The sequence below is a fragment of the Alligator mississippiensis genome, chromosome 4 (genome assembly GCF_030867095.1).
Source record: "Alligator mississippiensis isolate rAllMis1 chromosome 4, rAllMis1, whole genome shotgun sequence".
NCBI lineage: Eukaryota > Metazoa > Chordata > Crocodylia > Alligatoridae > Alligator > Alligator mississippiensis.
The window spans coordinates 14,349,342-14,474,200 of NC_081827.1; the positions used below are offsets into that span (position 1 = coordinate 14,349,342).

Consider the following 124,859-nt stretch of genomic DNA (forward strand, 5'->3'; position numbering starts at 1 on the left):
ACATTTACTTTCTAGTGGCTAGGATAATGCTGAGCTGCCCTCCTGGCTTCTGGGTAGCAGCGGCAGCACCCTGCAACCTTGTTGATCAGTAAAAAACAGGGGCTCTGGGAGTGCTGTCATGTGGGAGGAGTTTGGAAAGGCAGAGTTTCTAATGCAAGTGATGTCTGTGGAGGGGCATGGCCTCATTTTAGATAAGGAGTTTTGGACAGAGGTGCATCTGGTAACTAGGGCTAGCGTGTGCTACCCTGACCAATGTTTGGGACTGCTCAACTTCTCCGAGACGCACCAAAGGACTCTGAATACTGATTAGGGCTACTTTCAGGATCCTGATACTGTCACGCTACAGGATACTCCACTGTGAAAAGACGACATTTTGGAAATAGGATAAATAGCTATCAGATCCAGAGGGAACTGCTAGAATCATCTGTAACAGGATTTCACCCACTAATTCTAGCATCAAAATTCAACAACTTCTGTCTTTAAAAAAAAGACACATTTCAAATGAAGAATCAACCATGTTATTAGGTGGCCTGTTCCAATAGTCACTGTTAAGTTAGCTGTGTATTTCCAGTTTGAATTTGTCTAGCTACCACTTCCAGCCTGGATCTTCTTGTTCCTTTATCTGCTCAGTAACAGCCCTACACAGATCTATTTCTGCCATATCACATTGTGTTAGCAGCTGTAAATTCAGGAAGAATGAATTCTAGGAGGGTAGAAGATAAAATTGAAATGGGAAATAAAGCCAAGAAAGGAAGAAATACAGCGTTGCGGTATCTGGTGACACTGGTGGCTATGTCAGAATGGAGACTAAGTCTGACCCGAGTGGAGGGAAATGGGCATTTTCCATAGAAAAGGATAAGCTCCCTCTTTCAGTGCCGAACAGCTGAGATCTAAAGACTGGATACATTCTGGACTGGACAGCCTGAGGTTCAAAAAACTTAGGTTGGCAACAGTCAAGCAACAGAATATACATGAGGGCTTGAAACTAAATAATGTTACCTCTGGGTCTGGGCCCTTGGCATCAGGGCCTGCGAGGTGGGTGAATGTGTGATTTGTATTTCAAATTCCCTGCAGCCCAATCAGGTTGGCACAAGCTGTGTGTAACACTTCTTATGTACAGTACGCGAGACAGAGACATTACCAGATGTGTCTGGTCCTGGGCTGCCTTCACGAAGGGCGATTTCCGTACCACCCGCTGAAAAAACATTGACAAATACCAGCTCTGATTAAAATGGTGTGCTTATTAATCATGCAAAGTCGTTATGTAGTGACATGCTGACAGAAACAGCATAGGACAGGATTTGTCCTGCTGAAATCAAACTGTGCCCCAGCATTCAGTAATGCCTCATACCTATGGCAGAGATCACACATACTCTCTCCTAAGGATCCAAAGCATAAGACTGGATCATGTTTATCACTTAACATATGGACAAATTATACTAATAATGAGGAAGTTAATAAGTTCTTTTCCCCTCTCAGCCTACCTGGGGTTGAGAGGTTCTCAACGTAATCCCATAGTGCTGGTGGAAATGCAGGTGATTTGCTCATGAAGGATGCTTGTGTCCAAAAGCTTGCAATAAAAATAAATTTTTATGCAAAAATCTTGTTGGTCTAATAAAAGCTATCACCTCTATCATGAGCCCAGATTGCCTAATAGCTGGCATGCTACCATTTGAGCGCTGGCCCAATATAGCAGGAGGAGGATCTGTCTTTGCCTTTTAGCTTACTAAGCTACAGCTTCGATCATTTGTGATATTGCAAGATTTTTTCTCCTATGCAAGAATAAGTGAGGTTAAATCTGCCTTGATTTGCTAATCCAGTTTCAGTACAGTAATCGGATAATGCTGTGATAAAGTACCCGTGTCACTTAGATTTTATTCATCACCTTTTTTCTTGTGTAAATTCCTTCTGCAAGCGCAGTAGTCTCCATCATCAGCTCTTAAACAGCTGTTGCATCTCACACAAGAGGCAGCTGCTCTCCAGTGATGAATCCATGGTTCAAGAAGTTGTCACTCTGTGATAACATGTCCTATGCTTCCTCTATTAATAAAGGTGTTTTTTTCTTGGAAACTTGACCTAAATTCTTTAAATTGGCTTTTGAGTTAAGAAAGAAGTTGGGGGGAGAGGAGGGAAAGCTTTCAAAATGTTTACACTTTTACAGAAGAAAGCTGGAACTTGACCAGGGTACAATGCAAATAACAAGACAGATACAAGGAAAATTAGCTTTAATTTAACAACACTATGCAGTGCTGAAAAACAATGAGCCAGACCCATAATGAAAATCACTTAAATCATGGAGATATAGAAAAAAAAAAATCAATGTTGGGTTCTTAGCCTTTAGGGCATGCTCAGATCACTTTTGCAAGCTGCAGACCAGAAGCTAGAAGCAGCCTAGAAGCTTAATGTTTTAATGAAAACTGAGATTCTCAGGTCATCACAGGACTCCCGGAGCTGAGGCTTTAAAGATAAAAATTTAATGCAACTCACAAGAGCTGGTACTAAAACCTAGGGCGGTGTGAAAACATAATGATAACCTAGCATGTTGTAGAAGTGTATTCTGTGAGTATATAGGTAAGGACAAATCCCCAGCTCAAGCTGCCCTGGGTGCCGAGTAGGCAGGAAAGTGGAAAGAATCCTGTGCTGTGACACGGCTGAATTAGTGTTGGCTGTCTGAGATACTACCTCCCATCACCCCACTGTGGGGCCCGTGTAGCAGCAGACCCAGGGCCATCACTTGCTGCCGGAGAACCTCTGCGAGGGGGAAGGATGGATTTTAGTACTGAATTTCCTTCTGCATTTTCATGGCAGACCCATGGCAAAGAAGTTCCTGTGCTAGGGAAACCGGGGTCTGATTTGCTTCTGAGACAACGATTCACTGTCAGGGATGAGTTACTAATATTTTAACATGAGCCTCCAGAAAGCCATGTAGCAGTAGAAGCATTTTTTCACAGGAGAAGAAATGTACCCAAGGAGAAGAGGAGACAGAGTGGGAAATGTATTTGTATGCTTTCTTATAAAAACAGAAACCCCTTCCCATAACCACAACCACATCTATGGGAGGAAACGATAAAACCACAGTGCGAGCAGAAACTTTCGGGCATGCCCACGCTGTCCGACCTGCAGAGTAGTTTGAAGGCGCGTGCTAGGAGGAGGCCTTAATGATCTCATCAAGGAAGTATGTTCAAGAAAATACCTGCCATTTGGTCCGATCCGGTCCTTTTTTTCATTGTGGAAAATTCAGCCCCTCCGTTAAAATAATAACTTCACCGTACTTGCAACCCAGAGTCAGAGCTAGAGGTGGGTGACATTTTTCAGACTAAGAATTATTTTTCTTTGCCCAAAATCATTTTGGAAAAGATGAAATGTTACATTTAGGTATGACTGTACTTGAAAACAAGGCGTTCCATTTAGTCTAAAAAGAAATAGTTGGGTTTTTATTTTGCTGTGAAAAGTTAAAGAAGATTCCATTTTGGGTCACACCTGGAAGAATTTTCCAGTTTTCAAGCTGCGTTTTCTGGTTCACCAAGTGCCCGTATTCTCATGGCACTAGTCTGAACCTGTCCGAACCTGGTGCAAGGGGCATACCCTGCTTCTTAAAACGTGCCTTAGATTTTCTCTCCCCCATATGGGCAGTCATTTTTAGGCTCTTCCTGCAAAAGAACTTGATGGAGGGAAGTTTCCAACTATATTTTAAATTTCTGCCTAAGGGTCAGCGCCACACCACGCTAGTGAAGTCCCGGCTGTATCCCAGGGGTTGCACTTGCCTTTTGGAAGACTCTTCCCTCAGTTCCAGCTCCTTGTACGGAGATAGCGGTTGGCCTGGCGGCTCCTTGAACAATGCTGGGACATACACTTCCCGATTCCGGTAAGCAACAGATGTACTGGGAGGAGAATCACTTTAATTCCAGTTTTAAAATACCAATCAATTGTAACTTGGAAAAGAAGGCCATATACACTCCCGCATCTAATCTCCGACTGGCAATTGAATACACAGATGACTTGTGCAGCTGTGCTCTCAGCATTTATAAAAACCAGGTTCTGGGCATGTTTAGACCAAATTTCTTTAAAGCGCCGATATTAATGTGCTAATTAAAAGAGAGATCATTTTCATTCTGTGTATCTGTGTTTTGCATGTCAAATAGCTTGGGAAAGAACATCTTCTGACTGCCTCACATTAGCAGCAGGTTGCAATGTTTGTGGAACAAACAGAGCAGAGAATATATAAATCCAAGTCATAAACTGTTTGTGAAAACATTTATCAGATTAAGCAAGGATGAATGAAAGGGATACTATTTTGCTAGAAATTCTGCAAATTCTGAACTGCATTTGCTACAGTTTGTACAGCTTCTGTATGGATTTTTCTGTTCCAATTTCCATGAATGTTTTTGCAAGCAAGTCTCATGCCTATTTGATGAAGATAGGCACTCTTTAGAAATAGTCCGTGTTGCAGTTCAACTGCCAAATGCAGGCTTGATGAATCTTTATGCGGCCAGTTATTTAAGAGGTCAAACTGGATGATCATGAAGAAGTGTATGGATCTTAGAATGCATTAGTCTTGACCATTAAGCCAGGTCAAAACTGAATTACAAACAGTAAAACTCTCAGAGAGTGTTAATGAGATGAATGATTCCCTGACCAAAACCCAGCTGCTTGTATACCGTGTGTCACCACCCCATGCATCAGGATTTGCACTACTTCCTGCTCCAACCTGAAGTTTACCTGGGGTGCACTTAGACTGCCACAGAGCTGGTAAATCGCAGCAACAACTGCCAGAACGTAATGTTAAGCCTACAAAAGTGTTCCCTAAAGCAGGAATGGGCAAAATGCGCCTGCAGGCCACATGCAGCCCGCCAGGCCATACTATCCAGTCTGCAGGGCCCCTAAAAAATTTAGAAAATTAATATTTATTGGCCCCTGGCTGCCTGGCATGTGGCCCTCGATGGCTTGCCAAAACTCAGTAAGCGGCCCTCCGCCCAAAATAATTGCTCGCCCCTGCCCTAAAGCCACACTCTTATCCATTGCGGGAGGATTTCCACCTCCTTTAGTGAAGCCTGAGCTGCGAGAAGACTGGAGTCAGTTAGGGGGTAATGTCATGATGTGTCTTCAGTCTCCTTGGCCAAAAACTTAAAGACTAGAATTAAAAATAGGCTTGGGTGCCACATCAGTAAGCATGGCAATGACAAACTGGTAGCCAGCCATCTGTTCGCAGGCTGGAGTCCAGAGCCCAGAATTAAGCATCTACCTAGTAGGGTTTTTTTAATAAAATAGATATATATAAAGAGAGAGTTATATATAGACATCCTCTATCATAAACTTTCCATCGCACATCTTAAACTGCATTAAGAAACCTGCGTTCCCATTACAATAAATGCACCCACTCCCCCGCGCCATCTACCTAGCAGGTTCCTTCTCGTGGAGAGACGTGAGCAGCTCAGAAAGGGCGCCCAGCCAGCCAGAGCGGTATCTGAGAACAGCACAGAGCGCACACAGCGAGCCAGGGGGGAAATGCTGAAAACAGAGGTGTCTTGCATCTCATCCCGACTCAGGGCATTACCCGGGGCTGCAAAGAGCCACATCTCTCCAGCCAGGATTTGCAGCACAGAACCCGTTCCAGAAGGCAGGAACCGATGTCCTTTCTTTTAGAAGCAAAGCAGACCCCTCCCTTTACTTTCCATTTGCTAGACAAAGCATGTTGGCTATACAGAGTCATATAAAAGTTAGCTAATGTCCCCGCACAAAGTTCAGCAGCTGCACAAGAGGCTATTCCTCCTGCTGCAGACACAGGAAGCTCCCCGCAGAGTAGAGCCGTTACACTGCAGTCACATTTTCAAGTGTTTCCTCACTCCTGGGAGGGTTACAAACATTTCAAAAGGAAGAGCAAAATGGCTGCTTTCCCAGGATAATGGGTACTGTGGTCAGTCACATTAGTTTAGTCAACCTAGCCATGCCTAAGGGTGTATATCAGCTCCCCTGAAAGAAAGCCAAGCCTGAAGGAGTCCTGCTCAGTGAAAGTGCTCTTATTCTGCAAAGCCACATGGCCTGTGGGGAACTGTGGTTATTTTGACATCTCAAGTTAGCTTGGCTTGCGGGCAGAGTGTGGACATGTACCACCTCTTTCGTCCCATAGTCTGACTCCTGGCAAGGGCCAATCTGAAATTATAAAATCAAGCATGTGGCTAACCAGACACTTCCTGTGCATAGGAGGTGCTACATAGATCTTCCCTACCTGTAACTGCAATCGGGCTCGCACACAGCACTGGAAGGCACGTGACCGAGTCAAACCTGGCCACTCCTCAGGGACACACTTGGCACTGTGGTAAGAGCCCGCACAGAGGCTTTCATTTCACACTGCGCTCAAGTCTAAAGGAGCAGCTCTTAACAGACAAAAAAAAAAAGGACAGTCACTTCAAAGTGAACTCATGGTTTTTTGTCATAGCCTCTTCCCTTGCTCCACCTTTGGGACCTCTGAATTCGAGAGCTGCCAGCCAACCAGCTCTGTTTTAAAAGAAAACCCCTAAAGAATTCCCCTGATTCATACTGGCTTGGGCTGGGGAAAATGGTGCATTTTATTATTTGAAAAATAGCTGAGTTTTCTGATTTGACACCACCCGCTAAGGAACAGCATTAAGGTTGCACGCTCTTTTGAATGCTTGTGCTCACTGGTCCTTTTGACAAACTGTACAGAGAGTTTGTCCCAAACCGAAGGGAAGGCAGCGAAGCTTGGAGAGAGACAAAAGTCTTTTGTAATGTAAAGTATTCAACCTCCTGAGTACAATTCATTTGATGAAGGATCCTTTAGAGCAGGCAGCATAGAAGACTTGTTCGTTTCTTGGGTGCTATTAATAATATCTTATACCGCGGACTCTGATTCTGATAAAAGGCTTCCTCTGGTTGAGCTCAGTGTGGAGGAGGGAGACGCACTACTCTCGTATCCCTTGTAGTTTCGTGGTTCTGGGATGAATAAGCCTCAACCTGACTGCTACTAGAAATCTCTTGCATCTCACAACTATTTGATGGTCTTTCTAAACTGTATGGATGACTTTGGGTTTCCAGTTCTTGTACACGCCTAGTCTTTTGCTACTTCAGTGTTACTGTGACAAGACCCTGGGGTGTCCCGGTGCTCCCAGAGATACCCCTGGGGTTCATGTAAGGCGACTGGTCCCCCGCTGTGCTGAATGTGCGTGCCCAGGTATTCATTTGCCCAGAAGAACAAGAATGTGTATGCCCAGGTTATTAATTTGCCCAGGTTATTCATTACCACAAGAACGTTGATAAAGTAATGGAAAAACAAAGTGCTTTTTTTACAAAGAAGAACAAAAGAGAAAAAAGGTATAAAAAAGAAGAGTGATCCAATGCTTTGACAACAGAATACGGTAAACCAAAACTGACAAAATCCATAGCCTATCGCCAGCCCTCATAACAATTCCTGTGAAAATTTCCCGGGGCCAACCTCCCCCAGCTATAGCCAGCATCCTCAACTGGGGACCTCCATTCCCCCTTTCCTCCCAGGAAGCCCCCTCGACAGCCACTCCTAATGGTCACTGCCTCCCCCCCTTACCTTCAGGGAAGCCAGAAAATCCCCCAGAGTATTTCTGCCTGCGGACCTATGACAGTTACCATTGTCTAGAAGAGCGGGTCTCAACCTTTTTGGACTCAAGACAGCCCTCGATGGACGAGGCACCCCTCCGTAACTTTTGTGACTTGACTGGCACCCATTTAAAAAATTAGTGTATATGTTACTGTACTTACCTCCTTGCAGAGGGGCCTGGCAGTGGGGATGGGGGCTCTTTCAGGCGGGGACAAGGCTGAGCCTGTGCCTATCTGCTAACACTTCACTTATTTCCACACAGCTGGTAGCACCCTGCAAAACATCTGGTGGCACCTTAGAGTGCCCTGGCACTCGGGCTGGGAATCACTGATCTAGGATCTGGAATTGTGGCAAATGTATTTTATTCAGTAGTCGGTACCTCATGCGCTGAACAAGTATACTCACTGGACTATTGAGATTGACAGACAGTAAGCAGGGAATGGAAAATACAGAGATTACGTATTTCCCAGCTGTGAAAGCTCATTTTAGAGAAACTATGGAGAGACAAAATGAAGAATATTCAAGCTTTGCTACATAAATAGCTTCTCATTGAAGTGACTCTGTAGATTAGTGTTTTCGCCACAGATCAGTGGTTGTAAATGCATGTAATGTCTGGTCTTGGATCAAGCCGTTCTCTTCTGCGGCCAACAGCTTGTCATTAGACAAGTGCAGATTGCCTCTACGAGGAACTGAAGGATACAACCTGGAAGAGTTTCTAGAAGCTGCGTGTTATCAGCCACACCACTCACCTGGGAGGTAGGTCCAAATATGCAGATGAATATACGAACTTCTATTTACAGATTTCCCTTGCTTTATGCTGTGCGTGCATTCCTGGAAAACAGCAAGTCACTCCAATTAGCATAAAGGGAACCCATTGTACAATGCAACGAATAGGGATACTTTACAAGACTTCGACTGTACTGACCCCCAGACCCATTTCTCCCACTTTTACAAGACAATTTTGGTATTCGCCAACAGCAGACAGTTCATACAAGCACAGGGCACCATCATACTGGGGATGGCAACTACAGAAACACGTGTCGCAGACGACAAGCAAGGAGCACAGATCCACACAGGAGACTATATCTTGGTGTGCATCACTCCCACAATGCACTGCACAAAGCAGCTGACTGTGGGCTTCCACCACACCGATCACTAAGGGTGAATTACACATATAACACATTTTTGGTATAACAGGGTCACTGCATAAGAGCGAATTCGCACATACAGAACCCGCATAAAGCGAAGGAAGCCTCTACTGGGTCAGACCATAAGTCGATCTTGCCCAGGATCCTGTGTCACACAGCAGCAGAGAGGATGCTGAAAGGGAGGGAACTGGGTATGGCCAGGGTTTTTTCCCCTGGTCCTCTCCCACTTGCAGCCTCCAGCATTCAAGATCAAGGACATTTTGATTCGGATACCCCTAACTCCCATGCTCAAAAGCTACCGATGTCCTTTTCCTCCAAGTTGTCGTCCAATCCCTCTTTTTGAAGACCCTGGGTAACCTCTCAGCGTCCACAACACGCGGTGGCAAGGAGTTCCACATGGCGTGAAAAAAGTTCTTGCTGCAAGTTTTAAACTTACTACCTGGTAATTTCATTTTATGACCCCTAATTCTTGTATTGGGAGAGATAATAAATAATAAACCCCTACGGACTCTCTCATCACCAAACCATCCTTATGTTATTAGGATGTTATTTTTTGACCCCCTTAGCACTGCTTAAAGGAAATACAGCCTGGCCACCCCATTCCTTTAAGTATTCTCTGGAAGAGACATCATCACCTGGTGACAAGTACCTTTTGACCTAGCCGTTTGATGTACTTTCTGATAGCCGAGAGAGCGGATTTGCTTGGGGAAGGAAAAGCAGGATCTTTCCTTCGGGGGTGAGTCTTAGAGTCAGTTTTTAAAGCAAGCAGCCACTTCCAGGGAGGTGGCTACTGGGCAGACACGCATCCTGCTAGGAGTAACGGAGAGGTGTGTTACCAACTGCAAAGGATCCTGAGCCACCAGGTGAGCAGCTTGAGCAGTGGCCACTAGGGCTTGCCCCTGTGGAAACTCCTAGGCCCAGGCCATTGGCATCAGTTTCCAAGTAGAGATCAAAATACAGTCCGTCAGTCTTGCACACCCAGGACGACACAGGTGGCGAAGGCCATTGACTGCACTAACATCTTAAAGGAGAATTCATTCTATTGTTGTCTCAATACTTCAGACATGATGAACTGAACCAGCCCCTCCACCAGATCAGTCACCTAATCCTGCTGCAGCTTACACCTACTCAACCCTCCCCCAGCACCTGACACAGCCAGATCCCGACAGGTGCTGCAGCCATGGGAAACGAGGGCAGAGAGGGGCAGCCCATAGCCATGCCTCTTTGCATGCCCCCAGTCTGGCCCCGAACAGCCTTTGTGCTGAAGTTCCTATGGGGAGAGGAGACAGCTAGATCTGCACTTGGTGTCAAGTCCACTTTTGCTGGCAATACTCCTCCACAAGCTGACGTGAGGTCACTGATGGATGGGATGCATACTCCTGTAGAGACGAACAGGCCTAGCAGCAATCTTTTGCCTGTGGGCCAAGACAGCCAGGCCACAAACAGAAAGAGGGAAGACAGAACGCAACTGGTATTTTAACAGGTGTATAAAGTGCCTAGTTTACATCTACCCCAAATCCTTTTAGATCCATTCCCCATTAATTCTCCTATCGCTCCAGCAAGACCAAAGCTGCCTAAGGTGACAGGGTTTAGGCTGCCTTTATCTGTCCCAAACTCAGTATTTTCTATGAGCAGAGAGAGGTGGGTAGCTGTGTTACTCTGAACTCAAGCAGGAGGCAGGGCAGGGTGGCACCTTATAGACCAAGTATATCAGAGATCCAGGAGCTTTTGTGAGCCCAAGCCCATCCTCCCCTTAAGATAGGCTGGGGCTCACTTTTATAAACTTCAGACATCGACCACTTCCAACAGCCAAGATCAGTTAATCAGATCATCTAACCAGAGGTAGCTGCTTTGGTTTCACCCACCTTCTCCCTGTTTGATAGCTTGCTCTCTCAGGCAGCCATTTCTTTATTCTCATTTGCTGTAGGTAAAATGGCTATGGCCTTAAGAACATCAGGTTAAAGCTGTAATTAGAAATAACTGCAATTTCAGGTAATTAAAAAAAATTAAGCAATGCCCCACTTTAATGAACTCTTCCTCTCCGTTCATTTTCAGGAGGTTAGGATGGTACTAGAAGCTCAGCTTGTAAGAGGAGAAAGGTCAAGTGAAGAATGCCATTTGCCACAGTACTTGTTCCTAGTCAGGGTCCCTCACTTCAGTGTTCGACTTTAGCTTACTGCTCAGTTCTCACCGATGTGTTGCTAGAACATGAATGCGTGTCAAGGGGGCTCTATCAGGCACGAGCTGGGTCCCAAATGTCTATTTAAAGAAAAACAGAACGCTGTAAATTTGAATGCATTTGATTCGCCTACTGGGACTAACCTAAACTTCCCTTCCTCTCCGCAGTCATCTTTATTTTCCACAGGCGGCTGAGCTGAGCCGTCAGCCACAAAGCCCCCTCAGAGAGCCCCAGTTTCAGTGGTGTTATCATCAGTATAGTTGTGAATGATGTTAGATTAGCTTTTAGGCACAAAATGCCCTTCCACAGACCCACGGCAGCAGCAGTTACAGCTACAGCTAAACACCAAGTAGATCAATTATTTTTGTTTAACTGTATTACAGAAATGAAAATGGTCCACTTAAAAAAAGATGAGGGCAGGAAACCTGCGGAGCAAAGAGAACTATCAGAAATAGCTACAGACCAAATAAAGAGCAGCAGAAATAGATACACCTAATTATGCAAAATAACAAGATCATTCAAAAGGGAAAAGGGTCGTTATTAGCAGTGGGGCAAGGAAAGGTTAGTGGAGGCACAGGTGAACACTAATGAGCTGTAAAGCTATTGTCTGTGCAAAATTTCTCATTTCCGGTGTCCAGTACAGTTATGAATTATTGCTCTCAGCCTGTCGTCTGAAGGTTTTGTCCAAGTTTCCCTTGAGGATGAGGACAGTAAGGTCAGAGCTGGAGCAGCTGCTCTGTGAAAAGACTCAGGTATTTCTGTCCTTTGGCAGTATGCAAGCGAGCTCATTGAGCGTAGTGGAGGTTTAGTTTCATCCACGTCCTACCAAACAATCCTGCTTCTCACATATTGCCTGGATGATCACAGCTATAACACCACTACAACAGCAGTGCATTCGTGTTAAGATCAGGACTCGGTAGCTAGCACAGGGGCCAGTAGGGAATGGCCAGGACCGCTCTCCAGGATCAGGGCAACGGAGGCAGCAGGAGCCATGCGGTTGTACCCCCTGCCACTGACCATGTCACGAACAGACAGGGGACCGATGACCAGACCTGGGTGACGGGTTTTTTCAATTAATAGCTTATTGGCCAATGAGCAGTGACAATGTCCCACTGCCTCACTCACTGTTACAGCATTTGTTTCACCTAATCTCAAAAGCTAGCACAGGTAATTCACCACGGGGGAAATTCAACAGATGTGTTTTCTTCATATCATGCCTCTGGATGACAAAAAGTGCCTGGTTCGGTCCCAGTCTTCAACAAAGCACAAACAACCAAATCCTAGCTGTGCCATGGGATAAAGTTATCTCTGATGTTTGCATGGATTTCAAAGAGTATCCAAGAAGAGTGAATCTGAACTCACTGACTGACGAACGGTCGTACCCAACTGCTGCAGCCAGAACTGTCTGCATCAGCAGCTCTCGTTCCACTGCCATCTGCGGCACAGTTGGTTTAAGTGGCGGTGCCTGGTCACGATGACAACACTGCCATGCAACTATATGTCCAAAAAAGAAGTTCCACTAATTGCCATTGCACAGACCAAAGAAACGTTTTGTTTTTAAGAATAGTTGCTACTCATCAGTCTCAGGGCATCAATCAACCACAATAAGGAACATTGTCTCAATCAATACTTCGAGAGACATCTGCATGCATGCAAAATGATTGATGTTATTGCATTTTGCACAGTATCGACCTTTCACAGGGCATGTTCCAGCATTAGAAAGCGTCGTCTTCCAACCCAGTTGCACACAATTTGTGCCCTTGCCTCCAGAACGCATTTCTGTCCCAAATTTTCTATCAGTGAGGAACTGTTGCAATGCACAATGTGAAGAGAATCATTTCCTCCTCCTATCGCTTATGTGGCTGGCATGCCGGTGCCTGGCTTGCTGGCTTGAAAGGGCTTCGAACCATTGGTAAGACATTCCCACCAATCAGGTGGTGGTGGAGGAGAGGCTGCCCCACCCCTGCTGGGGGCGAGGCAAAGAGCCTGGACCTGGGTGAGGGCTATACTTCCCCTCACTCTGATTGGTCCTCTTGCAATGCAGGGGCGGAGCCTCTGCAGGGTATAAAAGAACAGCATGTGCCAGGCATGCCGAGTCGAGGGGCGAAGAAGAGAGTGGGACGAAGAGGAGCTGGGGAGAGCTGCCCAGCAGGGTGGAGCAGCAGCCCTGAAGAGCCTGAAGACCTCCTCGCCAGATGGGAGAGGCGAGCAGTGTGGCCCACAGCCATGCCGCGGTGCACAGTTCGGTTCACAGTCAGACCCTGGGAGCTGTTTGAGGCAGCTCAGGTCTGCACCCCCAGCATGAGACGTGATGCACAAGTGGTGCACGGAGTGGGGGTCTTGGGAGCCGCACAAGGCCGCTTGGGTCCACAACCCCAGGCATGAGGCCAGAGGCTCAGTGCAAGCAGGTCCAAGAGGGACCAGAGCCCTGGGAGCTGCGCAAGGTAGCTCGGGTCCCCAACCCCTGGTAAGCGGTCAGGATCTCAGTGTATGGATGGTGCACAGTGCGGTCCAAGTGGGACTGAGGCCCTGGCACCGTATGAGGAGCACACAAAACATTTACAATAACAAGGATTATAGAACTGTGGAAATATTGCCTATACCTCTCTCAGGATACAGCTAACTATTATAATAAAATTCTAACCTAAGTTTCAACAAGTGTTTTATAACCTTAAACTCTATCAAAATTTAAATCTACTTCGATATTAAATATAAATCTCTCTCTCTCATATATAGATACACACACACACACACACACACTCAAATACTTAGCCTCATAATATCAGATTAAAGATTTCAATATAACTCAATATAATTCAATTTATATATATTCTTTTAATCTTTTTCTTATTTATATTGTAATATTAATAAACTTGTCTATAATTAAGTTATAGAGTGTGTTGGCCTGGCTCTCTATAGGGGAAAGAGGAAACTGCATGCTGCCAGCAGTTTTCCCACACAGCACACCTGGCCTGCTAGCATCCTTCTTCATTGGAGAAGGGAGTACACAACCAGGTACACCCGGGTTACACTTATATGTCAATACCAAGTCTGAGAAGAATTCATTAGAAGCAAAAGCAATCTGTTGGACACTACTAAACGCTGATGAGACGGTCCCAGGATTGGAATTTTAAAATCATAGGTTTTAATTTGTTCAGGCGAGATAGGGTGGATTACAGAGGCATGGTAATGGCACACTTCATTACCTATTTTAGAGTTATGGATAACTCAAAAAAGCACAGGGTCCTGAATGTATATTTATGGACCAATGCACTAACAAAGTGCACAAGATAAAAGATACTGCACCCCAGCACCACAGGACTATTTTGGACCTCACACCGAAGAATAAAGACAATTTCATCACTGCATTGGAAACTGGTGGCTGCCTGGGCATCACAACTCATTTTTGCATTTGCTAAAGGCTAATAGAAGACAGTCCCAACCAGGAGCATCCGTGCTACAACAGGGCTCTTTTCCACAAGCTGAGGACAACTTTAAGTAAAACTGAACAGAAATTAAAGAAAAGTAGAAAAAATAAATGAAATCTGGTTTTTGTTTTTTTGTTTTTTTTTAAAGGAGGAGGATGGGCTCTCCCAGTCCCCATCTTGGGCTTTTTGTCTCAGTTTCAAGCGTTTTCCACCTGTGCTCACCAGCTTGCAGTCCCCATGTTGTTTTACTCGCTCTTATACTGCTTCCTGCTTCTTTGTTCCATGGGCCTCTTCTGCCATTTCATCGCCTGGTCTGACTCTTGAGCTCCATCCATTTGGGCAGGGGATAGTACAAAAAGACCACAGAAGAAACAGTCTCTGCTTTCTGTTGCTGTGCCTGGCACCTCCTTGTCTCCTGGGAGCAGCCCCAAGGAAAGCCCTGCTGGGTTCCTGCAGCCCCAAACTGCAGCATGCTCAGTGCAGGGAGAATATCTGGCAGTCAAGTTCCCAAAGTCCCCCTCTGTGCATACAGGTAAAGGCAACTGGATCCAATGGTGAGCTGCACAATTGTGCCTCTGGCCACGCCACATGTGCATGGCAGAAGGCACAATCGTGTGATCACAGTTTTGATCCAATTGCGCCTTATTGCCAGTGTAGGGAGAGCCTGATGCTGGGCTCCCCCTGTATTGGCAAGAAGCAGGTTCCCCCTTTGCCGAGGGGGCTCCCAGCTGCAGGGGCCATGTGTGGCCGGGGTGAGAATCTGGCACCTGGCAGGGCTCTCGGTCCCGACTGCGCCACGCACAGCTGGGGGCTCCTATGCCAAGCTTCCACTTCTTATTTCAAAGTGTAGCAGTGCTAGAGTTTTGCAAGGATGAACATGTAATGTTTCAAAGAAATTCAACCTGATGTAAGAGTGAAAACAGCTGAAGTTTGACAATCTAAGCAGCTAAAAATAACTTTTCACATTGGGATGGACCAGTACATGTTCCAACCATTGCACAGGTGGTCTGGTGGGGTGGGTAGAGGTGGCGGCCTTCACCGAGAATCCACCGCACGTCCACCGAGGTGCGACCAGTATTTTCCTAGAGCATGCTCCATAGACCTAGCATTGTAGCAGATCCATGCTAGCCTGCAGACCTCAGTGTATGAAGTTTGTTGCTCTACAGCTACAGAGGCAGCAAAGATGATATCTGGCTTCAGGGAGCATTCATTCTCCTGGGCACACATGAGACGGTGTTTGATGTAGTTGTCTCACAACAGTTTAGCACAGGGAACTGGGCCGTTCGGGCGTGTGCACAGCTGCTGTATCAGTGTCTTACTCAGCTCTTCAGTTACAAAAGGTGATCAGAGACATAGGAGAGTCCAGTGGTTAGAGGATTAACCAGGGACTTCCTAGGACCCCAGGGTCAGTGCCCCGTGCTGCCACAGGCCTCCTGTGTGACATTAGGGAAGTCAATTGGGTCATGTTTACATGGTAAACTTATCGTGCACCACAGCAGCGCCCTCAAATATGCCACACTCTGGGCAGGCTGCTTCCCAAACCAGAAGTAATGTAGCAGCATCCATGTGGCACAGGGGATGGGCTAATTGACACTGTCACTCAGCAATGCTAATTAGTCTTCTCAAAGCACTGCAGGGACGTGGCCGCTCTGTGAGAGAACCAGGGAGGAAGGGGCTCCCTCCAGCATGCAATGCTCGCCCTGCTGGCAGAGGCAGCAGGGGGCGAAGACCTGGGTGGGGGAGCCCAGGACGGTCCAGCTGGAATGCAAATCATATAAAGGGAGGCTCTCCCAGCTGGTGCTAATCAAGCAGACCTGCTGCCAAACAGGTGGTGCTGTGCACTCGCTGGCTGCGCTCCAGCACTTCATTTATAGGTCTGTGGCTGTCTGGCAAACATACCGGCACCATCGTGCGCTCGGAGAATAACGACATCTCAGTTGCTGTTTGGGTGACTTGTAATTCCCAAAGCAAAAGGCAGTAAGAAGCGGAACATCTGCCCAGGCTCCATTCAGAAGGCTAAATTTGAATAAGAGTTGCCCTCTTAGAGGTTTCCAATCACCAGAGGCCTTGCAAGGAATGCCTTAATCCGGGTGTAGGCAAAATACCGCTAGTAGACCAGATCTGGCCTGCTGAAGGACTGTGTCTGGCCCATGGCAGGTCCCTCGGTCCCAGCCAGCCCAGGCTTTGGGGGGCAGCCCAGGCCGTGGCACACGTGACTGCTCCCACCGTCTCTGGGGTGCATAGCAGGGCAGTGGTAGCACATCTGTCAGACCTGCTTCCCAGCAGTTGGGCCCCTTCTGTCTGCTGCCAGACCCAGGCCTGAGCACCCTGGTTTGTTTCCCCGCTCCCACTGCCAGCGGTGGGACCTGCAGGGCACGTGGCCAGGCAGATGGGATGGGACCACGGGCAGGTGGGGAGCAGTGCTTGAGAGCAGGATGGGCAGGTGGAGCAGGTAATCACAGGGTGGTGGCTGCACGAGGCTGGGGCCAGGGCCGGGGCCGGGGCCGGGGCCAGGTCAGAGCTGCAATCTGCTCCCCACCTGGCCCTGCAGTGGATTCCAGAGGCAGGGGGTGCAGGGAGCAGGTCACAGGGCTGCCTCAGGCCCCAGGCCCGGCCCTGCACTGTCACTGCCCCAAAACCCTGGCCCCAGATGCTGTGCTGCCCACAGCCCCAACCCACCTGCCCGACGGCACTCTACGCAGCACTGGTCAAGCAGCAGCTGGAGTACTGTGTCCAGTTCTGGACACCGCAGTTCAAGCGGGACGTGGACAACCTGGAGAGGGTCCAAAGAAGAGCCACTCACCTGATTAGAGGCCTGCAGGGAAGGCCCTACAAGGAAAGGCTAAGGGATCTTAACCTTTTCAGCCTCTCCAAGAGAAGGCCGAGAGGGGACCTTGTGGCAGCGTACAAATTCATAAGGGGAGAGCAACATGAAGTAGGCGATGATCTCTTCACCAGGGCACCCCCTGGAACGACAAGGATCAATGGCCATAAGCTACTAGGGAGAAGGTTTAGGCTGGACATTAGGAGAAAGTTCTTCACGGTCAGGGTTGCCAGGATCTGGAATGGGCTCCCAAGGGAGGTGGTGCTCGCCCCATCCTTGGGAGTCTTCAAGAGGAGACTGGACAGGCACTGGCTGGGATCACATGACCCCAGGGTAGGTGACTCTTTTCTTGCCTCCCAGGGGCAGAGGGTTGGACTAGATGGCCCACTGAGGTCCCTTCTGACTCTATGAATCTATGAATCAATTAGGGCCGAGCGGTCACCTAGTCTGTGCCCTACAAGTGCAGTTAGTGGAGAACCAACTCTGCCAAACTACAGGTTGGACCTTTGTATTTGGAGACACACACACCTCTAGGGAACATCGTGGAAACGTTCCTGCCTAGATTCTCTGTTGCTTCATGAAACGTCCAAAGCTGTATTTGCGCTGCCCTAGACATGGCCCCAAAGAAGCCAGATGCTGATATGTGCTGTATATGTCACAGGAGCGGCCTGGGTTACAAAAACAATGCACAATCCCTGACCGAGGCTTCCCTGACATGAGGGGGCAGGTGTTGCTGGAGCTGGGATGTGGCAACCATCTTGAATTTCCAACAACAGAAATTAAAATGTTGGCATTTTAGGCAACTGCAAGAGTCATTCTTCCTCTGATGTGATTGATTTAAGAGTGCTTTTGGCCGAAAATCTAGCTGTAGCTTTACCATGGTTTGAGCTCCCTCTAGAGTCAATCAGGTTCCATACACAGGGCAGAAAAGAGCCAAGACTACTAGCAAATCTTGACTTGAAGGCGTTGAGGTCAGAGCTCGCTACAAAGATTGGACCCAGAAGTTCACTAATCCAAACGAAGTTCACAGAAGGCAACAGGAAGACTCCTATACACCAAAATAAGCTCAGCTGGGTCAGTTCAGCGATGTACTGATTGGGCCCAGATCCAAGAAGGGGCTTGAGCAATGCGCTGCTTTTAGGAACCAACCCAGGCTCCTTGCATAGCGCATGGGGACTGTTGGGGACGTCAGACTAGGATCCATGAAAACTGGCATGTGAGAAGCTGCCCAGAGCTAGCCAAGGGACTTGCTGAGAACAGGGAGTTTGTCAGTCCAATGGGGGCCAAGCTTTGGCAGGTGTGCCACAAATTAAGCCTTATGTCCTCTCTGAGTGCCACTCTGATCCCCTTCCCCTGCCTGATCTGCTGCTCTGCCTGCTGCTCCCTGTCCAATCTGCATGTGCTTGGCTGCCTCGCACAGTGCTACCAGGAAGCATATTCCTGCTCTCGGGTTATCACGACCTACACTCTGTCTTAGAGACAGATTTTCTGTAGCACCAGTCCCCAGCAGTAGTGTCCATTTCATAGAAATAATGTAAGAATTCACCTGTGATGCTTGGGTTTTGCTCTAGTTTAAGCTACATTTCAAAACCATCTCTCTTCTTTAAAAAAAAAAAAAAAAAGAGCTGACTTAAAAACAAATGCATTTTAGTACAGTAGAGCAAGTATGCCATGCAAGATTTATGATCGATATCGATATGCTGCCAATGTTTTAATCCATTTTCCTGTCCTGGCATCAAGTACTAAGCTGTCCCCTGTATACAACAGTTTAAAAGAGGAGCAATTACCATTTTTGAAGAAAGGAGAGGAAAGCAAGCAAAGATAAAGACAAATAACTTGAGTCTACACCACCAGTTTCAAACACGTTAATTGTCTGTTTCTTCATCATTTTTCCACCCTGCCCATCAGCACACATTTCTTGTGCCAATGTTGCTACCATATTTTCTCATATACATGTTCCTGGATCAGATATATAGCTTGCATTTGAAAGGTAGGATGAAAAAAAGAAAAGATTTTTCCTTGCTTATGCAGCAGAAGCCTCTGCTGGGGAGAAGACAGAAAGTTTCCATAGCCAACAGCTAAGGAGTCCACACCTTCAGTTCTATACTGTTCATTTCTCTTTCCTCATTCCACAGAGGTAGAAACTGCGGTTACTATATTTCCTTGCTTACAATGCACACCACAATTTACAGAAGCTGAATTTTGGGGAAACAGTTGTGTGTTGTATGCAAGTAAATACGGTATATACCATTTTCATTAAGGCCAGGATCAACACCAATTTTGAGGAGCTCCTTACCTTTTTGCCAGTCTGGCAATCTCTCTTTACATGAATCTTGTTTCTTTTTTAGCCATTTCCTTACTCCTTTTGCAATTCTTATGCTAATCTCTCTCTTCTCCAAACAATGGTCATTTCTTGGGTTGCACCATTAATGCTTTCTCATAAAAAGTTATGTTACTATCATCTCAGGTTACATCAGGATAGACACATCTGAAGACAATACTTTGGCGGTTGACTCGCTCTCTCTTTGGTGGTCAGCAGCTGCTGTAAAGATTAGTCTTTTTGATTTTCACAAGACATTTCCATCATGAGGACATCCTAAAAATTAGCCTATAAAGAAAGAAGGAGATTATTAAACAGTCCAGGACACAATATTTATTTCTGAAGATACCAAAGTTAAAACTTCTCTCTCCTTAGCTACATATTGAAGATGATTAACAAACTTGCTGCTCTTCCCAAAGGCTTCATAAAATATATTATAGCATTATTCATTTACACAAATCGAAAAAGGCAATCAAGAAAGGCAGGAATAGAAGAGATACATGAACACTACAGTGAAATTATTGAACTAAACGCGAGAAGCTGTCACATTTAGAATAATAATCCCATGGGACATCACCCTTCCATTACAAGGGAAACAAACCATCCGGCAGAAAAAAAACATTCCTCCTCATTTTCTTGTGCACATTATATTATGCCTCCCTCATGCACTTCAAATGCTGCTCTTCCTCCGCAATATAAAAAGCAGACAGGTTGACCAGATTTAACACAATGCTCCTTTCCATGAAGAAAAATGTCTGCACTGGTCACAATTACTCTGCAAAGGCAGAAGCAAGTTGGCACAAGAGCTGAGACATGGATAGGGCGCGGGAGGGCGCTTGTACACGTGACTGGGGTTTAGTCCTTAGGGTTGCATTATTGTTGGCTACAAATGTCCGACTCGGGATCCTTAAAATTCTGGTTTATTAGGCAGATTGAAACACTGTAATGAAGTCAAATCATAAACCTAGGGGCTGGTTCCCCTCCCCCACACACAGTAGAGAGCTACAAGAGTTGGGTATACCTATCCCACAGGCGCTGGAGTCTGCTGTTGATGACCAGTCGAGGCTTCTTCCAGTGTGGTGTTATCCTCCAGAAGGGGGTCGCTGGCTGGTCCTTCTGGCTGGACAGGTCGGGTGCTGGTCAAGTTGGAGATCAAGAGGGAGCCCCTGAGGGTCAGTTTTCACTGCCTTTTATCTGTCGTTGGCAGACTTTGGTGACTCCCCAGTTTTCAGGTTTGCCCAATCCAGGGGTTGTTGACCCTCGTGGGACTTCCCCCTCGGTGGCTACTGGATGGCATCTTCAGCCCCAGGGGTCATCCACATGTACATGCAGGTTTGGGAGTCCATTGATGAATTTTGAATAGGGCTCTGGGAGCGGTCGATCTGGAGATATTCAGCCCCAAAAGCTGGTCTCCGGTGTTGATTAACTCAGACCGGGGCTTCTAGCCCTTGAACAGTGACGTTTAGAGAATTCCCGGTTGCTACACTGTCTCCTATTGATTTCTTCTGTTGGTTGATCTGCAGTTTCCCTAGGTGTTAATTGCTGCCTGCTACCGTGTTACACATTCAATCACTGATTCACTCGCTCTTTCAGGGGCCAGCCTGATACAGGGAAGTGGTGGTTTGATTCCTGCCCTTGTTAACATTGTTACAGTGTATAACTTACTTCTAAAACTAAAACACATGTAGTTAAAAGGTGAAGAGTATAAAATACAAGCTCCAAGAGTAATGCCATGGCACACAAATAGATAAAAATACCAAAATACAAGGGGAGATACAAAACACACACATACAAACTTTAAAACACAATTCCTTATCTTATAGTGAAAGAAAGAGGAAGGAAGAAAAGGTAGAAGAAGAGAAACATATCCAAAGAGGGGACAGCAAATGCAGGCAAGAGGAAAAGGGGGCTCTCTCTTACATTATATGCCTCCTAAATTAAAATGGTGTTTTTTTAATTGAAATGGTGGGGTTTTATTTTTTCAACACTGTTACAGAAAGGGGCCCGATCCTTTTTTTTTTTCCTCTGGCAGAGCCTGCCTGTGGCCAGGAGCGAGCTGCTGGTGGACTGAGTGGCCCATCAGCTGTGGGGGCCCCCAGTCCTTTTGGGATGGCTGCAGCCCCCCTCCACTCCCATAGCCCTCCTCCCAGCATCGCCGCCAGCTGCCCTGAGCCCAGCCCAGCCCAGCCCAGCCCAGGCCCTGCTGGGAAGAGCCCGATGCTGCCCCCAGCCCCAGCCCACAGCTTGGAGGTAGCACCTGGCCCAATCCAACTCTTTCCCAACCCTGAGCTAGGGCAGCACCCTGCCTGCTAGCAGCCCACCTGGATGACCCTGTGAAGCACTGTCACCGCAGAGGAAAGGTCCAGGCCCCCTGCAGCTCAGGGGCTGCTCAGCCTGCCAGCAGCTCACCCCCCAGCCACTGGAGAGGCAGGCAGGCGCTGCTAAAAAAAGAATTGGGTTCTTCACCGCTTCTGCCTTCAGCAGACACCTGCTGAAAGAAAGTGAGGGGCCCAATCCCTTTTTTCTGCGGAGCCTGCCCGCCATTCCCGTGGCCAGGGGCTGAGCTGACTGATAGCTGCAATACGTTGTTGCACACTAAACTACATATGGATGTAGTTTAGTTTGCAATGATGCCAACTCATTTACAACCCCCCCAAACTCGTATACATGTACAGTGTGACACCATTAAGCCACACAAAATGACATTTTCATCATGTGTACGTGGTAATGACGTCACGTGTGCAGCGTTCCTTTGAGGGGAGCAGCGCGTGTTAGTGACTGCTCTAAGATGAAAAATAAGTTGCAAGCATTCTCCTTTTACAGACAGCTTAAAATTCAATTACGCAGACTTGAAGTACATTGAAATGGATTGAACTAATTTAGACCTGAAGTGCTGTGAAGGTAAGGAGGCGAGCAGAAGATGCTTCTCATTAAAATGAGCTCTTACCTCAACCCGCACGATCAACCTTGAAGCAAACAGATGCAGCGGTCAAAGACAAAGCAGGCTGCACTTGACAGGTCAGTATAGAAGGCTGGTTTTTATAAAGGGATTCAGGTGCCCCATCAAGTGTTTTTCTAGGATGTCTGCACCTCCACAAGTTTGGGTTCAGCATCTTCTGCTGGGAACAACCGTGTAAACCAGGGGTAGGCAACCCCCAGCATGGGTGCCAGAGTGTGGCACTTAAAGACATTTTGCTTGGCACGTGTGCCTCTGGGTGGATGGCAGGGAAAGGGCTGGGGCTATATGGCCACAACAAGGGTATATGGCTCCCCTGCCATCCTCCGTTGGCATGCCAACATCTTACAAGTTGCAATTGTGGGTATTTTTGGCACTCTTCCCAAAAACGTTCCCGATCCCTGATGTAAACAGTCATTTGGGGGCCACTCAGAAAGTATCAACCCGCCACAGAGGACCTGGATCCACGAGAAGAGTGACGGGAGTCTGGAACTGACATGCACTGCTGCATCCTGCATCATCTCACCAGCGCTATCCCCAGAGTCTCTCAAGGTAGATCAGCTATTCCACACAATACATAAGGGTCACCAACATGCTGACTGTCAGAGACAGACAGAAGGTTTGTTAAGAGAAAGCCAGACCAGGCCTGCCACTGACCATACAAAACGTCGTTCTAAGGAAAAATCAAACATTTTATTCTCAGATATGTATCTGCTCATACCCACAATGGGACCTAGGTTAAAACATGATATATGAATCGATACATCAGTACCTCTGAAACTGTTACTTATGAATTTTTTAATAAATGCCCACAATCTGAAACATGTCAAAGATTTATATAAGAGTCAAATGCATCTTCGATTTGTTCATGTGATAAGGGTACAGATATAAAATCCTGCTGCTGTAGAGAACAATTCATATTACCTTCAGGTTGACAGCCTCCCTCCCACCACATTGTGCGTGCCATTTCTAAAATTTGTGTCTCAGAGTTTTCTTGACTAGTGCTCTTGATGTCCATATAGTAGCAATCCACACTCAGGTAATGCTAGGGCACATCACCTGCACAAAATAAATCAGGAGTCAGCACAGTAGTAGTTTCAAACACTAAGTCGAGAGCTGCGGGGCAGTAATATGTTAACACCCCACTGACGCTTTCATGCAATCCCTGTTGTAACCACATACCAGCATCTCTGCACTCTTTGAACATGTCCTTTACTTTTGGAAACGTTCACTTGGAAACATTGACTCTGATTTTGCTTTTAAACAAAGCCTTTCACACTGGTATAAACTTCATGAATCTGGCCCAGGGGATGGTACCCCTTCCTCTTCCAGCTTCCTTCCTGCTCTCAACCCTGGGGTGGGGCAGCCTCCAGAGCCAGGGTAGTCTACATAGCCCATGTGCCAGAAGACCCTGTACAGCACACGGCCCAGGGAGGCCACACAGCCCTTGCAGCAGAGGGGGGCCTGCAGCCCATGGCCCATATGGCCCCCAGACACTCAGAAGTTGGACAGCCCTGAGTCAGTAGATGCCTTGCAGATGAGAAAGTCATCTGCAAGGCATCTACTTTGGCACCAGTCAAAGGCAAAGCAGGCTGATACTTTGCAGATCAGTACCTGGGTTGTCTTTACTCGTGCTGGAACAGCAAACATTTTTGTGATACTACACAGGGTAAAAACTTGCTTCTGACATCACTGAAGCATTAAATAAAAAGGGAACCTGGACCAGCAAGGAGAGGGGAAAAGCCCCACATGTAGGAAGCAAGGCATGCTGGTAATATAAACTGTTTCTTACCACGTGACTACATGATCTTGGGTCTCAGTCTCAGTTAGGCTGAACCAATACTTGGAAAGAGACCTTAAAAAAACAAACAAACCCCAAACCCCACAAGCTGCTAAACTGCAGAAGGAATTGGAGCATATAGATATTATGCTCCTTTCTCATTTAGTCCTGTGGATGGGTAAAAAATAAAAGTGGGGCCTCAGTGTTATGAAGTCATATTAATACTTTTTCAAGGCACTGAAACAGTGTATGACTTATTGCTCCAACTAATAAAGGCAACACAGCCCGATTCTCACCTAGCACACATCAGCACGATTCCACCAAGTTCAGTCCAGCGCTGCCATTTTACAACAGCATGGTAGTTAACACAAAGGCGATAGACTATTGTCAGGGCCAGGCAGGCGTGTTATGAGATCAGGCCCTCGTAGCAGAAATTCTTTGCCTGTTTTTTGTTCTCAGTGAAAGTAGCCTGAGGCTACTGTTCCTTCACCTGTTTGGAAAAAAGTGCCATGCCATCCTAACAAGTAGTGCAGAATAAGTTATTAATAATTGGATTACAGTGGCCTCCAGTGCCCAGAAATAAGAATGACAACAAAAACAGAATCCATTCCCAGTTCTCTGGGACGGAAAAAAGGAACTGGTGGATAGATATCACAAACAAACATAATCCCCTATTATCTGGAAAAACGGAGTTTATGGCCTCAGCTGAGGACAGTATGTACTTACTTGCTTCCCCAAATCAGGGCCTCTATAGACACCTGCCAGGAAATATGTCACAGGGTTGCATACTGTAGGTTTTTTTTGGCATACAACACATGCTTTATCTCCAAAACAAGTTGCTAAAGATTTCAGTGCACATTATATGTGAGAAATACAGTAAGAGCAGGCTCTGCTGGTTACCAGGCAGAAGTGAAAGTACAATCTAACAGGGAGCAGAACAATGAATGAGCAGCCTCCACTCCCGAGCTGCTGCAACTCAGTTCCTTGCTACAAGAAAACATTTTTTCCCCCTCAGTCTACCTTTCAAAAAAGGTGTTTATTTTATTCTGGAGCCTGAGGTATGCAAGAAAATATGGTAGTTTATGCAAAACTAATTAGCCTATTTACAGTGACATAGCAGCTAAGTAATATTAAAAACCCCTATGAAAACAAAGCAAAAGATTTTTTTTTTAAATTCACTAAACATGCATATTCACATATTGAGCAGAGGGCTTTGTTTCAGATTTCCTTTCCAATATTCAGTGGCTGGGAGTTGAAATGGTTCCTACCTACTGGAAACCTTGGGTGCGTCCAGACAAACATGGATGTGCAGGATGCAACACCGCACACCCGTCTGCAGCGCCTCACACCACACATGCTGCACATGCAGGTGTTTCCTGCACTACTCATTTGCAGTGCAGGGGGAGGGTGCGTTTGAACCTGGGAGATCCTGGGGTCAAAAAATCCCACACCTAAAAAAAGCGAGGTGGCACATGTGGCAGGAGCACACGCCGCCCAAAACCAGAGCCTGGCCGGCTGAAGCCATATTCTAACTGATGGCCAGGCTCCCAGCTGCAGGAGTGCCATGGCTGCAGCTCCCAGAGGCCCCCAGGACCTTATCTAAGGCTGCTGGGGCCAGCACAGTTGCTGGCCCCAGCCTCCCCTACCTTACCCGGGGTAACATGCTGCGCACCCGAGAGTGCGTGCAACAGGCATTCCCCAGGGACAAGGTGGATTAACACACCAAACAGGGGCCCCCAGATGCCTGGAGGGTGGGCACAGGGGAGAAGGGGGAGCAGCTCAGCACAGACATAACTGGCAGCTGGGCTGGGTATGTGAGATGCGGTGGGCTGTGGCTGCCAGGTACTGGGCAGGGCATGAATGTGCTGGAGCCCTGGGAGCGGCTGGAGCCACTGGTGGCAGGGAATGGAGCTAGTAGTGGTGTGTGGCTGGGCCTGCTAGCTGTGGGGCAGCCCCTGTGCAGCCAGGTCCTGGCCTGGCCATGATCCAGCGCATTGGCCTGGCACTGCTACAGCTGGATTGAGTCATGGTGGGGTGAGGGGCGGCCCCCAGAGCTCAGTCTGTGTCACACACATGCAGCATGCAGCAGCTCCGCACCCCTAGTGCTGCGTGGCTGCAGGACAATGTTGTGCGGGATCTTGCACAACCAACCCCAGGCTCTGGCATGGACCTGTGGGCAGGGGCGGCCGTGTCTTCTGCTCCAGGCCGGGGGGACAGTGTGTCCCACTCCGGCTATTGCTCCTGCTGCACCGGCTGGGGATGTAGCCCATGGATGGGGCAGGGCAGGACCAGGACCCCAGCGAATCTTAATTTTCCTCTGCCCTGGGGAAATTCATGTTCCCACTTGTGGGGATGCATCCTTTGAGTCCAGTTTGCTCCAGATCCATCAGCTGATAAAATTACAACTACTACAGAATTGTAATCTTCATCTACTCTACAGCCTTCACACTGGAAGGAATAAAAAGCCAATACTGTCTTTCATGAAATGCAATGCCTAAGAGCTGCCTGTTGGCCTTCAAGTCCTCTTGTACCCGAGTGTACTTCACATACCAGGGCTCAGCATCTGCTTGCTACTTTCCAGCTCTCCAATCCCCTAATATAAATTTCCAAAAAAGAGAATTAATGTGATAAGCAGTTTCACAATAGACTCCATATTATACATTCTCAGCTAACTTTCTTTTGACCCTAAATAACTTCCTATTCCCTACAAAATTCTCTCTTCATTCAAATATGTTTGATGCCCCAGGGCTTGTTTCCTGAGTCCTGGTATTTGAATCTGTCCTCAAAAAAGTAATTCACAAAAACTTTTCCCCCCATAGGAAAGGGTGGTGGAGAGCTCTGGGAAGAGCCCTTACTTCAGAAAAAGACAGTCTGCTGATGCAATTTTGGGGGAGAGATTTTAGGAATTTATTCCCTAAAAATCAAAACACACAACCTAGCTAGATATGAACCTAATTAAGAGACGATGAACAAAAAGGCTAACTGCTTTAAGAGGACAGACCAAAATGGGCAATCAGGGTGAATAAAAAGGCATGTTGCTTATAGCAGAAAGCTTCCCATAGGTGCTGAAATGACAATGCAACTTGTAATCCAGAACTCCTGACCCATGGCCCTGATCTCCCAAGTACAGCACTGACCCAAAAAGGAAGGCCATCCAGTTCCACAGACAGCCAGAGCCGGGGGGCTGGACTCGATGATCTTTCGAGGTCCCTTCCAGCCCTTAATTTCTCTAATGATTTGCGTTACAGCAGCAACATTGCTGGCAAAGGAACGCCTGTCCAATTTCCAAAGCCATTACTTTGATCTCAAAGGCACAACAATTTCATCCAAAAGGGCCGGTTGAATGTGAGGGGAAAATCTGCTCAGGTTCAACCTGACCATTTTTGAGTTGTGTGATGCAAGAAGAAAACTAAATTTTTGCTTGCATTAAAATTTTCCCCTCAAAAAATTACTTGTGCAAAAAAAGCTCTTTGTCATAAACCTTCACATTTGGTCTCTGTGCCATCCGACTGGGAGGCACACACTTTGCTAAGAAAAAGAAATGATATCTGTTCTTAAACATATATGTCTGTAGTGTTCCTAACTGCCTGAGGAAAAGAAATGTGTAGTTATGGCCAGTCCTTAGGGTAGACAGCTCTCTCTTTTCTAAGCAGCCCAACCAGCTAATGATCTGCCCAAACCTCTTGACAACAGAAGGCTGACTGACTGGGAAGTGGGGGGAAATATCCCTAGCCTTACGAAGACAGCTGCAAAGTTGCTCTGTGGCCATCATTCCCTTCCACCCCTGGGGAAACTAGCAGAATCTCTGAAGGAGACATCCAGATGTTGCAAATGCAGTGACTTCTTTGCATGTGTACAGGGTTGGGCCCACTCTACCATACTGCTGTGGGGTAAGTCTGCCCAATGAACAGCTGGATTATACAGCTGCCAGAAGGGTCCTCCATTTTGCACATCATCACTTGCTAGACTGCAGGAACACCCAGTGTGCGCAGGCATTTTCCAGATAGAGAAATCAATCTTTATCCCAAGAGCTCATACTCCATAAAAAGGCAAGACGAGCCAAAAACCACATAGCCACAAAGATGTTTCCGTCAATAAGGAGTTACCATGAGCCTCCTTAAAAATGACTGAACTTTCCCCAGCAAAGAATCATTCCCAACCCAAACACATGAACCTCATATACAACTCTGCCTCCTAGTCAGGGTAATCGTGCTGCTTTAGTGAGGCTGTGCGTTCCAGGCAACACAACCACACAGCATCTCTCATTGCTGATAGGCTTTCATCTGATCGGCATCCAGCATCACATGGATGGGAATCTCTTTAACTTCAACCAGTTACGTTCCAAATCCAAGATAACCAACACCTCCATTCTTGATCTTCAGTACGCTGACAATTGAGTGGGCACACAACACAATTGAAGAGTTCCAGGTTACTCTCAGCTGCTTCTGTGAACCAGATGGGGCAACTGACAACTGACGTCCAGGAAAAAGCCAACCTATTAAATGGGTACTTTGCATCAGTCTTTCATCAGTCCCATGGGACACCCATGCCCACTACAGGACAGGGAGGTCCAGGTGAGGGAGATCCCCTGCTCTCCATCAATACTGACCTCAAGAAGGAACACCTTGAGAGGCTGGATACCTTCAAGTCAGCCTGACAATCTACACCCCAGGGTACTCAAGGAGCTGGCAAGCATCATAGCCCAGCCTCTAGCACGGATCTTTGAAAACTCCTGGCACTCTGGTGAAGTTCCCGAAGACTGGAAGAAGGCCAATGTGGTGCCTATCTTCAAGAAAGGGAGGAAAGTAGATCCAGCAAACTACAGGCCCATCAGCCTGACTTCTATCCTGGGGAAGATCTTAGAAAAGTTTATTAAAGGGGCCATCCTTAATGGAGTGGCCGACGCCAACATCCTGAGGGATAGCCAGCATGGGTTTGTTGCAGGTAGGTCTTGCTTGATCAACCTCATTTCCTTTTATGACCAGGTAACCGATCACCTAGACAAGGGAGAAGAGATTGATGTCATATATCTTGACTTCAAAAAAGCTTTCAATCTGGTATCCCATGATCACCTCTTGGCGAAACTGGCTGATTGTGGCCTTGGTCCACCATGATCCGCTGGCTGGAGAACTGGCTCCGTGGTTGGACCCAGAGGGTAGTAATTGATGGAAGTCAATCATCATGGTGCCCTGTCACCCTTGGGGGCCCCCAAGGCTCTGTCCTTGGACCCATATTGTTCAACATCTTCGTTAATGATGTGGACACTCGAGTCAAAAGCAGACTGGCCAAGTTCGCTGATGACACCAAACTTTGGGGCAAAGCATCCACACCAGAAGACAGGCAGATGATCCAGGCTGACCTGGACAGGCTCAGCAAATGGGCGGATGAGAACCTGATGTTTAACACTGAAAAATGCAAGGTTCTCCACCTTGGGAGGAAAAGCCTGCAGCATCCTTATAGGCTTGGCAGTGCTACGCTAGCTAGCACTACGGAAGAAAGAGACTTGGGGGTCATCATTGACCACAAGATGAACATGATCCTGCAATGTGATGCTGCGACTGGTAAAGAGAGCAAAACGCTGGCTTGCATCCATAGATGCTTCTCAAGCAAATCCAGGGACGTCATTCTCCTGTTGCACTCGGCCTTGGTGAGGCTGCAGCTGGAGTACTGAGTCCAGTTTTGGGCTCCACAATTCAAAAAGGATGTGGAGAAGCTTGAGAGAGTCCAGAGAAGAGCCACGCGCATGATCAGAGGTCAGAAAAACAGACCTTACGATGACAGGCTGAGAGACATGTGGCTCTTTAGCCTGGAGAAGCGCAGGCTCAGGGGTGATCTGATGGCCACCTATAAGTTTATCAGGGGTGACCACCAGTATCTGGGGGAACATTTGTTCACCAGAGCGCCCCAAGAGATGACGAGGTCAAACTGTTACAAACTACTGCAAGACCGATTCAGGCTGGACATAAGGAACATTTTCTTTACTGTCCAAGCCCCCAAGGTCTGGAATAGCCTGCCACCAGAGGTGGTTCAAACACCTACATTACCTTCAAGAGTAAATTGGATGCTTATCTTCCGGGATCCTATGACCCCAGCTGACTTCCTGCCCTTCGGGTGGGGGGCTGGACTTGACGATCTTCCGAGGTCCCTTCCAGCCCTAATGCCTGAGTCCATGAAAGCATATGAAATGCTTATCAACTTCACGAAAACCAAGATACTTTATCAACCTATACCAAACCAACCAGCTGCTCCCCCTACATTTCACGATTAGAGGGCAAGCCTTAGTGAATGTTGAGCATAGCTGAGTAGTCACCTTTCCCAAAAAATAAACACAGGTGATGATATTTAATACCAAATAAAATCTGTCTACATCCTCCTGTACTGTCTTCTACTTCTTGCCAAGCACCAACTTCATTGGACTGGATATTGTGTGCAGATGCCCGACTCTCGATTCCTAAAATGAGTGCTCTACTCCCAGCTTAGCAACGGCCTGAGATCTCATGGAAATGCTGCAATGAACACACTGAAGACATAACTCAAGAAAATGGATGTTGACATCAAGAACCAGGAGGAGCTGGCTGTCAACCAACTTCAATGGTGCTACAACCTCAACCAAGCAGCAGCCTGTTTCAAGATAAAGTGCCCTGCCCTCAAAGCAAAGGAAGGAAAAGGACAGAAAACCTAGCCTACAGCCTACTCTCCCCTGTGGAAAGACCTGAAACTTCTGCAGATGGGTCTGTGGCTCAAGGATTAGACTCTTAAGTCACCTCAAAACCCATCAATGACCCCTGGTAGAGGTCATGCTCGAACTGAGGAATTGCAGTATTAGTGACAGTCATTCAATTCTATGGCAAAATTGTCCTAATAAAGTCAGGGGTAACTATAACCTGGTGTGTCCACAACTACAAGTTTCTAAATCCATGAACTGGCCCTTAAACAGACATCTTGATTTTTACAAGAGATGATCACTCAACAAGGTCCACTGAGATCAATGGCTAAATATCCCCCTCAATTTGACAGGTCTAAACTCTCAGTCCACAGCGGAGGACTCTGTTTCTTCAGCTCTGTTAAGGTCAGTGGAAGGTCTTGAGTATTCAAGACTTCTGACAAGTCAGACTGCCAGGATCCATATCCTAAAAACTAGGGCTGTGCAAAGCTTCGGATGCTGATTTGATTTGGAGGAGATTCAGCTGTCGAATCTCCAAATCCGAATCAAATCAGGAGACCAATTAAAAGGTCTGAATCGATTCAAAGCTCTCCAAATTGATGCGGAAAAGATTGGGAGAGCTTCAGCGATTCGGGCAGTCCCTGCTCACTGCCGCATGGAGCTGGACCCAGACTCTGTGCTGGTAAGTAGGGGGAGGGGACCATGGGAGGACCCCTGCCAGGCCCCAACCCCGGTCTGCTCCTCCAGCCCCCCTGAGTGCCCCCTGACCCCCACCCACTGTCCCAATGTGCCCCCCCCTGCCCCTAATGGCTGCCCTGCCCAGCCCCAGCTCCTGGCTCTTTAAACAAAAGCCCCAATTACTGGCTGATCCCCACTGCCCCCCACTGTGAAGATTTTTGAAAATCTTTTTCCACACAATGTTATAAGGCAAAAGTTAAAACTATTTTAAAGACCTAAACTGAAGGGAGATATTAAAAAAAAAAAAAGCCCTGCACTCATCAGCTGCTGCCCCAGCTGTCAGGGCCTCTGGGGGCTCATGGCAGAGCCCCCCATGCAGTGTGGGGCAGTGGGAATTGCCCCCCTGCCTGGCAGCAACCAGTGAGTGGGGGATTTTTTTTTTTTTTTTTAAAGACCTGGGGCTGGGTGGGGCAGCCATTGATGGCGCTGGGAGAGTGGGCGGGGGATGGGGCCAATTCGGCAGCGGCCGAATCTCCAAATCAGATTTGGCCGAATCAGTTCGGGACAGTGATTTGAATCACCAAATTGAACTGCTGTACTCTGAATCGGCCAAATCTGAAGCGAATACTAGCCACTTCGCACAGGCCTACTAAAAACACATGCCAGATCTTAATGCAACTGGGTTACATGCAAGCATAGGGGTATGCTAGCAGATGCACACAAACGCAAAAACTGACATTATCATGTAGCTGAGAGCTATGGTACACACATTTACTGGCAAGACCATGGTGATCAGAAGTGTCATGAGGTCAATCTCTAGCGAGCAAAAGTACCTAGCGAGGCTGCAATTATTCTGGCAAAGCTATGATTTTCCTAGTGTATCGGCCGGGCTGAGCCGACTCGAGGTGATTCAGAAATTACCCGTTTGTCAGGGCGGGCTGGTGAATGGAGAGGCAGACGAGGTTTAATGGTTGTAAAAAACTTTACTTACATTGTGGGTGGCTGTGACGGAAACGGTTCGGTCGTCTGGACAACAATGTGAGTTGCTCCAGCTGGCGAGGCCAACGCCAGTAAATCCGTCCGTAACTCAAGCCGGCGGGAAAAGGGTACGTCTGGGACTGCGTTCGGCGACGGGAAGAAGGATCAATAGGTGATCAGTCTATCAATCAGCTAGCTGCAAGTCGGATCTCTTTCGAGGCACTCTGCAGCGTGCTCAAAGCTCTTCGACTTGGGCGGAAGTCGCGCTAGTTTTTAAATAGCCAGCAAGCCAATTACCGGCCTCCACGTGTGAATAATTTAGCACTAGCCAATAGCGGGACACAAATTTACGTCTGAATGGCGGGAACTCTTTGCACCGTGCACTTCTGTGCTGCAAAGGGAAAATGCATCCTGCAAAGACAGCTGCAAATTGGCGGGAACTCTCTCCTGCACGCGGGTTCTCTATGCAGCAAAAACCCTCGCTGTGCAAGAGGCTCTCGTGTGTCAAGAAAATTCCATAGTGCCGAGGCACCAAAATCACTGGGTCGTGACATGCCCCCTTGCCGACGGCACAACTGGAATTTTCGACACATGAGCACATCGTACGGCATCTTTGTTAGAGGATTCACTGACTTGGCAAACCCTTCACAACCAATACATATATATAAGTACATAAACAAATAACTTTAAACACATAACAACAACGGTTGATCATCGTCTGATTGGAGAACATCTGCTTCGGTCCGTCTTCTCCCATAACAGACAATGTCAGTAAACACTTAACAAATGAAAATAGTGTCATAACAAGTCCTGAGCAAATGGGCATTTGCCATCTCAGTGCCTCCCTTACAACCATCACTTTCTGGCTTCGAATGGACTGCAGTCTGGTCTCATAATCAGGTGGTTGTGGATTACCGCTTTTGCTGGGGTCAAACCTGTGAAGAAAACAGAATAACAAGACAAAACAAAACAAGAAAGAATCATAATTGGTTTCACTGTAAGGATACTGGGTGAACGTCGGAACGGCGAGTCATCCAGTTGTGATGAACGATAATAGGAGGACAATCAGGCTTCTCTTCCAATTGGACAGAATAGGTATTGGGATATTGTCCCGCCCGTTGAACTGTCCCTTTGTGAACTGGTGGATGAGACTGATGAGGGTGAGGTATTGAGATCCATACTAACTCTTCAGGTTGGAACTTGGGCTCCCAAGGTGGGGGCTTCTGGACATTAGCTTCGTCCCATAACGGTTTAGCAGTGTTTAGTGAAATAAGGACATCGTGATTAAATTTAGTCCAATTTTTAAACGTCCCTCCTCCTCTAAGGCGAAGCTGCTCCTTGTATAGACCTATGTGTCTCTCCACAACGCCGTTGGACCGCGGGTGGTATGGCAGATGAAGATGCCATGCTACATTGTGAAGACGAGCAAATTTATCCAAGGCATCAGAGTTAAACGGAGGTCCTCCATCAGACAATTTCATGAGGGGGTTGCCAAGTGGCAAACACAGCAGTCAAGGCAGCAATAACAGCAGTGGCATTGCTTTTTCGTAAGAGAATAACCTGCAACTACCTGGTCCCCAAATCAACCACAACTAATCCTTTATTTGGCGGTTTAGACCCTGGGAGGGGTCCCAGTAAATCTACCTGCCAAACTTTTCCTGCCTGAAACTGTGAAGAATCGAAAGCTCCGATCTGATGCTTGGTTTTATGACGCTTTTCTTTAGCACAAGTCTCACAGGCCTGAGCTACCTTTTCCCAATCCTGCCGTGCTCCATATGAGGCTGGATCTGTAATGGTTCGGCACCAACCTTGATGACAAGTCCGTGGTCCTGGGTGACCCCAATTTTCGTGAAGCCACGCGAGAAATGGATTTGCTTCAGAATCAGTGGTAGATGTGACAGGCAAAGCTATGTCGGTCCGGAGTGGATCCTCCAAGAGCTTATCAATTACCTCATGCACTGGATCAGTATCTGGACGATGGGACTTAGTGTGCCTAATCAACGGAAGGCGTACAAATCTAGTTAACGTCCTCCAGATGTCTCGCCAATCATCTAAGTTCTCGGTGGGAAAAGCTATGCCCGTAAGAATTTTATAGATATACTGCGAATCAATCGCTATGATCGGAACTGGGAGTGTATCGTTATGATACATCACACAATGTTCCAGTACCTTCAGGAATCCTAATAATTCACATTTTTGGGACGAATTATCATCTGGGTCGGCTTGGAATATTTCCTTATCGTGACAAGCTTTACAGTAGTATCCATAGCCTCCTTCATGCCGGGAGGTTCCATCTGAGGCCATCCACGCTGGGGCTGAAGTTGCATACAGTGTAGGAACCTTTCCCTCATCTTCTGGGCTTGGATCAGGTACCGTGTCTTCCAACTTCCAACAATGCCAATTATAATGGTGGGTAAGTACTAGCGTATTCCAGGTCTTAGACTCCCCTTGAAAATGTGGGTCGATTCTTCCCGCGTCCAGCAAGGGTAACAATGTGGCACCAGGAGTGCGTAACGTCCCATGCCCCCTTGCTAACAGCTCCACCAGTTGTTTGGCTAGGAGAATCTTTCCTATAGCTCCATATCGATGTTGCGCCGCTTGAAGCGTCTTATGGGCCGTGTATACTAGCTCATCGTGGGGGTTGTGCACGACAGCCCACACGTGGTTGGTGGTGAATCCAAGGGTTACGGTTAGTGACTCACCCATATCGATGGCATGGAGTTGTGTACCTTTAACCGTGGTTAGCAGGTGAAGCAGATTCTGCTGATCCTTTTCCGTCCAAGGTGTGGACTTTCGGGACTTGTCACGAATCTGTCGCTGTAATTTAGTGAGGAGTGCCAAATCGCTGGGTTCAACATAATGTCGATACCAATTTAAATGACCCAAAAGCTGTTGAAAATGCCTCTTAGTGACAGGGTGGAATGTTTTTAGCGGATCAATGCTAGGACCCTCACGCGAGACTCCGTGGCGGATGGAACCGGTGTATCGAGTGCCAAGGAACGTAATGTCGTCTACAGGATGTAGGCTTGACTTTTCCTCATTGATTGTCCATCCCTCACTTTGAAGGTGAGCAACTAGTTGGTTTACTACGCTGGCAACTACAGAGCTATCGCGACCCATGATGGCAATATCATCCACATAACTCCAAATTTTTAATTCTTTTTCTGGGGGAAGAGTGCAAGGCTCAAAAATTCTTCAGGGTGTTATTCATGGCACCAGTGGCTAATGATGGAGCGTTGCGATATCCTTGCGGCCAAACTGTCCACCTGTACATGATGCCATCAATACACATATTTAGTATTCCTTCCGGGTCAGTTATTGGAATGGAAAAGAACATATTTTTTATATCCAATGTGACTCCAACCCACTTACTTTGTTGGAACTGTGCCATCTCAAACATACACTGTGGCAGAGTAGACGGATTAGGTTGTTGAAGTACCTGACACCTTTTGTTGACTTCTCTATAGTCCACAACCAACCGGGATTCATTAGGCTTCCCAGGTTTCGCAACTCCCCATCCTGATGATAGGTAGGTGCTGGCTGTTACAGTCTTAATACAGCCTCGTCGCTCGAGTCACTGCAGAAGGTTAGTAAGGGACTGTTTTAGAGAGTCCTTAGTTGGGATTGGCCGATATCTCCAGGTGGAAGTGTCACGAAGCGTTGGTCGATGCCAGTCCTGCTCTGGGAAATTACAGGTAATGCCTGTAGCACTTGTTCCTTAAGGTCAAGCGCTTTTATCCCCGGGATTCCTAAAATGTTGATGCCCCCTAGAACAGCCTCTAGGGGATATCAGTGATCCTGAACCCAAAACTTGACCTTCGTTGTGACAGCGATAGCGTTAAGCCCTTGTACCTTGATTGTCTTGGTGGTCTTTTGATGAGGTATCGTTAAGGTAATCACATTGGTCTGAGCTCCAGTGTCAAGAAGGAAGGATACCTGTTGTTTGTCATCTGGATCGGTAGGGTTGTAAACAGTGAGTTCAGTGTATGGACGAGAATCAGTAGGATCGGGTTTGAGTTGGGGAAGGCCGCTGGCGGAGCCGACGGCCATTACTCGTTTTTTGACGAATCCTCAAAAATAAATCCCAATGCTTCAGCCATACTGGCCTGGGCCTTGTCTCCCAAAAGTCTCAATTGAGCCTTTGTTAGTCCGGAGTGAGCGAGAAGAAATCCGAACATAGTTCTTTCCTTCAGAGATCTTTCCTTTGAGGTTCTTTCTTTTGGGGTCCTTGGAGGTGACCCCCATGGCTCTCGCCAAGAGGTATAACCTTGACGCCTAGGCCTCAATGTTGCAGCCAGGTACGCTGAAGGTCGATCCCTTGTGTCATTAGAAGCTTCCTCACCTTGCTTCAGAAGTGCCTGCAATCGTGGGAGATGGCCTAAAAGATTTCCCACTGGTTGTCCTGCTATCGGGTTGAAGAAGAGTCGGAGTGTAACAGCATTCGCTCCTCCGTATACCTCCACGCAGGCATCTATAGCTTCCAAGGGCGTTGGAATTGCCCTGGGGTCCGATAGGTGACGATGAGCCCATCTCTCTTTACGCTGGACTGCTGTTAGTCCCATTGGATTTGTTCTTGGGCTCCATGAGAGATACGACACTCCAACTATAGCCAGGAGAAGTTGTTCTGCAGTAGCCTTCTTCGGGCAACCCTCGTGCCAGGTGTGAAATTTGTGGGTTACCTGTCCTACCACAAGCGCCGGGAGCGGGATGGGCCAGTGGGCACTGTCCGTGACCACATTCAAATCAGTAGCGCGCCCTCCGCTCCACGCCGCTTGTTGTGTCAGGGCACTCGCTTCTTCTTTATCCAGAGTGTCCGATCCAAATTCCACTATCAGTCTTCCTAACCATATGGCCAAGGTTTCTTCCGGCCTGATTTTAGAGTCTTTGCAAAGCTCTTGTAACTCTGGTCTGGTGCGTGTACGAGAGATGGTGGTACGCGTGGTACCTTCTTCATCCTCAACATGCTTTGTCACAGCTACCAGGTAAGCTGCGGCATAGAGAGGGTTAAACTCTGTATCTGGGAGCGTTGGGTATATCCCTCCTCCCATTGCCCCCTCCCCGTGGTAAAGAGGCGTGGTTGCAGGGAATGACGTCACCTCAGGAGGTGGAGTCACCAGGGGGATCCCCGCCGGGTCTTCCAAAACTCCGCCCCTCCTTTCCGGGTTCCCCGGGTAGCTCGAGCTTCTTTCGGCGCCATTTTCTGCTAGCAGCATCATGCGGCCGGCACTGTTAAGAAACGCTGCTCCGGAGCCCTTTGCTGTCCGCTCCAGCGACTCCTTACCCGCAGTATGCATCTGAGCCTCCAGATTTGCGTATTCCCTCAGTAGGACCGTTACTGCACGGAACAGCACATTTATCATTTTTCCCTTTTTCCATTTAATTAGACCCTACTTCGGCTTGTGACGGCCCTTAGTTTCCAAATCCTCCCGTAGCTGAACGAGGAGCTCATGGCCGCGCGACTCAGGCACCAAATCTGGACAGTTGAACCAGTCCGCAGGGGTGGGTTCCCCCCCTCCTTTAAATATCGGGTACATTGAGTGAACTCCTGAGCGGGGGTCAGCTTTTCTGCCTTCCGCGCTTTCACCCCAGCTAGGGATATGGTTGATGTTTCCTCCGGGGGCCGATAATAAACCCGGTCGCTCCCCATTATGCATCCGAACTCCCCAAGGGATAGCTTTCTTCTCCATTCTTTCACTAAGGCCTCTTCTCTTTTTACGGAGAAGTAACCATCAATACTTCTTTCCTCCCCTTTTACCGCCTGGTGGTAAGCGATATGTGCCCATAGATCGTTAGCATTCTCTACGTGGCGGTTCCCGGTGTGCCAGGGGCAGCACCCAATTAAGTTCTTCTCCATCACTGTGCCCTTTAATCCCATCCTTGTCGCCATGTCTCGGCCGGGCTGAGCCGACTCGAGGTGATTCAGAAATTACTTGTTCGTCAGGGCGGGCTGGTGAATGGAGAGGCAGACGAGGTTTAATGGTTGTAAAAAACTTTACTTACGTCGCGGGTGGCTGCGACGGAAACAGTTCGGTCGTCTGGACAACAATGTGAGTTGCCCCAGCTGGCGAGGCCAACGCCAGTAAATCCGTCCGTAACTCAAGCCGGCGGGAAAAGGGTACGTCTGGGACTGTGTTCAGCGATGGGAAGAGGGATCGATAGGTGATCAGTCTATCGATCAGCTAGCCGCAAGTCGGATCTCTTTCGAGGCACTCTGCAGTGTGCTCAAAGCTCTTCGACTTGGGCGGAAGTTGCGCTAGTTTTTAAACGGCCAGCAAGCCAATTACCGGCCGCCACGTGTGAATAATTTAGCACTAGCCAATAGCGGGACACAAATTTACGTCTGAATGGCGGGAACTCTTTGCACCGTGCACTTCTGTGCTGCAAAGGGAAAATGCATCCTGCAAAGACAGCTGCAAATTGGCAGGAACTCTCTCCTGCACGCGGGTTCTCTATGCAGCAAAAACCCTCGCTGTGCAAGAGGCTCTCGTGTGTCAAAAAAATTCCATAGTGCTGAGGCACCAAAATCACTGGGTCGTGACACCTAGTATGATTAATTTTGCTTGAGGGGCTGGATTAAGGCATCGGACACAAGAGGAACGTCAGAAGGACAAGATATTACATATTTATCCTTCAGACTAATTTAGATAAGTGCAGATGAACATGTTCTACAAAAGCAAATTTATCTTGTTTTGTGTTGCTGAGTTGCAACAATCTGATGATGAAGATCTACATAATCTATTTCCTGTCATTTTTCTTTAAAAAAGTCTTTACTAGTTTTCAGAATAACATGCAAAATAAGTTGCCATTTGAATGCCAGGGGCAGTTCAGAAAGCTCACAGTGAAGTGAAATGCTAGAAACACTTGAGGAAATCCTCATGAAGTTTCCCAGGACCCTCACATCCCTCTCATGAAATGCATCTGAGAATGGACAAAGGAAGCGGTAAAGTTATGTTTTTTTTTACATAGGCTATTATTTTTAAGCAGCTATACAGTAGGATTTTCCCTTTTAACCTGAAGCAGGACACATCTGAAGAGTTCTGCATCTTCCTACAAATCCCAAATCTTAATAACTGCTTTTTTATTTGGAACAAGTTCTGATTTAGTGATAGTCACATCTCACATTATCATTAATCCAGGCACTTGTTCTTCTTTCTTGTTGATCTGTTTTTGAACTCACTTCTGGAGGAAAAAAAAAAAAAAAAGAAATGTCAAGAACCATTTCAATAGCCATAATAACCTGTTGCTAACTGAAGGGATAGGTTAGTCAGGGGGACAGTACTTTCATGTCGGGACAACCCAAGTTCATGGGGTTTCAATAAGTAACATATTCGCACTGAATATTAAAATACTCGTGACAGATTAGATACACAAAACACTCAATGATCGCATCCGTATGTGCAGGCATGTGTGGTATGCGGTGCCATAAACCGCATGCCTGGCACATGAAAACGTGTAGGGGCAAAATTTGCTACTGGGAAATCCCAGCAGCAAAAAAAAATGGTAGGGAAAAAAGTAATACAGGGCACATCACAGGACCAGGCGCCAGCAGACACAGAGGCTTGGTCCTCCCAGGAGACACTCTGGCTGCTAACCAGAGTGTCTCTACCACTTTAGCTGTCCCCCAACGCCTCCAGACAAGTGGGGAAAGGGCAGTTTCTCTGAAGCAGGGCAATTTGCCCCATAACAAACCACACGTGCAGGGGTATGCATTGTGGCAAAAAGTAGCACTACATATTTGTGCCACTACTATTTTTGCTGCTGAATGTGCATGCCCCTGCATGTGGGGATGTGCCCAATGTCTTCATCAGAAGTGAGATTTTTAATTTTTGTCACAGAAGTGCCTTTGCTCTCGGGACCAAGAGGTCATTATCCAGGATATAACTGTGAAGAAAAACAGGAGAGATTACTCAGTAGAAGGAAAGAGCACGTCAGGAGCAATCCACCGAGAATGGTCTCAACCGTGACAGGGAAGGAGGAATATCGAGTTCACGGACTTACCTGCTAGCAAAGGGAAACCCAACCAGCTACTGAGATTCAGGGGTTAATCAGATTTGACAGCATTTTTAAGACAACCTATATACCACAATGTTTCTCTTTAAATTAGTCAGGGAAAAAATCCCCAATATGAAAGACTTTTTTCTGAATGTGAAGAAAAGCCATATTTTTATTAGCCAAAATGATTCGCCATAAGAACTTTTAATGCCACTTAGTTTTTGTTAAATTGGCAGTGAACAAAAAACTCACTGTGCCCCCCGAGAGAGCACAGCATCAGTACAACAGTCTAGTAAAACCATATTAGGCGTGGAGAAAATACAGAAAAATAAGCTCGTGAAGCTACCCAGTTTGCATGAAACAGAGGTACCTCAACCCACTTGAGTCTTTTCAGTGTATTATTTGATTATTTAGCACAGTTGTTTTTCCTATTTGGAAACAGATCTATTTCTAGGTAAGAATTATAAGTTACCGCTCTCCTTTTCCCTCCAGAAAGGGAGATGGGGAGAAGAGAGACATCTGATCCTCAATATATCTTTACTACTATTCATGTGAATAGACTCTTTCAATCTGATTATTTTATAGATTTTTCATTTGATCAGGCATTTTTTAAGACGAAGCTCCAAGTCACTTTATTTAGCCAAATTTAAGAGATTACAAAAACGTCGTTGAATGATTTAGGTTGCTGTGAAGATTTTTAGTCAGCGTGTGATTTATGTAAAATCAAGCATGGCTGTAAGAATTAGGCAGACGTGATTACATACAGACCAGCAATTAATCTTCTAACTTAATCAGACAAGGAGTGAAAAACGTCACTTACCAGAATCCCACTGGGCATTTAACAGCACCAATTTGTGCTGAAGTAGGAAGCGTTGTCTAGGGTATAAATTAAGGACTGTAAAATCCTTGTACCAGATCTGAACTTGTACTAGATCTGAGAATATTTATTTCCAAGTGTCTGGAATCTCAGAGCCTGACAGTTTTTACGCAATTTAAAACACTAATTATGTATCTTGCTGTAGATTTAATTAAGGTTCTTGTCCATTTTTATGTTAAAATTCACTCTCACTTCTAACCTCTTGTGTGCCTTGCTGCAAGCCTCTTTACTCAGATTAGTGGGGAAAAGTACAGAAGAGAAAGGCTTTAGTGAAGATTGGTTCTGCTGTGCCTTTGTTTTATATTCATGACTATATTTTTTTTCCTCATTTTTATGCCTTAGGAAACCACTTGTGCACTCCACAATATGAGGTCTCAGCACTTACTGACAGTTCCTGCCCCAAAGCACTTAAAATGCAAACAGGACAGAGGCAGCGGCAGAACAGCCTGATGGCACCAAACAGCAGGTTAGCACCAGGGTTTTGGTGCAGGGGGAAGGGGGGGGAATGATGGCTGGGTTTACTTAAGACAGGAAAAGCTAAATGAGAAGGGAAGAGACACAGAGTGAGGGGATAGGACAGGGTAGAATAGGGCTACAGGGGCAAAGGTGGCATGTGTCGGGGCCGAGAGGCTGTGGCCAGCAGCCCGGGCACGTGGGCTGGGGAAGTCGGCACGGCGGACTAGAATTAGGTACGGACGCGTAGAGGTTGATTAAAGATTATTTTACTTACACCGTAGATGGTCGCGGTGCAGGCAGGAAAACTTGCTTGGTTACAGTTGTAGACAGAAGAAAAGAAGAAAACTCGAACGACGAGAGCTCCCTAAACCGATACGAGAGTCCGTGCTGTGACTCTCAACGAGCGCGCAGGGCAGGGGTACATCAGGGATCGTCCGGCGACGGGGAGAGAGTCTTGATGGCTGATCAAACCATCATTCGGTCCGAGATATACGTAGAAATCCACGAGATAATCGTGGACTCCTTGCCGGAATTCTCTCGGATTTCTCCCGGAATCGAGGTTCTCAGGATCCTCCTGATATTCTCAGAGATCTCCGACTTGGGCGGAAACTGCACAAGCCTCTTATACGGCTAGCAAGCCAATTGCTAGCTGCCACGTGGGAATAATTTAGAAACAGCCAATAATGGGGAACAAATTTACATACGGGTGGCGGGAACTCCTTTGCACCGGGGTTTTCTCTCTGCAGCTGAGAATTGCACCGTGCAAAGAAAGCTCCATGTGGCAGGAAATAATTCTGCAGTGCCGAAGCACATACACAATCATTGGGTCATGACAGCATGAACTGAGGTTATGAGCAAAAAGCACTGGCCAGGGAAAATCCATCCAAACCACAGGAAGCTTATGCCCAGAGCCCTCTGCTTTGGCTGCTTCTGCTCCTGCTGCCTGAACTCTGCAGATGCTTTTGCTCTGGAGCTCTCCCTCCAGGCCAGGTTGTTGAGGAAGAGAGGCACTGAGTGGACCCTAGTGACCCCGAGTTTGGGAGACTCCTAAAGCCTTGTTCTGGGCCCCTGGAGTACTGGGAAGAGGACAGGGAGAAGTCCGGATTGGGCAACATTTGACCCCTTTCCTCTTCCCAACCAGTGATTCAATGTCTGCTTTGGAGGTTTCTGCTCCTGACAATGAGTGGGGTGGCGTTGCAGACATCCTGGAGGGCAGGGCTAGAATCTAGAAAGACTTGGATACACCTGAGAAATGATCTGCAATTATCTGATGAGATTCAACAAGGACAAACACGAAGTCTTGTATTTGAGACAGAATAATTGCATGCAGATAGATGGGGGAATGGCTGGTTAGGTTACAGTACTGCAGGCAAGGACCTGAGTGTTGCAGTGGACTACAGGCGTTTATAGACATGCTCTGGGAGGTGGGGCACTTTAATTTGTGAGCTGTGCTAATTAAAAGCCCCTGAGTGTCACATGTACCTGTGTCCCCACACTGGAAAATGGTAGCAGGGCACTTTGAACTAAAACTCATCAAACCAGCCTTAATTCAAAGTGCCCTGCTGTCACTTTTCAGCGTGGAGAAGCTGATCCACATGACACTGGAAGCTGCTGGAGCACATTAACTTCCGCACTCCAGCAGACTCAATTAATCCAACGCGCTGGATTTACAGCATGTTGGAGCAGCCTCGCTGCACATCTATAGGAACCCTATAAGCTTAATATGAGCCAACAGTGTGCTTTTGTGCGAAAAAGCCAAAAGTTCACTGGGTTACATTAACAGCAGCGTTGCTTGCAAATCAAAAGAAGCGATTCTTCCACTCTATTTGGAACTGGTGGGCCCTTACCTGGCATACTGTGTCCACTTTTGGACAACAAAGTGGATAGATTGAAAATAGTTCAGTAGAGAGCAACAAAAATGATTCCTGAAAGCAGAAAATGAAGATGTATAAGGAAAAAACTGAAAGAACTAGGGTTATTTAGTCTGGAGAAAAGACTGAGGGGGGATTTAATAACAGTCTTCAAATACCTTAAGGGTTATTTCATTGGCTGTAGGGAACAGAACGTGGAGCAATAGCCTCAAACTGCAGCAGAGGAAATTTAGGTTGGAGATTAGGAAGAACTTTCTGACTATAAGGGTGGTCAAATATTGAAACAAGCTGCCTACAGAAAGTGTAGCAACTCCATCCCTGGAAATGTCCAAGAGCAGGTTAGACAAGATACCTGGCTGGGACAGTTTAGTCAGGGACAGTCTTGTCTTAAGCAGGACCTGGATTAGATGACCTTACGAGGTCCTTTTCAGCCCTACTATCCTATGATCCTACTAGCAAGACTACTTTAAAAGGCCAAACTCGGGAGTTTTCACCCAAGAGTGGCTCATACTACTCAAATACGGGGAAGCATTGCCCCATGTATGTGTGTCTTTCATTTTAACAATAGGACCAAGCAAAGATACTTGGTACAACTTCCCCACTCCTGTCCTCAAAAATACTGTATTCATAAGGTAAACATGCTATGAAACTAAAGAGACATATGTCTAATACAACCGGCCTTGCTATTTGTTTTAACAGCCTGCAGCAATTACAACCAATGCTTTTATGCAGCTCTCATTCCCAAAGCACTCTGCAGACTGTGCACACTATATTATGCAGTCCTGACAGCAGCCTGTGCAGCCACAACTCCACAAGGGGCAGTTTACCAGTACACTACCCCTGCAAAGTCCACTCAGCTCTACCAGCAAAGTTGTATCCTATACCAGTTTATGAAAGCTGCTTTCCTGAGCAAAAAACACGTGCAATATTTATGAACAGTTACTTCAGTAAGGATCTACTTTTAATGCTGGGATGAGGGGATAAGAGAAAGAGTTGTATGGGACATTCTGTACTATTCTCCATCTTCTTATTTCAAATTATCTCCATTCTAGGAAATTTCAGTCCTTTATTTCTTTTCACTTTGGAGACCACAAGGGAAGACTTTGTGGAACAGGAGCAGCTTGAGAAACACTTTCTTATAGGAAAAAAACTGTCTTGTGGATCACTTATACAGCCAATCCTAGGGCAATTTAAGTTACAGAGAAAAAAGCTGGGGAGAAAAAATGTAATTCTCAGTTGGAATTTATCCAGGATACTGGTGTTTTCTTTTCTACTATGGAGATCTAGATTTAAATGAATACATGTGGTCAAGACCTTAGTTTAACTTTTTTTTTGGAAAGACAGCATCTCCTGAAGCACAACATACTTAAGGTTCAGAGTGAAAAGTGTTACCTACTAAATCACTAAGACAACCTTATGCAGCATCTGGGTTTCCTTAGTTGTCCCTGATTCAAGCACTGACTATTTCCAGCCTTTCCTAGTTTATATAATATGGCCAGATCAGAGCCTGAGGTAAATTGGCAGCAGGCAACTAATCCCAAAGTTTTTTGTTTTTTTTTTTTTCTTTTAATAAATAAATGAGTGCACACATGGTTGCAAGACCCACCTCCAAGTCAATGCTGGGTCAATGAGTCTCACAAATGGTTTTATGTTTGATGTCTCTGAAGATATAGGACATCACTGTACAGAAACTTCTCTGTCTCAAATGGAACAGGAGAAAGAATGGCGTTTTCTACAAGACTCAGGTCCTTCAAAGAAGTTAAAGTTAAAACTTGTCTGTGCTATTTTTTTTAATCACCTTGTATTTCCCTACCTGACCGTTTATCCTGTCCATCTGTTCCATCATATCTCTTGGAAGCTTTTTGGGGCAGAGGCTGTTTCTCATATTTATGTACGGCCCCTATAAGAGCTGGTGGTCTAGGTGTTATAAAAATACAGTGTTAAATATAACAAAAAAATAATAATATAAAATACCTACCACATTAGGTCATCCAGCCAATCTCTACTATCCCAGCTCTGCGGCACATTTTCCTATCTCATGCACATAGTTATGGAGCTTCTGTCAGGAACGTGTTCCTGACACAAAGTCGCACATAGTTTTTCCTGGCATGCAACTTAATTCCATCCCATTTCTCTCGTGCCACCCTACATAACTATTATCCAGACTCGGTGCCAGCAATCTATAAACATATTGGGGTGTAATGTCCCCTCTATCACTGCCTTTTCCCCAGGTTATCTTAAACAGTACTCTGCTGAGCTCCCAATTTTCATGAACTTTGTAGCATGTGATTGGAACAACAGAACAGGAAAAAGCAAATGATTCCACCACAGATTAGTCACCTGGCAGAAGAGGACCCATAGTACTGGGCCAGCCCCACAGTTTGCTTGGTGATGCATAGTAGGAAAAAATAGCACCTGTCCAGAGACTTCACAAGTGTGAACTGTGGTCACACTGGAATGGATCTGGGGATGGCAGCCAAGTCTGGCTCTGCACACAAGTGCTTTACAATCATCCCCAGATGTGCAGCCAGCACTGAGCCCTTGCTGTGCTCTTGCATGATGCTGCAGGCAGGGGATGCTGAATCCTGGGGCAAAAGGACAGCACACCCAGGATTACTGCTGCACTGCATTGGAGCATCCTCCAGCAGCCAGAGCAGGATCCAAGGCTCTCACTGCCCCCATCCCCACTGTCATGGGTAGGGTCCAGGCAGATGGAGCAGACAGACATATTGGCAGGGGAGGCTGAATGCAGAGCAGTTCCACACACCCACCACTCCCATTGCTGAGACATGGCCTGGGAGCGCAAAGCAAGCCAGGTGGCTGTACGGAGCCTTGTAGCAGCCATCAGGTGCCTCACCTGGCACCCCGCTTACCTGGAAGACACTCATGGGCTCTGTTCACCTGCAAACATCTCCCTCCTGCCCTGCCCTCTGTGTGTAGTGAACAGAGGGATTTTAAGATGAATTGTCCTTATGCCAACTTAGTGCTTTGCCCAAAGGGATTTCTTAGTTTCACAGCCCCAGCTTGTTGATCTGCCACATTCCAATGGCTCATTTTCACACTCTCCATACATTTTAAAGCAAGAAGGGACCATCAGATCAGCTCCTCTGATCAATAATCTGGGCCAAAGTATTTAATTCCATTTCCCCTGCATCCAGCCTGGGAAACTGAGTTCAGGAAGGCATCCCTCCAAAACCAGCGCCCTGTCTGAATTCCAAGACCTCACAAGATGGAGACTCCACTACTGGCTGTTGGTTGTAGGGCTTCACCGCTCTCCCTGGTAAAATTTTGCCTCATTCAAATGTGATCATTTTCCTGGTTTTAAAACCCAACTACTAAGTCTGATTTACAAGCCATTTTCTGCTAGTGCCCAGAAAGGCACTAACGCTGTAATCAAATTACAAATCTTGATCCATCTTTTTTCCCCTGATATTTAAATTATGCACCTTACCTCTTGCTCTGAACCCTAGTCTCATTTATTTTTCTGTCACTAAAATCACTGCAAACCTCCAGTAGCTTTCTGCTACACCGGAGGTGGCCAACCTGTGGCACGGCCAGTCTCTGTGTGTGGTATGGGCAGTCTGTGTGTGTGCCATGCAGCATACTGGGGAGGGGACACAGTGGCAGATAGAGTAGGGAGTAGGGAGCAGAAAGCAGAGCATCAGATCAGGCAAGGAGCACAGGGCAGGAAGCAGAAAGCAGAGCAGCAGATCAGGTAGGCCAGGGAGAAAGGGACTGGAATGCGACTGGGGGGAGCTGGGCTCATTTGTGGAACATCTGCCAAAAAGGCTGCCTCCATTCTGCTGCACTATCTAGAATTACAACGGCTTTTCCCTAAGGCAGCCACTATGGTTTCAGGTATACATGTGAAAAACCACAGACCAACCAGCTACATGGCCCTAACAGTAGATTCACAATTGATCATTTTACTATCGCACACAGTAGCCATGCTATAATAAAATGATTGCATGGAAAAATTAAGCATGTTTTGGTGGTGGACTAGTTTTCAACCAATGATTTAACTGCATTTCTACTTATTATCAATTAATCTAGCTTGCAGACTATTATAGATGGAAAAAATAATTATTTGCTGTATGAACTGTTTGTATTTGGCCATGCAAATACCAAAGCCTGGATGCTTCCAATAAAGAACTGCTTAAAAGTGTGCTTCAAAGCATAAAAATCATTATGGGTTAAAAATTATGCTGCATGCACCAGTGTGGGATGGTGCTCCAGGCTCACTCTTCCCCTGCTGCTTCAGCTCCAGAGGAAAAGAGAGCAGTACAGTGATATGGGATCATTGGGTGGGGGGAGAAGTATCAGATATTTGCGGTAAGAGAGGTAATCAGATATTTGGGGGAGACAGAAGAGGTTTCAGTCTTGTCCTTCATAACCTCCGCATCTCTCCTTCAAAAGATAACCCCACTTAGGTCCCCACAAACACTCTCCAGATCAGTCCGCAGAAGCCCCAGACAATGGCTATGCCAAAATAAAAAGGGAAATTACTGGAACTGAGTTAAGGTTATTTAGATCATCCATACACTCTAGCTCAGCCAGTACAGTCAGGGAAGCTCCCTCTCTGATAAGGAGTGTCCTTAAGGCTGTTGCACAAGTCCAGCTCCAGATGACAGTGACAAATCTCACTGCCTCCACTGAACTGGATCAGCTGCTAAGGACCTAGCTAATTGCAAAGATCGTGGACCAGGTCCTCAGGGAATCTGTTCTGAAGCACCAAGAGGAGAACACGGTGATCAGGAACAGCCAGCATGGATTCACCAAAAGCAAGTCATGTCTAATCAATCTGATTTCATAGATATTAGGGTTGGAAGAGACCTCAGTAGACCATCGAGTCTGACCCCCTGCCCCAGGCGGGAAAGAGCACTGGGGTCAGATGACCCCAGCCAGGTGCTTGTCCAGTCTTCTCATAAAGACCTCCAAGGCAGGGGCGAGCACCACCTCCCTTGGAAACCCATTCCAGATTCTGGCAACCCTTACTGTAAAGAAGTTCTTCCGAATGTCCAATCTAAATCTGCTGTCAGTTTGTGGCTACTCTCTGGGTGTGTCCCATTAGCCAATTTGCCACCCACCTGACCATGTAATTATCTGTCACTGCTGCTCAGTTTATCTATGCGAATAGGATAAGATACCATATTGAAGGCCTTCTTAAAATCCAGGTAGATGACATCTACCTCATCCCCTACATCTAAGCATGTTGTGACCTGGTCATAAAAAGAAACAAGATTAGTGAGGCAGGATCTACCTGCTAGGAACCTATGCTGGTTGCCCTTCAGCATTATTTTTCTTGCTGAACTCCTACAAATGTGATCCTTAATAATTGTTTCAAATGTTTTCCCAAGGATAGAGGTCAGGCTAACTAGTCTATAGTTCTCTGGATCCTCCTTACTCCCCTTCTTGAAGATAGGGACCACACTGGCCCTTTTCCAATCCTCTGGGACCTGACCTGAGCACCATGAGTGCTCGAACAACTTTGCCAGTGGCTCTGCTGTGACACTGGCCAATTCCTTCAGCACCCTTGAATGAACATCATCTGGGTCTGCTGTCTTAAACACATCCAGCCCCTCCAAATGTCCCTTCACTAAGTCAGCACTAACAGCTGGTGGGCCGATTTCCCTCCTGTGCTCGTCTATAATCCAATTGGGAGATTTGCCCTGATCCATGTTCGGGAATACGGAAGCAAAAAACTCATTGAAGAGCTCAGCTTTGTCCCTCTTATCTGTCACTAATTGCCCTAGTCTGCCCTGTAGGGATCCTATTTTACCCTACGTCTTCTTTTTTGCTCCCTATATACCTGTAGAAGGACTTTGTGTTGTCTTTAATTTTTGTCGCCAGCCTAAGTTCCATTGCAGCTTTGGCCTTTCTAATCGACTCCCTGGAAGTGCAGGCCAAGTAGGTATACTCCTCCTTGGTAGCTATACCCTGCTTCCACAGCCTGTATGCCTCCCCTAGGCTTTCCTGGATTTCCCTGTTCAATGAAGAGGGTTTTTTGGCCCCTTTGCCCTCTTTCATGGGATTGTCTCTTTCTGCACCCAAAGGATTGCTCCCTTTAGGAATGACCACCCTTCCTGGACTGCCATCTCACCAGTGCTCCTGATCATCAGTGCCTCGCTAACTAATCTCTTGAGCATACTGAAGTTGGCCTTTCTGAAGTCTAAGCACTTCTGCCCTACTGGTTGTCTTTCCCACCCTTCACCAGATAAGGTGGCAGGGGTGGGGTGAGAGCAAGTTATAAACCTTGACTTTAGCATAGCTTCTGACACCATCTGAACAATGTTATGGGAGCACCTGCATCCTCCAACATATTTGCAGTTCTCGGTTTTGTGTCATCTGCAAACTTGCTAAAGAAGTTTTCTATGCCAAATTGTTAATAAACACACTCAATAGCACAGGGCCAAGGATAGACCCCTGTGGGACTCCACTTGAAACCTCCTGCCACTCTGACATGAACCCACTAATAATTACTCTTTACTTGCAGCTGTTGAGCCAGTTACCTATGCATCTTGTAGTAGTTTTACCTAGCCAACATTTCTCCAATTTGTTTGTAAGAAGGTTGTGCCATCAAAAGCCTTGCTGAAGTTGATACACTCTATTTGAGTAGTCCCTTCTTCCACCCAAATAATTACTTGTCAAAGAAGATCAGGTTTGTTTGACATTATTTGTTTTTCATAAATCCATGCTGGCTGCTTGTGAACAGCCTTTTCGCCAGCAGATGCTTGCAAACAGCCTTCCTTAGGATATGTTTCAGTAACTTCCCAGTTCCCTGGGTCCTCCTTTTGACCAAAGAGAGCCACTGTGGTAACACTTTTCCAGTCCTCTGGTACCTGGCCCATCTCCCACGACTTCATGAAAATCATTGCCAAGGGCTCCAAGATCTCCTCTGCCAGTTCCCCCAGGACGCTGGAATGAAGTTCATCTGGCCCCGCTGACTTGAATTCATTCAGACCCAACACAAGCTCTCTGACAATCTCTTTTATTACCACCTCCCTCAGCATACCCTCTTCCTTATCTAAATAGTCCTTATTAGGTATCTGGCTGCAGCTTAATTTTTTGGGGAAGACTGAGGCAAAATAGCTGTTGAGTAGATCCACCTTAATTGCATCTTTGGTTATGAGTTTCCTCTGGCTTCTTAACAGAAGACCCACAGCTTCCTTGGTCCTTCTTTTCTGGCCAACATACTTATAGAACCTCTTCTCATTCTCCTTAACCTCCTTTGCCAGGTGCAGCTCATTCTTTAAGCTGGATAGACTGGAGAAATGGTCCAAATCAATCTGATAAGATTCAAAAAGAACAAGTCCAAAGTCCTGCACTTGGGATAGAATAGCTGCATGCTCAAATATAGACTGGGAAATGACTGGTTAGGCTGCAGTACTGTAGAAAAGGACCGGGAGGTGACAGTAATCCATAAATTTATTATGAGCCAACAGTGTGCTCTTGCTGCAAAAAGGCATACTGGGTTATATTAATAGGTGTGTCATGAAAATCAAAGGAAACAATTCTTCCATTCTATTTGGCACTGGTGAGACTTTACCTGGAGCATTGTGTCCAGTTTTGGGCCCCACACTTCATGAAGGATGTTGACGGATTGGAGAGACTCCAGCAAAGAGCAGCAACAATAATTAGAGGCCTGTAAAGCAAGACTTATGTGGAAAGCCTGAAAGAGCTAGGTTTATTTATTCTAGAGAAGACTGAAGGTGGATTTGATAACAGTCTTCAAATACCTGAAGGGCAAATACAGATAAGAGGGAGATGGGCTTTTCTCTGTGGCCTCAAGATGCATCAGAGAAAAATTTAGGTTGGGGATTAGAAGCAACCTTCTAACTATGGGGTGATCAATCACTGGAACAAGCTACCTAGAGAAACTGCGGCATCTTCATTCTTGGAAAAATTTCAAAAGTGGGTCAGACAGACACTTGGCTGGGATGGCTTAGTCAGGGACAATCCTGCCTTGAGCAGGGGGCTGGATTAAATAACCTCATGAGGTTCCTTCCAACCCTACTTTCCTATGACCTTGTGATATGATGTCCATATTGCTCCAGACAGCTTCCACTGAAATAATGCCTTGCACCAAAATAGCTTCAAACTGTTAATATAATAGTATCATTAACGTGTCCTTTATTCTATCAGAGCCAGTTAAGGGTGGCATGTTAGTGAATTAAACTTAACCAGGCCTCTGCACTGCAAGTTCAGCATATAATTATTGCCATTTAACAATAGGGAAACTGAGCGTGCACGCCTCCAAATGATTTAAATCCCATATCGAGGATGATACAAAGAGAGATGTAAACAATTAGAAGCATGGACACCTCTTACTTGAGGAAGTGTCCCTGTGTTCTGCTACTGGCATAATCATGACTGCATGCTTACAAGCACGAGGGGCAGTCCTCACCAGCAGGGGTGAAGCCCACACCACCACCACACGCAGGCCTCTGTCACTGGGCCTGTAGGAGAATTCCATTAGTCACGCTAAACACTACGGCTGTGCAAAGCTTTGGTCGCCGATTCAATTTGGAGGACATTTGACTCGATTCAGCGGCTGAAACTCCAAATCCGAATTGAACCAAGAACCCCATTAATCTCTCCAAATCAAATCAGAAGCCTCCGATGCGATTCAGAGAGATCTGATGATTCAGCCATAGACACAGCTTTAAATGTTTTTTCTAAATACCTCGAGATACCAGGCGGCTCGTGAATGCTGCGACGCTGGGGCAGATAGAGCGTCCCACAGCAGCACGAGGGTATCCCCCGCACGCTCATCGGTGGACCTGAAAGTGGACCTTAAGTACTTTCAGTCCAACCGCCAAGTGCACAGGGGACCCCCCCCCCCATGTGCTCCTGTGGGACGCTCCATCCACCCCAGCATTGCAGCTTTCATGAGCTGCGCCCAGTACCTCGAGGTATGTAGAAAAAACATATAAAGTTGCATCTATGGCCGAATCGCTGATCCTCCAAATCAGAATCGAATCTTCGGATTCAGCTAAATTGAATAGGGACAGTGAACTGAATCAGCTAATCAAATTGCTGTCCCCCGAATTGGGCCAAATTTGAATCCAAATCAAATACTGCCTGCTTCGCCCACCCCTACTAAACACACTGACACCAACAGCTAAGGGAACTGTGATCGCAAACTAAACCAGCAAAGTATTCTGGGATCACTAAGGATTTATGTGAATTGCATGGGAGGATCTGTTTGGGACACAACGTTATAGGTAATACATAGGCAACTGTCAATCCTTTGGATCACGATGTACGGGATCTAGTCAGGTGCCTGCTGAATCCACTTGCGGTTGACAAGCCCAATTTGAGAGCAACACAGGTTGTTACAAGTTTCACACATCTATGCATTGTCCGAGTTGGAGTCCAAGTTTACAACACGCTGCTTCTTTCTTTCTTGCTTTGTTTCCATTTTCTGGATCCAACTTGCTTCACGTTGAGCTGCCTCCAGTGCCAGATGGTCCCTCCAGACTGGATGGAATTCTGCACGATCCTTCCAGCTTTCTACACTGAAGTTGAATGGCTTCATATAACTTTTGCACATGTCATGATACTGCCATAAAAGACAACCCTGCTTTCTAGAGTTAGCTCAAATTTCATTGTACAAAATATTCTTTGGGATACACTTCTCCCACTCTCCCAACATGGCCAAGCCATTGCAACTTCCTCTGCTTGATAGTGGTTTCTAAGTGTGTCGGTCCTGTGTGCTCCAGTACCTGTTTCGCATTTTGTGGTCCCACTTTATTTTCAGGACACAGCATTATGGTGCAACATAAATGGGATTTTAACCGTATTTCAAAATGCATAAGCTTTTGTAAGCAGCAGCTTACTCTGTCATTTAGCACCTGATGAGATAAGCTGTTGCTTATAAAAACCGATGCATCTCTGAATTAGTTGGGCTAGAAGATGCAATGCTGTCCTGCCTTCTGCCTGGCCTCATACTAACAGCTAACTACTCTTTGCATTCCCAAAGTGTGCTAATCATGGACATGCCAAATAAAAAGAAAAGGACATGTATAAATGCTTGGAATTTTTGGGAACTCAATTAAGGTCCTAGTTAAACCAAAATGTGGAACTGTAATGGGGTTTTGGAGTCCCCTGACGTGGAACTGCTTACAGCACTAGATGTTCACATCACCTGCAATGAATGTATTGGCTACTAGAGTCTTCTGCAACATTGTTTTATTCATTTACTTATTTCCAGTTATACCAACAAAGGGAATTTTTTAGTATGGGGTTGGTCTACAAAGTTTCTCACTGATTTAGAAAATGTTCAATGAAAATGCCAACCAACTCCCAAAAACCCTTTTCCTGTGTTTTGGAATTATTCATTTCTCTTACCTCTGACTGCTCAGTTATGCTTCTTGGATGAGCAGGGCTAAAGCTGGTTCATGCAGTGATTTTCCACCTTTACCATACTATGCCCCGTGATGTCACAACCAAAATAAATTTGGGGACCCTCCTCCCGTCTACCTATCATACAGGTAGTTGTGACTAGTCCAGATCTGTTTGAGAAAGTAAGAGTTAGTATATTTCATAATGCATCCTACATATGTGCAAAGGGATGGATTTGATGACCTTTAATGTCCTTTCTAATATTATGACTGAATGCATTTTACAGGCATTCATCTTTGTAGTCACAAACATAATACTGATTCCAAACACTGCAGTAACCATTGTATACTGTAGTGCTCTGGACTTGCTGTAGGATAAATAGCCCTCTTCAGTAGATACCGGAAGGCCATGGTATATTCAAATTCTTTAAAAATAAGGAAAACTTTTTTTTTTTAATTTTTATAGCACTCTGTATGAAAGAAGGTGACGTGGCTAAGAAATTCTGACCTTTGCATTCTACTCTTATAAACAATATTCATTTGAGTGAATTATTTTCAAATCCTTTTGATAAGCTACACTGCAGTACAAGTCTGAACATTATGAACATTATAAAAAGCACACAAGACAAAAAAATGGAAAAATAAAGAAAGATGAAGGTCAGCATCAGCATTCGATTAGAGTTAATAGCATTTACCAGGGACTGTGACTTTGGTATTTTCTACAGCTATATCTGTCATTTTTCTGGGTTTTATAGAACATTTTTATATAGCTGTTTTGCATTTGGCTTTTAGTTTTAATGTTTTCTGTTCATTAAATCACAAAACTAATAAAAACTAAATGATCAAAATTTCTACAGCAGTGCAGGAACAGTACTAATATACACTGTTATAATTTAATAAGCATCTTGATTGACTATTAAAATACACATTAGGATCAGAACTGTAATTCCAAAGATGAGGCTGTCTGAAAGCTTCATTTACTATGGTAGAGAATAGCAGCTGCTGCTGCAACTCAGCAAGATTAGCTTTTTAAAATCTGCTCCAAGATGACAGATCTAAACTAAACTAAGGACACGTAGGTTCAGACTCCTCACTGTGGAATTCAATTAATTTTGAGGTTTTACCAGCAACTCGGAACAGGGAAGAATAATACTTGTCCAGTTCTGGTGCTTTTAGATGCAAGTGGACATGTCTAGATTTAGCTACCTGTTGGAGTAATGTTATAGCTGTAATGGTCTAGGAATTATGCAAGAGACAAAGTTTTTTGTGGGCATCTCTTATTGGAAACCACACTGTTAGGATAAAGTTAGACCAGCTTTCTTATCCCAACTATGCAGTTTATCCAATAAAGGATGTGACTCACAAAATCCTCGTCTCATAGATTTAGCTACATAAGTAAAGGAAGCCTGAAAGGAAGCCTGGAAACACCAGGTTTTATTATTATTTGAACTTGAGTGGGGGCTGCTAACCCAAGTATGTACCTAAGGCTGCTTGTACATGCCACAGGGGTTTACTTCAGTTTAATTCTCCCTAAATTGAACTGGTGGGTTTTTAAAAACGCGGCTTCAATTTAGGGAGAATTAAACTGAAGTAAACCCCTGTGGCATGTACACAAGGGTTGGGCCCAATCCTTACCTGCCTCTCCGGTGACTGGGGAGGGAGGGGGCAGCTGCTGGCAGGCCAAGCAGTCCCTGAGCTATGGGGGGGGCAGCTGGTGTGCAGCCATGGAGGGAAGCACTGACCCCCTGCCCCCCACACACAGCCGTGGAGGCAAGCACCGGGACCCCACGCAGCTCAGGCAGGCAGGCTCCGGGAAGAGGGAAAGAAAAAAAAAAAATAGGCTCGCCGCTTTTTTTTGTCCCTTCTTCCGTGGAGCCTGCCTGCACAGGCTGCCTGCACAGCCCGTGAGCTGCATGGGGCCTGGTGCTTCCCTCTGTGGCTGCTGCACTTTGTTAGGTAGCAAACTAAAACACCTCGCAGGCGTTTTATTTTGTTACATCCCAAAGTCATTTAATGCGCTATATGCCACCGACAGTGTAAACAGCAGCACCATTAAGTGGTGCAAAAGGGCATTTAAGCTGCTTTAAAGGCCAATTTTGTGGCATGTACAAAGGCCCAAAGATCCCAGGTGGACTCATGCAGATCAGGTTGAAGCCTGTGGTGACAAGGTTTGCTGCTATCAGAAATAAGCTAGCAAGACCGAAATGGGCTGGTGTAAAGCTACAGGGTTGCAATCATATCACTTGATTGTAATACAGACACTCCCTCACCCTCCCCAAAATGATTATTCTTCCCAACCCTCTGGAGGACATTTACAAGCAGTCAAGCAGTTATAAAAGCATTATGCAGTCTATATTCGCATTTCTCACCATCACCCAGGTTCCACTTTCATGGTAACATGGTCAGGATCCTACTAGCTTTCAAGCCCTCCAGGAAGAGAAGGGTAACCAAGACCTGGATTTCTAGCAGAAACAAAAATGAAACAAAGGCAGAAAAAATTGACAAATCATGTTGGACTTCTTTATACAACATAGTAAAACTGAAAAAGGACCATTTTTCCTTTATTCAGGTCATTTTTACTGCAAGCTGGTATAGAGACATTAAAAGAATATACATCACCTCCCCCGCTTTGTTGCTAGTGGCTACTGAATTTCCCATTTTATTGTCAGAGATCTTTTAGCATTCTTGTTTATATTTGATTAAACATTTAAAATTAGTGTCCCCAGAGACATTTAATTATTGAATGTGCTTTATGCAATGGTGTCTACTTATGCAAATGAGATCATCATGTTCCATTTAAATAAATGGCTGCATCTACAAGATTCTTAAAATAAAGTGTTGTTTTTCATTACTTTTTTCTCTATCTAAAAAAATTGGTTTTAAGATCCTTATTTTAAAGAGGTAGACACTTTGAGGATCCTTCCAGGATCTGGTCCTAAATAATCCTCTGTCCTGTGCACAGTGGGGTTTTTTTTGGTTTTTTTTTTAACTTTACTGCCTTCTGGCTTTGAGTTAGAAACTGCATTTAGCAAAACAAAAACATAAGACCCGTGACATTCAAATGACAATGTTCCTTGCAAGATTAGTTGCGACAGCTCTATTATCATCACCTAAGTAATCACCCCCTGGGGCTTTGTGGTGCATTTAGAAGTAATATCCATATCAATTCTGACTAATCATGCACTTTCACCTTAAAGCAACCAGGAAGTGCTTAAGAATATAAAAATCCACGTCTTAAAGACAGCCCAATTGTTTTGTCCACCTTTTCAAAACAAGAGAAGCTTTGTTAGCAGCTGCATCTCAGCAGCTGCAGGAGAAACAATTTCTTGGAAAGGCCACTAAGCAAGATTCTTACAAAAATATTTATTAGTATGACATCTTGATTGTTGAGATTTTCATTCACAACAATGTGAATGAAACGGCCTTCTTCCAAAAACTCTTAACTTTGTGGGTAATTTTATACCCATTAAAGCCATCTTAAGCCAGCATGAAATGTTCCTTTCAGAAATGACTGGCCAAGTAACTAGCATAGCAAGAAACAATACTATTAAACAATGCTCCTGCTCCTATCTATTACAGGCCTGAAATATAACAGCTCTAACAAGCATTTACACAAATAGATTCTTTTTAAGGAGCTCAAAGTGGTCTAGTGACATGCTTGCGAGATAACTAATTGTTAAGTAGATAATAAAAACTGACAAAAACAATTCAGAGTGACTTGTCCAAGATCAGAAAGCAGATTATTAAGAGCCCCGAGCCTCACTGTTTCATCCAGTAAAACATTTTTTTTTTTGGCAAAGCATGAAATGCAAAATGACAGAAGTCACCTCTGATTAAGGTGCCTTCAAAAGATCTGAACTGCAGAACCCAAAATTTCAATATACATCAATGGGATCGTGCTTACCATTTCTATGGACAGGGCCCATCTGTCACTAGTATCTTAATCTGAACATATGAAACTTGAGGATGTGAAACTTGAGACACCTGAAGTCAGGTGCAAGTTTTCTAAAGCAGCCTATTCCTACCACTATTGAAATCAACGGGCATTTTGCCAAAGATGTCAGTGAGAACACCACTGAAACTTTAAGCCACTCCCTGATGAACAAGAAAGGTTCGAACACTAATGATTATAACAAACTTTATTTAAATTATTACTTAAAAAACTTTTTCTTGCTGATGGCCCCTGGACTAATTTCTTAAGAGTTACAGCAATCACATATTTTCTTCCTTCCCAGTCTGAATTTTAGGGAGTTAATCCTAGAGTCTGGTAAACCCATTTGAAGCAGTTCATTGAAACATACTGAGCTCTATGCAGCAAGAAACTGATACGGTGTGCAAGTTTCACTCCTTCTGGAAGGTTATAGAGCACAGCTAAACCAATCAGATCCTCTTGGAACATTCAGTGACAAACGAGGTCCAATTATACCGCTTAATGCTTTGTCAGAGAAGACTTGTAACTTTCAGGTGAAGAGCGTTCCAGATGGGATACTGATCAAGGAAGTCCCACGTAGACATTTTACAGCAGGAGAGAACAGCTGACTTATGGATAAAAAGAACAAAAAAAAAAAAAAAAATAAAAAAAAAAAATCACAAAATCCATTGTTCCAAGTAAAAGGAAGAGACACTTCCAGGCAGTCAATTGACCCACAGGTCTGACATGCAGGCAAGAGATTTATAAAAGGTGGTTACCTTGGACATAACGGCTTAGAAAACCTGCCTGTGGGGCGACAGCAACCATTATCACCACCACCATGATTATTATTAAAAAAATAAAAATAAAAAAAAAAAATAATCAGGAAGGATTTTTCTTCCTTCAACCTGTATTTTAAGTAGAAATCAAAAAAGTTCATGCACTTATACAAGAGCAATAAAAAAAATTAAATATTTATTTGAATAACAAGCTTAAGTTCAAGCTGCAATGTTGGCAATGTAGATTTTTAAACACAGATCACAAAAGCGTGCACAAAAATGTATTTGAGCAAAGAACAAAATAATACTAAGAATTATACTAAACAGCTGCTGATTTTAAAGAAACAAAAATGGCTGGTAATCACTATACAAAATATAAAATGTATTAAACACTACCATCCACAGAACAGAGGTTTATTTTAGATTGATTATATTTAAAAAAAAATGTGTAGTTAATTATATAGTGAATTGTAAATGAATATTATACAGTAATCCCCCTTTTGGTCTGCTATACCTTGTTGCACTATAGCACATCCAATCACATTGCAAAAAAAGAGCAATTATTTTTCTCCTTACTATCAATAAAAAAACAATTATTGATAATACAGTAAATATTGTCAGGTCTACAAAAAATGAAATTAAAAATTTCTCCTTCAACTCTGAAGCGCTTTCCATGCAAAGTCAGCACTTGTTCGTTTAACAGAGTGTGCTACCAAGCAGTGACCAGGGATGTAGATGCTCTTGGGTAAGACTAAACTTTACAAAACAAAGATTGAATTAATCATGCAACCCCCTCACTACTGGGTATAACCCAATGTGTCACTTCTCAATTTATTGCCTCTTCGGAATATCATTCAAGGCATCCGAAATTAGACTTATAATGATAAATATACATACAATGAAAGGACACAAACTGCTATTTGACACTACTACTGGTAATGTCTGTGCTACGTGAAAGCACCTTTAAAAAAAGCCTATGCGGCAAGAGATAAGTGTCTAAAGATTCAAAATGAATCAACAGTATTGGATAACAATATATTTCTCAACTCAGAAGCTGCCTCAAGATTAGGTGCATCTTCAGTTAATGTAACAGGAAAAAAAGGCAATGGATTTTATTTTATTAATTGTATCCACTCATAAACTGACCTAAGGCCACCAGATGTGCAGACACAATGCGTTTCTTTTTTTTTCTTTTTACAGTTCTTTAAATTGTAGGATGATAAAGGAATAGATCTATTTAAAAACAAAACAAATTGCTATTTTGCCTAGATTAAGAAGTGGCACCAGGTGTTGGGTTCACGTTTTGAGTGGCCACTTGCGGTGCAACTTCAATGATTCGTGGTTTATCTATAATTCTGGCAGTGCGGTTCCCCTTCTCTACGATCCCAATGATCCATGCTTGGTGACCCTCGCCGTACTTGGGAGATTTGATCTCAGCACAGAAACGTGCAGCCTGTTCACGTGGCAAACAGATGAGGAGGCCTCCTGAAAAGCAAAGGAATAAGCACGTTAGCTTCTCATTACATTTCTGCACCAAAATATTTTAGAGCCTGATCTTGCAATCTGTATATAGACTTCACTATGTTCTTTCAGAATAAGGAGAGCCACCTGCATGACCAAAGGCCAAGAGAGCAAGCCTTACTAGGAGAGGCTAAGGGACATGGGACTCTTCAACCTGGAGAAGAGAAGGCTCAGTGGGGACTTGGTGGCAGCCTATAAGTACATAAGGGGGGTGCACCAGGATCTGGGAGAACAGTTGTTCATCAGTGCTCCCCAAGGGATAACAAGGTCTAATGGCCACAAACTTCTGGAAGGCTGTTTTAGACTGGACATATGGAAAAACTTCTTTACGGTCCGAGTGTCCGGGGTCTGGAACAGACTCCACCCAGAGGTGATGTAAGCACCTACTCTGGACTCATTCAAATGGCATCTGAATGCTTATCTTTCAGGGGTCATTTGACCCCAGCAGACTTCCTACCTAAGGCAGGGGGCTGGACTCAATCTTACGAGGTTCCTTCTAGCCCCTAATATCTATGAATCTATTAAAAGGGCCAAGGGTCTCATTTCGTAGGAGGAAATCCCTTGTGTTGCTAAATTCAAAAACTTGCACTCTGTTCAAACACTAGTGGAGAAATAACATGACACGGATAGCAAAAGGTCTGCTGAAACACAATAGTGGCATTGCAAAACAATAGAATACAGTAACTCAACTCTGCCCAAAATTATATAAAATTATTGTGAAAAGGGCCATATTCCAAATCCAATCACAATATTTTCTTCCACAAAATAGATTCATAGATGTTAGGGTCGAAAGGGACCTCAATAGATCGAGTCCAACCCCCTGCATAGGCAGGAAAGAATGCTGGGTTCAGATGACCCCAGCTAGATGCCTATCTAACCTCCTCTCGAAGACCCCCAGGGTAGAGGAGAGCACCACCTCCCTTGGGAGCCCGTTCCAGACCTTGGCCACTCTAACTGTGAACAAGTTCCTCCTAATGTCCAGTCTAAATCTGCTCTCTGCTAGCTTATGGCCATTATTTCTTGTGACCCCCAGGGGCGCCTTGGTGAGTAGAGCCACACCAATTCCCCTCTGCGCCCCCATGATGAATTTACAGGCAGCCACAAGGTCGCCTCTCAACCTTCTCTTGCGGAGGCTGAAGTGGTCCAGGTGCCCTAGTCCCTCTTCATAGGGCTTGGCCTGCAAGCCCTTAACCATACAAGTGGCCCTTCTCTGGACCCTCTCCAGGTTATCCACATCCCTCTTGAAGTGCGGCGCCCAAAACTGCATGCAGTACTCCAACTGCGGTCTGACCAGCACCTGATAGAGGGGAAGTATCACCTCCTTGGCTCTGTTTGTCATACATCTGCTGATGCATGATAAAGTGCAGTTAGCTTTTCTGATGACTTCATCACAGTGACGACTCATGCTCATCTTGGAAGCCTCCTAGGACTCCAAGATCCCTTTCTGCTTCCGTGCTACTGAGCAGGTCATTCCCTAGGCAGTAGGTGTGCTGGACATTTTTCCTCCCTAAGTGCAGCACTTTGCACTTCTCCTTGTTAAATAGCATTCTATTGTTTTCTGCCCATTTGTCCAACCTGTCCAGGTCTGCCTGTAGTTGTTCCCTCCCCTCCAGTGTGTCCACTTCTCCCCACAGTTTTGTATCATCCGCAAACTTTTCCTCCTAAACTAGCCAGGGGAATTAGAATGTGCATTATATGCAAGAAACAGGGATCCCCACAAGTCTAAAAAGTTGTTGGTGGGGAAACTGCAGCAGTTAACACTCCCACCACTTCCCAACCACCAAATTTCTGGACTTGTGGGGAGCCCCTGACCAGACAAGATGCCCTGTATGTTGGACTGGGCCAGAGCACAGGGTCTAACCATGGTCAGAGCTAGCACGCAGCCCCAGACCTAGCATGCCAGATTAGGCCAACACACAAGGTTGGACCAGCGCACAGCCCCAATACCAGTGGCACTGGATCAGCCAGCACGTGGGGTCAGTCCACAGCCCCCATTCAGAATGCAGACCTGGCAGCAGGTTCTGGAGCAGGCTCTGCTTCCTAACTGCTGCTAATCAGTTACTTACCTGTACTACAAGTTAAGAATTTTAGTTTTCTTAGAGTTGTCTTTCAAAACCAGACTGTGTATTAAATTCTGGGATGTGCTATATGCGAGAAAATACAATATCTGCATAAAGATGGGGCCTGGCTCACAAGTAATCTGGCCAAATTCGAGGGAACCATTTGTGCAGTAAGGTAATGTAGGAGGTGAGGAAATCTGGCAATGAGATATAAATCTGAGCCTGAAAACCCTTCTCTCACAAGATTAGTATTCAATGTATGGATAGCAGATTTCTAATGTGTGGCCTTTTCTATTATATGTTACTAATGAAATAGGTTTTGAGGTTGACACAATAGCAAAACAATATACTTGCCACTCAGTTAATAAAAAAAAAAAAAAGAATCACCTTTCTTTCAAAAATCAAATAGCACTGAAGAAGGATGATTTTGTACTGAAATTAGATTAGATCCATTTCCAGTGCTGTCAGCTAATTCCTCGGGCAAGCTAATTCACTTCTCTGTGCGTCTGTGTCTTATCACTAAGAAGTGGACTTAGATTTATCTAGACAATACCTCACTAATCCAGGTAATCACACACTGTAGCACTTATTGTTTCAGTAAAAAAAAATATATGTGCAGACTCCACTAATTAAACTTCACAGCATCCTATGTTGCAAGCATACTGTATCATTCCAGTACATATAGCTGCCTCACTCCACTCTGTTAGTGAAAGTTAAGAACCCCCTCTCCTTGAAGATGCCTGAAGAATTTAGGCAATACATTTTATTTACTAAAAGTGGAATTTGGATAAATGCCAGGACCATCTGCCTATTACAAAGGGTCACGCTATCTTAGAAACCAAGAACTGTAAAAGCCTTAGGTCTTGTGTGGGTGGCATCTGATGGTAAGGTGTATCCAGGAGCACAGCACAGACCATTAGGATGACTGGATGTCAGTTCAGAGCACACGCTAGGAGAAGAGCACCATATACTGAACCACCCACAAAAACTCCTACAGTTCACAGGCGTGTAGGTTGTAGCCATGTCAGTCTAAGGACACAGGCAGACAAGGCTCTTTGGGTAAATCTAGTACTTTTATTAGACCAACTGAGATAGCTGGAAAAATTGTTCTTTGCAAGTTCATAGGGAGTTTCTCAGAGACCATAAGAATAGTGTTGATCTGACCCTGGGTTAGCCTGTATGGAGCACAGCTTTGTAGAGTTACACCTGCAAGCTGCTAACGTGTAGTTTTCTGTGTGCACCAGTTACCTTCAAGCTAATCTTCTCATGCTAACAGTAACGGAAAGGAACTGCCCAATTTAAAGTATCAAAAAGAAGCAGCTTTTGAACAATGGTAAATTAAAAAGAAGGAAAAAAAAGCACAAGGACCCTATTTCTAAAGTGTGATGTAGACTGAAGCATTTCAGTCATCTGCAGTTTGCACCTCAAAAAGCTGTCAAGACAGAGGCATGAGGGGTAAGGGGAGGAAGGGGCATACTTCTCATCAGAAACAACAAAAGCAAGAAGATGCAACACAGAATGGTGTTTAAGTGACTCCAAATGTAAAAGGACACCACTGACTCCTGGTGGAGTGAACTACTACCACGGAGGTCTCTGGTAGAGCAAATGGGTCAGTAAACTCATAAGTAGTAGTAAGTAATGTAAAGTAAAGTGGTAAAGTAACTTGAATACCAATCAGACAGAAGGGAAGAGAGGTGGAAAGACAAAAAGTACGAGAAAGTAACCTACAATCATCCATTTTTTCCTCAGACCTTCCTGTTAACCACTTTTCTTGCTCTTTGACACTGATGATGAGTTTGCTGTTATGCCCTTTAGAAACAGAAATGTCCTACATTAATTGCTATCCACCAATTTCTACACAAAACTGTCCTCCTCTGACCACCATAACCCCACAGTTCTACCAAATATGCATCAGCAACCTCTAATGAAAGGGTTGGGCTACTGGTCATTACTAGCAGGACTCATATAGACAGCAGAGTTATAATTATGCCATTCTAGCAATGCCAGTCATGCTTTGACAGCCATACAGCTTGCAACGGTAGTGTTAGGCTGCACGGTCATTGGGTATTCAGGGCATAGGAGTTGCAAGAGATTTCCCCACCCCACCCACATCACTTTGCATGTGTGCAGATGGAGTCCTCACTATGACTACCTGAAGTTTGTCACTTGGAGGTCACGTTACCACCAAGTGTAGTGCTGCCTTGAGACTATTCAGAAGCTGCAGCTGGTGTCTGCTTGCTAAAGCTGTATTTCGTACCCTCCTGGAGTGCCACTCTGATCCCCCTTCCCCTGCCCAATCTGCTGCTCTGCTTTCTGCCCCATCTGCTACTGTGCTTCCTGCTCCCTCTCTGATCTGTCACATGCCACACACACAAGTTGCCCATGCCATTTGCAACACCCATACCGCAGGCTGGCCACCCCTGGACTAGATGACCAAACAGATGAGATGTGTGACTGGTGGAGTTTGCACCCTGGGTAGCAGAGGAGAAGCTGATAGGGGTTGTGTGCAGGGATGCCAAAATGGAGACAGTGGGCCTCGAGGCTTCAGCTGCGTGGAGTGGAGCAGAGGCACAGGCACAACACAAGGTGTCAATCAGCAAGCAACCTCCCTTGACCCTGCAACTGCCACAGCCTCATATGGAGGAGGAGGTTGACAAGGAGATGCCTGCCCTGACTCTACTCAGGGTGACCAGGAGCCTTGAGCCACCTCTGCTTCCATTCTGGTTCTCCCTTTCCTGAGCATCTGGGGTTCAAGACCCTGTTACCCCACCCCTAGTTACTCTAGTGGAACTGATATTTCTATTCACAATTTATAAATCAAGCTGTACCGTGCAAATCCACACTGGAAAAACAAAGCCTTGGTCTTTAATCCATTACAATCTCTTTAGAGCAAGTTCTTTGCGACTTGACTGCTGTACTCTGCTAGAGACATTCTTTTTGCAAAATGCAGTTATGGATGTAATATTTCTGGCACTTGAAGCAAAATAGGACAAAGAATAACTGCTCCAGCTTTCTTGAGTGCAAGCCTTACTACGACAGAACTGCAACAACAACCACAGTCAAATCTGTGCCTTCTGTAACACTGATGAGACCAAAGTCTATGAATACCTAGAAGACTGGCAAGAGATATTCTAGCAATTCTAGCAATATCCAGATGTTAATGGTAAATAACTGTGGAGAAGCCATTTGAGAGCAATTTAGAGATTAAAAGACATACTTCCTGCTTATGAGTCACCTAATTAAGGGCTGTCTAAATTCTGAGGGGCTGGGGGCTATGTGGGCACCCACCCCCACTGTACCATGCCAGCTGCACCTCGTCATGGGTGCATCCCTCCCCATGCACTGCACCACAGCACCTTGCTCCCCCCAACTCACTGTGCCACACTGGCTCCCCCATGCCATGCTGTGGGGGGTCCTCAGGTTGCCAGCTCCCTCAGCCCTGCAGGCTGTAGAAGCAGGAGGATGAAGGGGGAGCCTGTACACTCTGGTGGCAGCAGGAGAGCAATGGAAGAAGCGGCACCCAGACTGGGGGCGGGGGGTGCCCCACTGCTGATTAACCCTTAACAAATGCAGTCTGTAGGCCACTAGTTGGATATCCCTGACCTAATTAATTTTCCAGAGTTTCATCTTTTCCTTTTCTCGCACCTGTAACTACGCTATTTTCCATTCTTTCTAGGAAAAGTATGTGCTGACCCAAGATGTGGGATGGACAATTTTGAAGACTTAAGTTCTCTATTCACTAACCAGGTCCAGGGAGCTATAACGAAGTACACTTCTGAATAACACTGCAGTGTACCTGAAGGACCACTATATGAAGTCTCTGTAGCTGTAACCATCATTTATGGTGGTATTTGTTACACGGACATCTGTGCACTAAGAACTGGATGGAGACCAGTAAACTCATTCAACATACAACCAGATTCTCAGCTCTTTAAAAGGGTTCACATTTTTGACAAAGCGTGATCATACAGTCTCCATGGTATACAGTTTCTGATTAAACACAGATAGCTAAGGAACAATTTAACGTATCACAGTAAATTGTATAATCACTCAGGGAGATGTTTATGGCTCTCCCTGCAATCCTCTTTTCCAGATTTTCACACACTGCTTTACTTTGGAATTGGGGAGGGTGGTGTTCTGCTGTGTTGTGTGTTGCAGAAATCTTAGCTAACACTTTTGGAGAAAGAAGGGCAGGGGGAAAACCACAGACTGAGGAAAGAAGATGAAGACAAAAAGAAAAGATCAGGACACAGGTGTTGCGGTGTTGCAGGTGTCGCAGTGGATGTAGAATTTCTGGACTTCAGCAAGGCCTTTGACACTGTCGACCACCCCATTCTCATCAAAAAACTAGGTGACTGTGGCACTGATGCCTACACAGTCAGATGGACTGCAAATCTGCTGAAGGGTCGGACTCAGAGGGTAGTGGTAGATGGGTCTTTTTCGACCTGGAATGGGAAGTGGGGTTCCTCAGGACTTGGTCCTTGGCCCCACACTGTTCAATTTCTTTATTAGTGGCCTGGACGACGGGGTAAAAAGCAGCCTGTTTAAATTTGCTGATGATACCAAGATTTGGGGTGAGGTGGGCACGCTAGTAGGGAAGGACAGATTACAGCAGGACCTGGACAGGTTACAGGGGTGGGCTAACAAAAACAGGATGGGTTTCAATACTGACAAGTGCAGGGTGCTGTACTTGGGCAGCGGGAACCAGCAGCACACTTATAAGCTGGGAAACTCCCTTCTTGAGAGCACAGTGGCAGAAAGAGATCTTGGAGTCATTACTGACTCCAAGATGAACATGGGCCGACAATGTGAAGACATGGTCAGTAGGGCTAACCGTACCTTGTTGTGCATCCACAGATGCATCTCAAGCAGGGCCAAGGAGGTGATCCTCCCCCTCTATGAGACACTGGTCAGGCCGCAGCTGGAGTACTGTGCCCAGTTCTGGTTGCTGCACTTCAGGAGGGATGTGGACAGCATTGAGAGGGTCAGAGGAGGACCACCCGCATGATCAGGGGACAGCAGGGCAGACCCTATGAAGAGAGGCTACGGGACCTTAACCTGTTCAGCCTTTGCAATAGAAGGCTGAGGGGGGATCTGGTGGCTGTCTATAAACTCACTAGGGGGGGACCAGCAGGGTTTGGGAGAGACCCTGTTCCCCCTAGCGCCCCACCGGATAACAAGGAATAATGGCCACGAATTGTTAGAGTAGGTTCAGACTAGACATCCAAAGGCACTACTTCACAGTCAGGGCGGCTAGGATCTGGAACCAACTTCCAAGGGTAGCGGCGATGGCTCCTACCCTGGGGGTCTTTAAGGAGGCTTGATGTCTACCTGGCTGGGGTCATTTGAGCCCAGTTTTCTCTCCTGCCCAGGGCAGGGGGTCAGACTTGATGATCTACAAGGTCCTTCCAACCCTACTTCTATGAATCTAGGAAGAAATGAGGCAAACAATTTTGGAAGAGCAATGCTCTTATTCCAAGGGGCTAGATATGTTGGAATTAACAACAAACTAGGGAGCCATTCACCTCTGTCTCCAAATGAAACCATAGGAAGCAGGGACCCACAGCTGCTGCCAACTGATGCTGCTTAGAGGGACATGTGAAATGAGTTATTAGCCTATTAAATGAGTGCAAACACAATCAAAACACACACACACACACACACTTATATCACAATGACAACTAGTATTTTTGACAGACTCTAGAGAGTAAGTATTGATCACTACTTGGAGAACAAATTCCATTTTTATGGCTAGAGACAATCCCTCCAAATCAGGTTTGGGGACACAATAGAAGATAATGAGGGAATAAATGTATATTGTTTGCATCCATGCTGTCGATAGGGGAAAAAGGTTTGGACCCCAAGTCATGCAGTGTAGCATTAAACTCCACATACATTTCTAATGGAAAAAGTGACTTGATTGGCAGCCATCCTGTGGGTGATTTTACTTTTGAAAAAACAAATTGTTGCCTGTGCTATGACAGGCACATACTCAGTACTGTATTCCGTAGTGGACACTTCAGAAAACAAGTATAAAAAAAAATTTAGATCTTGGAAATGCAAAATGTTCCAGATGTTTCACTCTGGAGGTTTTATAATATATAGCACCTCATAAGGAAGAAGTGAGACAGTCAAAATAGCTTGGTGGTTTGGAGACCAGGCTAAAAATAAATAAAATAATTGTGAACAGTTGCATGGCTAATGCTCTCTAGTTTGGTGGCATCCTAAGCCAACTGTGCTTCAAAAATGCAACATATGGTGTTCATGGCTGTGCTTTTCGTCCTGTTAAATTCAAATGGGGAAAAAAAATTAGGTCACTCACCTGAAGTCTCAGGACAGGTACCATGCATGAGTCCAAACATATTGCCACACGCCTTGCTAACTGCAGCCATCTTGGCTAGGACAGGGAGGTTATGAATAACAAAGGACACCTCATTTCGCTGCTGTTTGGCTAAGTTCTGTGCATGCCCCAGAATGCCAAATCCTGTGATATCTGTAGCTGCATGTGCATTAAAAGTGTGCATTAGTCCAGCAGCTGGAAGAGACCAAAAAAATCAGGGAAAGTAAGATTTAGGAATGCCACAATCAAAATGGAGTTTGCTCACCTTTCAAATAACCATCTACCCTCCCAATAAGAACTACAAATCCTTTACATTTTCCAATGTGAACATCAATTAAAACATTAGATCACCTGAAATTCACAGGTACTGCATAGATTCTTTTTGAAAATAACATTTATGTTGTTTTTAACATATTACACTGAAAATCCTCTATCATGCCAAATGCTTAAATAAGGTAAATTTAAGAGCCTGTTTTACTAACATGTCTACTTACACATAGTAGTCTGAAAAGCTGGAACTAAATCTAGATCCAAAATTTCCGCAAATTTTGGAACAGACGCATTATGCGTTAACAGTTTCAGTTTGTCCTACTAATTGCAAATTTCAGTCAGATTAGGTTATTCCCTTCTCCCAACACCTTTCTATTCTTTTAAGGGCTTTTGATTTGGGATCTGCAGATTGTATTCTGATAGCCTAAAGAGGGAGAGAGAGGCAAAGACAGGCAGGCAGAATCAACTCCATAATGCTCCAGCCTCCCCACTGAGGCATTCAAGGAATTCTTGGGCATATGCAACTGCTGAGCTCCTGGCTGGGGGAAAAAGACACCTCCATATGAGGACAATAGCTCTAGTTAAAGAACATTTAAATGTTAAACGTGACCTGCAAAAGAGAGTAGTAAAAAAAACCCAAAAACGTTTCCACTTTTTTTTTTTTTTTTTTTTTTAGTTCTTTCTGATCTACAAACAAGACCTGAAAGATCTCTTTTGCACCAAAAAACAGGTCATCTTTTTTTTCCTGGAAGATGATGTGAAAGAATGAAAATCTAGTAAGACGACATAACAAGTACCATGCGAAACCTGAACAAACGAGAGAGTTTTTAAAAAACACCTCGGCCCCTTCAATTAAGGGCTAAGGAAAATGCCAAATTCAATTCTCTATTCTTTCAAAGGGACCTCCAACAAAGAGAGAGAAGTCATGGCTTGACACTTTTTCCCCCCTGCTTTCTACCATAGAAGAAAAGAAACCACACACTACTTTTTCAGCAGGAGGGAAGAGGGGGGAGAGGAAAGAAAATGAAAGGAGAACGTGGGGAGGGGGAAAAAAAAAGCCACAAAATCTTGAATTCAAAGCAAAAAAAAAAAGAGAGAGATGTAAAAGTTTTTTGTGAAAATAAAAAGCTTACAGTTAACCTGCCCTGTCTTCAAGAGGAGAGAGAGAGAAAAGGAACAAATACAATCTATTTCTCATTAAAATCTGTACCAACTCACATCATTTCACCCACGTGAGGCATAATCATCTCCAGCAACATTTGTGCCTTTGCTATATAATTAAGAGTATGTTTGGTTTTTAATTTCCTTGTTTCACATGTATTGAATAAAAGAATGATGGGGGTGTTGGTGGGAAGATGAGCTGATGTAGCTTATTTCACCATGGCAGACAGCTGAAATTAAATGTGGATTGAAAACAAAATCAACACACACACACTTCTCCTGTTCTCACCTGTTCTGTTGAGCCTTGCCATATTCATCATTGCCTCCTGGTATGCTAGCTCTACATCTTCTTGCGTTACCACCAGTTTGATTTTATTCCATTTTTCTGGCTAATGGATGGAAGAAAAAAAGAAAGAGACATTCTGTTTCTTAGTTTTGCGGATGCATAGTTTAAAGCGCATCCAAAATTTATGAAAAATTCTTAGTCCAGGATGTATTTACACTTCTGTGATACTTAGGTTTGTTTTAGAAGGCTCAAGTTTTAAAGTTAAAAGATTGTAACTATGAGCATGTTAATAACAATAGTAAAACTATTGTCTGTAGGTTTGCAGAAACATAAAAATCTTGTTTTATACTTGATTACCCTTTTGTACGTAGATATTGCAGGTAATTTTAAAGTATATCACATGTAGTATTAGTGCTGAACAAAACACACAGGTTGGGCTAACCTGCTCTGTAAACACCACCCTGGTTGAAAAAGCAGGACCAAAAGCAATGGCTCTCAAACTGGTTTGGGTAACAGACCATTTTGAAGTGTATTCTACTGCTGCTGCATACCCCTATGATTGCGTGTTACAGAAAATAAAGTACCACTATGTCACTACAATCAAACTGTGGCCTCTCCAATGGTTGTTTAATTGTTCTTAGTTTTTCCTTCCTTCCCTTCCTTTTATATTTTGCTTTTTCTTCTTCTGCTCTCATACCTTTGATGGTTTTCACTAAGCACAGCAGTTTAAGAAACACTGGCCAAAGAGAGAGGAACTTTTTAGCATACCCTGAAACAAACCCAAGCTTTTTTGGTCAAAGAAAAGGAATGATTCCTAATCTTGTGTCTAGGAACACTCCATTGGTAAACATGCTTCACTCCAATAGATGAATGCTGCAGGGCACAGCACACTCTCCAGCTAGGGAACTACAATCACAGTCATCCTGTAAGTTTGATTGGGCTTTTAAAGCTACCTTCCTTTTCCCACCCCCAGGGTCTTCAGGGAATCATTCCATCTTCTGCCCCTTTCTAATATCACATGCTAACAACAAATGGTATTTATATGAGCCTTTCATCCTCAATGATCCCAGAACACCTGGTGAAATGAGTGAAACAGTTAAACGGAGACAACGCTTTCATGACTGAAATGACAGATACCACCTCTAGGAAAAAAAAAATCAGTTTTACAGGTCAGAGCAGCACTACAAAACAGACAGATGATGGAAAGGGGTTTTTCAGTTGCATAAGCAGGACAGGGAACTGAAGCAGACAGAAATATAACTTTCCTAGACAGTTTAGCTGGGATCATCACGTCTTATAAGCAATATTTTAATAACCATTTAGCATTAACCAGCATCTGAAGGAGGGTATTTGTAATAGAACCCTCCCTCTTACACAGGGGTGGGCAATTATTTGGACCCGGGGCCACATAAGGAGTTTTGATGAGCTGTGGTGGGCTGGGTCAATCCCTCTGCCTCCCCCTCACAACAAGACACCAAACCTCCCTATGTGGGATAGGGCTGTGGGCAGGCGGGGATCACTGTTTAGGAGCAGGATGGGCAAACAAGGCCAGGATCATGGGGCCATGACAGCATGGGGCTGGAGCCGAGCTGCAATCTGCCCCCTGCATGCTCCTTGCCCTGTGGTGAGGATGTGCATTTGCATGGGGGGCAGGAGAGCAGGTGGGCTGCCTGGGTGCTAGGTCCCAGAAGCTGGCTGGGGGTGAGGGGAGGGAGGAGGCATGTGCAGCACAGCTTGTCTGGGTGGTGTGATCCTCCGCATGGGGCCAAGCCCTACCTGGTGCAGCCCTTGTCGCATTTTAGCTTGCGCCTGCTGGTCTGGCCCCAGCCAGCATGCACAGCTTACAGGCGGGACTGCTCCCAGTGCAGCTGCAGCCACCACCCGGGTGCTATTTGGCTTTCCCTCACCTCCAATGGTGGCTCCTTCTCCTGCTGCAGCTGGGTGGCTCCTGCCCCAGCGCGCAGGGCTCTGGCTCCAACTGCTGGCTGGGCGTCTTCCACCCACTCTGCCTGCCTGGCACAGAGAGCTGAGTGGGTGAAAAGCAGCCGGGAGCTTCAGCCAGGTTGCTCCTGCCCCAGCATGCAGGGTTCAGCTCCAGGCTGCCTTCCACACACCCAGCATGGGTGCGCAGAGCGGGTGGAAGGCATCTGGAGCTGGAGCCTCATGTGCTGGGGTAGGAGTTGCTCAGCTGAAGCTTCCTCCCCACCCAGAGTGGCACAGCAGGACCAGGAGGAGCCGCCACTGGAGTTCTCTGCTTAACACCTTCCTTTTTATCTTTGCCTAGAAATGACAAAGCCTACTCATGTTTCTTTAATACAGCATCCTTTCACAGACTGATCCCTGTAGCCATGCTTTGCAAAAATTTCCAAGTACTTCTGGACCATATTTAATATTTTAAAGTTACTTTTTTACTCTGCAATCTCCTCTATATTCAAGTCTTACCTTCTCAACTATATCAAAGTTGCTGTACCATGCACATGTACACGCACACTCAAATATTTTCCATTACAAAGCCATACATACCCCTTCAGAAACTAGATATGTGCATGACTATGTACATGATAGGTAGTATTATAGCTTTGGTTTCTCTCCTTTCGCAAAAGAAGCCACAATATTGGCGTAACCTCAACAAAATTTTTCTACCACAATCAGAAATTATACACTGTTTATATGTAGCAAGAGAACTGATTTCATTTCTGCCTCTGTTTTTCACAATAGAAAGTGCTTTGCTTGACAGTCAAGGGAAATTAGAAGTGCTTGAATTATGTGGAAATTCAGAATATCCTTAATTTGCAAGTCTATGTCAGTGAAACAACAGATGTGAAAAGAAGTTAGATTATGCTCAAAACAAACTATAATGAAGAACATTTAGCCATTCCTCAAAGATTTTCAGTCTTTTCTAAGGCCCCAATCCTGTCAACTAATTGGCAAGAGTAAAACTTTGATGTTAAAAAGGATTCATTTATTAAATGGGACCTTCACTGATAAACAAAAACTATTTTTTTTTTTTAACAGGCCATATTTCAGATTTGATGTAGACTCTTTAAAGGAAGGTTTCTTTCCCACTTTTTGCTAGATTTATGGAATCAGAATTCATCTGATAATTTAGTGGCTGACAGCCAAAACAAAGTAGGTTCCAGCTCACTCTTCTGCGAGACTATTGGCTCTGCAGTCCCAACAGTAGTTAAGATGCATCTTTTTAAAATGCAAGTTGAAAAGTTGCAATTTTGAAAATGCATGCAGAGCCAAACAACATAAGCAGATGCCAGGTTTACAATCACTTTTCAGTTCAGTAGCTTCACTTTTGCCTAAAGTAACAGATGGAAATACTTCTGTGTACACAATGCAACTAGAGATATTTTACTTAACTCAGTGCAATGGGCATGGAATATAGAAATATTTCCACGTGCACGTGGGTAGCGTGGGGTAAAATCTTGGCCCCAGTAAAGCTGACTTTAAACGTAACAGAGAGAGGCAGTTAACCACGTTAGAAGTCAGGCAGAAGATAGGGTAGATTTTCGCCTTACAGACTTAGTCAGACATATGTAAGCTTTCCTAAGCAGCAGTTTCTTTCATCGGATTCTGAGATGGCATCTGATGAAGTAAGCTGTTGCTTATAAAAGCTTACATACCTCTAATTTAGGTAATCTGTAAACTATAAATCTACCCTACCTTCCACCCGACTTCTAACATGGTTAACTGCACAGAGGTAAAAGCATCTTCACCCATAATGCCAGTCTAGAAGAGTTCCTGAAGTCCATTTCAGCCATACTTTTCTATGATTCTGTGATGCAGAGCAGGAAAGAGTTGACATGCAGCAATCCACTTCCACATTTGTTACGTTAGTGAACATTCCCACTTCAAAATACCGTTGCCCATGACAGCTGCCAGGACGGTTTTCCCCATTGTTTGCTGTTTACTCACAATATCTAGCCACTGGTGGACAGCTACAGCCACTTGTGTTCCCAAGGGTTTAGTTAATACAAGTACATCTCCTGGCACTGCATTGTCTGGCCTGCAAACAGAATAAAATCCATCATTGAACAAGAATATTTGGAAATTTATGCTTTCACAAACTTATATATTCAATTTTACTTAAAACTTTTAAATGACAGGTTTTTAAATAACTACAGAATATCTCGGCAGTGTTTGCTGCTATGGGATATGACTGAGTAAGCACCAGGTGAATATATTAAAAGAAAGATTAGATCTTTTAATATCAGCACCTGCAGTTCCAAAAAAGTCATGAGTCTCTTCTATTAAAGTTACTAGCTTCACTAGTTGGGAGAGAGAAAGAGAGAAAACACTCTGTCTCAGTCCTCAGAAATAAAAGCATGAGCTAATCACCAGCTGGGGTCAGAAAGAAATTCCTTCACACAATATTACATGCCACAGTATGGCATTCTAACAATGTGTTTTCTTACCTAGCTGGAAAGCTGTAAGCATAACTATGGTCTTACAATTCTCATTGTATTAACTATAATTAATATGGTAGCTGGCATGCTTTAAAAACTGATACCCCAAGCAGTTTTTAAGAACTCCAAATTAATGTTCAGATTTAAAGGTTAGAAAGCTTAAATCTGCCCCTTCTTGAAAGATCAGACAAATAAGCACAACACAAGAGAAAGGGAACTCTTTAACAGAAAGCCAGCCAGTACAAGAAAGATGTTGCTTCTGGTACCACTGTAGCCAAGTGCTGAGAACAAAGAAAGCAGAGAAGATATACTTTAATTTGTGAGAAGTTACAAAAAAGAACACAACATAGTATCAAAATGGTTTTTCCTGTGACCTGCTGACAGTTTCCTGAGATTCTGTTCTGTAATTTAACTTACATTATGAATTCATTAGGCTGACAGACTGTTGTGGCCACTCCTCCAAGAACAATCCAAGGATTTAACACCGTTTGGCCACCCGTCACAGAAGTCCCTGCCTCTTCTGCTGCATCTTTGAAGCCCTGGATAATTAGAGGCATCACTTTGTCCCTTTCCTAGAGATCAAAGCACAAAGATCAGAGTCTCACATAAGCATGGTCTAACTCAGAAAAACAGGATCAGGGCATAAGAAACTCAAGTCTGCTTCCCCCAAAGTCAAGGAAAAGCCCCATTTCCACAGAAGGTGGGGGAAGCCCTAGAAAGACATTAGCTTCCACATTCTGGCATTCCCATACTGTCCGTTTCAGAACTCCTTGGAAAATGTTGTAGAAGCATCTGCAAATGTAATGCAGAAGGTAAAGGAACTGAGATATGAAACGAGGATCACAGATCCAAATCCCTACTCTGAACAGACCAAGGAAAAGATCTGTAAATTTAGAGCAACGTCCTACTGTTTTAATTAGCACCACAGGGAAAAGTAGGATTTGACACACTAATACCTTAAAAAAAAAAAAAAAAAGAAAAGAAAAGAAGAGAAGAGAGGCAGTCCTCTGCATCCCAGGGTCCCATGCAACTAAGCAACCCACTGTGTTTTGTGTTATTTCTTTCTCCAAAATGGTGGCCCTTTTTCTGCATAGCCACAGGTGCCAGAAGTTTCCAAATTCCAACTCACGTTCTTCTGCATCAGGTCTGGATTGCTTCAAAGGACGCATCACAGCAATTGGCACAAAGGATTGCAGGATCTATCCAGGTTCTTCAGCCACACCTATCAACACTGCATTCGAGTGCTGTTCCATACCTTACGGCTCTACTGCAGAAACAGGAGCACCATTTTGGAGATGACCTGCCACAGAAGAGCTGTTCAGGACCAGGCTGCTGGCAAACAACCTCAGAATTCCTGCCATGATGCAAGTAATAGGCTCTTTGGAATGGTACCTTATAAGATCTCCCCTTTAACCCTGTTTGAAAAGGCTAACATTTAAGGTGACACCTCAGCACGTATAGTTGTTTGGGTCTAATTTCACAGAACAGCAAGCACCACGGATCTTACCCTGTCCGTCATTTTATTACTGATTCCAAGGAGCATCAACATGTTGTCGCACTCTGTGACCCCCATGGCATAAAGGTCACTTAGGACATTGGCACAGGCTATACGTCCCTGAAAAAAATAAAAAAATCCAGATCAAAATTTCTGTACATTCAGACAAATGTTTCACATAAACAGGACAATCCTGGCAGGAAGTGTTGAGAAGGAAGACAATAAAACCAGCATGTTCTTGCTGCACAAGCCTACTACCTGCCTGAACACTGAGTCAGATCCCATTTTAATGACAGACAGACAGATTCCCAGCTGACTTAAATCAACACAGCTCCATCAACTTCAGTCCAGTCCAATGCAGCAGGATCTTATTTATACAGTTTATATGCCACCCTTCCCAACAAAGGCTCAGAGAGGCTTACAAGAGAACAGAACTTCAAAGGGGAATGAGAATATGCTGAACAATGTTTCAGCCCAGCTTTGTTTGCTAAAGGCCTGCCCAAATAAGAATGCCTTGATTTCAATGGAGTTTTAGAATGACAATTTGCACTAGCCAAGGATCTAGTCCAAGATGTTTATATTGCTCTGTACTCCTGTTTGTCCTACAGAAACAGGATAATGGTGAGCTGAAGTCTTTCTCCTTGTGCATTGCCACAGAACTGTTTTCTGAGGCCACGTTTTCACTGGAAAGTTTTCCTGCCAGACTTCTGGCAGACACTTGCAGCTGCTGACACTGCTGTAACACTGCCACACATGCACTTGGCTGCTTTTGCTGGTGCCACAGGTTCTTCCTGAGTGCAGTTGTGCTGGCGTAAGGCACAGTGCATTGCGGGTAGAAGCCCAGGGCTTACAGAGGCTCACATGACTGTTGTTGGAGAGCACACACTCTAAATTTCTGCCAGCAACTATAGATTGGCTGAGGGCATGCACCATTCAGGAAGGCTTTACTTGCTAGAAAGGCTGGCTTTTGCCAGCACCCGTGGCTGCATGTAAATCTATGGAAACAAAACGTAACTTCTGTCGACAAAACTTTGTAGCTTAGTCCTGGCTTAAGATCTGTCAGCTACAACTGAAGATAATGGTAAAGATACCACTCAAGGCATAACAATTATACAGATTTAAGTTGAAGATCAATTTAGCCTGAAAAGCAGGTTTTGGCATGAAGAGAAGAACACAGCAAGGAGACATTGAGCTCCCTGATGTGGGAACATGGATGAATATGCCTAGGGTGTGGACACATGATACAAACACTTTGGTGTAATTTAATCTGGAGGTTACTCTGTAGGAGGACCTACAAATGGTCCTTAGCTGCTTCTCTCAAGCATACCAGAGCTTGAGACTGACCCTTAGCGTCAGAAAAACAAAGGTGCTTCATCAGCCCATTCCAGGGCAATCAACGCCCCCGGCACAGATCCTCTTTGACAGACTGGAGCTGGAGAACACTGAACACTGCATATCTCAGCAGCCATCTCTCAAAGGTGGACAACTTCAGCGAGGAGATCCAGTGTATTCAGTATTTGCTTGGAGTGAGGGGGCTGGACCCGATGATCTGCAAGGTCCCTTCCAGCCCCTAACAATCTATGAATCTATAAGATCCAATGTGCCAGCTCTGCCTTCATGATGATACAGTCTTCTATGTTCAATGATCACAACACCAGGACTCAAAAAAAAGCTCCAACTCTTCTCTACAGCTGTGAAGCTTTGGTAATCTGTAGGGACCGCGTGAAAAGCCTGGAACGCCTTCACCGCCTCTGGATGATCCTCGGCATAAAGTGGGAGGATTGTCGCACAGTGTCCTCACCAACACTAACACCACCAGCATGGAAACACTGATTATTCAACATCAGTGGTGGTGGACAGGGCATTGCGTGCATGTACCTGATGTACATTTACCAAAACAACTGCTATACCCCCAACTCAGGCAAGGACAAAGGACACACAGGGGCCAGAGGAAACACTTCAAGGACATCCTCAAGGCGAACATTAAGAAGTGTGGCATTGATACCACAAATGGGAAAAACTACCTGGGGCAGGAGTACATGGCAAAGCCTTATGAGAGAAGGTACATCTTACTTTGAGGAAAACCATCTCACCCTGGAGGCAGAAAAATGACAGAAACAGAAGGATGAAAAGGAGACTGAGAAATCTGTGGTTTGACCCTCCCTTTGACCACCACCTGTAGTATCTGCCAGTCTGTGGCTCTAGGATCGACCTTCTTAGCCATCAACGGACTGATCAACAACCCTTTCCTTGACCCGTTGGAGTGATCATCCTCCACCATAAGGGATCACCACCACTGACAACTCTGTTGCAAGTTTACTCCTTTGTGGACATGTTTACTACACGTTCATTAATGTGCCGTAATTACGGTGCATTAAGTTTAGTACCTGTAATGATGGGTACTAAATGTGCAGTAATCAGCGCTACTGCGCATTAGCACAGATGAATGCTTTTTTAGTGGCCTTAATGCACATTAGACTAAATCTATTGTGCATTTGTGTATTAGCATGGGTTTTGCCTGCCACTCTAATGAGCAGTAAAATGTTTTCTTATGGACTAAGCGTCTCATGTAGATGTGCCCAGTAACATGCAGACATATGACCAACTCCAGGTAGCTGCGTGTCCCTTGGGTGGGCAGGGCAGTAGGTCATGGCCTGTTTGTACCGCGTAAATGCACCCTGGAATGAAAGCAACTGGAGGAGTGGACACGTGACACTTACTCCGTAGTAAGTAACCTTGGGGTAAATTTATTAAATTTTTCCCACAAATAGCTTTACCTATGAAACGAGAAATTTGTACCACTGGAAAGTTTTGGGTAGTGTACCTACTCCAGAAAAATGACAGGAACAGAAGGAAGAAAAGGAGACTGTTGTACCATGGAGTAAAGTCAGTTTTCTACACAGTAACAGTATCATGCATCCACACTCTGAGCTCTCTGATGAGTGCTCAAAAATGATGCCGCGTGTGTGTGTGTGTGTGTGTGTGTGTGTGTGTGTGTATATGTGTGTGCGCGCGCGCAAAAAAAAAAAGATATATGTAAGCCAAATTCTGTTCAGTTATGCTAATGTAAGTCTGGAGTTACGCCCCAAACTTTACTGAAGTTACTGTGAGCTTGTGTCTATGGAGATGGGAATAAAATATGGCCTTATGGTTTTAATCTGCATTTTCAGCATATTTAAGCAAAACAGTTGGGACCAAATGAAAACAAAACCAAAAAAATCCTTTGTTTCGTTTGCTAGGAAAGGCTCGAGGAAACTTTTTTTTGCGGTGCTGAAGTGTTGTAGCTGTGATGGTCCAGGAAACATGCAGAAAGCAAGGATTTCTGTGGGTGATGTCTTTTACTGAACAACTGAATGGTTGGGATAGACTCATACAAGCTTTTGAGTGCCACAGCACCATTCCTGAAACGTGAAGGAGGGTAGTGTGGTACAAAAGCTTATTAAAGTTTATTGAACCAACTGCATGGTTGAAACAAAAGATATCACCCACAAAAATCCTTGTCTCAAGAAAACATTTAAACTTGAACTTCTACTGTATCAATTGTATTAGACCACAAGCTCATTGGGCAAATTCTCTCTCTATTCTAGGAGCTCTGCTCATCCTGAGATACTATAAAAATAATATGCTCAAGTCATATTGGTTCATAATGCAGCTTTGCATCCATGCATACAGATCCCACTGCTGCTGGTGGGACCCCCTGCATGAGTATCTGGAACTGGAAAAAATGTCCAACATTTCAACTTCTTACTACAAAAGTCTAGGTAACTATACATGTTGCATGGCCCCAAGGAAACCCACTAATGGATTTGTATAGATGCTTAAGAAGGCTAAGGCACGTAGCTTTCCTTTTCTGTAGGAGGGATTATCAAATTAATAGGCACTATCTGCAGTGTTTACCAAGCAAGCTGCTTGTTTATGCTCTCTTAAGAACAACTGATAAGGTTTTCCAAACCACAGTGACAACAGCTGTCTGGTCTAATGGCAGGAGGTCACTGCAACAACCTGTTAGCCAGCAAGCAAAGCCACTGTGGAGACAAACTGGGATCTCAGCTACCAACTGATGCATGTGTCTCATCAACAGTGACGAGCAAACACCAAGCGGTTCAGAATTAGGTTTAGGCTAGGTGAGTCCCCAGCCGTTTATCTTGACTATGCAAGCCTCTTGACACAGTAATCAGGGCTCATGGCAGAGGTGATACCTTTTATTAGACCAACAAATTTTTGCAAAAAAAAAAAAAAAAGTCTTTGATTGCAAGTTTTCAGGCACAAACACGCTTTGTGCCTGAAAGCTTGCAATCAAAGACATTTTTTTGCAAAAATCTTGCTGGTCTAATAAAAGATATCATCTCTACCATGAGCCCTGATTGCTATTTCTACTAGACCAATATAGCTACAACCTGCATACTCTTGACATAGTAGAGTTTGAGCCTCCGCTTGCAAACACTTAGCTGCAAGCTTAGGCTTCCTGAGACACATGAAATGACTTGCTGGAGGACAGACTGCTCATGTGGGCAGAAGCTAGAGGCCTCAAACTCTTATCCTCGTTCTTGTCTGCATTTGCTGTGAACCAAGAATGCCAATATTTCTGCTTTTAAAATGGAAATACCCTCAATTATCAGTCTTCTAATCCTGTACTCAAAATATTCATCTCTTATTTACACGTGGCCTTGTAAGACTGTCTGTAATTAAGGATGCCCGATATCTCCCATTATAGGCCCTTATTTTCCCTTGCTTATCCCTTTGACAACCTCTGGGCTGATATAATCTCTCCTTGGTTTCTGCCTCAGGCCAAATATTTTTGGAAAAAATATTTCAGCCAAAGTAGTTCAATCGTTTTGAGGATAAAACATTGGGAATACTATATTTACTCACGTACCACACCTGCCATTCCTCCCAAAATCAGCCCTTCAAAATCAGGGTGCGTGTTTTAAGCAGGGAAGCTCACTTTTCTTCACAGGAATGGAAGCCAAGAGACACTGTGCTCTCATGGCTACCAATATGCCTCCTGCTGGTCTCTGGCCTAGCAAGCAGAAGGAGCAGAGTCCAGTGTTAACCCTCTTACAGCCTCTATTGACTTGTGTGCATGTTTCCCATGCCAGAGCCAGGGAGGGAATCTGGGACTCCCAAGTCTTACCGTTCCTTGGCCATAAGCAAATATTCATGAAACCCTCTGGACAAATAAGCATCCCGTCTCCCACCCATGCTGGGACACAAAGAGAATAACCACCTACTTGTTCACACGGTTGCTGTTAGTTCAAGTCTTTTTAGCATCTATCAGCAGTTCCAACCCTCTGGAACAAGGGCTCATATGATGGCACTTTCACTATTTTTTTTTGGGGGAGGGGGGGTTGTTTTTTAAGATAGCCTACATGTACACCCATGCACATGCATTAAAGGTTGCGAAGTCAAGCAGTCAAAAGTTTGGACACTGAATTACAATCAACTGTACAGCCTTAATTAGACCCCCAAGCACACATGCAGTTTCTGGTTCCATGATCACACCCTAGTTTTTCCACAGGGCCCACCACCTCATTCAATGCAAAGTTGGCCCCTCTCTGGGAAGCCATCAGAGTGGTATAATTAAGGAAGCTGTTTTCTACATATCCCCCTGCTCCATTTCTTGCAGAGGCTTGAAAGTAGTTATCTGACTTGGTATTGCATGAGAAGAGAGAATATTTTCATGATTAAGGCATCTCATTGCTGACCTGGAGGACTGGTTTCATTTCCTGCCTCTGTCACCATAATCAACTCATTCAAATGAAGCTTTTGAGACGTAATCAATAACTTTACATTCCTCGTTTTCTAGGTGCCCAACTTGATATCATGGAACCTGATTTACAGAAGAGCTGAGCAATGATTTGAATATATTAAAGTGCTACGTGATACTTATTATGCAAAAAATAAATAAGGTGGATTCTAGCCTTCTCAAACCAGGCATCCAGAATAAAATTAGCAGTAATGTGTAAAATGTGGATAATATCAACCCTCTCACTACCCTGGGAGTTGTGAAAGTAAGCTGTCAAACATTCAGACACAAAATATAATATGCACAGTAGAAAAACCCATGAGAAAATGAGTAATTCTGGCCTCAACAGAATCTGAATAGTGTGCAATAAATAAGGCCTCGGGTCACACAGTGAACAATGAGGTTAAAACAAAATAGAGAACTGCTCATTCAGTGAACACCAGCCTTTCTGTGCACGGACTGAGGCCAGGCCTTATGGAAAGTAATATAAAACTACAGGATTAAAGCCTGTATTGTAATGCACATATACAGAGGGGTCAAATTAAGATTGAGGCAACCTTATTTCTGGTGTTTCTTAAAATTTAAGTATTTACTTAATCTTCATAGTTCTCTTTTAAATACTTTTATACGTATTACTGACCACACAAGAAGAGTACACAGCAATGTAAAACGTAGATCTCTCTAGTGAGAAAAGAGCAAACATGTAATCTGGGAACAGAATTGGAATCCAGAGTCAACTCCTAGTCTAGTCAATACATCTACAACTCAATCCTCACTCTGTCACTGCTTGCTGTAAAATGGGAGACGAGTCGCACAGTTTCTCTTAACCTCAGCTTTTCCACCAGGCAAATGGAGACAAGAAAAGGTGTTGGGAACCTAGGAAAAGAGCTTGTAGGGCTTGCAAAGAGCTCTGAAGCTGAGAGGGGTAAGTAGCAGATGTACTATTATTTGGGGTTTTCCAGTTCTGAAATACTACCTGCTCATTTCAGAACCTCAAAGAGGGTCCTCTGGAATTTGGTTTGCCAAACAGAAGGTCAGAGAGTGGGGGTGGAGGGTTGGATACTTTCTATTTTGGGTGCACTAGTTTGCTCACAGATCACAAAGAACCTCTCCGTATTGCTCTCTATATTGCTTTCCCAACACAACAGGCTCCCACAGATCAACAATAGGAAGCAGCACTGTTTTAATCGTAGTTGTCCTGAGATTCTCACCTTCAGAAAGCAACAATGCAACTGCACCAGCAGACATGGGAAGGATTTGAGGGTGAAACCATGAGAGTGTTTCCTTGTTCCTACATACTTTGCAAAGGCACAGAACATGACTAACCAAACCAGTATCACAGACATTTATCTTAGAGATATTGAGGGCCATATCCAAAAGGAGAACCTAGGCTCCTCCATATTATGCTTCACAACACCTAACTTAGGCCCCTGAATTGAACCAAAAACAGAGTTGAGCGCTTACATTCTCCATGCACCACTTGAGGGGAGTTAGGTCCCTCAAAAAGGGCAATCCACAAAACCCCCATGTCCAAAGCAGCCAACAGGACATGCTGAATATATGGATGGCATCTGAATTTCCACCCTTCCCTGGAACTTAGGTGTCTGAGTCAGGGCTGCTAAGGAGACAGGCACCTCTATGTACCTGAGATTGAGGGACCAAAGTCCTTGCAGGCCAAGTGTTTGTTGAAAGAACTAAACAGAGCTCAAACCCCAGAGGAGGAGGAGAAATCTGCCTTTTGCAGAACAGCCTGAAACATTTGAGCACTCAGGAAGTGAGGGAACTGAACCCAAGCCCTGCCTTAGCTTGAGTGGGTTCCAACTAACATCTCCCAAGTCTCAGGAGAGTATCTGAACCTCCAGGAGGGGCTGAGCAGGCATCTTCAAACTCTTGCTGAATGTGGGTCACTGTGTCACAAGGAATGCAAGAATCCTGAGGACAAAGGGAGAATGAGCATGGAATAGACTAGATCTCTATCCCAACGATCCAGCAACTCAGCCAGAAGGGAGTAGTTCTGAGCCCTGCTCGTGATTATTTCTTTCATGTGAAGACTGTATAATGTAAAGTACACAAATAGCATGACAGCAAAGGCTAGAAACCCAAGATTCTCACCTTTCAGCTGAGCATCGTAGTCCAAAGGCTACAGAGCCCAATCCCTGCTTGCTCTGATTCTGACCCAATAACTCTTGAATGTCTTTTCTGAACAGTGGCCCAATTTCAACAGGAAAGCAAGAGGGAGCCCTCATCCAGCCAAGCCCATAATCCTAGTGTTTAGCGCACTTTCCTAGGCAGTAAGATCTGTAGGCCCAGTAGAGACTAGAAAATGTCTCCCATTTCCTGGGTGGGTGCTCTAACTAGGAGGCTATTTTGTAAAAAGTGTGCACTACCCACTGTGTTCTTTAATGTAAGTGACCATGGCTGTTGTGTTTAGTGCTGATCCCTATGAGGTAAAATTGTGTTAAGCACATTCTGGGCACTCCTACCAAATGAAGCCTGCCTAGCTTCTGGATCCAAATGGGATTTACATAGGAGCTATGAACCAAGCTGCTTACATGGCAGTTCTAGGTCCACACAGAAAGCAGAATCGCAGGCACCTCGAGAGCAATTTGATCAAAAAACAGAGATTTGCAAATTTAGACACCTCCAGGGCTAGGTGGCCACTATGCAGGGATTTTCTACATCACAATGTTGGATTTAAGGGGCTAAAGTCTGCTTAAGTCCAGCTTTAAGTATGTGTGATCTTCTTTGGATCTGTCCCATCCATGAAAACAAATCGGAAAACAAAAATCAAGTGTTAACAATCTTCTAATGGTAAAGTTGGCCAACTTACCATCATGTATGGGTCATCCACAATTGGATAAATGTAATCTGTTGTCTGGACCAAAGACAGACCTCCATGTCTTAAAGGAATAACGCATGTGTCCATCCCAATTCCTGAAAGGACAGAAACCAGTAATTAATAGAAGATTTTTGCTCAAAATTTTCTGCAGTTCTGCAATACAAGTCACTACCAAAGCAGCAGCATCAAGATTTCACTCCTTATAAGCAGCATATCTGCAACAAATGGAAAACAAGCCAAGAGCCTGATAAGTTCTTCTTAAACCTGAAGGAGTGTGAAGCCTATGTTATAGGAACTGATCTTCCTTGTGTTACAATATGCTGAAATGCAATAATACATGGCAAGTTTAACTTGGAGGGAACACTGGATGTATTAATGCATTGGGGGAGGCACCTAGCATATTTTTATATCTGCCGTATGTCTGTTCTCAGACTGTTAAAATTTTTAATCAGAGTGATGGGTGGATGCCGATTTACACATCTACTGCACATCATTTAAAGCTTTTCTTAAATGTATATGTGCAAACACAGAAACCCCCAAGCCCCTTAAGTTTTTTATCCTGTAGTTGGTTTTGTTTACCTTGTCAGAAGTGTTATAGCAGCAGTCTTAATCTTCAGTAAGAACTAGCTGCAATGAAAGACATGCCTACCTACTTCAGAAATGTCAAGCATTTTACTGTTCATATCCCAGACCCTCATTTTGCAAGCTGGTGTACATGCATGGACCATCTGCAGCCAAGCAGAGATCTCCAAATTTCAGCAAAATTCCACAGGGGCTGAAAGTTCAAGTATAGCTAATACACCTCAAAAAACTGGTGCCCAAACCTGCAATTCCTCACTTACAGAAGCATTCCTAAACCCTTGTGGGTTTAGGTCGGAACTAGCTGCTGGAGAGTAAAGATTTGTGACAGAGTGCCCGATTTTGGCATTTTCCGGACACCATCTATCCCTAACCAGTGACAGGGAAGTCAGCTGCCTCCTTTTAAATTGCAAGGCATCTGAACAAGTAACTAGAAACTTACTTGCTGATGTCATGGTTAGGGAGATACTCTTCATAAAGCACAATTTTTAAAAATACTTTATTTTTTCACCTGTGTGCAAAAATCTTCTTCCCCCCCAACTCCCCAACTGCTTACTTATCTATTAGTTTACTTTTTATTCTTTCATGCAGCAAGGTGATAGGACTACACTGGCAGTTTCACTTTTGCTTACTGTTTCTTTGTTTTCTGGTTCTCAGACACTAACAAAGGGTTGAAAAACTGCGGAGGAATAATTAATTCCAAACAAACTATGCCTGATTTTTTTTTCCAACAAGTCATTTAATCACGAAGACAATGATGTTATATAAACAAAGATACCTCGCAAGGATTAAACTTTCAACCAAAGGAAGCTCACAGTGTCCCTTAGTAGAGGATATTAAATTATATCACCACTCAGCCTCTCATACAATTATGTCTTAGATATTTCATACAAAGATAGCCCTTGTTTCACTAGGAACATGGGCCCTGTTGATCTTTTGCTAAATTCTGACCTCCTCTGGAATACTGGGTTGCAACCTGTTAGTCTGGTGAGGGATAACTAGAGGTACCAAATCATTTTAAAGGAATCCCCTGAACAATGAAACTAACTGACAGTAAAATAAGTTCAAAGCAAACATGACACCAACATCTGAAGGACCAACATTTCTAAAATTTGTCCTATGACCAGATTAAATATACATGCATGAACGAACAGATGAACTAGACTAAAAGTCTGTCATCATTAAATATATTCTCTAGCCTCATTTGTTTACATCAACAATGGGTCTTGCAGCTCGCAAAACACCTACAAGCACACTATCTCCTATTTAGACTGCTTGTGCAGGTTGTCTTTCCTTTCTGCCTGCCTCACTGTGCAAACACCAAAGAAAAAACAACTCTGGAAAAACCACACACTTGTTAAGTGTAACTTCTCCAAGCAGAGCTGGAAATTTAGAGGGAATAAGGCAGAGTCAGTGGTCTGAAAGGAAATAATCAATGTTCTGGATTACAAATGTAGACTGTCTTTAGAAGTGAAACTGGATTTGGGAAGGGCTAGTTATAAGTGATCAATTCTCTGTTTCAAGTTAAGTACAAAATGGTCTTTGCAATATTTCTAAGGGGAGAAAAAGTCTCCTCTAAATTAACTGTTGCTTAAAAATCACTGAGTCCGCATTTGCTGAGTAAATGCTGAAATAATAACACTTGTTCATAGAAATTAGGTGCTGTATTTTGGTTACTGAACATCTACATGAATCATGTGAAGAATCCATTAGTGAAAACAAAAGCTATAGTTCCTCTAATCCTAAAATGTCTCTCTACCTGTAGGGTCATTTCATAGCCCCATCTCCCTACATGTGCATTTCTCTTCAGAAAGTTATATGCACTACAGAAAAGATGAGTATAACATTATTTCTCTTATACTGCAAGTCTTATCAGATGACAGCTACAGGTTTATGCTTCACACTTCTGGACGACTGTGCATGCATCATACAACACATTCCTTTAAAATAAACTGAAGTCTGACTTGACCTGTTTAATAAATGAGACAGCAGTATTACTTGTTAAGAGACGAAGAAATACTCACCCAACCGGGGCATAACAGCTCCAAGAAACTGTTCATCTTCTTGGAAATGGTTTTCTTGTAAGGATTCAAGTAGTTTCTGTAAAACATCCTGAGGCACTTTGCAGCCTGTGCCTTTCAGTTCAGTGAATCGGGTCAGGCGGAAGCTCTTGTCCAGTTCATAGCTCTCTGGGTTAAAGGACTCCCGAACAGACATGGTTCTTTCACGCCGACTGTTAGTCTTTCCCAGCCTCGTGCAAACCTATGTTTGCTTCTCTGCTGATAAATCTAGTCAGAAAAATGGAGAACATCAGAAAATTCTTAGAAACCACAGGACAACACATTTTCACATGCAGAGTAAACAAGCTGTCAATGAGCTGTGGAGGTCCTTTTGTTACGTCGTTTAAAATCCAGCACTGAACAGAGATCATCTCTTACAACAGGTGGCCAGGGCTCACGCCAGAAGCTCCCCAGCACTACCCCTTTTTCCGGTATGGGAACTGTAAAAATGCCAGACTCGTCAGACGAAAGGTACCGATTTTCCTTTATAGTTTAAACCACATCGTTAACAAAACCCCAACACACGCACAGAGTTCGCCGAACACAGAGATGTTTAAAGGACTTTTACATTCTTTAGCTGCAGGGAGCAGCCTTTGGAGAGAGCCTGGGGCCCTGATTTTGCATCACAGGCGCAGGCACTTGCAGGTAGTTGGCCCATTGCAGGATCAAAGCCTTGGTCAGCAACACTGATTTCAAACGACATCTAAAAAACGGGCCAAGTTCAATTCTGATGCGAGAAGGCGCAACTACTTGGTCACCGACGGAAAACATATCTATTTATATCGACAGTGAGTTTGTCCCAAGAGGACCTTGGAGGCAGGTAAGAAATGAACTAAAAGGGAGTCATTTCATCAGGATCTTTTATCTACCAACTTCTCACTTCTTAATATCTGATTATGTCTATAAATGGACCTGGTTTGAAAGAAAAGGGTCAAACCGGAGAACCCCTTTCCGTGTCAAAATCCGCACCAGGACGACAGCCTGTTAGAAACCTAACGTAGAAAGACATTGGCGCAGCTCATTTAATAAAATTATTAACCACGCGCGTCTCACGTTTTAGGTTTTCCACTCTCAGACACGCACCGCGCTGCGAAACGAACAAGAGGCCTACGCGGAGCGTTAACTCCTAACCCGGAGCGGGGTAGCGACACGCTGCCATTTATCTTCCTCGGACGAACGGCTGAAAACCACCTAAATCCTGTCATTTCTTAGAAAGCGGCCTCGCAAAACAGCTCCGCGACGAAACGTTATCTCGCTCGCCAGGTCGGCTCCCGGCGCTCGCCGCGTCCCAGAGCACGATCTGAACGTGACACTCGCCCCAGAGCGACCTACGGCCTCGTGCGGACGGGGTCTCCAGCCCCCGGCCCGGCCGCCCCGCGTCGGACGGGCCGGAGGGGGGCACGCCAAGTTTCCGACTCCGGGAAAACTTCTTCGGCGGAGCCGAACTCCCCTTTTACAGCGTCTTCCCTCCTTGGCGGGGAGGCGTGTCCTCGGTTTCAAACGCGTCCTGCGAAGCCGCAGCTCGGGCCAGGATCCAAGCTCCGGAGACAAGGATGTGTCTTGGACCAGCCGCGAATTGGGCCCCGGCGGGGGGCAGCCGCAGGGACCCACCTGTCAAGGCAGGGGGGCACCAAGGACAGGGATGTGCTTCACCGCCCCCCCCCCCCCCACAAGGGGCCGCTCCCTGGTGGGCCCGGCCCGGGCTCCACGTGCACCCGGTGGGGGGGGGGGGGCGGTGAAGGCGCATCCCCCCCATCCCTCCCCTCCCCTCCCCTCCCCCCAACACCCGGTGGCCAAAAAGCGGAGAAAAAAAAAAAATTAAAATGTCGGCGGGTGAAAAATTTAACCCGTTCCCCGCCGGGGATTTTTTATTTTATTTTTTATTTTATTTAAAGCGGTCCCGCCCCCCCTCCCTGCGCGCCCCCGCCCGCGGCCCGGCCCGGGTCCGGGAGGCGGCGGCCCCCCCCCGCCCGCACTCCCCCTCCCCGCCCCCCCGCGCCGCGGCGGAGCTGCAGGCCGCGGCGGCCGCGCGGAGGCCAAGTCCCCTTTAAATCTCGCCGCCTGCCCCCCTCCCCTCTCGCCTCCGCCTCCGCGGGGCTCCCCCCCTCGTACCGGCTCCTCCGCGCCTCCGCCTCCTCCCGCCAGCGGGACTCCCAGCCGCTCCCACAATGCACCGGGCCCGGGCTCCCTCCGCGCCGCCTGAACAGAAATGCCGCCGCCGCCGCCGCCGGGCGCGAGGGGGTTAACGCCCCCCCCCCCCGCGGGGGCCGCGGCCGAGCGGGGGCCTTTAAGGGCGGACACCTGCCTTTAAGGGGAGGGGAGAGCCGAGCAGCGCGCGCTATAGCGGGGCCGCCCCTCGGGGCGGGGAGCCGGGGGGACCGCCCCCTCCCCCCTTCCCAGCCCCGCCGTTGGGGCGGGGCCGCGGCTCGCGCCTCGTGTCGTCACGCGGCCGTTAGGGATCCCCGCCCCCCGCCAGGGACCACATCCCCTGCTCTGCTTTCTGCTCCCTGCCCTGTGCATCTTGTCTGGCCTTCACCTCTGCTTTCTGCTTCCTTTCGCAGTGCACCCTGCCCCATCTGCTGCTCTGCTTTCTGCTTCCTTTCCCTGTGCACCCTGTCCCAAACACTGCTCTGCTTTCTGCTCCTTGCCCTGTGCATCTTGTCTGGCCTTCAGCTCTTTTTTTTACTCCCTTTCCCTGTGCACCCTGTCCCAAACACTGCTTTGCTTTCTGCTCCCTTCCCTGTGCACCCCGCCCCATCTGCTGCTCTGCTTTCTGCTCTGTCTATGGTGTGCCCTGCCCAATCTGCTGCTCTGCTTTCTGCTTCCCGATCCTGTGCATCCAGTCCGGCCCACGGCTCTGCTTTCTGCTCCCCACCCAATCCACTGCTCTGCTTTCTGTTCCATGCCCAGTCTGCTGTTCTGCTTTCTGCTTCCTTACCTCGTGCGTCCTGTCTGACCCACTGCTCTGCTTTCTGCTTCCCTTCTCTGTGTGAAGGATCCCTGCTCTTAGCGTGGCTGACCCTCCAGGATTGCCCTGGCGTCTCCAGGAATGAGAGAGAAATCTCTTGGAGGCTGCTGAGAGGTAAATGATGGGGGGGTGTTCATTAAAATAAGTATGAAATGTTGAATCCGATTTATACGGTAGTCCAGTGGGTTTTTTAAAGGTAACAGGAACATGCGTTTGCCTCCCTGACGTAAAGCCTACGCACCGTAATGTGTAACTGATCTACGCAAGCTCACGGACACGCTGGCGTCGTGTCACGGGCATGCTAGCGTTCCAGAAACCTCCCGGAATAGATTCAAACAGAGTTGGCAATCCTCGCTGCTCTCCTTGCTGCCCGGTCTGCTCTGCTTTCTGATCCCTGCTCTGTCGGCCCCTGTGCTGCCTGCGCCCTCTGGGATCTGCCACGTGCCACGTGCAGGCTTCCCTTACCACCTGCGGGACCTGTGCCACAGGTTGGCCGCCCTGGCCTGGCGAATGCAGGCTGTATTGTAGACTCATGACTCTGTCAGCCTCTTGCTGTAGGCGGCAGGTGTGCTTCAAACCTTGGACCTAGCAAAAATAGCCCTGTACCACAAACGGTACTTGATATCGTTAGCCTTGGGAGAGGTTTTGCGACCAGCATTACTTCTTCCTCTGCATTTGTTCACGTGTTTTTTGCATAGATTGCGATAGACCAGAGTCAGTTTTGTGTTTACATTAAAGTTTGCTTTCCCTTGTGATTTTTGTGTGCAAGCCCTTTGGGGCTTGTAAAAACACTGCAGGGGTATGTTTAAGCCCAAACATGAAGTAAAAGCAGTTCTTTTTTAATTTCCAGTTAGGCACCTAATAGTATGGTTAGTCATGTATGCTTTGGGGCAAAGTGTATCTATAATGCACTAAAACTCCTGTATGGATGAAGCAGGGGGTAGTTTTAACACCTTTTGGGTGGTAGCGGTCAAGTAAAGGAATGAGCACAGAACTGATCTCAACCAGCTAACAAAATGAAAAATTGTCTACACTAGGATACTATTACAGGGGTAACGTGGGTCCTGGACCAGTTGGAGCAATGTGTCGGACTGGCCAGGACAGGCGCGCATCTCAAGCCCAGTGCATGGGACTGGTCCAGTCATGTGTAGATTGACTCAAACCTAGGGCAGCACCAGGGGCTGGATGACGGGGCTCTGCAGGCCAAATCCAGCCCATGGGCTGTACTGTTGACTCACCTAGCTTAAAAGATGCTTTAAAATCCAGTCCTGCAAACTTTACCAAGCTGGTCCAGACCAGGACGAACGCGTGCTTTAAAAAAGACTTTGCTAATGTAGAGTGCCAATCAAAAAAACCTGCAATTCCTGTCCTGTGGGAAATTCTGAGAATTTGGCACTTTGTTTTATCATAACTGGGTTGAAAAGTAAAATCTCTGAATTTTTCATGAAATGAAAGTCTGAATATATTATTTCTACAGTCATCAAACTTCCATTTCAATACTAAAAAGTTTTAATTCAATAAGATCAAATGATTTGATTTTTTTTTTTTTTTATCTGGATTTTTATATTAAATAATAATGAGAAGCAAAAAGTTAATGCTGAAATTAACATGGTCAAAAGTTAGCAATTTTTTCTTGCGTGGGAAAAAATGTGCCGTCAGAAAATTTTTTATTTGCTTACGTAGCTTAACTAAAATTTTTTTAACTGCTACTGTAAGCAAGGCAAATTTGTATTTTAACATGTAGTAGCTGGCCATTTTGTAGCCTAAACTTTTCCACCACCCCAGCTAATGTGTACTAAACTACAATTTGCCTGGCTGAAAATATTTTTACATGACACTATGCCAGTGCAGACAAGCCCACCGAGTTTTTAATAGAACGACTTGGTTCAACAGTGCCTGTGGGATTGGATTGTTAAGGCACGATGGGAGCTTTTGCCCAAGGAGGCTGCGTCCATACAAGCGTGGACGTTTGTTTCCCCAGGGACAAAAAGCAGTGGCACATCTTGTGCTGCTGCTAGTTGTCTACGGGAAACACCTGTGCCACGCACCCTCTGGCGCCCTGGTTACCCCAGGTTGGGTAGGGGATGTTGGGGCCAGCAACCGTGCTGGCCCCAGCAGCCTTCCCCGGGGGCCTTGGGCTCCTGCTGCTTGGAGCCTGGCCGGCAGCTGGTGTGTGGCACCAGCCAGCCAGGCTCCTGTTTTGGGCAGTGCACACTGCCCGTTTGCACTGCCCTGCTTTTTTTTTTTTTTTTTCACGAGTTTTTTAACCCCAGGATCTTCTAAGGTCAAAAAAACCCACCACACACTGCTACCTTGCAGTGTGGGGAACACCTGAATTGCGATGTGTGGCGCTTCGCAGACAGGTCTGCAGCGCCATGTACTGCACGGCCACGCTCATCTGGACATGGCTGTAGAGGATTGGGTTTTTAATTTAATTTCAAATGGAAAAGTTGACCTCTGTGGGGATGGGTCTGGTGTACAAGCCTAGGTAGAAGAAAATATACTGCTGTAGACTTTTTTTAAAGATTTGTTTATTAACAAAATCTCAAACATTTCATTGATTATTTGCTGTTTTCTTGGTTTTTATAGAGCATCTGGCTACCTGGGCAGGGTGATACCTTGGAGACTAACTGGTTCAGAGAGGCATGAGCTCTTGTATAGGCAACAACCTACTTTATCAGATGCTATGAATGTACGATCTGAAGTCTCCCATCCTGAGACTGAGATAGCCTACAACTTTCTGCCAGAAAACATGTTAAACATGTGACCATTTAACCAGGCAGTTTAAATCAATCTAAGAGTAACACATCCTCTTCCTCACTTAGTCTGCCTCTTGACTCTGCGTCATCTGAAAACTGAGCAAAGAAATTATAAACATAATCGAGATTATTGATAATTCACGTAACTGGAGCAATAAACAACTCTTGGTCCTGCTACCAATGTCCCGTCCCAATTGACTGGATCTCCCTAGTAACAGTTGACTTTTTGAGATCAGTCTGTGAGCCAGTTTTTAATCTGGTAATCTGCCTTGTTACTTACAGTGCAAGTCTCTGAGTCTGCGTAATTTCTAAATAAGACAACATTTGAAGAAGAATTAAACCACAGCAAAACAAAAGGTAAGTTCTGAAAGATAGCACCCACGCAGGCCTTTAATGAGCTTCACCCTCTGTGCGCTAACATGTGTTCAGTCTTTCCAGCTTTGTTTTCCTTAGTATCCTTATACAAATAAACCATACATTAGCAGAAATCCATTCAGGGACCTGTATTAAGATTTTTGCTAAAATCAATTTGACATGTTGGAACCTGAAATAATAAAAAGGGTTTATGTTTGAGAGCCTCTTCAGTTTGTTCTTACACCTCAAACACTTGTAAAATGTATGTGAAAGAAATTCTATATATATATATATATATATATAGAGAGAGAGAGAGAGAGAGAGAGACAGACAGACAGACAGACAGACACTGAGCACCTTCAGTTCCAGCCAATTTGTGACACAGCATCTAGCAGGATCAGGCCCGGCACCAGCGCATTCACTCACAAAGAGTAATTATAAACTGAAAAGAAAAACAATTTAATTCCTTCATTTTCTACTTACTTTTAGACAAGACTTTTTTCCAAGACAGTTATATATAGTTTATATATATATATATATATAAACTAAGAGAACCCATTCACTTTGCTTAAAACTTGTCTTGTATCAAGTTTTCTTCACAAAATGGGATATTTTCTTGTTATGGATAGCATAGGGCCCAATTTGGTAACTGTTGAATAGATTAGAAAGGCAGCTAGCATATTGTAATGTGCAACTAAGTACCTAATTAAGTAATTGCCTGTTAATTCAAAGAGTGGCTTTTGTGTAACTGTCTTGGAAAAAAGTTTTGTCTAAAAGTAAGTAGAAAATGAAGGAATTAAATTGTTTTTCTTTTCAGTTTATAATTATTCTTTGTGAGTGAATGCGCTGGTGCTGGGCCTGATCCTGCTAGATGCTGTGTCACATAAGTTGGCTGGAACTGGAGGTGCTCAGTGTCTCCTAGGATCAGCCGCCATGAGAAAGGAAGGCACTAATACTGAGTACACTCTGTTGCTTTGCAAACTCCCCTGTCAGATACTTTATGCTTGTCTTGCCAAACTTTGGCATTTCAGCCTTAACTTTCTCTTGAGTAGACATAGCCAATTTGAACGAACGTGGTCATGACATGGATCGGGGATGTCAAACATGTTCTGTGGGGTTCCCAGACGGATCAGGAATTTGGAGCCTTGTCGGGGGATGCATGTTGGTGATGGGAGCTGAACAACAGGTGCGTTAACCAGAGGTGCCGTATCTAGCTTGCAAGGAGCATTATGCTTCAAGGAGGGATGAGTTCAACACTCCTGATATAGACAGAGAGGGACTAAGATGGACAATGTCAGTCTCTTCTGACCCATAATTATGACTGATATCTCCAAGCATACTTATTGAAGAAGAAGAAGGGTATGATTTGAGCTTACCTAGGAGGTCTATTGTAAACGCTGACCCAGTGCTATTTTTGTATTTGATGTTACAGGATATGTACATGTTTTAGTCGATACTTATACCGATATCTAAAAAAAAGCCTCATCAGTGTTCTCAGGTATCCAGGTTGTAGCCATATTAGTTTAGAGGAAAAGGCAATCAGGACTCGTAGTAGAGATGATATCTTTTATTAGACCAAAAAGCTTGCAATTAAAGAGGTTTTTTTTTGCAAAAATCTTGTTGGTTTAATAAAAGATATAATCTCTACTATGCGTCCTGATTGTCATTAGTGTTGTGGGAGGTAACCAATGCACTAAACTCACTCTCTGACTCCTTGCTGTTGACAATATTGCTGAGCCCTACATTTGAAAATCATGAGTCTGGTCCCAAAGAAAACAACCCCTGATAATTATTTTTTTAACCAACTAATACATTTAGATATTTTGCCCTCTGGTTTCTGAGCTTTTAGGGAGCAAGTATATCACATTTTCAGTTTTTTTTTTAGAGCCATGTGCCCAAGTGGGAAAGAGCAGTTTTCTTGGTTCTGTTTGAATCATGAAAGTCGAGATGTTCCAGCAGTATGTTTCCAACAGGTAATGCTTTAAAAGAAAGTTTCACATGCTGTGAGAGTCAGATGGTGAAAGCTGGCAGTGCTGCACACCTTGCTTTTCTGAAAAGTTCACCAGTTTCCTGTGTCCTTGTGGCATTGTTCAGCCAAGTGCGCTATTAATGCAGTGTTAAACACCAAGGTTGCAATGGTCTTTACCTTGCTATGCTTTGCTGGGACTGAGGAGCTGATTTCTAGGCATAAAGATTTACTAGATACAGGACAATTGATGCAGGATGAAACTGGGAAGCAACCAGTAGGTCTGCCCGGGGGTCTTTCAGGGGAGGTCTGGCTGAGAGAAGGGAACTGAAGGGAGGGAAGACAAGCTGGGATCCCATGGCAGAGGCAGGGCAGAGGGGTTAGAAGTAACAGGTGTTTGGGTGAACAAGCTGAATGGGAAACTTTCCTCTCTTAAACTGCTGTTGCCCCATTCTCTATCTCTCCCTTGAGCCAGCTGGTCACTACCATTTCCCACGGGTGACATCGGGGGTGCACTGAGAACAGAGAGGATGGGCTCCTTGTGCAGGCATTGCATTGGCACTTGGTAGTTGGAAGGAGTTAACTGTTACTGTATGGGAATCCCTGCTGGGCATAACACCTCCCATTTGATATCAGACACAGAAGAAGTTAACACAAAAAACAAGCCAGGAGGTTCCAGCAAGCCAAACCTTGGGTAGAGATTCCTCAGCCTGCCCCACAAGGTGCATCAGCCACTAGCACGTCCTAGGGCATGCCAGTCCTAGCTTTCTGAGAGGCTTAGCCTTTCATGTGTGCTGGGCACAGAGAGAGAAACAGGAACTGGGGCATGCAGAGAAATTGAATCTGCATTGGTATGTGTGTTTTCTTATTGTCAAAAATGTAAATAATCCATACCACAAGATTTTCAGGTCCTTCCAGCTGTACTTTAGGCCTCATAGTTCATTACAGGCTTTGCCCAGCTATTCCGGTGGTGAGCAGGTTTGGTTTGTGGTGTTGCTGTGCTGCCAGCCAGAGAAAAGGAGGAGGAATCCCTGGGAGTAGTGCAAAGGTTGCTGTTCCTGCCCTTTGCCAAGATCTGTGAGTTTAGGGTAGTGATCCTCAACCAGGCACAGATCCTTTGAATGGTGCTGCAACGTGTGGGATGTATATGCACAGGGTCAAGATGGTTCGTGACTGGCTGCTCCCCCATTCCCACTGCCTGGCCCCTGTGCAAGGAGATAAGCACTGCGATATATAAATGAGTTTTTGAAATGGGGTGCTGCTCAATTCACAACAGTTCCGGAGGAGTGGCTTGAGTTTAAGAAGGTGGAGAACCGCTGGCTTAGGGATTTGGGACTTTGCAAACTCCCTTCCTGATGGAAAATTTCAGGAAATTAGAAGGAACTTCTGTATCGGAAAAAAAATGTGTTAGAAGTACGTACCACACAAATGCATTTAAACAACATAGAGACTGAAGGATTAAATACTTGGAAGGCAGGAAATGCCACCCTAAGATTGCATAAGATTTTTTTTTTTTTTAAGATTTCTTTCTCTAGGATTTCAGAGCTGTCTGACCTGCAAAAATCTGACTGTAGCATGTATAAATTCTGTGATCTGGAATTATTTGGTTACAAGCCATATAATGCTCTTTTCTATGCAATCTAATTAAGTGTGGAAAAGATACTGTCTCCTGCAACGCTACATGACTACTTGACTGCATTAAAGAAGGGTTGCCTTCTGCACGCTTTCCCAAGCGTGCAAGAGCCCTTCTGAACTTTGCACAATGTCTGCAGAGAGGGAGTTTCTTACGTTTCTCTCTCATGATTCTGAGCATTTGTTTTTCAGCAGTTCCTAATTCCTTTTGCCAAGTACATTACCTTGTGTAGACCCAAGTTAAATTTAAGCAGTGCTTTCTGGTCAATTTAGGCCTCAAATTTAGGTTATATAACTTCTATGTTTACAAAACCTAGCGTTTCCATTGTGTTTCTTAAATGTCAGTGGAAACTTTTTTTTTTAATAAAACATCTAAACAGTCCCCTGCATTGCTTGGAACTAATATGCTGCAGCATCCTGCAAACATCTCACTGAAAATACAGCCAGTTAGAACCAGGACTATAAGCAAAAGAGACAGCAGTCATTCACATTTCTAAATCCAAGCTGAGAACAAAAATAATGAAAAATGCTATTAAACCCCAGTTCTGCAAAATTTAAGTCCACCATCTTCAATGGGCTATTCTTGTCTTTACAGTTATGCCTGTACTTAAGATCTTTTGGGGTTGGCTCCTGACATATTAAAAAAAAAAAAAAATCACATCTCGTTGTTAAGTGTGATTAGTGTGGGTTTTTTTAAACACATGAATTTGAACCTGAATGTGCCTGTCTAACCTGTTGTGCAGCACAAACTCAGCATGGAGTTTCTCACAATCGTCTCCAGTTTTCACTCACTAAAATAAGCTTGTGTTGTTGTCACCTTTCACCACCTCACTTTCTACTTCCTCTTACACGTCATTAATATACCCTGCTAAATAGCCCTGATCCACACACCAGTCTCTCGCGTGCCTCAATATTTACTTCTCTTTGCTCAGAGGAACAGATGTGTGTTATGACTCTTCTATCACTTGCGCAGGACTTTGCCACTTACCCTACACTTTTTAGTGAAGTAAGTTGCTTTTCTTAATAGTCTCCTCTGCGGGACTTTATCAAAAGCCTTTTGAAAGTGTAAGTAAATGTTATCTGACAGGTCACTTTTAATCGCTTGTGAACTGCTTGTGTGAACTTCTCCCCCAGTGTATCGTAAAAATGTAAAGAGGTGCAATTTTCCAATACAGAAGCTGTGCTTACGTTTCTTTTGCAGACAAGTGTAAGTATCTAAGTGTTGTGTTCCTCTCTTCTCTTGATTCCCTCAACCCACGGATAGAACATTTAGATCTTGCAACTGTTCTCATTTTGCAGCCAGGTTTACTTCCCTGCCATATCTGTCTGCTTTCATTCCACATCCGTACCTCGCTCCCAGAGATACTGCTTTAGCACCCGTTACTGTATTATCCCCATTTTAGAGGTGGGGAAGTGAGGCAAAGATTTCATGACTTGCCTGCAGTAAAGAAAAGGGCCCTCGTTTTCAAGTCCCAGGCAGATACTTTGACTATTACACCATCTTTCCTCTCTTTTTTCCCCTTCCTCAAATACATGGTTTTCACTTCTTGGTTACCAGCTGCTGCTGCTGTTTCTGTAACTCAGTCCTTTTCTTTACAGAAGACCTGTCACCTGAGTTTTTCATTGTCTAAGGTCCAGTGAACAGGGCACTGGACTGGGATTTAATAGACTTGGGTTCTTTCCCTGACCTCTCATGCAATGCTGGGCAAGTCCTTTCTTGACCCTCATTTGAAACCACAAGTCTAGAGCGTGACTACACACCTGTGAAACTTAGTCCAGGTTACATCTGTCTATGTTTGTTCACTAGTCTTGCTGCATACTGTATTTTAGTTCTTGCTCCCACACTTTGCTAATTTTTTGGCTTTGATGTATTTATTCTCTCCCCTCCTCCAGTTATCATGACAGTTGTAAATGGTGTGGTCACTTCATGTTCTGATCCGGTCAGATCTCACAAGCAGGGGCAGATCGGGAAGTGGTGTAGTGCTGCATTTGCCAGCCTTCCTCCTCCCTGCCCTGGCTCTCCCTGGTTCTCCCAAGTGTTCCCTGCCAGCCTCAGAGAAGGCACAGGGAGGGGGCGGGATCCCATTTGTGGCTGCCACTGTGAGCAGCCAAACCCAGCTCCCCAGCCAGTCGCAAGTGGGGCAGCCGTGGCAGTGGGTGAGTCTCCCCTTCCAGCTCCCAGAGGTGTAAGTAGAGGGAAGGGAAAGGAGGGAAGAGAAGGGGGGAGATTCTTGCCTGATTCAGAGACTTAAGAAGAGGTCCCAGCTGCTGCTGCTGCAACATGTTTGGTCTGTCCAGGCTGTGGGGGGTGGAGGGAATCTGAGAGGGGGGTCTTACAGCCTGCAGTGCTGGTCACCCTTTTTCAAAATCCTGGATCTGCCTATGCACACAAGTAAGGCAGATTTGGGCCAGTGTATGAACAAGAGCATGCCCTGGAAAACCCAGTAAGCTGCAGGACCCAGCTCAGTGAATGCAGTAGCAACTACCTTTCCTCAGAACTCCCCAGGATGGTGGTTGGTGTGAGGTTTGACAGCCCATCCTGTGCACAAGACAGGAAACAGGTTCTTAGAGTCTTCTGACATGTGCCAGTGTTTAGAGCCCCACTAAAATTCTGGGTTCAGCAACTGTGGGCAAGTGCTTTGTCACCATGTACATGTGACAAACATTTTCTTTCTGTGGCTTAATAGCGTCACACAATGCATGTGTATAAGGTTTGGGGGTTTCAAATGAGTTTGCAACATTGCAGACTAAGCCATGTCCCCATATAGTTTAGTTTGCAATGTTGCTACTTGTAACATTGCAGCCTTTAATCTGACAGTTTACTCCCTGGCTATGGGAGAAGTGACTAGGTGTGCTGGCAGCCTGAGAAAGCAGCAGGGATGGTGCACAGGGTGCTGGAAACCCAGGTGGATTTAGGGAAGCTCGGGCTCAGTGGGCTTCCAGCACCCCATGCACTGTCCCTGCTGCCTTCTCTGGCCACTAGCACACCCAGCTGCCCTTCTGCTGCCTGCCTGTGTTGCCCCAGGGGCAAGCCAACCTGTTCCCAGCTGGTCCCAGGTGGTGGGCATAGTGCACAAGGTGCTAGAAGCCCCAGTAGGCTTGGGGAAGAGTTGAATCCAGCTGGGTACTGCCTCCAAGCTGGGGCACCAAGCACCCAGCCTGCTGGCAACCCACCCAGGGGGCACTGCCACCACAGAGGGAAGGACCAGGGCTCCCCCACAGCTCAGCTCAGGGGCTGCTTGGCCCATTGGTAGCTCGCACCCACCCCTGGCCAGAGGCAGGCTTTGTCGAGGGGGGAAACCCCCCCCCAAAGCATTGGGCCCCTTGCTATAACAGTGACAGAAGCCCCTAAATTAAAATGGTGGGTTTCAGTTAAAAATCTACTGTTTCAATTTAGGGTACACAGAATAAAACCCTGAGGCCTAAACCCCTGTCACATGTACAAGCACCCTACATTTTGCTGTCTGAAGCATATACTGGGTCTGGCATCCTACCTTCAATTTGCCATTGCATGGTGTGGCAGCTCTTATCACAGCATAGAACCATCTCCTTCCCCATCCAATATTGGACAAGAACTACAGTAAATGTGGACATGGGCTTCAGAGCCTCATTTTACCACCTATCTGACAGCTGCATCCCGAGGGGCATGCCCCTGAGCCTGCCGAGATCTTACTAGAGGGGGTTCCGAAATGGATTCAGGGGTTCATTTTTACAGGCAAGATGTTGGCACCAGCAAGGATTATAAAAACGTGTATGGATACTACATATCAATCCAAGATCTCACAGTTCAACTCCCAGCCAAAAAATCACCATAACAAAAAAATCTCCAAACCCAACTATTTACAAAGCTTCTGTTAGCCAGGAGGCTGGTTTAAGCCTAATTGAAAGTGGAGGATATATAACCACTGCCCTTGATTCAGGATAAAATGTTCGAGACAACCAAGCTCCTTTATGGAACAGGTAGTTGAAATAATAGGAGCTACTGCCCAAAACATGCTGTACAGGACTGGTAGGAAACAGAACCAGGCTGCTGCAGGTGTCATTTGTGACCCTGAGATGAAGTGAAGGGCTTGTCTACACTGGGAAGTTGTGTGGTGAAGCAAGCAAGGCTATAAATTTATACTCCCCTAGCTACTCAGTATTGCCTTTCTAGGGGCATATCTATGCGAGACATTTACTGCACAACAGACTAATTAGTTGCACAGTAAATGCACGTCTACCTGTGCACTCCTATTGATTGAATCATGTGGAGTAAATTAGGAGGCAGGAGTAAATTAAATTAACTCTGCACTGGGATAGTACTTGTACTCCGCAGCAGCACATGTGTAGACACTGCCCTGACTGGCTAGGGCACAAAGGTGCTTCAGTGCTGGGGCTGCCTGCCAGCTAGCCCTACACTAAAGCACCCTCATGCCCCAGCCAGCCCCTTTGCAGCACATAGAGCTGAGTTGGAGCAGCCCTGGACTGGTAGGTTAACCCGTTGGGTCTGCTCCAATTCAACTCAATGTGTATCATTGCCAGACACACGTGCAAACAGCGTGCCTGGGAACAATAAACTCTGGAGCAATAAGCTGAAAGGCTAGGGACAGACATTCAAAAAGCCTGAGCCTGAATTGATTCAATCTTTGCAGGTTAGTCTAACCTGGCTAGGCTAAATCAGTTTGTAACCATACAGACATCCCAGACATGCAAGCACGTGCCTGCAGTGGCTCAGGCTAGAAGCCGGGGGGTGCTAGAGCAGCTCTTCCTTCCCTTTCACAAGGCTGAGCTGAGGGAGGCATGGCCAGGCCCTTGTAGGACTAGGGAGGGGTTCCCCACCTCCTGATAACAGCATTTATCATCTCTGTTATCAGCATTTGTTACCCCATCAGAAAACAAAACAGCCTCTCTGGTTAGTTCAAGCTCTTCTTAAACAAAGAAGGAAGGGAGGGACGTTACCAGCTGAGCTGTTGATTAACTCCAAAAAGCCCTAAATTGATGCTGCTGTCTGCCACAGCATGGACCGTAGCCAGCATGTGGTCTGCTAGCTAATTCTGAGGTATCTGCATAAGGCAGGAGGGATAGGGGATCCCCGCTTAGCAGGGAGTGGTGAGGAGAGGTAGAGAGCAGGAGGAAGCCAGGCAGACCTGCTCTGCCTGCAAGTCTCTGCTGGAGCTGCAGCCAGGGAGCAGGGGGGGGGGCAGCCCTGCTGTGGAACAGAGCCCTGCCCAGCCCAGAGAGCATGCTGGGATGCTGGGGGAGTCTGGTTTATCTTAAACCAGCAAGGGGTCTGGGACAGAAATTAAACTGGTTTGACCCAAATCAGTTAAGTCGGATACTACATTCAACCAGGCTTATCTCAAGCCATTTTCAGCCATTTTCAAACTGGTTTATGTGCACTGAACATCTGTTCTGTTACAGGTTGAAAGTGAATTAAGCTTCCCCTTACTAATTTCTCATGGGGAATTAATGCCAGGTAGCAAATGTGCTATGAATGCATACCCTCAATGACCTCACCATAATTCCCCTATGTAGGTGAGCCACGAGAGAAAGAGCATGCTATTGGGTTTAGTGTTAACTGGAAAAGGGCTTGGAATTGTGGGCCAAGGGTCTTTAGCAATTTGATTCCTGCTGTGTTAGGGAAACTGGACTTCGTGTATAGTCTCTGTAAATAATATGATTACATCAATAAAGTGCTTGCCTCCCTCCTTAGTTTCTCATTTTCACAGAAGCAATCTGCAAGGCCTCAAGTTTTGGCCAATGACTCGAATCAAAAGAGGTAATGGTGGGGGGTTTTTTGCTTTTTTTTTTAGGTTTTTTTTTTTAGAGAATAGTGAATCTTGTCAAAAGCAGCGTATTGATTTCAGATATAAATGAAAGCTGTTGCTTTAAAAGCAATTTAAGCAAGCATTTGTAGAGTTTCTGATATTTCACTATTCTAGTTTCCAGACTTTCAGTCACAAATACAGTGTTTTAGTTATATTGTTTGACATTTATAAATATGTTGTTTACAACTGTAACACTGACTTTAAAAACTTTTATCAGGAAATTTTCTTAGCTTTAGCTTCTTTTTTAATAGACAACATACTTAAAAAATAGAAACCCAAACCCCAAATTCTTAAAAACGTATTTTCCATTTCTTCCTTATACTACTATTCAAACTGCAAGTGATATGATGCAAATAATGTAAAAAGCTTATTATCTTTTATAGGCTCCAGTTCATCCAAGCCTTTCAATATGTGCTTACAATTTAAGTTCTAAGTACATCAGTAAATTCAGCACCTAAATTATTTGTTTGGTGGGACCAGATTTTGCTCCCTTCCTGAAGTGAGGGTAATCCTACCCTCTGTCATTTTAATTGGTTTGGTGTCTGCCTCTGTAACCTGCTTCCTAGTTCCCCACATAAAATCATAGAGTGATAGCATCATAGAAAATTAGGTTTGGAGGGGACCTCAGGAGGTCATCTAGTCCAACCCCTATCTGTGAGACTATTCTCCTGTTTATATTTCCTTATCCATCTGGTGTTTTCCATCTTCCATTATTTCACCTTGGAACTTTCTCTTTCAACTTTACAAGTGACTCAGGAGGATTTCTTCAGTGCTGACTGTTAAGCATTGTTTCTCTGATACTGGCTTTATCTTCCAGGCATTAATATACCAGGAGCTTAGATTCCAGGCTAAAATACTTTGACCAGGTGTACACCAGGAGCATGTTAGTGGTATTTACTATACAAGATACTCTGCCAGCAAAACTCCCCTAGGTGTGGATGCATCTTATACTAACAAAGCTGTACTACTGCTGTATAGGGTTTTTTTTTCCCCCTCCCAGTTCCCATCTCATCCCCTAACTAAATTAAGCTATATCAGGAATGGGGTCATTCTGATAGTAACACTGCACCCACACTAGTATCTGTGGCAGATATACCTGTGTTGGTCACAAATCATACCTCATCACTCCCCTGATCAACCTAGCTATGCCACTATAAAATTTTGTAGAGTACTGCCTGGTCTTTATTTCCCAAATCGCCTTGATTGTAACTTTGCAAACAGAAGCATTCTGTTCTGTAGCATTTTTAGTATGCTGCCCTGCTGAAAAAAAATTATCCTGATTTTTTTTTTTTTTTTTTTTTTTTTCAATTCATGCAGCCCGTACAGCATATATTTTTTCTGGATCAATACTCTGGATATGGAGCCTGTGAATAATGCAGAAGCCTCAACTTTTGCAAGTGTTACTGCACTATTGTCCCCTTTTGTTTCAAGCAGGGCATGGAATCATTCCAACCAGACCTGTAGCTACCCGATACGAGTCTTGAGCTCCCTTGGGATGAACCTTAAACACTGACTTCCTGAATTACCATCTCAAGTGGTGGGTGCAATAGAACTGAGCGAGATATCATATTCCAGCGGCTGGCATTCACTGAAACATCTGCCTTGCCTGCATTGGGCTTTTTTATGTAATTGTGCACAGCTTCCAGCAAGTCATTTGAGAATATAAATTGAGTTTCTGCAAGTTGGAACCACCTGCTTCAGATGATTTTTTGGCAAGTTCTCTTACTTACCCTCAGTCCAAGATTGTTCTTATTTTTCCAGCTGCCAAACCCACCCAGTAGCTGCAGATTGCAGTTATTGTCACGTTTAAGTTTAACTACACACATAGGATGAAAATGTGTCCATGTTGAACTATGTACTATTTTATTCCACTCTGCTTTCCATCAGGGCTTAAGTGATGCAGATGCCATGTGCTGTTCCCATGCAGAGAGGATGCTTGCCTGTGCATCTTCCTTATCATTAAAACACAGGCCAGGCAAGCAGGAGACTGGGTCTCTTTCCACTTGTGCCATAGACTAGCTGTGGGACCTTGGGCAAGTCACTCAAAGCCACTTTTGAATATGTGAGCATTGCTTTTTAGGTGCTTCCTTTCTTGGGTGCTCAACTTGAGAACACATAAAGGTTCCTGACATTCAGTCGTGCTAACTGAAATAGGTGGGAGCTTGGTAGTGAACAAAGTTTGTAGGTGATCTCTATAAAAACCATTGGGTAGATTCATTATACAGGTCTATGCTGTTGAGGAAACAAGGCCCACTCGCCCACTCTGCATATTTCAACCTTGGAAATGAAGCAGTAGGGGATACTCAGGGGATGCCCCTGGTCCTGTATTCCAAACCTGGGTTTCTGGGCTGCTAAAGAGTAGCAGTGTGGGATGTCTCCAAGATGCCCTCCCGACCTTATTTCTGGCTTAAACAGGTACAGAGTGGAAATGGGTGGGGATAATTTCCTCAGCAGCAAGACTGAGCATTAATATCTGCCGCTAGCAGGCACAGGTATATTATTTTCTTTCCATTTCAGGACTAAGGCTCAGAGTCTCAAAGGTGTTTATGTGCCTAAATAAGAGCTAAATACATGTTTTTGAGAATCTGGGACTAAGGTCTCATCCAGCTGCTGCTGCTGCAGTAAACTTTAGAAATGCCAAAATTCCCATTTCACCTAACTGTCAGGCTATCTTCTTTGGAGATGAGTAAGCTTTGGGAACTCTCCAAAAGTCACTAGGGTGTACCTGGTTCGCATAAAATGGAAGAGATTCAAACACACAGTTGCTTAATAGGGATAAGTGGCCCACAGAGATCATAGATCCCAGTATGAAGTAGTCCATCAAGCTGCTGTGATCCAGATGGAGATGCGGGGACTTGTTCTCCTCTGAAACATAACCCTGGACAACAAAGCCATTCTGAACTGCACTGTAGATCTCTGGTTTCTCCTAGGTATGCAGGCTACAGCATGGCTACCTCTGACTGGCTCAAATTTGTCCCACTTTAGTGGCAACCAGAGAATATTCTTATCATATAGTAGTTCCACCAAACCCATGCCACATTGATCACTGGTCTGAGAATAGTACCCAGTGGAGGAATACAAATATGGGTGGCCAGCACCAACATATCAAACATCCCTTTTGGCAATTGCCCCTGCTAGGAGCGACTTTTAAAGGCAGTCTCTCTTCAATTAAAAGCCAGAGGGATCCAGGGGGACAACATGCAGAAACTGCACTACACTGCCTGGTCTGTGGCTATAGCATAGAGAGAATACTTCAGTCTCCAAGGCTATCTACACCCTTCTACAGCACTTAAAAAACAACCAGCCACCCATGCCTGAAATATAAAAAGTCTTGCGAGTGCAGACAGACATAATAATTGAAACGTTTCCAAGTGAAATACACTTGGAAATGTTTCATAAAGGAAATGTTTTAGCCAGAGGGCACATGTACGCCCCTGTGCTGTTCCCAGCTGGAATGTTACAAAATGCTGCAGCCTTCTCTACCATCAGCCAGCAGCCCTAGAGCACGCTGCAGCAACCTGCAGGGACAGAAGGTAGAGGGGAGAGGAGAGCAGAGAGGACAGGTAAACAACCCCGGGTTAAAACGGGAATCCGACACTTGAGCTCCAATCCCCTCTACCTTGTCTCTCCCTCTCTCAGCTGAGCAGAGACGTAGGGGGTATGGGGCTAGAGGGACCAGCTCCGGTGGTAGTGGGGCTCTAGGAGTCAGCAGGGGTGGTTGGAGGGGTAAGCCTAGCTCCATGTCTGGAAGGGGTCCCAGAAGAAAGTGTAGGGGTCACACTGGGGACCTGGTGTGGGACCCAGCATCCAGACAGCTGGGAGACTATTCTCCCCAATCTCCCTCCATCCTCCATTCACACACAACCAACAGTGAAACACCCCCAAAGAGTATTTCCTGTAAAGAGGTGCCATTTTGGAGCATTTCTGCCCCTTTTGGAACATTCCAAAGGGTTGAACATTTTGTATGGCTGCCATTTGAATTGTTTCAGAGGTTTTTGAAACACCTTAATTGTTATGTCTGTACACGCACTTTACAGCTCTAATCCATCCACATTTTTCCATTGCTGGACTCTATTACTCTTTCCTCCTCTGTTTCCAATCCGTTTGTATCTGGAACCCCTTTCACTCTGAACTTCCAAGTCCGTTGACTTATGATCAGTTGTAGGCTTGTTTTTGTCCAGGGTGGGACTCCACTTTCCTTTGGAGAACTAGACTATTCACAGGCCTGGTCCTGTTCAGCTACTCTTTGATCTTATTGCTGGAAGTGATGAATGAGGCCACAATCTCCGGATCCTGGTTGGGTCATTAGAGAAAAAACCCATCATCTCTTGATTTGAGAGCTGGGAGGGCCGATCAAGAATCACAGGGCGATTATAGCTGTGGGAACCCAGAGTGTCAGGAGGAGATAGCCACTTCCCAGAATATAGCTGTGTGCTGGGCCCATGCACATCATATGCTGGGGATGTACAAGGGAAGAACTGGCAGCTTCTGAAAATGCCTTCAACCTCCCTTCTGCAAGGGAGCAACACTGCTTAAGTGGGTAGGAAGGGGAGAGCAACAGGGCCAGCACATCTCAGCAGTCCCACTGGCTTGGCACTGATGAGTGCCCAATGCTTCATTGGGTAGAGTATTCTCTACAGTGCTGGGGACTCAGCATGCAGAAATCTTCATCGTTGTGGTTGGTCTGGAGCATGCCGCTCTCCTTCTATGTGCATTTGGCCCTGATTACAGATCTGCATGTTTTGGGCAAGGCAGGGCATAGACACTGCATACTTTGTGGCTCTGGAGATGTGTTTTTTTCGTGAAGGTTTCCTAGCAGTTACACTCCCAGCAAGAAGTGATCCTACCATTTGCTCCCAAGTCAAATTAGAGTATCATGCAAAGTGGAAGAAATTTGGTGAATGGCACTGGGGTGGGGGGAAGCTATACATGTGACAAAAGCTCAAAATACTAATGAAAACAATATAATAGCAGGCTTGACCTTTTCCTGACTTTCTCCTCTAATTTGCTATTTGATAGCTGTTTGCACAATCGAGAAGCAAGGAGTCAGAAAAGCAGCAGAGAAAAACCAAGTGATACCTTTACAAGTGATGCTTCTATTAGGAACCAGGGGCTGAGAACGGAGGTGAGGAAACCACCCCAGGAAGGAGCTGCAATATTCTGTTGAAGGGCTAGCTTGTTCTGTATCTCTGGGGACTGGCTGCTTCTTTACATCCTAGTCTTCATGGATATTTAATTTGCTTAAGAGTAATGCAGCCTGAATATGCACCTCACATTAGCAAGAGTTTCTGAAGTAACACAGCTGTTTTTTTCTGCAGAGCCCAAGCTCTGCAGGGGTTGTGAGGGCTTTGACATGGCTTCTCACTTCTGTTCTTGCACATTTATGCATGGGATGTCAAAAGCAAACCCTGCTCTTGTGGATGCAAACTCCCCTGAGTATAGGAGTGTGGTGGGACTCAGTGTAGCATCCGTGTTGTGATGCAGAGCCCCGATCCATGAGGACCCTCTGTGGCAGCATTCAGGGAGCCAAGAGCAGCATTCAGGGTAGATCCTGTGGTTACCCAAAGTTGGTGTGTCAGGTTATCCCAGTGTGTAGTGATTTGGAGGGGGATTTGGCAGATACTGCATACCCTGAGCTGGGGTCTTCTTCTTCTTTCCAACTTCTAAGCAGCCCAGCTACCCAGCCTGGAGAATTTGGCCCCAAACAGCTTTTCATCCTAGAAGTCAAGTTGCTACTTGCTGCTCTCACTCCTACACATTCAGATCTTTATAGCATGGCTTTCTGGAGAAGCTGCTTCTTCCCCTCTCTCCTCCAAGCGCATCAACATAATTATCATACTATTTAAACAAATTAAGCAACTCTAAGGAAATTCTCTAGCCAAAATCCTTCTCTACTCTGTAGAGAGTATGGCTAAGTACATACAGTCAAAAAGCCAGAGGCTGAATCAATTCAATCTTCACAGGTTAGTCTAAGCTGCATAGATTGAACCAATAAGCAAGTGAACAGGCATTCATTTTTGATTCCAGAAATGCAGCCAAATGCCTGCAGCGGCCCAAGCCAGAAGCCCGGGGCAGGGGGCACTGCAGCATACCTCCCTGCTTGGCTGAAGCAGACAGCTGGACCGAGGCTAGCCCACCCACCCACCATGCAAGGTGGGGTTTGTGGGGAAGGTGCAAAGCATTCTGGAGGGCATCTGGGGCAGAAGTTCAATAAACAGATTTAACCTAAATAAGTTAAATCTGATGGATGATCCATCCAGGTTTACCGGTTTCAGCCAATTTGAAAGTGGTTTATGTGCTCTGAACTTCTGTTGTGTTACAGATTTGAACCAGTTTCCAATTACTTATACCTGTTTATGTGCAATTTCTGTCCCTAGCCTAAAACAGCATGAGAGTCCAATGCGTTTCATAGATTTCACAGACATTAGGACTGGAAGGGACTTTGGAAGATCATTGAATCCAGCCCCCTCCCTCAGGGGCAGGAAGTCAGCTGAGGTCATAGGATACCAGCAAGATAAACATCCAAATTTCTCTTGAAGGTGTTCAAAGTAGGTGCTTGAACCACCTCTGATGGCAGGCTATTCCAGACTGGGGGCTCGGACAGTAAAGAAGTTCTTCCTTATGTCCAGCCTCAAACGTTCTTGCAGGAGTTTATAACTGTTCAACCTCGTCATTCTTTGGGGCGCTCTGGTGAACAGATGTTCCCCCAGATCCTGGTGAGCACCCCTGATAAACTTATAGGTGGCCACCAGACCACCCCTGAGCCTGCGCTTTTCCAGGCTGAAGAGTCCCATGGCTCGCAGCCGGTCGTTGTAAGGTCTGTTTTCCTGACCTCTGATCATGTGTGTGGCTCTCCTCTGCACCTTCTCAAGCTTCTCCACATCCTTTTTGAATTGTGGAGCCCAAAACTGGATGCAGTACTCCAGCTGCGGCGTCACCAAGGCTGAGTACAACAGGAAAATGACGTTCTGGGATTTGCTTGAGAAACATCTATGGATGCAAGCCAGCATTTTGCTCGCTTTACTAGCAGCAGCATCACATTGAGGGCTCATGTTCATAAGCTTCATAAGGCTCAGGTTCTGAGGAAAGCAAGGATGTTGCCAAGAATGATCCTACCCTATGCCCAATTTTCTCCTTGCTGACTTGGGTGTGAGAGCTAGAGTAAGGCTAAAGCCAGAAGAATCAGTCAGGGTGCAACTGGCATCAACATCTGGTTCTCTCTTTAACCAACTTTAATTTATATAGTCCAGTTTGTGAAGTCCAATCTTGCTCCCCTTACTATCCAGACAAGTAAAAGAATGTATATGGCCCCCATTACCACAGGATCAAAGCACCTAATAGTCATTTAACACATTTATCCTCTAATACCGCTTTGAGCCAGGATTGTGCTATTATCCCTGATACAGATGGGAATCCCAGACACGGAGAGATGCAGGCCAACTCTATGCACAACTTTTATACAGTTATGTCATTTAGGAGCATGAGGGTTTTTTTATATATATAATGGTACAAGTGCTGGTGTAGATGCAGTTATACTGGCATACTTACGCCTGGAAAAATTAATTCTCATACTGCACGGTATGATTAAAACCACATGACTTCTGTGTCTACACAAATCTTGCATGATATGCCAAAAGTCATGCTAGAAGTGTGTGGTAGAGGAGGGAACTGACCCCAGGTCTATCCCCGCCTTAGGCCCACGAACTACTGGTTTTCTTCAGCTATGGATCTGGGCCAAGGAAACTGCTTCAGGGGTAAGGCAAGTAGCATTTGATTATTTGGATTTGATCACGCGCTACACAGAGTCACCCTGCGATATCCAGGGTGTTTTCAGTTTCCCTGTAAAGTCTAAATTTCCAGGGTTTCATGGCCATGTGAGCTGAATATTATTAGAAGGAATGATAATATTTTAGAGGCTGTTCCCTTGTATATGCGGTGGTGTTACAATGAGTTACAAGCCAAGGCAGGCAGAGTTCAGGAGAGAAAATTGCTAATAAGTTCAGTCATTTTAGATATTGGAGGTAGCGTTGGTTCTAAAACTTCTGTCGTGTAAGCAAGAATCACCTCACCCACCCACACTTGCTAAATATTTAGTCATTTTTAACAAGTTAAACAAAGCCCTTTGATTGGATTTATGCTAATAGCTCTCCTGTAGGCATTTCTAATTCATTTACATTTCATTTTAAAATTGCCTGTGTACATTTCTGATGTGCACTAGCACCATTAGCAGATAAAAAGGAACAAGTAACAGGTCACAGACGCCACAAGATGGCAATAGTTGAAGAGCAATTTGTTTCAGGAAGAAGCTGTCTGGCTTCTCTAGCAAACCTGTGCTGTATTTAGAAGGGCACCACACCAGAAAGGTCTGTTTGTGCATTAACCTTAGCACTTACGTGGCATTTTCATTCGGCAAGCTCAAAGTAATTTCTAGAAGGGGTTTTCATTCCTCTTTTGCAGAGGAAGAAAAGAAAGGGAGAAAAGACAAGTCACTCACCCAAGGTCACTAGCAGAGCTAGAAACAGAATCCAGGTCTCTCGGTTCCTGATCTTCTGTTTCATCCAACATACCCTGCTGCCAAATCTATGCAACCGTGGGTAACTTTGGGAGGAAAATAAACACTATAGAGCACGTAAGCAACAAGATCACTGTTGCTTCCCACAGGGGAGTTCTTCAGCGGGAGAATTACAGGTCCTATTCTGGTCATAAAAAAACTCAGCACACTTTCCCTGCAAAATAGCTAGCTCAGAGCTCACTAGTACTCCTGCGCTCAGGTTAAAGGGACTCATTTGGTTTGGCTGCAAAGTGTGCCACTGAGCAGAGCTCCACTTTTCGGGACCCTAACACCTGGCAAGTGAAAAGACATTCACTTTTGATTCTGGAAATGCAGCCACATGCCTGCAGTGGCCCAGGCCAGAAGCTGGGGGGGCACTAGAGCACGCCTCCCTGCTTGGCTGGAGCAGACCTCTTGGGCCAAAATTAGCCTGCCCACCCCGCAAAGTGGAGTTTGCAGGGGAGGTGCAAAACATCCTGGGATTGGGGGACTGTGAGTTAACTTGAATCTGGAGGGCATCTGGGACAGAAGTTCAATAACTCGATTTAACCTAAATCAGTTATATCACCTACATCCATTCAGATTTATCTTAAACTGATTTTGGCCATTTTAAAAGTGGTTTGTGAGCACCAAATTTCTGTTATGTTACAGATTTGAACTGGTTTCCAGTCACTTACAGGCTAGGGACAGAAGTTACATGTGAACTGGTTTAAGCGATCCGGTTTAACTGGTTTAAACCTGTAATGGAACATAAGTTCAGTGAACATAAACGAGTTTCAAAATGGCTGAAGCTGGTTTAAGGTAAACCTGGTTGAATGTAATATATCAGGCTTAACTGATTTGGGTCAAACTGGTTTATGGAACTTCTGTCCCAGACCCCTTTCTGAGTTAAGTTAAATCAGAGTCCCCCAACATCCCAGCATGCTTTTCAGCCCTGGGCTGGGCTGTGCTGTCTGCTCCAGGGAGCAGGTCTAGCCCCGCCCCTCTGCTCCCTAGCCAGAGCAGGGGTTGGGGCATGGCCAGACACCACCCACATGGCCTTGGGGGGGGCAAAGGGGCACGGAGGGGGTTTATTCCCCCCTCCCTCCTCTCTCCCCCTGGGGACTGCAGCTGGGGTCTGCCTGGCCGAGGCAGAGCAGCCTCTGTTGGGATCCTCCTCCCCTCCCCACTTCAGCAGCAGGGACAGGGGCATGGCCAGACTCCAGCTGGCACGGTCCCACCATCTGCAGGCCTCATCCAAGGTAAGGCTGGGGCTGTGGCTGTGGGGCTGAGCTGGGTTGACTAATAGGCGCTGATGAGGGTGGGCATGGAGGGGCTTCTGAGCCAGCCTGGGCAGCCACAGGCACAACCCACACAGCCAGTCTGGCTGCCAAGGTGCCCGCCCACAGCTGCAGTGGTGTCACCTCCATGCCACTGCCCAGCCAGACCCTGCCTGCGTGTGCCAGCCCAAGGTGTCACGGACCCACAGCCAGCTGGGAAGTGCGCTGCCATGGCCCAGCCCGGGCTGGCCCCACTATCTGCCTGCCTCACTCAGGGCTGAGTGGGGCTGGCTGCAGGTGCTGTTGAGGGTGAGCATGGAAGAGCCGGCCCAGACTGGGCTGGATCATGTGGGCAGGACTGTTCCCAGTCAGCTGTGGCTCCATGACAGCCTGGCCCGGGCTGGGTGTGGGGAGCTTGGAGCAATCCAGGTGCACAGGTCCCGTGGCCCCAGGCTGAGCTGTAGCCAACTGGGAAGGGCCCTGCCTCCGTGGCCCAACCCAGACCGACCCCTCTGCTCCCGCCCTCAACAGTGCCCGTGGGCCAGCCTGGCTCAGCCCTGCAGCCCCGGGCAAGGTGAGCAGAAGGCGGGGCCATGCCAGCCAGCTCTGGCCACACACCCTGCCATGCAAGTGGCCAGTGGGGCAGAAAGCCGGTCAGACCCAGGCTGGGGTCCCTGTGCCTGTGCTCGAGAGGGGAGACAGACAGGGGAGTTTAATTCCCCTCTGTGCCCCCATCTTCACCTGAGGCTGCTGCCCAGCTGGCTCTGGCTATGCCCCCGGCTGCGCGAGCGGCCATCAGGATGGAAAGCTGGGCCGAGCCCAGCTGGGGTCCCTGTGCCGGTGAAACAGAGGGGAGACAGGGAAGTTTAATCCTCCTCCCTGCCCCCTTCACCTGAGGGGCTGCCTGGGTTGGTGTCTGACCATGTCGGCCCCCCTCGGGACAAGCCTGGCAAGGGCTGCTTCCCCCTTCCCCCTCCAGGCACACCCTGGCTGGGGGCCCTGCAGGCCAGGTGCGGGTTTAAACCCCTCCCCAATCACACTTAGTGGCCTGCCGGGGCCTGGCCACCCCCTGCCCGCCCCTGGTCAGCTTCCCTCCAGCCTTGCAGTTGCTGTTGAAGGGAAGGGAGGGCTCAATCTAGCAACCCCCTGGCTTCTGGCCTGAGCCACCACAGGCATGTGGCTGCATTTCCAGAATCAAAAGTGAATGACTGTTCACATGCAAATAGGTTCAGTCTATGCAGGTTAGACTAACCTGTAAAGATTGAATTGATTCAGGCTTGGGCTTTTTGAATAGCTGTATGTAGCCATACCAGTTTATATGTAATTTCTGTCCCTAGGCCAGATGTCTGAATGCATGTGTGGCCAGGGAACCCAAAACACCCTGTTACATCTATATTCCAGAATTTTCTCAGCTCTCCTAAAAACTCAATTGCATATAGCCATCATCCTACCGACAGCAGTGGCCAATATGTGACGCTTAACGTGGCGGCAAAAAAAAAAAAAAAAAAAAAAGAAGGAAATCCAGATACCAAGTTTGGGGGATGCCTTCACAGCCCCCTAGGTGACCAAACAAAGCCCCCTAGCACAGGATGAATTAAGTATGACATAAATATAGTGCAATAAATAAAGCCCCTTGATCAGGATTGTGTTAATAATGTAGCTGGGAGCTTAGTATCCAGGCCATTTAAAGAGCCACGTGCCTCAGATCTTACTTGCCCAGTTGTTCATAGATTCATAGATGTTAGGGTCGGAAGGGACCTCAATAGATCATCGAGTCCGACCCCCTGCATAAGCAGGAAAGAGTGCTGGGTCTAGATGACCCCAGCTAGATGCCTATCTAACCTCCTCTTGAAGACCCCCAGGGTAGGGGAGAGCACCACCTCCCTTGGGAGCCCGTTCCAGACCTTGGCCACTCTAAACGTGAAGAAGTTCTTCCTAATGTCCAATCTAAATCTGCTGTCTGCTAGCTTGTGGCCATTATTTCTTGTAACCCCCGGGGGCGCCTTGGTGAATAAATCCTCACCAATTCCCTTCTGTGCCCCCGTGATGAACTTATAGGCAGCCACAAGGTCGCCTCTCAACCTTCTCTTGCGGAGGCTGAGAAGGTCCAGTTTCTCTAGTCTCTCCTCGTAGGGCTTGGTCCGCAGGCCCTTAACCATACGAGTGGCCCTTCTCTGGACCCTCTCCAGGTTATCTGCATCCTTCTTGAAGTGTGGCGCCCAGAATTGCACGCAGTACTCCAACTGCGGTCTGACCAGCGCCCGATAGAGGGGAAGTATCACCTCCTTGGACCTATTCGTCATGCATCTGCTGATGCACGATAAAGTGCCATTGGCTTTTCTGATGGCTTCGTCACACTGTCGACTCATGTTCATCTTGGAGTCCACTAGGACTCCAAGATCCCTTTCCACTTCCGTGCCACCCAGCAGGTCATTTCCTAGGCTGTAGGTGTGCTGGACATTTTTCCTCCCTAGGTGCAGCACTTTGCATTTCTCCTTGTTGAACTGCATTCTGTTGTTTTCTGCCCACTTGTCCAACCTGTCCAGATCTGCCTGCAGCTGTTCCCTGCCCTCCGGCGTGTCCACTTCTCCCCATAGCTTTGTGTCATCTGCAAACTTGGACAGAGTACATTTCACTCCCTCGTCCAAGTCACTGATGAAGACATTAAAGAGTATCGGTCCAAGGACCGAGCCCTGCGGGACCCCACCGCCCACACCCTTCCAGGTCGAAACCGATCCATCCACCACGACTCTCTGGGTGTGACCCTCTAGCCAATTCACCACTCACCGGACTGTGTAGTCATCCAAGTCACAGCCTCTTAACTTGTTCACCAGTATGGGGTGGGATACCATATCAAAGGCCTTCCTGAAGTCTAAGTATACGACATCCACCCCTCCTCCTGTGTCCAGGCGTTTTGTAACCTGGTCATAGAAAGAGACTAGATTGGTCAGGCACGATCTGCCTGCCACGAACCCGTGCTGGGTTCCCCTCAGCATAATTTGTCCTGCCGGGCTCTCACAAATGTGAGCCTTGATAATTTTTTCAAAGACTTTGCCAAGGATGGAGGTGAGACTGACTGGCCTATAGTTGCCATGAATATATGTTTTACTGAAATAAGTCCTGTTCCAAATAGGACCGTGTCTCAGCCCAGCAGAGGAGCTCACTGGTACCGTGCGGCCCAGCAGAGGAGCTCACTGGCACCTGCCACAAAGCACAGATAGGGCCGAGGTATTTATTCCATAGCAAATGGAGGAGTTCCCAGAACTCCTTCTCCTTGGTTGAAGCAAATGACTTTGCTTATAAACAAAAGGTTCAGAGTGATTATATATTTATCTCCTCAATTCGAGTAATGCAATTCTTCCCTCACTAGAGTCCTTGAGTCTCTACTCTGAGACTCTAGTGCTTTGTTGTCTGACTGGAACAATTGGTAACGTAATGGCTTGACTAGGAACCATGAGCGGCTAGAGACAGGATTTTCAACCAGAAGCACAAGCAAAAATTACTGGAAACTCAGGAAGAGTGCTCCCCAACTAGCAGTGATCCTCTGCAGGCCTCAGCCTCTCTCACAATAGGTCAGGCTAATTCTCAGGGAAAACCCCCGTTCAATGGGGGCCAAGGCTTCTTTGGAAGGCCAAGGTAGTTCAGGAAAAGGGGAATGCTGAGAAAAGAGAGGAAGAAATGAGGGCAGGGCAAACCATATGACATATGCTCACCCTCCCCTTGCTGCAACCTTGCAACATGCTTCTACTGCCGTGAGCAGCTCGTGCAGATTTACTACCTCCCTACTCACGCCACAGCATTTAACATAGCTGCTGCATCTGCAATTGTCCAGCCAGCATTGGGTCAGTTGTAAGTGGCACCAGTCCAAGCCCCTGTGCTCACACACCACGTAACCTTCTGCCAAGCTGGAGGCAGTAGGAGAGGAATCAAGAAAGAAGTTATGGAGGGATAAAAACTTAATGATGGGCTTAAGAAGCAAAGGGAGAGAGAGAAAAAAAGAGATGTAATGGCCAGTCCTCATTCTCTGGCCACTGGTTTGTCCTGGAGCCCCAAGGAGTCCAGGCAGGGATGAGCAGCCAGTGGGTCACATTGTTGCTGTTACAGGTGGCCTGGAGGAGTCCCCTTTTGAGCTGGGGCTGTGCAGTGCACTAACCACTAGATGAGACTGCTTCCCCAAGGGGCTTTTGAGATGTTAAATGAAAGATCTCCAGCAATCAATCACGCTCAATAAAGGGTAGATGAGTAGCGGTGCTCCAGCTCGTTGCTGTAATAGATATTAAATGCAAAATCTATGTTAATGCACTGAGGTTTGGCACAGTTTATGCTCATAAGGTTGTGCACTCAGGAAGGTGATGCCCTTAGAGACAGAGAAGTCAGGAAATGAAACAGTTCTCTTGGTGAGATTAACTTACCCAAATTGTACATCTGCATACAGTCATGTGCTTACTAATTAGACTGAACCCGTATATCTTTATGCAGAGATGCATGTATCCTGTGGTTGGGATGGAGCTCTTCTGAGAGTCTTGAAGTCTAGTGCTTCCTTGAAGAACAGCTGTTCAGATGGTGTCCTGTACTGTGGGCCCGGAGGACCACATCAAGACTATTACAAGTGAAAGTGAAGTCAGACTCTCAGCTGAGGTAAAGTGAACTCTGTGGAGCTACACTAATAAGCAACAGCTGAGGATCTGCGTCAACTTTTTAAACTGTCACCCCTGCAAACTGTGCCTTACCCAGCACATGCAGCACCAAGCCATAGCTGCTGCCCGAGCCTTGTAGAAATGCTCTAAAAGCAGCAGGTGATGCTGCATCCATTACATCTCTGGGCAATCTGTTCCAGAGGCTTGTTGCCCTCAATGCAAAAAATATTGCACCTCATTTCTAGTCCAAATGTTCTAGCTACAGCTTCCAGCTATTGGTCTCAATAGGTGTGTCTATATGGTGCAAGACAGTGTTAGGCCAGAACTAGATCTACGTATGCTAGCTTTGCAAATAGAAGGCATACAGATGCATCAGTATAGTACTGCATCCAGGGTATTAGGTGACTACTTAGATTAGGGACAGCACCTTGCTGATATGTCTATACTGCTTCCAGTTCTGAAGCTAACGCATGTTGGCATGGCTTAGGTATTTCTGCATGGCACTGTCTTGCACTGTGTGGATTGTATACCAGCTAGATGGTTTACAGTGAACCTGGGGTATCTGCACAGCACTGTGTTTTGCCATGAAGTCATACCCATTACCTCTTTTTTCTAGATTGAGGAGCTGCCTATAGAGATCTCTTTCCCAAGATGATATTTATAGACCCTAATCAAATCACCTCTTCTTTTGGACAAGATAAATCAGTTGAGCTTCATAAATCTCTGCTCTGTCTCTCTCAAACAGCCAAGTTGTACAAGGAAAGGGGAACAGAAGCAGATATGTTTAGTTTGGAGAGAGGGGACAGTAACAGCAGCTTTTAGGCTGCCATGAAGAAGAGGGAGAACAATTAACCATTTTCCCTTGCTACAGAGAGCAAGACACGAGGCAATGGGTTTAAACTGCAGCAAAGCAGATTTGGATGAAATCTCAGGGAAAACATCCTTACTGTAAGATTAGTAGGACAGTGGAATAAGCTGTCCAGGTAAACCATGGAATCTACTTCCTTAGAGGTTTTCAAGAGGCTGGATAAGCATCTGGAACGCAGGCAACCTGCCCTGGGAGTGAGCGTCAGGAGCTGAGGTCAGGAACTAGTTAGGAGTCAAATTAAGGTGAGGAAATGGAAAAATGGGCTGAAGAGTCATGGGTCAGCGTCAGGGCCAGGAATCCCAAGTCTAGGTCAGGACTGGGGAGGGGGCAAGGTAAATGCAGATACCACGGCAGAAGCTGAGGGCTGGGAGCACAGGAATTAGGACTGGAGCTGGGAGGTAAGAGAATGCAGGAAACAGGGCGGGAGCAGGAGGCAAATTCACAGCTGCAGTGAGCAGGGCAGAGCTGCCAGCTCTGCTGGCACTGAGTAGCTGAGGTCCTCCGGGAGGATGGCCCTTATACCCTGAGGTCTGGCTTCCTGGAGCCAATCAGGTGTTCAGGCACAACTGGACCCAAACAGGTGGCTTGTGGCAGGCCTTGGGCTTGGTGTAAGCCATGGGTAGGCAACGTTTTTGGCCGGAGTGCCGAAAAAATCACAACGTCTACCTTGTAAGGTGCCAGCATGTGAGGAAAACAAAACCAGGGTAAGGGGTATATGGCAGGATGTGCTGCATATTAATATAGTTAATAATCATAAATGTTGCTTTTTTTAAAACCATAAATACCAGGTTTTCTAAAAATTCTAAACCTGGTGACAATAAATAAAACGTCATATACTATCTTTGTTGTTGTGTATTTTTTTTGTTAATCATGTTGTGATGAGAGACAGAGAAAAAAGAGGAAGAGACAAAAAGGGGAGAAAAAGAGAGAGAGAAAGAGGGGAAGAGGAAGAAAAAAGAGGAAAAAGGAGAGGAGAAAAAGAGGAAAAAGGAGAGAAGAGAGAGAGAGAACTAGACATGCACACGTACACATGGATGGAGAACCAGACACACGTGCATGTACACACGCGCAGAACCATCCACACGCAAACACAGAGAACCAGACACACACACACACAAACACACCCAGAACAAACGCATGCACATACACATGCCCAGGACCAGACACACGTGTGCCTGCATGCACACACAGACACACACACAACCAGACACATGCATGCAGACAGAAACACACAGAACCAGACACACAGATGCACATACACACACACAGACACAACCAGAGACACACACACAGAACCAGACACACACACACACACACACACACACACACGTGTGTGTGGGACCGCATGGCTAGGCTGCTGGGCCACAGGACAAAGTCCGATCTGACGATGCCCCGGGCCTGCTGAAGCTCCTGTGCTTTCCCGGGGAGCCAGCCCCCGGGCTGTGGTGTGGCATGCTGAGGCCCCGGCTCTGGTCCGTCCATAAGCCAGCTGCAGGGGCAGCACTGGCGGAGGCTTGGGGTGTCTATAGACAACCCAAAATTTGCCTTAGCCCCCCTGTAGCCAACCCTCCCAGCACTGCTGCCGTCCACCCACAAAGGTTGAGCCCACAAAGGTGTGATGCTCCTGGCAGGGGCAGCACCAGCCTCTTCCCAGTGGTGGGGCTGGGCTGGGGCTGGGCTCGGAGTGGGCAGGAGCAGGGCAGGCTCAGTTACACAGGGCAGATGGGCAGCGACGGTGCTGGGAGGGATGGAGCCCTGCACAGACCCCACCACTGGGAAGAGGCTGGTGCTGTCCCTGCTGTGGAGCCCCAGCATCAGCTCCCTACCACTGCTGGGTGCATATGTGCCTCAGAGCAGATGGTGTGGGAGGAGCTGGGGTTGTGCTCCCTTAGGTCCCTGCCCTGCTGTCCACTCTGAGGAACGCATACAGCCGCCAGTGGTATGGAGCTGATGCCAGGGCTCTGGAGCCCGGTGCAGCTGTTTGCAGCCTCCCGGCTACAGCCGGCCCAGGCTCTGGGTAGCTGCTGGCTGCCATGAGACCTGGGTTGCTTGCAGCAGGGCTTGCAGCCTCTCAGTCGCCTTTGGGACCAGCCTGGCCTCCGTGGCTGACAGCAGCTGCCCAGAGCTGAGGCTGGCAATGGCGTGCCTAGCAAAATGGCCTCACATGCCATGCTCTGGCACATGTGCCAGGGGTTGCTGACATCTGATGTAAGCCATTAATGCTAATGATCATCATCAGCAACAAGGGTTCTGCAGGCCAAACTATGGCTGAAGTTACACAGGGGCAGCCCCAGCTGTTTTCGGGTCACAGCTCCTGCAAAGCCAGGACTCACGTGAGTACTCCCACTGACCTGAGTGGAATAAAAAGTGCTTTAACTGCGTCAAACCTGGAACAACTGGCCCTGTTTTATTTCACTTATCACGAGTGTGGTGCTTGTGCTTCTGTCGCCAAGCTAGGCCAGACAGGAAGAACATCCACGACTTAGGATAGCTCAGAACATTACGGAGCAAGCACGGAGAACTGCAAAGCAACATGTCATGTAACGTGCCATTAGAAAGTGGCTGCTTAGCCCAGAGGGGCATTTATGTTGCTGCATATTAGAATGTGCCTAGAATGGGAGCAATGACAAATGCTATGGTAACTGGAAGGTAAGAGGCTGATAAAGGTCCAGTCTACTGCATGATCTTACCTGCAGCCATTCTAATTGAGAGCAGAGAAATGCTGGGGTGTACTAGTTAGATTATATTAAATGCACACAGGCAAAACAGTTGGAGGTGTGATTATCTACCAACTGCCCTCTTGACACTGTGCTGTGAACCCAACCGTCTAATTCTTACTCACCGTGGTGAACATTTAATACCTGAATTAGAATTTGTGCCCATGAATAATCCAGTGGAAGGCAATGGCACGCTCACATGGGTAAGTACTTTTTAACAGAAGCACAGGATACACACTTAGGCTAAAGATGACTCTGAGCACATTCCAGTGATTCCCTAAAGAAAAATAAGGATACAGATATAAAAAACATGTGAACCATCATCATTTACTCATCAGCTGCAGTAAACAAAGGCAGGCAATGCTGACGATTCTGTGTTAAAGTTTACTGTAATTTGACATTTGATTTGACTTTATTTACATCAAGAGGATAAAGACATCATTTATATCAAGAGGCTGTATTCAGACTCATACTGTGAATGCAGGCTCAATATATTTTCTCAGATCAACAGGCCAGGTAACTTGGGGGGGGCAGTGAGGTTTCACCAGAAGTAAATTTGGACTGCCTGCTTCCTCTCAGGTCAATGTTCTTTTCCTAATGATGGCTGAGGTCTGATACACAAGTCTGTGGCAGGAGAGACTTTAACCTCTCTGGACAGTCCATCGCTGACCTCCGAGTAGCTGTTCTTAGACAACAAAAGTTTAAAAATGAACTTGAACGTAAAATTGTGGAACAAGAAATCATCCACAGACTGGATTGTGTTAAGTATGGTCTAAACAGGGACTATGGATACTTATCCCATGTCCTGGATTAGCTTCTGTGATCCCCTTGGGTGGGTTTATTACTTCTTTGCCTCTCCCAACATTGCTCCCTCTCCCTCCTCTCCCCTCCCTTCCTCCCTCTTTCCCTTCCCTGTCTTTTGTATTCACATCATTCTCTGTATTTGATACACTCTTCTGTGCACATCTTTTCACAGCATATGATGAGCTGAGCTCAGGCTCACAACAGCTTCTGCTATACATCTCTAATTTAGTTAGTCTGTAAGGTGCAAATCTATCCTAAAGCCTGAGACATCACTCCTGAGGAAGGCTGACCAAACCTTGCTTTGATGTACTTTGCCGTGTGTATTTCAAACCTGACTTCTGCGATCGCTGCTATTGTCTTGCCTCATGTCAAGTATGGAAATCTCAAGCACGAGTAGTCCAAAAGCAAGAAAATCAAGCCCTTCCCTTCCGAGTGGAGAGGAATGAGAATCATCGGTCACAAACAGGCTTCAGGAGCCTGCAAGCCTCTTCATTTTCTTCTTTGCTCAGAAATGCTCTCTTGTGATTACCTTCCACTCCTAAAAGAAGTCGCTACCACGAATGTAGTGAACCAGTGGCTTTCACCAAGGACATGCCTGCTGGTTCTGGTCTAGGCTTTGTAACTGGTGATCTCAGGTGCAGCAATAGCAAGAGACTGAACCAAGGAGATCCCATCCAACCCTTTGTTTCTATAACAAGCCTCTTTGCTATCTCCCTGCCACCACCACTGCTGGCTTGCTGCTCAGCTGTGTCTGTTCTAGCCCATGATGGAGCTATGGGCTGCTCTAGGCCCATGTTGAGAGGTGGTACGTTAAAGCAAATAGAACAGGTTAGAAGACATGGGGCAGTAGTTGGTACAGTTGAGATCTTGACATGGTAAAGGCTTGAATGAAACATTGAGAACCAGTAGAGCTCACATCCTACCCAACCTTACTGGTTTTAGTCAAGTGAAGCATGCACATATGTATTTACAGGATCAGGCCCTAAAATACCTAATGCTATGGATGACATTATGGTAGTAACCTAGTTTTTGCCTGTTAGGGATCATGGGTTCAGATATTACTAAGAAATCTCTTGTTTGCTGTTACATATGTAACATGTATCCCAAGTCTTTTTTTTTTTAATCCTATTGGGAATCTTTCACAGTGCCTGTATATCCCTTTGGTAATATCCACCAGTGACACACTCTATATTTCATTTCCTCCCCATCATCCTTTGTCACTGTTCCTGACATGACTTTTTTGGATCTTCCATTGAATGCAATGTTTTCCCTCAATTGATTGGAGTCAGCCTCTTTTCTAACTCTGCTTCTAATAACAGTTTACTTTGATGTCTTAACGCAGGGTCCTCACTGCTTCTGTTTTCTTTGATCTTGCACAAACTTTGATGCATCCTTTCAAACTTTAGGGAATGAAGCTCAGAAACATGCCCGTTTGTGGATCATAGAGTGCCAGCTCTTAATGCGTCTTCACAGCAGATGCAGAAATCTGGGTGAATGGTTGAGGTCCTGTTGTTGCAGGACTGGGTAAATCAGCATAACTCCATTGCTGACAGTGAGTGTCACCAGCTGTCACTCTGTTAAGGGCTTGACACTTCACTTCCTTGCTCCTTGTTTCATAGGAACCTGAGAATTGCCATGCTGGGTCATAGCCAAGGTCCACTACCCCAGTATCCTCTCATTAAGTCAGTCAGCATCTACAGACCCCTGTGCAAAATGGAAATAAGAATGGAAATAGGTCCAGATAGGAATACTACTATTTCCTATGTGCTCTGCACAGGTATCAGTGACTCAGAATGAAAGGCAGTAGAGAACTAGATCCTAAAATTGTTTTAGTGTTGAGTTTGACTTGAATGAACTGTGTTCCCTTTCTCCAAAATTCCTTTGCTAACAACAATAGATATACGTAGTATCTTCTACAGATTCTCCCAGGGTGGTTACTAGTGGATGGCAAGTTTGTATACAGAGAGAGCATCTACACATGCCTTTAGGAAGTACTAAATGATGGCACAAAACAGCCACTCCTGTGCTTTGTTGACAGCACACGATTATTTTTAGCTGCTACTTTGCGCTATAATGCGATAGCGAGGGAATGCATTGCTACAGTGACGTGGCTGCAGCAGCACGGTTTGTGCCTGCTGTCACTATGTTGCCGATGTAGCGTCTCATGTAGATGCGCCCAGAGATGTAGTTAGCTGTATTCGTCTGAAGTCAAGTAGAAGGCGGGGTAGATTTGCACTTTATAACTAAAGGACATAAAGAGAGACATAAAGAGAGAGAGATTTTGGTTATAAGGTGCAAATCTACCCTGCCTTCTACTTGATCTATATATGTAGCACAAGTTTTTGTGAATTGAAGCTCACTTCATCATATGCTTTGACTGGACATATAGAAAGCAGAGTATAAGGAGAGAGAAATTAAAATACAAAAGACAAGGGAGGAAGGGGGAGAGAAAAGAGGGGCGGGGTAGGCAGTAATGGGAGAGACAAGCAAACAAACCTTAAACCCGTAGGAACAAAGGAGTCGCCAGAGCTAGCCCAGGTAATGGAATAAAAATCCATAGTCCCTGTTTAAACCATGCTGAACACAATCCAGTCTGTGGATTGATAACATCTTTATTGTATGGATACATGGAAGTAACCTCTAGAGGAATTTCACTAGTACTTTAACTTCTTCCACCCATCCATCAAACTAACTGGAATACTCTACTCAACAAATTCATTTTTTAAACACTACCATGAAGGTTTGCAATGGCCACATCGCCACTACATTGTATGCAAAACCAACCAACTGCCACAGCTACCTTCACACCACCCGTTTTCATCCTAAGCACACCATTAAATCCACTGTCCTTAAGGTGGAGCGGGCATTCCTACAATTACAATACAACCCCAAAACTATAGCTACTCAAATCAACAAAGCCAGACTCAGACCCTGATCTGACCTGCTACAATACCAACCCCAGGACAAAGACAACAGAGTCCCTATCACCTACAA

General features: G+C 45.6%; 3 protein-coding genes and 2 long non-coding RNA genes across 15 annotated transcripts in view; 1 reads left to right on the plus strand and 4 right to left on the minus strand.

The window, feature by feature from the left end:
* Nucleotides 1–2,258, minus strand: part of UCMA (upper zone of growth plate and cartilage matrix associated) — a 13,972-nt gene extending 11,714 nt beyond the window's left edge. Inside the window, exon 1 of the mRNA XM_059725793.1 lies at nt 1–2,258. This exon is cut by the window's left edge and continues 1,472 nt beyond it. The gene's annotated coding sequence lies outside the window, so the exon portion shown is untranslated.
* Nucleotides 2,259–18,797: 16,539 nt separating this feature from the next.
* On the minus strand, nt 18,798–29,662 carry LOC132249947 (uncharacterized). The gene is made up of 2 exons (XR_009461490.1): nt 23,368–29,662; nt 18,798–19,775 (listed from the first exon to the last, which is right to left on the minus strand). It is a non-coding gene; the product is annotated as an uncharacterized LOC132249947 (long non-coding RNA).
* A 2,241-nt stretch (nt 29,663–31,903) lies between these two features.
* Nucleotides 31,904–58,853, minus strand: LOC132249948 (uncharacterized). Of its 3 annotated transcripts, XM_059725795.1 has the most exons (3): nt 56,452–58,853; nt 54,090–54,253; nt 31,904–53,257 (listed from the first exon to the last, which is right to left on the minus strand). In XM_059725795.1, the coding sequence occupies exon 3, from the start codon at nt 35,661–35,663 to the stop codon at nt 34,110–34,112; it is 1,554 nt and encodes a 517-aa protein (XP_059581778.1). In that variant the 5' UTR covers nt 35,664–53,257; nt 54,090–54,253; nt 56,452–58,853; the 3' UTR covers nt 31,904–34,109. The 3 variants fall into 2 exon arrangements, with proteins under 3 accessions (XP_059581778.1, XP_059581777.1, XP_059581779.1); XM_059725794.1 differs by having other exon boundaries at nt 54,090–58,853.
* Nucleotides 58,854–58,950: 97 nt separating this feature from the next.
* Nucleotides 58,951–89,922, minus strand: SEPHS1 (selenophosphate synthetase 1). 4 transcript variants are annotated; one of them, XM_019487554.2, is made up of 9 exons: nt 89,849–89,922; nt 87,508–87,771; nt 84,896–84,999; nt 76,332–76,439; nt 75,242–75,396; nt 74,334–74,424; nt 70,413–70,512; nt 68,675–68,887; nt 58,951–60,256 (listed from the first exon to the last, which is right to left on the minus strand). In XM_019487554.2, exons 2-9 carry the CDS (start codon nt 87,698–87,700, stop codon nt 60,042–60,044), a joined length of 1,179 nt encoding a protein of 392 aa, XP_019343099.1. In that variant the 5' UTR covers nt 87,701–87,771; nt 89,849–89,922; the 3' UTR covers nt 58,951–60,041. The 4 variants fall into 4 exon arrangements, with proteins under 4 accessions (XP_019343099.1, XP_014463069.1, XP_014463071.1 ...); XM_014607583.3 differs by lacking the exon at nt 89,849–89,922 and adding an exon at nt 89,656–89,747; XM_014607585.3 differs by lacking the exon at nt 89,849–89,922 and adding an exon at nt 88,627–89,241.
* A 16-nt stretch (nt 89,923–89,938) lies between these two features.
* Nucleotides 89,939–119,183, plus strand: LOC102559575 (uncharacterized). 6 transcript variants are annotated; one of them, XR_002090257.2, is made up of 6 exons: nt 89,939–90,625; nt 93,553–93,627; nt 94,677–94,810; nt 95,510–95,597; nt 108,049–108,154; nt 117,319–119,183. It is a non-coding gene; the product is annotated as an uncharacterized LOC102559575 (long non-coding RNA). The 6 variants fall into 6 exon arrangements; XR_002090256.2 differs by lacking the exon at nt 108,049–108,154; XR_002090264.2 differs by lacking the exon at nt 95,510–95,597.
* Nucleotides 119,184–124,859: the final 5,676 nt, after the last annotated feature.

Excerpts from the sequence above, each read along its gene's own strand:
- LOC132249948 (XM_059725795.1), bottom strand. The coding sequence starts at position 35,663 with ATGGGTCGCGATAGCTCTGTAGTTGCCAGCGTAGTAAACCAACTAGTT.
- SEPHS1 (XM_019487554.2), bottom strand. The coding sequence starts at position 87,700 with ATGTCTGTTCGGGAGTCCTTTAACCCAGAGAGCTATGAACTGGACAAG. Across the intron at positions 76,440-84,895 it reads TGGATGACCCATACATGATG|GGACGTATAGCCTGTGCCAA; the intron begins GTAAGTTGGCCA and ends TATTTTTTTCAG. Across the intron at positions 74,425-75,241 it reads CAGCCTAATGAATTCATAAT|GCCAGACAATGCAGTGCCAG; the intron begins GTAAGTTAAATT and ends TTCTGTTTGCAG.